Source organism: Pan troglodytes, chromosome 7 (genome assembly GCF_028858775.2).
Source record: "Pan troglodytes isolate AG18354 chromosome 7, NHGRI_mPanTro3-v2.0_pri, whole genome shotgun sequence".
NCBI classification, from domain to species: domain Eukaryota; kingdom Metazoa; phylum Chordata; class Mammalia; order Primates; family Hominidae; genus Pan; species Pan troglodytes.
In genome coordinates, this window is record NC_072405.2 from 90,159,232 (window position 1) to 90,303,410 (window position 144,179).

The window sequence follows — 144,179 nt, forward strand, 5'->3', positions numbered from 1 at the left end:
TCTTTTCTCCTCTAGTTTCTAATCTGTTCTTAATCCTATCCAGCAAATGTTCATTTCAGTTATAGTATTTTTTTATTTCTAGGACTTTTATCTTTCATTTATCTTTTCATTATGCTCAAATTCATCAAATCCCTGAGTATTTGAGCATATTTATATGTTTTAATTTGTGTCTGCTAATTCCATTGTCTCTGTCATTTCTGGGTCTGTTTCTATTAAGAGATTTTATTTCTGATTATAGATTTCATTTTCCTGCTTCTTGTCCTGTATAATAATTTTTGACTGGATGCCTGGACATTGTGACTGTAATATTATTGAATGCCTGAATTTTGTTGTCTTCCTTTAAATAGCATTGGTCTTTGTGCTGACAGGAATCTAAGTTACTTGCAGATAAGCTCCTCTTTCCAATGCTTGTTTTTAAGCTTTGTTAAGGTGGGTCTAGTGTAGCCTTTACTCAAGGGTAGTTCAGCCCTAGTACCAAGACAATACCTTTCTGAGGTCTCTTCTGAATGCCCCAGTTGAGTACTGACCATCTCCACTCTGGCCACAGATTCAACAACTCTCTGCCCTGTATAAGCCCCAGGAATTGTTCAGTTGACAGCCCTCTGGTCATTCTTTCCATGGCTTCATTGAAGTTTTACTCTATGCATGCACAGCTAGGGATTTCGCCAAGAATAAAGAAGACTCTCCATACTTATTTCTAGAGGTCTTTATCCCACAGATTTTATCTTCCTCTCCAGAATCTCTTCCTTTCAATATCTCTCCTCACCTCAGTGAGGCCACTGCGCTCTTCCTGTAACCCTGCTCCCTGCATGGCCACTGGGGATAAGCCCCAAGGCAGAAAGCTGGGAGGATGGTGGAGGTTCACCTCCAATGTTACACTTTCCTAAGGCATCATGATCCTCCTACATATCCTGTTCTCCAATATCTGAAAATAGCTTCTTCATATATTTTGTTTAGTATTCTAGCCACTTAGGGGATGAGGGTAAATTGAATCCTTGTGACTGTATCACGGTTAGAATCCAGTCCCAACATTCTTCTTTAGCTCATCTATGCATGCAGTGTAGCATTAATACAAGCTTATTTCAGTAATGCATATCTTCCATTTTTACAACATTGTTCTTTAAGAAAATGTCTTTGAGGTTCTAATGTGAGGAGGTGGTGAAGAACAGAGCTTTTTCCCCCTGTCAGTCCTGGAGTAGTGGAAAAGGAAGCAGGTGCTGGAATAGAGAATTGAAAAGGGGTATGCCTATAACCCTCAATGCCACAATATGCCAACTCTCTACATTTCTATATTTGTGTAGGATTTGGGAATCTTAGGTCAGTAACTGTCTAGGAGAAAAAAACAACAACAAAAACAAAACAAAGAGCAGTATCACAAGGGAAGAAAGTAGCTAGAATCTAGACTCAAAATGATGCAGACTTGAACTGTTTTAAGTTACCCAAATGTTTCCAAGTAGTGGCCTTCTAGGACTTTATTATTTTGAAACACTCTTTAGATGCCCTCAAGAGAATAGACAAAGGTTGCCAAGTATTAGATCTAGTACCCAGCATGTAAGAACTTCTGTGTTCCACGTTTGATAAACTTGTTCTTGGTGTTCAAAGGTCACCAAACTACCACTACCAAAAATCAAGCAAAAAAGGATTCGTAATACTTCATTGTAGGCATTGGAATAATATTTACAGAATTCTTGAGGCCAGCTTATCTTTTATCCCTTCCCCAGCCTTCAATATCTACCAGAGGTAAATGATTAGGAAGTTACCAAAATAGAGTAGATCATCCAATCATGGAGGAGATTGCTACCAGTTCTTAGCTTTGGAATGCATTTTTATATCCTATATTTTATATGGAAAGAGTTTTATATGGAAGAAAATACATATTCTTCATATATTTTGTATGGAAGAGTTGCTTTCTAGTTAAAAAGTCATTCAAATGAAATTTTTAAAGCAAATAGAAATAATCCTGGCTTTAGCCATAATCCTAGAAGTAATGCCAAAAGCCTCACTTTTTTTTTTTCCAAAGCCCTTTGTCCAGCTACAGTGTTCCTTAGTGATAGGGAGCACTTACAGTGAGATGAAGCCTTTACAGTGAAATGGACTGCAATCCTGGAAGTACTATAAGCATCATTATTTAACTTCTCTGAGACATAAATTTCTTAATTATGAAATAAGCATGGTTTTTATCTACCAAATTGTGTTTTACTAAAAATTTTTAAGATAGCGTAAGTGACTTAGTACATTGTTTGACACATCATAAGCATTTTATACCAGTCAGAAAAGTAAAAATCACACATTAGAGATTTTAAAACAAGGAAGTGTTGAAGCTGGTATTGGAGAACTAAAAAAATAACACAGAGGTAACACGGAGTAATAGCAGGACTCAACTACTACCCATATGGCTGCAGGAGCAAAAGAAAGGGACGGAGTTTTAGAATGCAAAAGCTTGGAGGAGGGGTCCTATAAAGCTGGGACTCAGACTTCAGAGGAGAGAGTAGGTGGCTGAGCTGGTGCTGGTACTCCTAAAGGTGTACTAAGGGGCTGAGGCAATGAGCTGATTTCATTCGTTTTTCTTCTCTCTGGAATCACTGTTCTTTTTGGGTGATATCCTTTGTCTTGAAAACAATTTTCATATAATTTGTCCATTTTTTGTTGTTTCAGGTGGAAGGATAAATCTGGCCCCTTTTACTCCATCTTGGCTAGAAAGGGAAGTCTCTAATGTTTTCTAGCATTAGCTAACAGGTTAGCAACTTAGCCACTTTTTAAAGATGAGTTCAATAGGTTCTGTCTCATGTTGTTTAGTTTTTCAGTGTACTTATAAAATCAGGCAATCGTTTTGGCATAGTTTAGATATAATGCCCTTTAATGACATGCAGCTTTCTAGGATCTAAGACCAAAAACTTTTAAATCACTCTTAACTCTCTCCTGCTTTCAAATGCAATCCATCAATACATTCTGTAGCTCTAACTTAGAAAGTCTTACTACTTCTCATTCTCTCCACTCTCATCCCCACTGCAAGGCACCATCAGCACATGCCTAGAATACTGTTAAGACTTCCTAATTGACTTACTTCTGAGTTTTTGAACCCAACAGCCATGATTCCCTTAAACTGTACATCAGATTATGTCGCTCGTCCCCTAAATACTTTCCAGTGGCTCCCATTTCTCTCAGAGTAAAAGCCAAAGTTCTTGCAATGGCCTATGAGGCACACCATAATCTGTCTCTACTATTATCTCTCTGCATTCATCTCATGCTACTCTCTCCCTTGCTCTGTCTACTCCTGCCACACTTAATATCTTTCTTGTCTTCAATCACAGCATGCTCCTACCTTAGGGCCTTTATACAGTCTCTTCCCTCTGCCTAGAATGCCCTCCTCTGAGTTATTGCCAGGCTCATTTTCTCTCTGCCTTCATAGCTTTACTCAAGTGTCATATTTTCTGCTCCCATCAGCATGACCTCAACAATCTTTCTTTAGGCTGCCAGCAGCAGTAGGTTACAGTTGCTGCAATTAATTTCAGTTCACAATTTTTTATTGTCTCTGAGCCAACCTCATGGCACTGCCTCAGAGAAACCAGCACAAACCATCTGGAACCTTCTCCCTCTTCTCATACAGCTCAGACCCAACCCGATGGGGCCCCATAGGAGCAGTGCCTCCTCTGAGGCCTAAATTTCAGCTCTTACTGGTCGAAGTGGCTTGTGTCTGTAATCCCAGCACTCTGGGAGGCTGAGGTGGGAAGATCATTTGAAAGCCAGGTGATCAAGAACAGCCTGGGCAATATAGAGAGACCCCGTCTCCACACACACACACACACACACACACACACATTCTTAAGTGTCACCTGCTTTCTGAAGTTGCTACTTGTGTGAAATCTTAATGTTCTTTTAATGCCATTTAAGCTTTTTATACCTGTTAACAAATCTTCATATTAAATTCTCCCTATTATTACATAATATAACCAGTATGGTTTCTAAGTCCTGACTGAACCCAGAGCGATAAAGAAATTAGTACTAGGAGTAAGTTTTTAAAGATAATGTCTGAGTGCATTCTCTGTTGCTTATAACAAAACACCTGAAACTGGGTAATTTATAAGGAAAAGGAATTTTTGTTTTCAGTTTTTTTTTAATTGATACATAACTGTACATATTTATGGGGTACATGTGATATTTTGATCCATGCATATATATAATGTGCAATGATCAAATCAAGATATTTAGGATATCTGTCACCTCAAATACTTACCATGTCTTTGTGTTGAGAACATTCAAAATCTTCTTTTCTAGCTATTTTGAAATATACAATAATGATTGTTAACTATTGTCACTCTACTGTGCTATCAAACACTAGAAGTTATTTCTTCTGTCTAACTGTATTTTTATACCCATTAACCAACCTCTCTTCATCACCCCCCACCCACTTCTCGGCCTCTAGTAACTATCGTTCTACACTCCACCTCCATGAGATAAACGTTTTTATCTCCCACATTTGAGAACATGTGATATTTGTCTTTCTGTGCCTGGCTTATTTCCAGGCACAGGTCATTACATAATGACCTCCAGTTCCACCCATGTTGCTGCAAATGACCAGATTTTATTTTTTTATGTGGCTGAATAGTATTCCAATGTGCATCTACACCACATTTTCTTTATCCATTCATCCATTGATGGACACTTAGGCTGATTCCATATCTTGACTATTTTGAATAGTGCTGCAATAAACATGGGCATCCAGATATCTTTTTGATATACTGACTTCTTTTTTATTGAATATATACCAGCAGTGAGATTGCTGAAATATATAGTAGATCTATTTTTAGATCTAATTTTTTAGGAAAGTCCATATTATTTTTCACTGTTGCTGTACTAATTTCCATTCCCACCAGCAGTGCATTAGCATTCCCCTTTCTCTACATCTTCACCAGCACCTGTTATTTTTTTGTCTTTTTGATAACATACATTTTAACTGGGGTAAAATGTTATCTCTTTGTGGCTTTGATTTGCATTCCATAATAACTAGTGATGCAGAGCATTTTTGCATGTGCCTGTTTCCCATTTGGATGTCTTCTTTTGAGAGATGTCTATTCAGATTGTTTGCCCGTTTTTAATCAGTTTATTTGCTTTTTTGCTGTTGAGCTGTTTGAATTCCATAGATATGTTGTTTATTAATCCCTTGATGGATGAACAGTTTGCAAATATTTTCTCCTATTCTGTACGTTGTCTCTTCACTCTGTTGATTGCTTCCTTTGTTATGCAGCAGCTTTTTGGCTTGATGTGATTTCATTTGTCCAATTTTGTATTTGTTGCCTGTGCTTTTATGGTCTTACCCAAAAAATTTTGCCCAGGCCAATTCATTTCTCCAATACTTTCTTCTAGTATTTGTATAGTGTCAGGTCTTACATTTAAGGCTTTAATCCATTTTGATTTGATTTTTGTATTTGGTGAAAGAAAAGGGTCTGGTTTTTTTATTTCTACATATGGATATATAGTTTACTCAGCACCATTTATTGAAAATACTATCCTTTCCCCACTGAATATTCTTGATGCCATTATCAAAAGTCAGTTGGCTATAAATACATGGATTTATTTCTGGGTTCTCCATTCTGTTCCATTGGTTTATGTGTCTGTTTTTGAGTTACTATAACCTTGCAGCATATTTTGAAGTCAAATAGTGTGATGACTGTAGCTTTGTCCTTTTCTTTTTGCTCAAGATTGCTTTGGCTATTCAGGGTCTTCTGTGGTTCTTACAGTTATGGAGGCTGGGAAGTCCAGGATTATGGGATCACATATGGCAAGAGCCTTCTTGCTGGTGGGTACTCTCTGCAGAGTTCTGAGGCAGTGCAGGGCATCATATTGTGAGGGGACTGAGCCCGCTAACTCAGGTCTCTCATACTCTTCTTACAAAGCCACCATAATTCACTGACTCATTAATTCATTGATCCATGAATGGACTAATGTATTCTTGAGGGCAGAACCCTCATGACCTAATCTCCTCTTAAATGTCCCACCTCTCAATACTGCCACATTGGGGATTAAGTTTTAACATGAGTGTTAGTGGGTACAAACTTTCAAACCATAGCAGATGAGATTTGTGGTTTAAGTTGGTTGCATCCTTGGTCTTCAAAGTAGGGTTGAGCTCCTTGCTAATAGAAAATGAAGTGGTAATGGCATCACAGTTAGACTAATTATTATGTGTATTGATTGTGATGAAGTGTGTATCCTGATGGCTGTAGCACTTGTCCATGAAGGCAAGAATGGAATGGAATGACTTCTTTTGAATGCTGTGGAGTTCTTATCCAAAGAAAATGACAAACTCATATCATTATACTCTCAGTTTAAGTCATGTTCAGAGAACTAGAAAGCATGTGCAAGGACCTAAAATTAATATTTTTATAATGGCAGAGCTGACTTTGCTGACAATGAGGTGCAAAATTTAGTTGTTTGGGGTAGAGTTACAATGTAAGTTGAATTCACGTCTTCACTAAGTTTCTCACTTGAAAACTAGGGCAGTCATTGGGAAAGAGTGAAATAATGACACTTGGAATGGGGACATCTGGGTGATCACAGAAGAAGCTGAAAATTTGGAGCTCTAGAATCACTCTGAGCCTCTCTTGACAGTAGAAGCAAACTGCCTTTCAGTGTCTGAAAAGACTAACTCTTTTTGCTTGATGGCCTTATCTGGAGCAGTTGCCTTGCTCCCTAGGACTCACTGCAACCATACATGATTGCCACTACAACCAAAATTAGATAAGATCTCCCCATGTTCTAGGACAAGGGTAAGGTCTGACCCTGGAGGAAACGTTATACTCTAAAAGAATTTAAAGATGTTCATTTATATTGACAGAGATCTGGGTAATACACATTGGAGTGGATTCTAAGGATATTAAACCAAGGAGAACAAACTACAACACTTCATTAGTCCAACTTTATTCATATGACTTCATTTACCAGAGACTCTTCATTTAATTGTTAGCTTGTGCAGCTAGCAATTTATTCTAACAATTTATCTCTAACAATTTACTTGGTTAATTGACTTGGTTAGTTGAAACTTGGGCTCAACAGCAGACTGATATTTAATGAGACTGAGATTCTAGAATTTCCTTGGTCTGACAGAGAGAAGGAATCCAAAATCTTAAGGAAATTAGAATTTGGGAATAGTCTATCATTATGCTAGGCCCAGAAGATACTTCCTTCACTAAAGTATGAGAAATAAGTGAGAGGAGCATGAGTGTCCTTAAAGAGCTCTGTGGTAACTGTTGTGTAGATGGGATACCATGGTGAGAGGTGCCACCACAACACAATTAATCAACATTTGGTTGTTTTCTGCTTCTGTTTCTTCTTCTTCTTCTTCTTTTTTTTTTTTTCATATGAGACAGAGTTTTGCTGTTGTCACCCAGGCTGGAGTGCAATGGTGCAATTTCGGCTCACTGTATCCTCCGCCTCCCAGGTTCAAACAATTCTCCTGCCTCAGCCTCCCAAGTACTTGGGATTACAGGCATGTGCCACCATGCCTGGCTAATTTTTGTATTTTCAGCAGACATGGAGTTTCACCATGTTGGTCAGGCTAGTGTCAAACTCCTGACCTCCAATGATCTGCCCACCTTGGCCTCCCAAAGTGCTGGGATTACAGGCATGAGCCACTGCACCCAGCTGTTTTCTGCTTCTTAAATCTACAGCTCCAAAAAGTAATCTTTCTGATCAGTTCAGGGCATAAGAGTTCATGTAGGGTGGATTTCTCAGGCTTTACAAGTTCAGGTTAGTAGTTTTAATAATGCATTTATTTATCATATTCATTATTACATAAAAAGACTCTAAAAGAAACTCTAATAATTATTTTCCTGATTTCTGGAGATGCATTCTGGCATGCTTCTCCAGAAATTAAGACCTATTTTGAAGTCTGGCCTTGGTATTGATTAGCTGAGGAACTTTAAGGAAACCATTTAGCCTATCTGAGTCTCAGTTTAATCTCAAAGAGAAAATGAAGTTATGCATAGAAAGTTTAAACATAGTGCCTGACACTTAGCAAGACTCAACAACAGCTGTTATCATTGTTATTATTTCATTTTCCATCTCAGGTTGTCAATTGACTTATTCAAATAAAACATGATTTTCCCAAACTTATAGTCAGGAAATATTCAACATTAATTCTACTGTTAAAGAAACCTAAACGCCTCCTCTTTCTTTTTTTTAATTATTTATTTATTAATTATTTTGGTACCAAATTTCTTTATTTGAAGGAATGGTGCAAATCAAAGAACTTAAGTGGATGTTTTGGTACAACTTATAGAAAAGGTAAAGGAAACCCCAACATGCATGCACTGCCTTAGTGACCAGGGAAGGCACCCCACGTCTATGGGGAAATTAGCCTGAGACTTAGCTTTCATTATCACTGTCTCCCAGGGTGTGCTTGTCAAAGAGATATTCTGCCAAGCCAGATTCGGGTGCTCCCATCTTGCGCAAGTTGGTCACGTGGTCACCCAATTCTTTGATGGCTTTCACCTGCTCATTCAGGTAATGTGTCTCAATGAAGTCACACAAATGGGGGTCATTTTTGTCAGTGGCCAGTTTGTGCAGTTTCAGTAGTGACTGATTCACATTTTTTTCCAAATATAATGCACACTCCATCACATTCAGCCCGCTCTCCCAGTCATCACAGTCTGGTTTCTTGATATCCTGAAGGAAGATTCGGCCACCTCGTTGGTTCTGCAGCTTCATCAGTTTCTCAGCATGTTCCCTCTCCTCATGAGATTGGTAAAGAAAGTATTTGGCAAAGTTCTTCAAAGCCACATCATCGCGGTCAAAGTATAAGACATGGACAGGTAAAAGTAGGAGGCGCAGAGCTCCAGGTTGATGTGGCGGTTGATGGCGGCCTCTGAGTCCTGGTTGTAGTTCTGGCGCTCCTGCGAGGTGGACGGGGTCGCCATGGCGGCGACTAAAGAGAGGCTGCTGCAGCGGCAGCGCTGGGGCGGCGGCGGGGGGACCTTGGGGCGGTCTGAGGGGGCGGTGAAGAGGTGACAGACGGCTGGCTATGGGCGGCCGGCCGGGCTAGGGGAAGAGCGCTGGGTTCCGTCCAAGCACCGTTGAAGCAGGAAACCCCAACGACTCTCCGCGAAGACCGTCTCCGCCTTCTCTTTCTTTAGTTGGTGTTTTTTAAATTTCTGTTCTAGCAATATTTTGGCTACGTCTGAATCAAATAATATGGTTTTGTTTAAAACCCCAAACTTTTCCCAGCTTAAAAAGAACAGGTTATGCCTCACTAGGAATAACTCCATATTCCTTAAATATCTTGACTGATGATTACTGACTTGAGCTGAATTAATGCAAACTGCACTGAGGCTGTGGCCCAGAAAGAGAGATGTCATGAAAAGGAGTGATAGGAGTCCATTCATGCTGATATGTCTGCCGCCCTATTGCTAGTTGTCTTCCATCCTGGGCAAGGCAATTATTCACCAAGAAAGTGGTTTTAAATCTTTCTTTCCAAGTAGAAACATTTGTTTTATGGCAGGGCGTGTGGCTCACACCTATAATCCCAGCACTTTGGGAGGCCGAGGTGGATGGATCAGTTGAGGTCAGGAGTTCCAGACCAGCCTGGCCAACATGGCGAAATCCCGTCTCTACTAAAAATACAAAAATAGCTGGGCATAGTGGTGTGTACCTGTAATCCCAGCTACTAGGGAGGCTGAAGCAGGAGAATCGCTTGAACCTGGGAGGTAGAGGTTGCAGTGAGACAAGATTGCACCACTGCACTCCAACCTGGACAACAGAGCGAGATTCCATCTAAAAAAAAGAAAGAAAAAAGAAAAGAAACATTTGTTTTATAATCTGTTGCTTATACATTCCTGGAGATTAGTACACCCATGTGATGTCTTTCTAATATATCACTTCTCTATGGAGTTGATCAAGAGCAGCAAGCACGATTTCATTCTCCTTCTATCCCCGGCTCTCATGCAGTGTCTGGTGCACAGCAGATGTGCAGCAAATCCTGAATTACAACATCACTCTGGAGCTGTGGTATGTCTTGTTTGATTTGGTTTATTTAGATCAGTTTCCCAACCATCCCTGAGAGATATGCACTTCGATCAACCACAGTAAATGACTTTCTACTTTAATGATTCTCAACTGCATAAAGGAAATGAGAAGACAGGAGGCATGCTGCTCATCTCTCCTGGAAATGTGCAGTTGCTGTTGTTGTATTTTTGTGGTTGTTTTTTCAGTTGAGTACTCAAACATCCCTAGATTTTATCAGATTGTTGACAAATGAAATCATATTAACACCTACATCCAATGTCATGCTCCTGTTCATGAAAAACTCTAGCCCTTGAAAGTCCATCCTTCTCCCAGCCCCTGGCCCCCAGGTGTTCCTGAGAGTCAACAGGGATGTCTTTCCTGGCTTCTCCTGGTATCTGCTAACTATCCCTTCAGCACAAGGCTTCCTGCATTGGTTCTTATTGCCTACAAGAGTATCTTCATGACCACAGTAGGCAAGACACCCTAATGCCAAAGCCAGGAGCACCGTTTTTCAAAGTTCCCATAGCTACTGACTGTGGAGGTGTCAGAGCAGTGCTGGGCTCCTTTCCAATAGGGGGACTGCTTCTCCTCTGTCTTTGCAGCAAGCTGTTACCTGGGCCTGCAGTAGAGCTGCTCACATCCACAGCCATGCACAGGGCCTCAGGAAAACTGCTCCTTCAGTGTCTGCCTCGAATTCTCTCTCTGTCCAGTCCAAGTAGCTGAGGGTACAGATATCTTTGTGTGTCTTCCATTGTCCTCTTCGTCATTTCAGTACACCAAAAAATAAACAAGCACTTCTTCCACATCTACCAGACGACTGAGATCCCCCATATATCAATTCAGACAAATAAGCAATGACAGGCCTCACGTTCAAACGGTAAAACTCTATATCCTCATCTGGACTCAGCTGTGGCATCCTGCTACACATTTTAAGACAAATGGAAGCTTGTTTATTCACTAGTATAATGTAGTATTACACTTGGTTCATAATTGTACACCATAAACCTCTTTCTACCTAACTGTTCCAATCTAAGTTCACTTTGTTATGGTTGTAAGGTTAATAACTGGGCAACAAGGATTCTGGTTCTAATTCTTCCTGAAACCATCTGAGTGATAGTAAAGTGTACAATTAACTGACTTGGGCCTGTTCCCCCATCCACAAAATAAAGTGTTCAGTCCACACAGTTTCTAAAATCCCTCCTAAGCCTGAGAGTGCATGAGGTTTTGTGCTAATAAAACAGAATATTCTTTCAGTGATGTTGGTAGTGGATATGGAGTTCTCTGTCATAACAGTTTAGTATTACATTAGAATGTCAATTACTGCCTTAGTTCTAGACATGGTTTCTTATCTTTTCATATATAACTGAGGTGTACCTGCAAGGTGCGCTGTATTCTATTTATTAAAAAATATTATTTTCTCAATAAAGTGCAGATTATGTTGAATTTAGAGGGTGGACATAAAATGCATCATAAGAAAAAAATCAACATGAAGTGCCTCTCTGAAAATATTATCCCAGCCTTGCATTGAACAGGATATATCATCCTGGATTCTCATGGCCGCGAATGCCAAAGTACTACATGATACAGGCATGTGCAATTTGGCAAGCAAAATTATTGATGCTTGTGCAAAGAAAGGCTCTCTCATATTAATAGTCGTAATATTTTACTTTGGAGTTTTATTTAAACAACCTCAGTAGTTTGGAGGACAGCTTGAGAAAGCCTTAAGAGTTTGAGACTGAGTTTGATGATACTTTCTCGTATGTTCGTGTACAGATAACACTGTTCACAGTACTTTCCTACAAGACAAAAGAAATATGAGGTATTTCAGTATAGTTAGGGAAATTAACATTTAGAAAAGTGCAAACTAAGTACTATCCACACATACATTCCTTAAAAATATTGAAAGAGAGGCCGGGCGCGGTGGCTCACACCTGTAATCCCAGCACTTTGGGAGGCCAAGGTGGGCACATCACCTGAGGTCAGGAGTTCAAGACCAGCCTGGCCAACACGGTGAAACCCCGTCTCTACTAAAAATACAAAAATTAGCCGGGAATGATGGCATGCGCCTATAGTCCCAGCTACTCAGAAGGCTGAGGCAGGAGAATCACTTGAACCTGGGAGGTGGATGTTGCAGTGAGCCAAGATAACACCACTGCACTCCAGCCTGGATGACAGAGTAAGACTCCGTCTCAAAAAAAAAAAAAAAATATATATATATAGATAGATAGATCGATCGATCTATATAGACTATAGATAGGACCTATCTGTTAGCTGGTTTTGCCATGTTCTGTATAACCTATGTATGGTGAATCACATATATGTGGTATATTTCGGGTATATATAATGTTTATATATGTATAAAGCAAGGCATACAATTTGGAATTTAAGTTTTTATTTAAATACTTTAAATGCCAACATTGATGCATTTTGCTATTTTACATACTCTACACTTTCTAAATGATAATACTAGCTTACACTGATGTAGTATTTTATGGTTTTCAGGGCACTAATATACACATGATGATACTTAATTCTCTCAGAAAACCTTTGGCAAAGACACTGTCTACATCTTGAAGGCAAGGAATCTGAATCTTGAAGAGATTAAATGAATTGTCCAAAGTCACATAAGTACTGAATGGCAGGGGTGGAAATCCACATCCTTTGATTCTGAGTGTAGTGTTCTTCCTAATGAACTATAAAAGCTTTCTGTTTATTGGCTAATGTCATTATAAACAGCAATAAAATCAATCATCCTTAGTCTTCCCCTTCTGAATTTATAAGGAATAAAATGTACTCTTCATTGTAGAAAGAAAAAAATATCACTGTATTAAGAAACAAGGTTAGATTTTTGTAACCTACACACGAATCTTGCATATTCCCTTAGAACTATTTTATATTATGTAGAAAGTTACCTTTTTACTCATTTTGGTATAGGTGGGGGTTTGGGAGAAGGAAAATCATGAACACACATTCTTCTACTCTGGAGAAGTGGGGAAGGTGACCTGGGAAACCATATGAAAGGGAGCAGGATGGATTCTATAAAATATAGAGTGTTCAGTGAAAACAACCTGATGCTCCTCCCAGTACCATCACATTTTTCTAGCTGCATATCCCTAGGTAAGTCAATGTCTGAATTTCAGTTTCCTCACTGTTAAATGGGATAATAAGCTTTACCTTACAGGATTATTGTGGAAATTGGGAAATAATATTAATATATGAAAACATAGGGACATGATAGTGACATGTATTAACTCATTCATACACCAAAAAAACACCACTTCAGCTTCTTATCCCTGGTCTAGAATTCCTTTTCATGTTTTTGTTTGGTGTTGAGATGGAAAAACAGTGAGAAGTTAATCCTGGAGTGGAGTAGAGGATTGGCAACAACCCTCAACCCCTGCTAAAATCTTCATTGCACAAATACATGCTTGCTTTGTTTTACCTGTGAGTCACAGGATTAGGCTGCATAATATTTTCATTCTCTTTAGTTTTTTAGTTCCTCAATCCACACACATTTTATATAATGCTTATGATTATACATTTATCTCATAATTTTTTTCTCATTCTTTTAAACTATGAGAACAAGGAAAATGGCATCCATTTTCATTGTTTGAGAACAAGTTGTGAGTTTATATTAGTCGTTGCTGAAGGTGGGAAGAAAGCCAGGATGGGCTAACTCACCACCACCATTTTCCCATCCACCAGCTTTCTCGTTATGGTGGTTTCTTTGCCATCCCAGTCCTGAACTTGAATCAGGGACTCCTTATCTAAGGTTACTTTACTCTGAAAAACAGAAAAAACTAAATTCAGATCAGCTTGTCATATTTCAACATTAAAATTTTATCAGGCGGCAAATTCTTTTTAGCTGTTGTAATACTCTCAGGTAGTTTTAGAATGGTGTTGACAACCCTATTTATTTTAAGACTTTGTCAGCAGTAAAATTGTTGGCTAATTCTGCTGAAGAAAAAAGGTTTTACAAGAGTAAAACTGTAATATTATCTTGAAGAATAAGTAAAATGTTCTTTCTTTTTCTTTTTTTTTGAGACAGAGTTTCACTGTTGTCACCCAGGCTGGAGTGCAATGGTGCGTTCTCGGCTCACTGCAACCTCCGACTCCCTGGTTCAAGCAATTCTCCTGCCTCAGCCTCCCAAATAGCTGGGATTACAGGCACATACCACCACGCCCAGCTAATTTTTGTATTTTTAGTAAAGATGGGGTTTCACCATGTTGGCCAGGATGGTCTTGAATCTCCTGACCTTGTGATCTGTCCACATTGGCCTCCCAAAGCGCTGGGATTACAGGCATGAGCCACCACACCCGGCCATGAAATGTTCTTTTTATCTTTGACTGTGTAAGCAGAGTATTATCTTTTTGCATAAAGAATTACAAATACATTTTAACTTTCAAAATAAGTGTGAAACTCCAGCCTGGACAGCACAGTGAGACCCCCATCTCCATAAAAAATAAAAAATTAGCCAGGTGTTGTGGCACATGCCTATAGTCCCACCTACTTGGGAAGTTGAGGTGGGAGAATCACCTGAGCCTGGGTGGTTGAGGCTACAATGAGCCAAGATTGTACCACCGCACTCCAGCCTGGGCAACAGAGACCCTGTCTCAATAAATAATAATAATAATAATAATAATAATACATGTGAAACTAATTCAAACTCCCATTATATGAGCTTACTTAAAAGAAAGAAGGCCTCTTTCCTCTTCTTATCCCAATAATATTTTCCAGTTTTTGTTGTTGTTGTTGTTGTTTTTGGAGATAGGGTATCACTGTGTCATCCAGGCTGGAATGCAGTGGTGCAATCATGGCTCACTGTAGCTTCAACCTCCTGTGCTCCAGCAATCCTCCCACCTTAGCCTCCTGAGTAGCTGGAACTATAGGCACGCACCACCACAGTGGCTAATCTTTGTGATTTTTGTAGAGGCGGGATCCTGCTATGTTGTTCAGGCTGGTCGTAGACTCCTGGCATCAAACAATCCTCCTGTTTTGGCCTCCCAAAGTGCTGGGATTACAGGCATGAGCTACCGCACCCAACCTAGCTTTTTTATTCTAGTAGATTTTTAAGAATTTAGCATAGAAATCCATATTAAGCATTTAAGTCAAAAATTTTCTTCCATTTTATATGGTACAAGAATTTAAACTCTCATATTCATTTAGTAACTGTCTATTACAGTGGCGTGATAGTTCCTTTTATCAGGATATTACCCTCCATATAGTTTAACAATCCTCTATTGAGTTCATTCATTCAAATAATAAATATTTATTGAACAATTGTCATGACCAAGCACGGGGTTCTGTGAAACAGACAGGAAATCCTGTTTTGGATGAGCTCTTACATTCTGGTGTAGGGAAAAAGACTGTAAACAATACATGTAGAAGTAAATTACATATTATAAATAAATAATATATTCCTGAGATATGTGCCCTTGAGATATGAATGAAAACTCTGTGTGGCACTTTCAGGGTGAGACAATAAAAAGCCCATGTCTCTTTATCCTGGTGTTGGAGAAGACCAGGTTGTCCACAGGTGGTAGTTGAACCTCTTTTGGCATGGATCCCTGAGAGATTAGGGGGAGCAGATTTCCTGTTTACTCCACTACACACACACAAACTTCCCCAATGCCACCCGACACTACGTATGTACTATAAGTTAGAAATAAATCCCCATTGTGTTAACTCACTCCAGGCTTGTGGTTCATTGTCATGGTGGCATAACCTTACCTCTGCCAACTAAGATGAGGATTATTCGCTGTAATTCTATGTGTGGAAAACTGCTACAAAATGGATAGGGAAAACTTTTGTTTCTGAGAGGACTAAACAGTAATCTAGGGAAATGATTCTCAAAATGTGGTCTGCTAAGCGTCTGCATCAGATTCATTAAAAATGCAATTTTCAGGGCCTCTGGCAGTGGGCAGGAGGCATTTTTCACAAGCATCCCAGAAGATTTGTATCTTCACATGTGACATCCTTAGACCTATGTTTTAGACAAAAGTTTCTCTTAAGGACTTTAGATATGTTTGCTAGAATTGCTTACTTACCGAGGATGATATCTGACTAACGTTCTTTTGAAATGTGTCTGAAAGACTGTCGTAGGCCTCACCTTTGTTTTGTGGCCACCTGGCGTGATTTCCTCAAACTCTTCTCCCAGCTTAAAGGAGATCTCATTATTTTTAAAGATGCTTTTGGTTTTTATTGTGATGACATCTCCATCTGTACTGATGGTCACAGTGGGTTTTGCCAAACGGCCCAGTTTCCTGCTGGCTCTTCCTATACCTGGAAACCAGATAAAAGGAGTATTATCTTTTTGCATAAAGAATTACAAATACATTACATTACAATACAATACTTAAATCTGTTGTTGACTCCAAAAACTCAACATTATCTGTATAATTCTTTTGCTAACTAGGAGGTTTGCGAATTGAACAGATTTAATGGTGCATGACTTCACATATCCCAAGCCAGCAGCTCCACCATTACATGTTAAAATAGACTATCTTTGCAGAAAAAAAATCTGTCTCTAGTTGTTGTTTAGTGAGTATTCTTTTTCACTAGTCCAGTAGCTATTAATCTTACTGATTTTTGAACCCCTTTGAAAATCTGATTAAAGCTATCAACCATCTCCCTATTTTAAAATTATATCCACTCACATACAAACAAAATACTTTGGTATGGATTTTGCCAGATATTTAGCTCTTCACTTGTATTCTTACATGTATATATATATATGGGTTTGTTTCCTCAATGATGTATGTTTTTATTGTGGTAAAATATTTATAACATATATTTACCATTTGAAGTTACAATTCAGTGGTATTGAGAACATCACAATGTTGTGCAAGCATCACCATTATTTATAGGATTTTTAAAAATATGTTATATCTACTGTTTTTCAACTTGCTTTTTCCCTTATCTTGTCTTGAAAGTTTTCCCCTTATCTATGTCTTGAAAATTTTTCATGTCACTCTATATAGATATATACTTTTTCATAGTACATAATATTCCACAGTGTGTATAGACCAAAATTTATTTTGTCTGTCTCCCTGTTGATGAACAATTCATTTGTTTCCATTTTGGTTCTTACAAATAATTATGCAGTGAACATCCTTGTATACACAGCTCTGTGCAGCACATGTAGGAGTATTTTCAGTAGAAATAGCATTACATATACTGCAATACCTAAGTTAAAATTCTAAGGGAAGATATATTGGGAAAATACTATAATGTAGTTCGTGGAATTCATATCATAAAACACAATCACAGGATGTGACAGATTGGATAATGGTTCCTAAAGATATTCACGTCTTAATCCCTGGAACGTGTGAATGTTACCATTACATGTTAGGAGACTGTACAGATGTGGTTAATTTAAGGATCTTGAGATGGGGAGTTTATCCTGAATTATCAGAGCAGACCTCAAACATAATCATATATTTCCTTTTAAGAGGGAGGAAGAGGGATGCTATACTAGAGAAGAAGGGAGAGCAGTGTGAAAATGGGAGCAAAATTTGGAGCATTGCTGGCACACACTAAGGAAATCCAGTAGCCAGCAGAGGCTGAAAAACAAAATCTACTCTGAACTTTATTCTGAAGATCCCCTAAAGCTTATAGCAAACATTTACAAAATAATCATTTTTAAAAATAGTTGTATTTTTTTGTTTTAAAACATTTATTAAAATCACTTGCTGTTTAGTTAGTTTATGTAAATTAATGGTAACTTATATGAGAGATTATTGTCAACTCCAACATAGTTTTGCACAGAACTATATCCTGGTACTGAATCAATATTTATTTTTTCCTATGTGAAAAATTAGGGAGTCCAAGATTAATATTATTTTATACAGAGCAAGTTCTGTGCTATCAAAATGCCCATTTTTACTGGATATGATATGCAAGTAAACATAGCTCACCCAGCTCCTTCATGTATTCTTCGAAATTTTCACAAGAAATGGACTTCCATGTTCCTTGGAGCTGGTCAATCATTCTGTCTGAGATAAGTTGATCTCAGAGAACAGTAGTTTCATGTGTATGCTGGTTTTCCCTGAAGTAGTATGGGAATTTATTTTTAATACAATTCTGGGTAGAGAATGAGATGAGAAAAGTTAGGAAATAAAATAAGGAACTCTAATCCTTGCAATGTTCCTTGAGTATCATCTAAAGCAGAAAAGCTTTCTTAAATTTAAATACATCAGGATGAAAATGGAAATACAGTAGAGTGTTTAGCAGAACTAGATACACCTTTTCCAACACCAATTTAGCATCAAAACTAAATGTTACTTTCCTTCCCTAGGACCTGCCAGGCACAAAGCAGTGTGTAAGAGCTGGGCCTGGACAGCTGTGTTTATGCCATGGAACTTTTGTGCCCAGGTCTCTCTCTCTGTCTGTCCAAAGATGATTCAGAAAAAGCCAATTTATTGGCTGTTTGAAGATCATTCTCATTCTTGATAGTTTCAACTAAACACCAGACAGACTTCATAGATGGTACTTGACATTTGAAGTAAAAAGTTAAGTTTAGTAAGGGCTAGAACAACCATTTTAAGTCATGTGCACAATGAAAAAGAGAATGGGACAGAGAAAAAAGAAAGGAAAGAGATCATGTTACACACACATGCACACACACACACACACAGCCCTGTTACTGACACTTTTCCAGGTGCCGGCTCAACTTCCCAGCGGTTTAGAGAGCCATCATTGCCATGAGAACACCAAATATCTTTTAAGTCCTCTTTAATTTAGGCTAGTTTCTGTTCCTTTCAACCCTGACTGTAAAATCTCAGTGTCCACTAATAACTGTAAGTCAGAACAGGGGTCAAGGAATATAACAGCAAATCCATCAGCTAGAGAAGAGGGGACTCCAAATGCTAAGTAAAGGACAAACATGCCCTTATACATTCCATCAGCCCTTGAGGACATCATTGTTAATTCTAGGCAGAGCTTGATGTCCATAGGTTGACACAAAGCTATTAAGAAATACTGAAGTTATAAAATTATTTTAAGACAAGAATGGGGACATGGCATTTTATAATTCCCATTAAAATGTTAAATTTCCAAATTCTAATATCCAGGCCAATAGTCTTACTGATAATTATTCAACTAACATTTATAAAGCAATTAGCATTATATGCCTAATATGAGGCAAAAATTTTGCATACACTATTGATTAAATGTTCCAGATATGGTTGGTAAAGATACTATAGTTTGGCCAGGTGCAGTGGTTCTTGCCTGTAATCCCAGCACTTTGGGAGGCCCAGGCAGGCAGATCACGAGGTCAGGAGTTCAAGATCAGCCGGGCCAATATGGTGAAACCCTGTCTCTACTAAAAATACAAAAATTAGCCAGCCATGGTGCAACGCACCTGTAGTCCCAGCTACTCGGGAGGCTGAGGCAGAAGAATCACTTGAACCCAGGAAGCAGAGGTTGCAGTGAGCCAAGATCGTGCCACTGCACTCCACTGCACTCCAGCCTGGGCAACAGAGCAAGACTCTGTATCAAAAAAGCAAAACAAAACAAAACAAAAAGCCTTAGTTCATTGGTTGGTTTTCCTGAGTAATTTGTACGACTGTGCTCATTCAACTTAATAGGCATGAGGCTGAAGCCAGGAAATGACCCAACATTGAGGGTAATCTGGGCACTGAAGGCACTACAATACCCAGGATTTTTCAAGAAAATGTCGAATGTGCTGCCACATATGTCAGATGCACATGGATCCCCTCCCACAAGGAAAATCACGATTGAAGATCACCTCCTTGAAGATGTCGTATTGGGAGCAGTGTTTTTCCCTGTTGCTGACAGGTTAGACTTGCACAGGCGTCAGTACTGAGGTGTGAGACGGAGCCCATGTATGGCTTCTATCTCTGCACTGTGGCTGCTCCGTTCATGTGTCAGTCACATCAGCTCAGAGACTGCCTAATGTCAACTGGCCTAGTCATTTTGTCTACTCTGTTGTTCAGTGCCTCTTCTGTGATTGATGCTTTCTAGTGTTCATGAATACGAGAGCCAAAAATCTTCACATATTTTGCCCACTCCTATAGGTTCACACACATTCCTCTCCACCAAACATTCTTGTCTGCAATTTTTCAGTCCTCCTTCCAGGTCCCTGACCAGCTTTTCAGACGATTCGCTTCCACCCATGAGTATATATATGTTCCCATTCCAAGCCACTGTGTCCTCCACATGAAATAGGGAACAGGTGCATGACTCTGAGCTTTGTCCATTGATATGATTTTCCTTACCAGTTCCTCAAGTCCCCCCCACACCCTAAGTGTCATGAAACCACTGCCCATTTTTTACTTGCCTCCACACCCTGTGCTGACTGGTACATTAAACATGCTCAGGTTTTTTCTCCTCCTTTAGCTGGTCACGTGGGACCCACATACTGTCTGGGGCATGATCTGAAGGAGGGGTGCTGGTGCTGCAGTGGTGGGTGACATGGGGATCTGCACCACCTACTCATGCAGTTACCTTAGGACTTCTGGTCTTGTTTAGGCTTGACCCCAGATGCACAATCTGATCTCATGATGGACTTCTGCTGGACATACCTGACTTGATGACTCTGTGGGTCTGACGGAACCTGGCTCATAATGGACACTTCCAGATACATTGTTACTTGATATCCTATAGTCAAGAATTCTGTCTCTATGGGGCCCCAGTAACACATTAGGCACTCTGTTTTAATAGGTGTATAAGTCTCTGTTACAGATGGCATGATCTTTCTTCACAACCCCAGACATTGGTGCTATGATGCCCACCCACACACATACATACACTCTCTCTCTCACACACACACATACACACACACCATACACATTATATTGCATATTTTCCTCTCACTAACACCTCCAGCACCGTGGAGTTTACCAATCACATGACCCAAGCATCAGCGCAGCTCATATCACAGCCCTTCCTTCCTGCAGACCCTTTCCTGCTCTGGGCTCCACTCAAAGCAGGGAGCCTTTCATGCCATCCAGTATATGGGCTGCAGCACATGCCTAAATGTGCAATATGTTGCCACCATAAGCCAAAGAGTCCCACAAGAATTTTGATAGAACAGGCAAAATGTAGCAATTTGTCTTTTGGAAAAGATTTCCTTATATGTCCCTGGTCAAGCTGGACCCCTAAAAACTTTACTAGAAGGTGCCTCAATCATTACCAACTTTAACTCTCATATTCTGTGTTGAATGTGTCTTACCAAGGCCTCCAGTGTGCTAGCCACTTCTTGTTCATCCTGCCTGATAACATGATATTGTGCCAAGTGTCCAGACAGCCTAGATCTCATCTGATTATATTATGATAAAGAGTAGGAGTTAACATAGCCACAGGACTATGTTACAGGTGGCTCATGCCTGTAATCCCAGTACTTTGAGAGCCCGAGGTGGGAGGATCACCTGGGGTCAGGAGTTTGAGACCATCCTAGCCAACACAGCAAAACCCCGTCTCTACTAAAAATTACAAAAATCAGCTGGGTGTGCTGGTGGGCACCTGTAATCCAAGCTTCTCGGGAGGCTGAGGCAGGAGAATCACTTGAACCTGGGAGGTTGCAGTGAGCCGAGATCACACCACTGCACTCCAGCCTGGGCAACAGAGTGAGACTCCAACTCAAAAAATAAAAATAAAAAAATGTAAACATATGTCATTGTCTGTTCCATGCAAATGCAAATGGTTTCTGATCTTTCCTGATTGAGGTAGGAAAGAATGTGAAATATGGTCTGACTGAACACCATGTACCTGACACTGTATTGATCTGCACTAACAAAGATAACACATCAAGCACAGTAGCCCATCATTGGGGTTATTAGTTGACTTTTCACTAGGCTAGAAATATTCTAAGATTCATTTGTATTTTGCAGTGATCAGACTCATGAATTAAATGGTGCTATGATATGAACCACCACCTTCTGCAGTCTTAAAGTCCTTTTGAGTAGCCCCAATTTCTGTCATTCCTCACTCCTCCCCTGCCACCAAATACAATGTTTTTTATTCACCATCTTATCAAGGGATGGAGAGAGGATAGCAGTGAAGAAGGTGGGAGTGTGGGGGTGCAGTTTCAGAAGCTTCCATTTTGCCCTCACCACTATGATAATTCTTGTTTGAATTAGAAAATGAGAAAGGTGGAGATTATTCCAACAGCCAAGGAGTCAATCCCAATTACGCATTCAAGGCCTAGGGAAATGGCTTCTGGAGGAATCCACAGACCTACCGGACCTACTGAGACCTAGACTTTGGCCAGGATTCTATTTATTACCCAGCTGCTGTATGTCTTCACTCTACCATGATGATTTGGCACTCTGTGAATCGACAATAATTCAGACCCGAGGCTGTCAGAATATCTGGATATTCTTCTTTCCTCATTGCATATTTTCTCAAGTAAACAATAACAGATCTCCTTTGAGGAAAATGGGGGACATTAACAGTTTATGGTATCTCAGGGTTCTTCCTTCTGTGGGCTTGTCACTTATTGAGACAAAGGATTCTGGGTCTGAAAATTGGCTCAGATCTGGAATCTGAGCAAAAGATCATGACTTTCTACTGGGGTGCTCATCCTTAGTCTGCTGCCCATCCATTCTTGCCTTCTTTTGATTGTATGTATGAAGCAGCACCCTTGTTGGCTAATCATCTATTTTGCCTCTATGGATTCAGTGTTATTTTAATCATCTCCATAACCCCTTTTGGGTCAAACACCCTTAGCTGTGCCTTCAGCCTTGCCCTATTTTATGGTGAAGTGCAATCAATCCCCTGGTTTCTGGCAGTAATGTGCTGCCATCTGGCCCAGATTGAATCAAATTCTCTTCATTCCCATTGCTACCAATGAGCTGAACTCTAACAAACCAGCAAGAGCAACCACTGAAACTCTTAATGATGCTGTGGCCCCTCTCACCAGTGCATTCCTGATGGCCCAGTAAATATGGAACATAATTATCTGTTGCTCTTCTGATGTATATACACATATACATGCACACACACAATTTTTCTTTCTATAGAAAAGTATTGTGACTATATTTATTCATAACAGAAGTACAGATCTCATAACTTTCCTACAAAGCAGGAGAGGAAAGCCCCAGCATGCAAGATTTTCCAGTCTTTTGGTATATTAAACTTGAGTTATTTCAACGAAGCAATTTGAAGTGTATTGGAGCTGGACAAGACATAGTGGGCACTCTGTAGATATTGGCATGCAAGGAGAACTCAGGCCTTACTCATTTGCAACTAATTCAATAAACACTTGAGTGCCTACTAAAGGAAAGATCCCTAGGATAGGTCTTTCCCACCACTGAGTTTATAATGGGGATTGAAATAGACATCCAAAATGTTTCCAACTCTGTGAAAAAGAATCTGAAACTACACTGAATTCCTTCATGTTTCCCTGTGGGTATCTAGCAATATAGTACACAGCTGGAGAACAAGTTGATATTTTAGATCAGGGGTTGGCAAACTATGACCCATATACTAAATCCAGCTGCCACGTGTAGATAAAGTTTTATTAGAACACAACCACACTTATTCCTTTACATATTATCTATGGTTGCTTTTGTGCTGCAATAGTGAGGTTGAGTAGTTATAACAAACATATAACTGGCAAAGCCTGAAATATTTACTACTGGCTCTTCACAGAAAAAATATTTGTCAACGCCTGTTTTAGAGTCTCAAATATAAATTTTTAAAACTGGGGATCATAACTTAACAACTACTATAGGCTTTCTTTTCTTGGGATAGAAGAATGGTGGATACCATTTTTCATTTAACAGATTTTTCATCAAAAGACATTTTTATATTTATGCCATGGATAATGCCAACAGAAAAATTAATATAAGGAGCCAAACTCCGGCATTTATAAAAGTAACATGAGATGGTTATCAGTCAAATATATGGAATATTTTTAAAATCACTCTAAGTGCTGTAAGACAGAAAGATACAAGAATCAAAAATTAATTGTGTAAGGAAATTGAGGAAAGAAACCTAGTTTAAAAAGCTGTCCTGCTATCTGCTTCTTCCTGAGTCTAAACTGGAGTGGTTAATGAGCCTGTTAAATTATAAAGTTTCTTCAGAAATAGCCCTCAGTAGCTATAAAATTCTTCTACTTTTTTTTTAATCACCTTAGCAATATTAAGCCTTCAAGTTTTCCATGCGGTTCTAATGCACTTGGATTAAAACCATTCTGTAAGGAAAAAAATTTACAGTGGCTTTTTAAAGTAAAATTTATTGAAAATGGAGGAAGTTCACTAGAAAAATTTAAGTGCTGTGGCAAACAAAAATTAGCGACCTAAATATCTGCATGAGTCTCTTCTTATATTGGGTGGGCTTTGTAGGAAGGGCATTAACGGAACTGGGTCATCTCTTAGTATTTTCTGGCTAAGAACATCAGGAAACTTGGCCATTCATGAGGCTCAGGGTGTTTCTGCCTTGGTGCTGCTACTGAAATGCACACCCGGAGGTGGGCATTGGACAGGAAGCTGAGCTGAATGGCTGGGATGAGGCATGTGGTCTTCCAAGCAAGCAGTAACATGGCACTGCTCCATGCCAACATTCTTCACACACTTCAACTTTTTTTTAATAGGGTTGGGAATTGTGTTAGACCATTTTTGTGTTGCTATAAAGGAATACCTGAGACTGGTAACTTATAAAGAAAAGTGATTTAATTGGTTCATGGTTCTGCAGACTGTACTGGAAGTATGGTGCCAGCATCTGCTTCTGATGAGGGCCTCAGGAAGCTTACAATCATGGCAGAAGGCAAATGGGGAGCTGGTGTACCACATGGCAAGAGCTAGAGCAAGGGACAGAGACCGGGAGGTGCCATGCTCTTTTAAACAACCAGATCTTGTGTGAGCTCAGAGCAAGAACTCACTCATTATTACAAGGGCAGCACCAAGCCGTTCATGGAGGATCTGCCCCCACGACCTAAACACCTCCCACCAGGCCCCACCTCCAACACTGGGGATTATTACATCTCAATATGAGATTTGGAGGGTGTAAGCACCCAAACTATATCTGAAATTGTAGTGGGTTGAACTGTGTCCACCACAAAAGATATGTTCAAGCCTTAATCCCCAGTACACTTGTAAATGTGACCTTCTTTAGAAATGGGATCTTTGCAGATACTAATTAAGGATCTCAGGTTGAGACTGTATTGGATTTAGGCAAACTCTAAATTCAATAACATATGTTCTTATAAGAGAAAGGAGAGGGAGATTTAAGACATATGGAGACAAAAGAAAAGGTCACATGAAGATAGCAATTGACGAGCTGCCATAAGCCTAGGGACACCATGGATTGTCAGCAGCCACCAGAAGCCAGAAGAGAGGCATGAAAAAGATTCTCCCCCAGAGCCTTCTAGAAGCTACCAACACCTTAGTTTCTGTCTCTGGCCTCCAAATCTGTAGGAGAACACATTTCTGTTGTTTTAAGCCTCTAAGTTTGTGGCAATTTGCTGTGGCAGCCCCAGGAAAGTAATACAGAGAAAAATCTCATTTTAAAGAATCTTAGGGACCTTTATGTTTTATTTTAATTTTTATTACTTTTTAATTTTTTTATTGTTTTTGAGATGGAGTCTCGCTCTGTCACCCAGGCTGGAGTGCAGTGTGCAATATCAGCTCACTGCAACCTCCACCTCCTGGGTTCAAGAGATTCTGATATCTCAACCTCCCAAGTAGCTGGGATTACAGGCGTGCACCACCACACCCAGCTAATTTTTGTATTTTTGATAGAGATGGGATTTTGCCATGTTGGCCAGGCTGGTCTCAAAGTTCTGACCTCAAGTTATCTGCCCACCTCGGCCTCCCAATGTGCTGAGATTACAGATGTGAGCCACCAAGCCTGGCTACCTTTATGTTTTAAATAAAAAGTTTATTTTATTATGTAAAATGCCATTTAAACTTATTTGCAATTGTCTTTATTACACAGAATTGTTTTTTGTCAGTTAAAAATGATAATACTTTTCATCATATTCACCAAGGATAAAGGTAATTTTTATAAGTAATAGTAAGTTATTATGATAATGGAATAAAAGGCTGAATAATAATTATAATAATTATGATAAAATTATATAAATTAAATTTTTTCTGAAGTTCATGTAAGAAAAATATTTTCCTTACTTCTTTAGTTTTGTTTTGTTTTTTTTTTTCTAATCTCTCCCTCCTTCATCACCCGCTCCCGTCAATTTTCTTTTGGAATCTTTGTAATCATACAACATCTTTTGCGTGAATACTGAAGAACTTAAGATTTAGGCAATAAAATAAATTAGTTGATGCTGGTAAACAGCATGCTATGCGATGCCTTACTCTGTTTTAGAATTTCAGCAGACTGCTCACTGAAGGCTGGTCTTAGGGTTGAGTGCTGGCTTGCTGGTGCTGTCTGCTTCTGAGCAATCATGTGATTCAGACAAATCAAAATAATACACGGAATTCCTGGAGGGATGAATAAAGACAGCAAGGTCAGACCCAGGCAGCCTGAAGGCCTATGATTCAGACCCTGCTGGGTTCCCAGGCTCTCCCACCCTTTGCTTCTTACAGCTGGAGCTGTTGGGACCCCACCTGCTGCCTGAGCACTTGCCCCCAGGCTCTCGGCCAATTACGCTTTAATCAGATTATTGCAGAGTAGCAGTAACCTCATGGTTCTCAAGCCTCACTTGCATTTGTAAAAATGCCAACTCCTATGAGCCGGCATAGGTCAGAATTGCCAAGGACAAAGCCTGGGAATATATATTTCTAAAATTATTCCCAGGCAATTCTGACTGAAGTCTAAGGCTCAGCAACTAAGGACAAATGTTCTAGACCAGTAGTTCTCAAAGTGTGGGCTTTGGACTAGGCGGCATCACCATCACCAAAGAACTTTTTAGAAATGCACATTCTTGGCCCCAGCCCCAGGCCTGCTGAATCAGAAACTGAAAAAAGAGCATAGTTTTTATAAGTCCTCCAAGTGATTCTGATGCATGCTCAAATATGAGAACCATTGACCACACTTAGACTCACTTCCAAAGAACAGAGTGTGAAAAGGGAAAAATAATAACTTTAGCAAACTGGTAAATATCACATTAACCACAGGATCAAGTTTAATATCCCCAGTGTAAAGTCATGCTGTCATGTACCCTCTGCTAGAATGCAATGAGAAGGCATTTCACTTCTGTGGTCTTCCTAAACACTCATAACCCAAATTTAATCTTCATGTAATCTCAGATATATGAAGACAAAATTGAGGGATATTCTACAAAATACTCTTCAAACTGTCAAGGTCATGAGTCACAAGGAAAACCTGGGAAATTGTCACAGATCTGTGGAAACTAAGGAAACATGATGACCAAATGCAATGTGGGATCCCAAATTGGATCCTGGAACAGAAAGAAACATTAGTAGAACAAATGGAGAAATCCAAATAAAGTCTATAGTTTAGTTGCTAGTATTGTAGCAATGTTCATTTATTGGTTTTGACAAATGTACACATTAGATGTTAACATTAGGGGAAGCAGGATGAAGCGTGTGTGGGAGCTCTGTACTGTATTTGCAACTTCTCTGTAAACCAAAAATTATTTCAACATTTAAAAACAAATCAAGGCCAGGCGCGGTGGCTCACGCCTGTAATCCCAGCACTTTGGGAGGCCGAGGCGGGTGGATCACGAGGTCAGGAGTTCAAGACCAGTCTGGCCAAGATAGTGAAACCTCATCTCTACTAAAAATACAAAAAATTAGCCAGGTTTGGTGGTGGGTGCCTGTAATCCCAGCTACTTGGGAGGCTGAGGTAGAGAACTGCTTGAACCTGGGAGGTGGAGGTTGCAGTGAGCTGAGATCATGCTACTGCACTGCAGCCTGGTTGACAGAGTGAGACTCTGTCTCAAAAAAAAAAAAAAAAAAAATCAACAAATATAAAAAGACACACACACAAAGCGTGTATCACAGATATGCAGTATCTGCATCACCTGGAAGCTTGTTAGCATTGCAGATGATCAGAACCAACTCCAGATTTACTGAATCAAAAACGTGCATTTTTCAAAAGATTTCTTTGGTGAATTGTTTAAACATACAATAAAATTTGAGAAGCCCTGTTGTTTACCATCAGCCTGGGAATTAACATTAGCTCAATCTTGTCTGGACCTGAAATACATATCAGTTTCGATTATTGAGCATCTGTGTACTTTTGAGACCCTCACGCTCAATTTGCAAACTAATTCTGACTGCTAAGTTTCTGAGCAATTCCCCTGGCCTCAGTCCTTGCATGGTAACACCCCTGATGAGGCTCAGACCATATCTTGTGTTTGCAAGGTTTTTTCTTTTTTAACTGAATGGAGTTTTGCCTTTGATCCCTTACTCTGTGCCTGTGGACCTGCTACCTGCCAAAGGCTTCCCTCTTGCTGACAGTCAACCTGCCTGGTATTTTAAGTACTGCCTTCTAGAAGTCTCCATGTGTCTCCCATGCTGACTATACTTGGATTTCTATCTATTGTTACTATAACCTCAGATGTTGTGCTTTACTTGTCAGATCCGACCATGACTTGGAAGTATCCAGAACTAGGACAGCGTGTAGAAAATACTTCCCAATCAACAGCTCAACAAATAGGACTGGACTTCCAGGAGTCCCAGTGTTTAAAAAAAAAAAAAAAAGACAAAGAAAACCTTTCAACAGGATCTGAGCCTAGAGGTAATGTCTAGGAGCCACTAGAGGTCTGGGAATAAAACTAGAAAGGTAAACAACTTCCTCTAGGGCCAGACTTTCTTTACTTTTGTGTCAGTGAAGTCTCAAAAACAAGAACCTACTGACTCTGTAAAGACAATTTGCTGATGGAGTGTTGTTATAAAATCCCAGCCAGAATGGAGAAAATGGAAACTTCCCGGGAGCTACTGGCCTTGACCTTCTTCTCTTGAGGAAAGGGAACGAAGTGAAATGCTGAAAGTTAAACATCAGGAGAACTTACTCTTAAAAATCAGGAGAACTTACTCCTTAAAAATGTTCCTGACCCAGTCTGTCATAAGGGAGCCTGGGGGGGGTCTTGCTTTATATAGGGTAACACTGGGCACTCACCTTGGGGCATCTTGGCAACTATCATCTTTGGGAAATATGGTCTGAATGGGACCATGGCACAGGGATTTTTAAGGGAACAGGAAGACCAGCAGTCAAATGACTTGGAGGTAATTGAGGCAACCCTACAAGGACCCGAAAGCTAGAACCAACCTGGTGAGAGGACATAGGGAAAAGCTTATGGGATTCCACATCTCTCTGAGTCATAAATGAGCTCTGGATGGGGCTGGATATTCCCACAAGTCTACAGGTGGGGGATAGGTCATGGATAACCAATATGCAACTCTCTGGGAGTGCAGAGTGTACTCAAGTTGCAGTGATCTGCAGACAAGCCATTGGGTCACTAATCCATATTTACGCATGCACCCATTTCTAACTTTTATGTGTCTGATTTCTAATCTCCTCTTTTGAAAAGGTCTATTCTTGTTGCTGATGAACTGAGAAAAGATTTTCCCACATTTTGAGCAGAATAGAGATGAGATTAATATCTTTCACAACATCAGTGATTAAAACAGTTGCAAAATTTGGTGAGTCAGGATAGCTGGCAGGGGTGGGAGGTGTGGAGGACAAAGACTACCTGACAGCATTGGCCCCTTGCTGCTGTGGAAAAGGCAACCTGTGCTCTAAGGGTTGACTTCAGTGAAAACTGTGGGAAGAAAACCCACTGTTCTATCAAAAGCTTTATAAAATATTCTGATATAATCTCCAATTTAGGACTTTTAAGCTTAACATTTTCACACTTCGGAGTCTAAAAATTACAAAGAAATATCCAGTAGTAAAAGACATTGTCATTGAAGGCAGAGCACTTCCATCTCTGGCTTTGTGATCATACATGTACTTACGAAACTAATTAGCTTCAGGCTAGGCGGTATGTGAGTAATTTATCCCTCCCATATTAACATCAACTGTGAAATCTAAACTAAATGATGACATTCCAGAAACAATTGCATATGATAATTCTTCAGCAGGTTTGGGCAATGTAGAGTAGCTTTCATGAGAGACTACATCATCTTATGCTATTTTAATGATTATGGCTCTACTGGAAAGGAACACAAGGTGGAAAACTAGTTTAGCGCCTGGGTTCTGGTTCAAGTCAAAGTGAAGATGATGAGCAAGCACTATTTTAAAATTAATTTAGGAGATTATTGGTAATTGATGAGAAGTTATGTTTCAGAGATGCCTAAAACAAACACTGACAATTCTGAAAACAAGTGAGATGTTCTCATTAACCTTTAAGTATATAAAAGTATGTATACCCTGATCACAAATATGAAAAAGCAAAATGACTGGAATGAAGTGCACTCAATGGTTAATGGTGATTGTCTTAGATGGTGAGGTTAGGAGTAAGTTGTTTTTCTTTCTATTTTTCAATAATTTCAATTTATCTAAAATTGTTCTATAGTTAGAAGAATAAATTCTGTCTTAAAAAATATGTTCAACAAGGACTTGTGATGCTGATAGGATTAAGAGTTCATATCAGAAATTATTGTAAAGTGCCCTCCCAGTGGTACCAGGCAGAAAATAGGCCATCCAAAAGGAGTTTTATAGGAAAGAGAGAGAGACAGAGAGATGAGTGTATTTTGAATAACCTACGGGTTAGGACACTTACAGTGTCTAACAGGAAGCTGGCTAAACAGATATAGAGCACAGGAAATAAAGATCTGGATCAGAAAAATACGTGGTGGTCTGGAGTAGGTAAGTTCACTCTAGGTTACAGTGTAAAGTAAGAGGAGCAGGTACAGAACTATGGGGAAAACTATCATATAAGGAGGCATCAGAATAACAAATAATGGAGGCAACTGAAAAGGGAGGAGTTTATTAGATTCCTAGGGCTGTTGTAATGAATTACCGTTAACTGGGTGGCTTATGACAACAGAAATGTGTTCTCTAGAAGCTCTGGAGGGTACTCTAGACGTTCTGGAGGGTAGAAGTCTGAAAATGAGATGTTGGCAGGGACATGCTCCCTCTGAAGTTTCTAGGGGAAAATTCGGCCTTGCCTTTTCCAGCTTCTGGTGGTTCCAGGTTCCCCTGCTTGTGGTTGGATCACACCAATCTCTGCCTCCATCTTAACATTACTTTCTCCTCTTTTATTTCTTACAAGGAAACTTGTCATTAGATTTAGGGCTTAAATCACACCCCTAGGTTTCTCCCATTAGAGTGTGGACATATTTTTTTGAGGGTGACCATTCAATCTATTACTGAGGGAGAGTGATCAGACAATTGTGAGAACTATGGGGAACAAGGTCTCTTAATATCTTTGTATGAATCAGGCAATGAGAAGTTCTGCAGTTAAAAAGAAAAAAAAAAAGACCTGCTGAATTTTGGGTAACATACCTTTCTCCAAATGCACTTGGCACTCTTTTCTCCCAGAGTAAATACAAAGATGAATAAGACCCAATCCCAGACCTCATGAGATCCGGTGGGAGAGAGAAGTATGTAATCAAAATAACTGCAGTGACCTGTTCAAGTGCTAAAATAGAAAAATATCTTAAGTATAATGGAAGCCCAGTGAGAGGTAAAAGTAATTTTCTTCAGGATCAAAGAAGAGTTTACTGAGTGGAAACTCTGATTTTAAAATGATATTGTGTAATTCCAGGAAGAGATTTTATGGCCAATGGCGTAGAGGCCAGGAAGTACTTACAGAGTGTTTAGGAGACTGAGAGGTTGGGTAACTCTTTTTCTTTTTGGGACAGAGTTTCATTCTTGTTGCCCAGGCTGGAGTGCAATGGTGCAGTCTTAGCTCACTGCAACCTCCACCTCCCGGGTTCAAGCGATTCTCCTGCCTCAGCCTCCCAAATAGCTGGGATTACAGGCACCTGCCACCATGCCCGACTAGAGGTTGGGTAACTCTTGGGCATAAGTGAACAAGAAGTTGTGGCAGAGACTAGGACTGTCAGCAGAACATAAAGGGCCTCGTGCTCCATTCTAATCTAGATCTGGAAAACTAAAGGGAGTCACTGGGAAACAAGGGGATTTTTTCAAATAGAGAGGGACATGATTGGACTTCTCTTTCAGGAAGATTACATTATGTGGATGATTGATTAAAATGACAACTAGAGTTTGAGAGACTAATCAGTTTAAATTAATGAATGTTTTTAAATGAATTCATTAAAAATTAGTCCAGTGAAAGAGCTGGAATTAGTCTAGCATTTTGAAAAGATTTGTGGTCAAATACATTGAAAATGGATGAAGGCTATAAATAATCCTGCAGTTTTGTTTTTTATTTCAATAAGGGCTTGCTTAATTTTATGTACTTTTCTCCAAATGCATTCAACAGTCACCTCTCACAATGTAAAAGGATGACCCCAATTATTTCTCTTTTCTGAGTTGTTAGAAAGTTGTTTCTAATTACTTCGAAAACTGGTTTTCTATTTTACAAGATTCCAAATAGTGTTTTAAAAGTTTTTTGGACTTAAAGGACTATATTATAGGGATGTTTTCAATCCAGAGACTCATTCAGGGTCACTCATTATCCCCACATATTCCTTATCTCTAGCTTCAAGTTCATGGGCTGAATCAATCCACTTGGGAATCTTCTCTAGAAAGTCATAGGTCCACTCTCTACCTGAATGCAGCCCACTCTCATCCCTGGAGTTGTTCCTTTGGTCTGGATACACAATTAGTAAGATACCAAGATCTCACAATTTAGTGGAAGGTTGAAATGTCATGAGTATCCTAGGGCTTTTGCTTTGCACCTTCATCAATTAATGACTTCATCATACACTGTCCCCTGCAAAGTTACCGTACATAGTGGGGGTATATATAGATAATTTATTGGAATGACAATGGTTCTTAGACGTAGCCTAATGCTTTTGCTTATGTCTCTGTTATCAAGCCAGTCACAACGTGATCTGTTTCTTGCCAATCAATTTCAGAAAAGAGATGAAAACCTGAAAGTGTTGTTTATGACAAGTGATTTTCTTTACAAAACTAATGCAGTAAATGCAGCACCAGAGTTTAGTTTCTGCCTTTTCATTATAGGAATCTTAACTATTGTGTCATAAATTTCAAAATGGCTGGGCGCGGCGGCTCACGCCTGTAATCCCAGCACTTTGGGAGGTGGAGGTGGGTGGATCACGAGGTCAGGAGATGTAGACCATCCTGGCTAACATGGTGAAACCCCGTCTCTACTAAAAATACAAAAAAAAAAAAAAAAAAGTAGCTGGGTGTGGTGGCGGGCGCCTATAGTTCCAGCTACTCGGAAGGCTGAGGCAGGAGAATGGCGTCAACCTGGGAGGTGGAGTGAGCTGGGATTGTGCCACTGCACTCCAGCCTGGGTGACAGAGCGAGACTCCGTCTCAAAATAAAATAAAATAAAATAAAATAAAATAAAATAAAATGAAATAAAATAAAAATTTCAAAATATAATTTAAGGTTTAATGTATATAGTAGCCCCACATACAGATTTTCCTGTGTCATTTTTTTCATCCAAGAAAACTTCTGTGATAAAATGTCAACTGGTAACCCTTGCATATTTTGTTTCGACGTCTTCACTGTTACTGAATCAAATTAGCCCAACATGGAGAGCCTCCTGTCTTCACACGCCCACCTCAAGTCACAGAACACCCAGGTTTTGTTTGAAGCTAGACCCTTGGCATATAGCATTTTTCCTCAGGCTGTTATTACTTGCTCAAGCAGGTTCCTAAGAGTTCTTTGCAAAAACTCACTTGTTCCTTTTATGTTTATTTTCTGAGTAACATGAGGAAGAAAGAAAGGGAAAAAAGTCAGAAGTTCCCACACTTACAGCTAGAGAGAAGATGAAAAGCGGAAGTTGAATAGCTAGTGACAATTTAGAAATAAAAGTAGCCCTTCACCAGCTCACAGAGTCCTGACACAGGGACCAAGTTTAATTCAACATTTTGTATTGCAAAGTTTGCATTTCACCAAACTGTGTGTTTGTGTGAACACAGGCACACCACCGGCAAATGTGGAGTTCACACATACACACCACAGACAAATGAATGGACAATTCAAAAGTGTGCTCCTCTCTTCATTTCCCTATGTAGCCCTAGCATTACACAATGACCTTTAAGGTCTCTGAGAGTCAATGAAAATTAAGCATGTTATTGCAAGTAAGGTTTGGGACCAAATGAGTTCATTTGATCACGTTCCAGTTTCTTAATTACTATGCCTTCATTTTAATAAGAGAAATTTCACACAAACTATAACTGCTCTTCTTTTTAGCAGGTACTGACAGAAATATAGCATAAATAATTGCAGCATATCCTGTGATTAATATTTACCGTCTTATCTCTTCCCTGGAGTGGGACAGTGGAATCCACAAAGCCAACAATTAAAATGAGACATTATCACGTTTTAGTCCCAGATAATGTATCTATCATTTAATTTTTCATAACTCATTCATTCAATACACATTTCATGTGTATTAAGTTTTTGTGCCCACAGAATTCCTGCCAGTGTCAGAAATAGGATGAGAACACCAACTTTTGAAGGAAAGGGAGTTCACTTTTGATCAGCATCTGCTATGTGACAAATAACTTGTCATCTCATTTATTCTTCAAAACCATCATTATTGATATAGGTATTGTTATTCCCATCCTATAAACATGGTGAACTAAGGCTTAGAGAAGTGAAAGAACTTTTACAGAATTCATACAGAAAGGAAAATGGTCAAATATTTGACCCATTCAATCAAATATTTGACCTGCTACACATCTGGCACTGCCCTGGGTACCGGAGATATACCATGATACCAAAAGGAGAAAGATTCTTTCCTCTCATCTCTTTTCACAGTAACTGTGATTCTCAGTCCTGGTTGAGAATACACTGGAATCACCTGGAGAACTTCTAAAACATACTGGTGCCCAATGTCCACCCCTGGTAATTAAATCAGAAGCTCTGGAAATGAAACCTGAGCATAGGGATTTTCAAAAATCCACCAAGTGATTCTAAAGTGAATCCAGGGCTGAGAATCTTTTCTTGTATTAGATTATGCTGTATGCTGTATGCTGCATATGTTTTGAGGTCACTACCCTCAAAACACATTGTACAGAAATGCATATAAATAGAACACACTTAGGAAACTATTTTAAGGGGATATAAAAGGAAATTTGAAATTGTGTGAGATACATTCAAAGTGTTGGAGTTTACAAAAGGAAAAATGACTTTTGGATTGGGATGAGATCATGCAAGTATAACTTTTTAAATAAAGGGAATGTCGAGGGGCCACTTGAATGTAGGATATACTTTTGACTAAAGAAATGTTTCTCAAACTTTGGTATGTATCAGAATCACTTATGAAACTTGGTAAAATGCAGATACCCAGGCCCTGTGTTACTCCCACAAGGTCGGGCCTCTCTATACTTTGCTAGTTCTGATGATTACAACACACAGTACAGTCTGGTAATCATCAGGAGAGAATTTTGAAGACATTCTTGGCAGATAAGAAAGTGGTTTTTACTGGGAGACAAAGAAAGGCTAGAATGAGTATAGCATGTATGGTGTGGGGGTGGGGCTAATACTGTTAAGGAAATCTACATAATTTAGATAGAAGATGTGATGATTAATTTTGTGTGTCAATGTAGCTGGGCCACAGTGCCTTGATATTTGGTCAAATATTATTCTGAATGTTTCTGTGAAAATACTTTTTGCATGAGATTAACACTTAAACAGACAGACGTTGACTAAAGCAGATTACCCTCCATAATGAGGATGAGCCTCATCCAATCAGTTGAGGATCTTGATACAACAAACACTGACCTCTCCCAAACAACAAGGAGTTGTCAGCAAACTGCCTGTAGGACTCAGACTACAATTCTTTCCTGGGTCTCCAGTGCCAGCTTCACCTGAAGATTTTGGACTTGACCCTCCATGATAGTGTGAGCCAGTTCATCTCTTTCAATCTCTCTCTCTCTTTCGCCTCTACACAGACACACACACACACACACACACACACACACACACGCACGTACACACCCTGGTTGGTTCTGTTTCTCTGGAAATCCCTAACAGAGAAGGAGAAATTAGAAAAATGACAGAATACATTGACAGAAGGCCTTGATGGACACGGTAAAGAGCTTGGTCTTTATCTGATTGGAATTCTGGAAGTTTTCAAATAAACCAAGGGAGCCTTCAGAGTACAGATGTTGCCTTTGCCACTCACAGACAGAGCAAACACCAGTGTATAGCATTGGTCAATCCCAGTTGTTATTTTCTTGTTAAAACTGGCACCACAGAAAGAGAAGCAGCTACGTAGAAACATGTAATTTATAGAGCAAGATTTAAAAGTTTGCTGAACTGTGAGTTTTCTTAATTGGTATACTAAGGAACCACTAAGATATTCACAGGGATAAAGTGCAATAGAAGTGAAATAGGGTACTGAAGAATGAGGCTGGAGATTTCAAATCCTTGATGCAGGTACTAACCTCATGTTCTGCTGTCATTTTGTGAGATGTTAAATCTGTGCTTTTTGATGCAGTAACCATGAAAAATTCCCTAGTGTTTAAAAAAATAAATCAGGTTAGACTTCAAATGATTTAAACAAAGAACACTAGAAATTTTGTAACCTACATTCCTAACTTTATTTTCAAAACTTTTTGCTCACATACATCTTGTGTCCCCAGTGCCACTAGACAGATAGGAAAAGCTGCTGAATATGAATTTGCTTTAAAAATGTTGCTGAAATTATCTATGCTTATTATACTCTGTTATAGCTATGTAGTTAAGCAAATTTTCTCTGTTCTAGACCTATAAAGATTTTCTTCTGAATTTGTCTAAAATCTGTCCATTTTCTTTCCAGTGTATACTAGGCTGTGTTGAAATGCTACTTCATTCATTCATATACCCACTTATCCTATTCAGCATTTATTAAAGAAATATGTATTGGTTACCTACCTTAAATCTCACACAGTGCCAGCTACTGGGGATACAATACTGATCAAGACAAAAGATACAACCTTGTTCTCATTAGAGTCTTATAATATTTTTAAATGATGTCTCAGAATGAAAAGGTAAATAAGGTAAAATGTTCCAAATGATGCTGACCCAGTGACCTGATGAAACTGCATTGGTTTGCAAACATGTTGAGGTTTTCTTTGTTGGTGCTTGATTTCTAGAAACTGCATGGAGCAGAACTTTCATGAGTGGAGATTCTAATAGACATACTTTTCCAGGAGACATGTGATGTGAAGTAGTTTAAAGCTTTCCTCCTTCCTCACTTCCCCAACCTCTCCTCTCTTTCATTTCATGAGTATGTTCGAATCTCTACTAAGAACAAGGTTGGGTAAGGATATGGTGAGTGAAAACACAGTCTTTCCACTCCTAGAGCTTACAGTAAAGTAGGGGAATAAGGAAGGAATTTTTTAAAAATCACACAAATCAATGTAAGCTCTATTAAAAGTACAATTATTGAAAGGCACATATAGAAATGACAGAGGGAGCTCACTTAGTCTGGAGAGTCAGAAAAATTACCAAACCTAGGTACCTTTATTTCTATTTACAGAAAATTATAAAGTTCTATTCATGCAGTAGCTCAGTTAACTAGTATCAATCAATGTCAGGAATAACATGATTCTTTTCTCTGAAATGCTTTATAAAATGTCTGCTGTTAAATATCCCAGAAGAGGTTACTTTTCTTATTTGTATGGCCAGACAACTCTATTACATAATTGTGAGGAAGGTTAATTTCCCTTCAGAGTGGGTAAATAGTATCTGAGTTGAAAATGGATTCCCCCATAGGGCAAAAATAGAGACAACCAGAGCACTCTCTGCTATAATAACATTAAATATCCCTTCTGGATGTGCAAGTCCAAGTGGCTGCTATTTAATCATTATATATTTTTGTCTTATGGGCTACAGAAATGGTCTTTAGGATCACCTGGAGAGCTGAAATACTGACTCCTGAGGTCCATCCCTAGACATGTTGATGGGTTTGATTTAACTGTGTTTTTAGAAGCTCTCTAAGTGATTCTAATGTGAAGCTATGATTTAAAACCATCAGGCAACAGTGATCTCAAACCTCAGGTCGCTGTCATTCTAAATGTGACCTACGTTCTCTGGTGTATGGAACAGTCTTGCCTATTATTCTCAAAGTTTTGCACTTTACCAGTGTTTTGACTCTGGGAAGAGAGGTCCCAGTATTCTCAGAAGTTAAGAAGCATTCTGTGCTAATCACATGTTATTGATCATTATTGGTTAATACATTTCAGAGGTGAAATACTCGTTTTATAAAAAGACTTAAGGCAGGGAATGTTTGGGGTACAATATGAAAAACTATGTGTGGGTTTGAAATGCATGTAAAAACTGAACCTTGTGACACAAAGTCTAGTGGGGATGTATATTGAAGTATATTTATCTCAAGAGACACTTAAACCAAAACAAAAATTTGCAGTTACAGTAACCATAAATTACAGTAGCTAGAATGCTGAGAAAAATTTCTATCCAAATTCAACTAGACTTAAACTATAGTAATGATTCTTAAGGCTAGACAGTGATGTGTGTGTCATGCTGGACCCCTAGTGACTTCAATAGGGATAACACTATGTTAGAGAGGCCTAATAGTTCTGGGTGTCTGCTGCTCCAAGTGTTCATCTCATTCATTCATTCATTCATGTGTTAATCATTCAATCATGTAATAAATATTTAAGGGTCTAGTCGGGGCCCCATACTGTGCTAGCTTCTAGGATGTAGCAGAGAACAAGGCAAACGAGGTCCTTGTAATACAATGCTTATCATCTAATTTGGACCACAGACTAGCAAACAAGCAACAGCAGGAATCTGTGACTAATGCAAGCAGAGATCTGACATGGGGTACGAGGGAAACTCAACACAGGAGCAGCTCACCAATCTATGGGGTACAGAAAGGGCTTCCCTGAGAAAGTGACATTTAAGCAATAGCTTGAAGAATGAATAGGAACAGTGAGAAAAAGAAGAAAGTGGGGAAGAACATTCCAAGCGGAGATAACAACAATTACAAAAGCACAGGGTGTGAGAAACAGAGCAAGGTTCTTTAGGGCAGTTGGAGGAAGTTCAGTATAGTAGGAGCAGGTAGTGCCAAAGCAGGAAGTGTTACAACAGGAAACACTTAAGGAAGAAGGGTCAGGTCACAAATGCTTAAAAGAGATTAAATGGTACCCTAGGGTGTTGGCAGCTGTTGAAGAGATTTACACTGGGGAGTGATTTGATCAGATTTGGATTTTAACATGTTCACTCAGGCTACTGGATGGCAAGAGAGTTGGAGGCAGGATGAAAGACTTGTTAGACTCTCAGAGGAAATAAGAGCGGAGAATGCTTGGAAGTAGGGTAATGACAATGAGGTAAAGAACACTGGATGAATTTGTGAGAAATTTAAGAAGAATCAGGGGCACCAATGCTTCATTTAAATTCCACAGAGGAAAGTAGCTTTTTTGGGTCTATTTTGTTCACTGATAAATCTCAAATGCTTTGACCAGGGCCTGGCACACAGTAGAAGATGATGAATATTTGAAGAATTGATTGGATATAGTAGGTAACTTAGAAGAATGGATTGAGAATATTATCCAAGTTTTGGGCTTGGGAAACTGAGAAGCTAGTGGTTCCATTTACTGAGAGAGGAAGGAAAAAAAGGGGATGTCCAGGGGGAACAATGGGACCAGTCATGTTTTAGATATGCTTTGTTTGACAAAACTTTGAAACATGGAAATGTGAAGTAGGGAGTGAGAACTCAGGAGAAAGTTCGGGGCTAGGGATTTGTGAATCTTTAATGTAATTTTTATTTTATCAATGGAACATTTAATGTGACCCTGGTGGAGATGGCTATGTAAGGCATGCAGAGGAAAAACAGAGGAATATCTAAGATGCACCCCAAGGAACACTAACATTTAAGAGACCTAGAGAAGAAGGGATTTCTCTCTTTCTCCAGATACCTATTTTGCACCTTCTTCATAATATGCCACTAGACCTATCTCTTCCAGGAGCTCTTATTTTATTAACCTTGACTCAAGAAGAGAGAACATTGATATCTATAATTTCTCAAAATCCCTTGGTGTCTAAAATGTATGGCCGGTTGATCACTTCTTCATTTGCTACCTTAAATCTTGTTTCCAACCTAACAAAGATTTTGGACACAGTGCTATTGTATCAATTTATACTATATTTTCGCAGTGCTATTGTACCAATTTATACTATATTTTCACTTGATATGGTAAAGTCATAGTCACAGACATCCAGTTTAATGGTAATTATTATCATTTTTTTTCTGCAGAGCAGAATTATCAAATTCAGAAATGGGAGAACCTAGAGAAAGCATCTGTCATGCTTTTATTTTACACAGGGAATTTGTACTTACTCAAGATTTTTCGGCGGCAGAATGGAGATTCGAATGCAGAGTTTCTAGCTCGCAGTTCAGGCTTATCCCACTATTCTACCCTGTGTCTCATACTTTCATAAGTTTTAGTTTCTGTGCTTATTTAGGTTAAAACCCCTTGAAGGCAAAGACCATGTTACTTTTGTAGTGTTTCTTCATCCTCGATGTACGTAGTGCAGTGCTCAAATGTAGAGAAGGGGAAAAGGAGCCCTGGGGCTGATGTTCTGGATGCTACAGGGTCACTGTTCAAAATGATCGGACAATTCCCTTGCAACATAACAAGGGTTTCTTTCACTCATGTAACCTTGGTGTCAAAGATGCAGCACGCAGAGAATCTAAGTACTTCATTAAGGTGTCCCATTCCTTTAGCTCCAGAAGACTTCTTAACTGACCTATCCTGTAGCTTAAATCCACCCCCTTCCACTTGCAACCACACAGTGTATCAAAATTAAGTATTATTTTAAAAATCAGTAATATATGCATATAATGCCAGTTTATGATACAGCTATCTTGAGGGTGTCATTCTCTTTGCTCAGTTGTGCAAGGCACCTAAATTTATCAAGGACACCAAAGATAATGGCAAGGGAGTGTTGGCTTATACAAACAATACCGTCTGTATTTTCCGACTGGATATTAAAATAACAATAGAAGCCACATTGGAAGGCCTACTATATGCAAAGCTCTGTACTAGATGCCTTGCATAAATAAACCTATTTCAATCCCCTCAAAAACTGTAAGGTGCAGAAACCAAGAATCAGAGATTGTGGGGGATTTTCCTAAGGATACACAGTCCCTAAATGGCAGAGTCAGGATTTGAACTCAGATCTGATTCCAAAACCCATTCCCTTCTCATTATGATACATTGAAATAACTGAAATTCAACCTTCTGTTTATCTCTCAATAGTAAAGAATATTATTTTTATTCTACAGGAACCACATTCTACTGTGTAGGAGCTGCGACAGTAACCAACTCATCCTGCCCTACTCACAGTATAGCATCTTTAGGCATTGACTACAATCAGCCAAGTCACCGGCTGAGGGGAAGAACAAGAACCAACCTTGAACTATGATCTAAGACAGGGTGTCCAATCTTTTGGCTTCCCTGGGCCCCATTGAAAGAGAAGAATTGTCTCGGGCTACACATAAAATACACCAACACTAACGATAACTGATGAGCTTAAAAAAAAAATCACAAACACATAAATCTCATAAGGTTCTAAGAAAGTTTACGAATTTGTGTTGGGCGGCATTCAAAGCCATGCTAGGTCGTGTGTGGCCCAGGTGGGCCACAGGTTGAACAAGCTTGATCTAAGATAAAGTGGTTCTGACCTTCAGCCTAAATTCCTCTCACTAGCGTTTGAGATGGAATGAGGTCAGGGCACACACTTTCATGTTTTCTTGCTACAGATTACTTGGATGAGAAATTTCCCTCTGAAAATACTAAAAAAATGAAGAGGAAAACAGCTACTTCACCCTTAATTCTGACCAAGAAGGGAAAATTGTGAACTAAAAGGCAGTCACATGTTCCTTGGGAAAGAAACAATCACATGATCTTCTTTTAATTAGCCAGATAATAAAACCATGGATTTGTTAGTCAAAATATATTTGACTATTCTATGCCAGACATTGTTCTAGGCACAGGAGAGAACAAGACAAAGACCCATAGCCTCGGATTGCTGACATTTCTATGTACAGAGAAAAATAGACAAATAAACATTAAGATTTCAACATTTATCCTAGAGTTTAGAAAATCTAACTTTAATTGTTTTTAGAAATTTTTAAAATCCAAAGTCCTAATACCAGACAAATGGTTCCAATTTTTCTTTTTGATTTTTAAAAAATTTACAATAAGATACTTTGAAAATGGAAACCTGGTTTTAAAGTGAAAATGTATTCAGTGACTAATGAAATTTCCATGGGAACAGTGGAAAGAATACTGTCACAAAGGATAGTTGCCATCTTTTGATGGTTATTTAAAGTCTTGGATATGTTAGAAAATGTATCGCAATTTTAAAATCAGTATTCTTTGTTACTTTGTATCAATTCAATTAAGGCAACATCCTATTCCATAGTGAAAATATAGCTATTCTGTTAAACTCCAGCTTGGAATACATTTTAAAGTGCATTCTTAATAAAAAATTTTAAATAGGAGAACATGGAACAAAATTAAAAGTATTCAGGAAAATAATTTTATACCTAGAGACACTAGAGAAGAAGGTTAACTCAAGAGTGACCAAAGACTTTAGATGTTCTAGTATTTTTTTTTCTTTTTAGAAATTAGACAAATTTAGTTTGTGGAAAATTGCTAGAATGAATTCATGAATATAGTTTGCGAGCATGTAGGAAATGAAATGGTGATTTTTAGGGGATCATGGGTATCTTGGTAACAAATCATGCTTTTTTAATGAGCAGAACAAAATGTGCCACAAACACAGTGCCTTGGTATTTATAAATCATTTTCCAAAATTTTTCACAATACCTATATAAATAAGATTTTTAAAATTGTATGTATAACACTATAGTTGGCAAGTTTCATTCCTGGTTCCACAATAACACTGATTAGTGGTTGGATGGAAAGCCAGCAGGAATGCGTTGTGTCTGTTCCTGTTTAACATTTCTGCAAGTGATTTGGTGAGGATACAGAAGGCATGTTATTGAATGTGTAGATGCACAAAGTTTAGGGTAAAAGTTAATGTGTTTGAAAAAAGAGGTTATATTAAAAATACCTTCATTGACTGGAACAATTGGAAAGGACATACTTGTCTGCCTACAGGGACAGAAAACTCATTACCATGGTGGCCTTTTCATTGGGTTTGCTAGGGCCAGAATCCAGATCTCATTGAGTACTTCTTCTTATAGCATATATAGCAATTCATTAACATTGGGGAATAATAATAATACAATAGTCATTGTCCAGAAAGGACTAACTTTAATGGTAAAAGATAGGCTTTTTTTGTCATCATTTTCTTCAAAAGAATAAAAATATAAAATATTAAAGTAGGAAAATATCCCATAGAAATAATGCATTCTAACTTTTCTCTTTTAATACAAAGATCTTCTATAACATCACACATATGTGGCTATCAAACCTTATTTATATATATAAAAATATATAATTATTATTTTATTTTAAATATATATTTATATAAATTATTATTTTATACATATATTATATATATATAGTGCTTAAAACAGTGCCTAGAACTTACTCACTCAAAAAATATTTGTTGATTAAATGATTTTATGAAAGGGAAGTGTACATCTTTTTTTTTTTTTTTTTTTTTGTCTGAGACGGAGTCTTGCTCTGTCACCCAGGATGGAGCACAGTGGTGTGATCTTGGCTCACTACAACCTCTGCCTCCCAGATTCAAGCGATTCTCCTGCCTCAGCCTCTTGGGTAGCTGGGATTACAGGCATGCACCACCATTTCCAGCTTATTTTTGTATTTTTAGTAGAGACGGAGTTTCACTATGTTGGCCAGGCTGGTCTCGAATTCCTCACCTCAGGTGATCCGCCCACCTCGGCCTCCCAAAGTGCTGGGATTACAGGCATGAGCCACCGCACCTGGCCAAGCTCACACCTTTCTTAAGTACCACATTTCATTTCTAGAAGGTACTAATTTTTGAAATAGTCTTCCTCATACTGAGTCAAACCCATTTTTCTGTAACTCTTTACTTATAAAACACAATTATGCTTTCCTGATATGGACAAAGTAAATCTAGCTGTCTTCCAAATATTTTAAGACAGTTGGCATTTTCCCTTTAAGTATTTGTTATTTTTTCCAGGTAGAAGTTAACTAACTCCTGAACCTTCTTCATATAACATGGTTTCCTATCCCTTCATCATTCTTATCATTTTCCTCTGAATGTGGGTCAAATTTTCAAGGATTTTCTTATTTCTTAAAATGTGTTGCCCTGAACTAAGGAACTCTTCAGATGAAAGTTGATCTGAACACCACAGCACATTATTGTAAGATATTAGCTATCATAGACTTATCATATATAAGCAGTGATTATTTCAGTCTGAAATCAATTAAAATCTTTAAGTGTTTTCTGAAACTACAGGGAACTCCTAGCTGACATCTGAGTTAAACATGTTAACGTTTTTTAAAAGTAAAATTATACTTTAGTTTTGTTTCCTATAGCGAGTCTTTTAGTTTCTCATTTTCTTAGCAGAAGGATAAAAATGAAGCATTTATTATAAGAAAAAGCTTTTTTTCCTGTAAAATCATTTAAATTTGGTTTTAAAATTTCATACAGGCCTAATCAGATAACATTCATTTTTCTCTGTGTTTAGTCCTGAGCTTTGAAAGTAACACCCTGGTGCTCATGGCCTTGGCCCTCCCTGGGCAGGAAGCCTGCCGAGGCCCTAGGTCAGCATGGGCACTCGGTGAGGGAGGTGCAGGAGGCCAGCTGGGGAAGAGGCCACTGGAGCACAGCAGAGCCAGATTGCCCAAGTTTCCCTCTAGGCCAAACAGACACGAAGATTGCATGAGCATTATTATTGGCAAATCGGGAACCTTGCTTCTCTACTGCGTGCTCTGAAAGGAGGAAGAATGCTAGGGTTTTTTCCCTGGAAGGGAGAAGAGTAAACAGACAAAAAAGCACATCAGGACACATTTCTCCCAGTCCTCCTCACATACTGAGGCTGGAATGAATATGAGTCAGAGGGGAGTCTCTTCCATATGGACCTAAGAGGGTGCATTGCAATTAGAGTAAGAATTCTGTTCATTCATCCTTAGGTAATGGATTTTGAGCAATTTGCAGGTCTAGGAAAGGTAACAGTAGATGTGAGGAAGATCCAGTCTGTACTCGCAGGAGCCCCCTCCTCCACCTTTCCTGCACCACAGTGAGCCAGCCCTGCCTACCCACTCTCTCTTCCAGGCTGCCGCAGGCCCTGAGCCTGCTCCACGTGAAGGCAGCCATGGCCAGGCAAAACCCGTGTGCCCTCAGGGGTCACATAGCCGAGATACTCTTGGCATTTAAGTGCATAGAAGTTGGGTGAGGGCAGGGCGCGGTGGCTCGTGCCTGTAATTCCAGCACTTTGGGAGGCCGAGGCAGGCAGATTGCGAGGTCAGGAGTTCGAGACCAGCCTGACCAACATAGTGAAACCCCGTCTCTACTGAAAATACAAAAATTATCCGGGCATGGTGGCACATGCCTGTAATCCCAGCTACTTAGGAGGCTGAGGCAGGAGAATCGCTTGAACCCGGGAGGCAGCAGTTGCAGTGAGCTGAGATCATGCCACTGCACTCCAGCCTGGGGGACAAAGTAAGACTCCATCAAAAAAAAAAAAAGAAGTTGGATGAGTACTTCCAGGGGAAGGACAGAGAAGGAGGACCTACCAGTGACAGGGGACTCTTTCTAAGGTCCTGACAATTCCACTCCACCTCCAAACTTACACACTACACTCAGCCAAACACAAACTTGATCTGAGAAGACTCTTTCTCCTTAGAAGAGAGGTTAGCTACCATATCTTGTTCTCTGAGCATTCCCCTTTGGAGTCTTATCCCAAATTTCACCCATTTCAAGCCACTTATCAATGTATTCCTTCAAACACCTAACAGTTCTCTCCCTGAGAGGAGTTCCAGTGATAAAATTTTCTCCATTCCAAAGAGGGACACAACTTTGCAAGTCTAGACCATACATGCAGTTGGCTGCAGAGTAGCAGTCCCAGTGACGTTTTATGCCTCCCAGAGTTGTTAGGCTGTTAAACAGCTTTTCTGAGGCAAATAAAACAAGGCTATTTAAGAGTGGTACCTTGGAAAATGCCCTGATGGCCAACTGATCAAATATGGGATTGTCCAAGGCTAGATCTTATGTTCTTTTCATTTATGGGTCTAGGCCCCACTTCCTTTTCTAGGCCAGGGTGATCGGGGGCTGGTCCAAATGGAGCCAACAGTGATGTGATGGAAATGAGCTCTTTCTGCCTTGCCACGTAGCTTCTTTCCCTTGCCATGAGTCTAGTTTTCTGCAACTATAATAAATCTGGAATGGCAGATCCTTGATCTACACTTTTCTGAGACCTCAAAGAATGAGTCTTCCCCAGTAACACTGGCTAACTCTTTGCAGAAATTTCAGTGTCTGATGCTCTGTTCCTAAGAGTTCAAGAAAAACCTGGGTGAGCCTTGCAACACTACTGCCCCCTAGACTGGGGAGAGGTTCAAGCCACTGGATACAATAAGAGGTTAAAATTTGTCTACAGGATGAAGTGATCAACCTCTAGAGTCTAGTTCAGGAGGAAGCAATTTCATTTCTGAACTACTGAACCATAATTCACAAGTGGAAAGGATTCCCACATAGTTCAAACCATTCTTTGTAGGAATGCAATGTTCAGATATCATTATATGGGAAAATAATATGTTCTATTTATTTATTTGTTCTTTCTGTCCTTCCATCCTCATCCCCAGCCAAGACACAATCTTTTATTATGAATTCATTTTGAGAAAAAAATAATTAAAAATATTTCCCAACAGAATAGTTTCTCACCATTCCCTCAGCTATATTTACATATGGCTGCTGCAATGGTCTCCAGGTACAATGAAACGAAGACTTACAATAAAGAATGTCAGCTGAAGGAAATGAAGAAGTAAATAACCAGACATAATTGCCCCCTACTGCCCTCCCCTTGGCAGGTAATCACTTCTATTCTCTATTTTCCTCATACCTTTTTATGCTGAGGTGACAGGATTTGGAGAGACTTACCTTACCTCTAAACTCAAGAGAAGATGCTGGAACAAACCTCTAATTTACAAATTAAAGGAAAAATTTAAATGCAACACCATCTTTAAATTATAGTCAAGGCATTTCTCATCTTATTTTCCTTTCTTTTTTTTCTGGTTTTTGTGAACAAATAGCCTTGCTTTATTGGCCTCAAAAAATGTTGTTTTACATTCTAAATACCGAACAGGCCATCCCCCCATCAGCCAGACAAAACACATTAGTGGATTGTATTCAGCCAGAGGAACACAACTTCGAAAGTCTAGACCATACATGCAATTTACTGTAGATTTTTAAAAATCTCATCTTTTATTTCTTCCAAGTTCCTCAAGAACTCTGTAGGAGTCATCATTACCTCATTTAGTCTCCTCAGCAACAAGTAAGAGAAATATTATCTCCATTTTACAGAAGCACAGACTGCAGAGAGATTGAGTTCCCCCAGGAGCACACAAGCTGGTAGGTGGCAGAGCTAAGCAAGGATGCTGTGACATTAAAGTCCATGCTCTTAATCCTTAGGCTGTGCTGCTTCTAGGTAGTAAGTGAGGAAAGCAAAAGTAACCTCCGTGTTGAACTCACATTTGGCTGTTGTATCTTCAGGGTGTTACTGTGGCCTGAGGAGCCACAGTGCTGCGAGGCAAAGGAGGGAAGGTGACCCGGCCACCCTTCTCTGCACACAACTTCTCATCCCACTCTATGTTTGTATCACATGTCTTTTCTAAGAACCTTTCGTTCTCTTTTCCCAGCCCCTAGAAGCAACAGGATTTGGTGGAAAATTGGCAGAATTTTTTCTTCCTAGTCTAGTCTATTTTTGGTCATTGTGAGAGCTCGGGCAAGTCCTAATTGTTCTCAGTTCCAAATCTCTAAAACAGAGTAATTATCTCCCACTCCTTCTGAAAGAATAAAATGATAACAGTGCATATGAAAGTACTTCATAAATGGGAAAATAATCTATACAATAGATTGGTCCAAGCTTAAGTTTGAAAAGTTGAGAACGCACTGGCAAAAAATAAAGTGGCATAAACTGATTTTTTTCTCTTCTAGTACTGTACCTAAGGTCGTAAAACATATTGGTGATATGGAAGGTAGACAAAATGGCCAAATAGAAGCCTTCACCCATTGTTCTCCCTGCAGAAACACTAAATTGAACAACTATCCACACGTAAATCACCTTCATATGAAGCAAAAATCAGGTGAGTGATCACAGTATCTGGTTTTAACTTCATATCACTGAGAGAGGCACTGAAGAGGGTAGGAAAGACAGTCTTGAATCACCAATGGCACAGAGATAGAATCTGTGTGCATGGGGGAGGGAGGGCACGGTGATTGTGGGATTTTGCATTGGAACTCAGTACTGCCCTGTCAAAGCCAAAAGCAACACTAGAAGAACTCAGCCGGTGCCCACAGAGGGAGAACTGAGGCCAGCCCTAGGCAGAGGTGAATTATCCATCCCAGTGTTTGGAACCTGAGTTCTAGCTAGCCCCATCACTGAGGGGCAAAGTGCTCTGGGGTCCTAAATAAACTTAGAGGCCAGTCTAGGCCATAAGGACTGCAATTCCCAGGAAAGTCCTGGTGCAGTGCTAGGATTAGAGCCAGTGAACTTGGGATGCACATGACATAGTAAGCTACTATCCAGGGCATCCAGAGAAGTGCTTGTGTCATGCCTCTTCCAACACCAGGCAGTACAGCTCCCAGCCCCGAAAGGGATTATTTCCACTTGAGGAGAGGGGAGAATAAAGAAAACTTTATCTTGCAACTTGTATACCAGCTCAGCCACAGTAGGATAGGGCATCAGGCAAAGTCCTGAGGCCCCTATTCCAGATGCCAGCTCCCAGATACAACCTGGGCTAGAAGGGAACCTGCTGCCTTGAAGGGAAGGACCCAGTTCTGGCAGGATTCATCACCTGCTGACTAAAGAGCCCTGAATAATCAGCAGTGGTACCCAGGCAGTATCACCATAGCCCTTGGGTGAGACTCAGAGATGTGCTGGCTTCAGGGGTGACCCAGTCTTTTCCCACCTTGGGTGGCTGTGGGGAGGGACACCTTCTGCTTAAGAAAAAGAGAGAGAAAAGTAAAGGGACTTTGTCTTGTAGCTTACCTACCAGCTTGGCCACAGTAGGGTAGAACACCAAGTATCATCTTGGGATTCCCAATTCTAGGCCTTGGCTCTTGGATGTCATTTCTGGACCTGCTCTGGACCAGTCAGGAGCTCACTGCCCTGAAGGGAGAGCTCCACATCTGGCATTTACCACAGCTTAACTGAAGAGCCCTTAGGCCTTGAATGAACATTGGTGGTAGCCAGGCAGTACTCACTGTGGGCCTGGGGCAGTGGTGGCCACAAGAGAGAAGAGACTCCCCTGCTTGTGGAAAGGGAAAGAGTGAGAAGAACTTCATCTTGTGGCTTGGGTGCCAGCTTAGCTGCAGTAGAATAGAGCACCACGTAGATTCCTAAAGTTTCTGACTCTAGGCCCTGGATTCTAGATGGCATCTCTGGACCTGCACAGGATCCGGGGGAACTTACTTACCTAAGGAGAGGATACAAGCCTGGTTGGCTTCACAGCCTCTGATCATAGAGTACTGGGGCCTTGAGCCTTGAGCAAATGTAAGTGGTAGTCAGGCAATGATTACAGCAGGACTTGTGTGAGACCCAGTGCTTTGCAAGCTTTAGGTCAGACCCAGCACAGACCCAGTGGGGGTGGCCACAGGGGTGCTTGTGCCACCCCTCCCCCAGCTCCAGGCAGCTCAGCACACAGAGAGATGCTTTGTTTGAGGGAAATGAAGGAGTGAAGACCAGTCTCTGCCTGTTAATCCAGATAATTCTTCTGTATCTTATCCAAGTCCACCAAGGTGGTACCTCTATGAGTCTGCAATAGCTACAGCATTACTGGGCTTGTGATACCCCTAAACAGATACAGCCACAGTGATCAAACACTTAGATCACAGCATGCAAGTCCCTTCAAATACCTAGAAAGCCTTCCCAAGAAGGATGAGTACAAACAAGCCCAGATTGCAAAGACTATAATAAATACCCAATTCTCCAATGCCCAGACACTGACAAACCTCCACAAACATCAAGACCAGCCAGGAAAATATGACCTCACCAAATGAACTAAATAAGGCACCAGTGACCAATCCTGGAGAGACAGAAATATATAACATTTCAGACAGGTAATAAGTAATTTTGAGGAAACAATGAAATTCAAGATAACACAGAGAAGAAATTCAGAGTCTGATCAGATAAATTTAATAGGGAGATTGAAATCATTGAAAAGAATCAAGCAGAAATTCTGAAGTTGAAAAATGCAACTGACATACTGAAGAATGCATAAAAGTCTCTTAGCGGCAGAACTGATAAAGCAAAAGGATTAGTGATCTTGAAGGCAGGCTATTTGAAAATACACAGTCAACAGAGAAAAAGAAAGAAGAATAATAAAGAAAGAAACACACCCACAAGATCTAGTAAATACCCTCAAAATGGCAAATCTAAGAGTTATTGGCCTTAAAGAGTAGAGGCTTTAAAGAGTAGAGGCTTTAAAGAGTAGAGGGTAGAAAGTTTATTCAAAAGGATAATGACAGAGAACTTCCCAAACTTAGAGAAAGATATCAATATTTAAGTACAAGAAGGTTATGGGACACCAAGCAGATTTAACCCAAATATGACTACCTCAAAACATTTAATAATCAAACTCCAAAAGGTCAAGGATAAATAAAGAATCTTAAAAGCAGAAAGAGAAAAGAAACAAATAACATATGATGTTGCTCCAATATGTCTGGCAGAAGACTTCTCAGTGGAAACCTTACGAGGCCAAGAGAGAGTGGCATGGAATATGTAAAGTGCTGAAAGAAAAAAAAAACAACTTTTATCCCAGAATAGTACATCCAGCAAAAATATCCTTCAAACATGAAGAGAAATAAAGACTTTGCCAGACAAACAAAGGCTAAGGGAATTCATTGACCACACCTGTTCTACAAGAAATGCTGAAGGGAGTTCTTTAATCTGAAAGAAAAGGAAATTAGTGAGCAATAAGAAATCATCTGAAGGTATAAAACTCACTGGTAATAGAAAGTACACAGAAAAACACAGAATATTATAAAATATTATAATTGTGGAGTGTAAACTCCTGAAAACTTGAATAGAAAAACTGAAAGATAAACCAACAAAAATAACTACAACAGCGTTTCAAGATATAGACAATACAATAAGATAGAAATAAAAACAACAAAAAGTTCAAAAGTACAAAGACAAATGTAAAGTGTAGTTTGTATCAGTTTTCTCTCTGTCAGTTTGTTTATGCAATAGGCCCTAAGTTGTCATCAGTTTAAAATAATGGGTTATAAGGTGTTATTTGCAAGCTTAATGGTAACCTCAAATCAAAAAATGTAACAACAGATGCACAAAAAATAAAAAGCAATTAAAAGATACAACCATACAAAATCACCTTCACTAAAAGGAAGACAGAAAGAAAAGGAAAGACAAAACTGCAAAATAACCAGAAAACAAATAACAAACTGGTAGGAGTAAGTCTTTACTTATGAATAATAACATTGAATGTAAATGGACTAAGCTCTCCAATCAAAAGAAATAGACTGTCTGAGTGGATTAAAAAACAGGACCCAATGATCTATTGCCTACAAGAGACACATTTCACCCATAATGACACATATAGGGTGAAAATAAAGGGATTAAAAAAAATCATACCAATGGAAATCAAAACAGAGCAGGAAAAGCTATAATCATATCAGACAAAATAGATTTCAAGAAAAAAAACTATAACAAGAGACAAAGGGGGGGAGCCAAGATGGCCGAATAGGAACAGCTCCAGTCTACAGCTCCCAGCGTGAGCCACGCAGAAGACGGGTGATTTCTGCATTTCCATCTGAGGTACCGGGTTCATCTCACTAGGGAGTGCCAGACAGTGGGCGCAGGCCAGTGGGTGCGCGCACCGTGCGCGAGCCGAAGCAGGGCGAGGCATTGCCTCACCTGGGAAGCGCAACGGGTCAGGGAGTTCCCTTTCCAAGTCAAAGAAAGGGGTGACGGACGCACCTGGAAAACTCGGGTCACTCCCACCCGAGTATTGCGCGTTTCAGACCGGCTTAAAAAACGGCGCACCACGAGACTATATCCCACACCTGGCTCGGAGGGTCCTACGCCCTCGGAATCTCGCTGATTGCTAGCACAGCAGTCTGAGATCAAACTGCAAGGCGGCAGCGAGGCTGGGGGAGGGGCGCCCGCCATTGCCCAGGCTTGCTTAGGTAAACAAAGCAGCCAGGAAGCTCGAACTGGGTGGAGCCCACCACAGCTCAAGGAGGCCTGCATGCCTCTGTAGGCTCCACCTCTGGGGGCAGGGCACAGACAAACAAAAAGACAGCAGTAACCTCTGCAGACTTAAATGTCCCTGTCTGACAGCTTTGAAGAGAGCAGTGGTTCTCCCAGCACGCAGCTGGAGATCTGAGAACGGGCAGACTGCCTCCTCAAGTGGGTCCCTAACCCCTGATCCCCGAGCAGCCTAACTGGGAGGCACCCCCCAGCAGGGGCACACTGACACCTCACACGGCAGGGTATTCCAACAGACCTGCAGCTGAGGGTCCTGTCTGTTAGAAGGAAAACTAACAAACAGAAAGGACATCCACACCGAAAACCCATCTGTACATCACCATCATCAAAGACCAAAAGTAGATAAAACCACAAAGAGGGGGAGAAAACAGAACAGAAAAACAGGAAACTCTAAAATGCAGAGCGCCTCTCCTCCTCCAAAGGAACGCAGTTCCTCACCAGCAACGGAACAAAGCTGGATGGAGAATGATTTTGACGAGCTGAGAGAAGAAGGCTTCAGACGATCAAATTACTCTGAGCTACGGGAGGACATTCAAACCAAAGGCAAAGAAGTTGAAAACTTTGAAAAAAATGTAGAAGAATGTATAACTAGAATAACCAATACAGAGAAGTGCTTAAAGGAGCTGATGGAGCTGAAAACCAAGGCTCGAGAACTACGTGAAGAATGCAGAAGCCTCAGGAGCCGATGCGATCAACTGGAAGAAAGGGTATCAGCAATGGAAGATGAAATGAATGAAACGAAGCGAGAAGGGAAGTCTAGAGAAAAAAGAATAAAAAGAAATGAGCAAAGCCTCCAAGAAATATGGGACTATGTGAAAAGACCAAATCTACGTCTGATTGGTGTACCTGAAAGTGATGCAGAGAATGAAACCAAGTTGGAAAACACTCTGCAGGATATTATCCAGGAGAACTTCCCCAATCTAGCAAGGCAGGCCAACATTCAGATTCAGGAAATACAGAGAACGCCACAAAGATACTCCTCGAGAAGAGCAACTCCAAGACACATAATTGTCAGATTCACCAAAGTTGAAATGAAGGAAAAAATGTTAAGGGCAGCCAGAGAGAAAGGTCGGGTTACCCTCAAAGGGAAGCCCATCAGACTAACAGCGGATCTCTCGGCAGAAACCCTACAAGCCAGAAGAGAGTGGGGGCCAATATTCAACATTCTTAAAGAAAAGAATTTTCAACCCAGAATTTCATATCCTGCCAAACTAAGCTTCATAAGTGAAGGAGAAATAAAATACTTTACAGACAAGCAAATGCTGACCGATTTTGTCACCACCAGGCCTGCCCTAAAAGAGCTCCTGAAGGAAGCGCTAAATATGGAAAGGAACAACCGGTACCAGCCGCTGCAAAATCATGCCAAAATGTAAAGACCATCGAGACTAGGAAGAAACTACATCAACTAACGAGCAAAATCACCAGCTAACATCATCATGACAGGATCAAATTCACACATAACAATATTAACTTTAAATGTAAATGGACTAAATGCTCCAATTAAAAGACACAGACTGGCAAGTTGGATAAAGAGTCAAGACCCATCAGTGTGCTGTATTCAGGAAACCCATCTCACGTGCAGAGACACACACAGGCTCAAAATAAAAGGATAGAGGAAGATCTACCAAGCAAATGGAAAACAAAAAAAGGCAGGGGTTGCAATCCTAGTCTCTGATAAAACAGACTTTAAACCAACAAAGATCAAAAGAGACAAAGAAGGCCATTACATAATGGTAAAGGGATCAATTCAACAAGAGGAGCTAACTATCCTAAATATTTATGCACCCAATACAGGAGCACCCAGATTCATAAAGCAAGTCCTGAGTGACCTACAAAGAGACTTAGACTCCCACACATTAATAATGGGAGACTTTAACACCCCACTGTCAACATTAGACAGATCAACGAGACAGAAAGTCAACAAGGATACCCAGGAATTGAACTCAGCTCTGCACCAAGCGGACCTAATAGACATCTACAGAACTCTCCACCCCAAATCAACAGAATATACATTTTTTTCAGCACCACACCACACCTATTCCAAAATTGACCACATAGTTGGAAGTAAAGCTCTCCTCAGCAAATGTAAAAGAACAGAAATTATAACAAACTATCTCTCAGACCACAGTGCAATCAAACTAGAACTCAGGATTAAGAATCTCACTCAAAGCCGCTCAACTACATGGAAACTGAACAACCTGCTCCTGAATGACTACTGGGTACATAACGAAATGAAGGCAGAAATAAAGATGTTCTTTGAAACCAACGAGAACAAAGACACAACATACCAGAATCTCTGGGACGCATTCAAAGCAGTGTGCAGAGGGAAATTTATAGCACTAAATGCCCACAAGAGAAAGCAGGAAAGATCCAAAATTGACACCCTAACATCACAATTAAAAGAACTAGAAAAGCAAGAGCAAACACATTCAAAAGTTAGCAGAAGGCAAGAAATAACTAAAATCAGAGCAGAACTGAAGGAAATAGAGACACAAAAAACCCTTCAAAAAATTAATGAATCCAGGAGCTGGTTTTTTGAAAGGATCAACAAAATTGATAGACCGCTAGCAAGACTAATAAAGAAAAAAAGAGAGAAGAATCAAATAGACGCAATAAAAAATAATAAAGGGGATATCACCACCGATCCCACAGAAATACAAACTACCATCAGAGAATACTACAAACACCTCTATGCAAATAAACTAGAAAATCTAGAAGAAATGGATACATTCCTCGACACATACACTCTCCCAAGACTAAACCAGGAAGAAGTTGAATCTCTGAATAGACCAATAACAGGAGCTGAAATTGTGGCTATAATCAATAGTTTACCAACCAAAAAGAGTCCAGGACCAGATGGATTCACAGCCGAATTCTACCAGAGGTACAAGGAGGAACTGGTACCATTCCTTCTGAAACTATTCCAATCAATAGAAAAAGAGGGAATCCTCCCTAACTCATTTTATGAGGCCAGCATCATTCTGATACCAAAGCCTGGCAGAGACACAACCAAAAAAGAGAATTTTAGACCAATATCCTTGATGAACATTGATGCAAAAATCCTCAATAAAATACTGGCAAACCGAATCCAGCAGCACATCAAAAAGCTTATCCACCATGATCAAGTGGGCTTCATCCCTGGGATGCAAGGCTGGTTCAACATACGCAAATCAATAAATGTAATCCAGCATATAAACAGAGCCAAAGACAAAAACCACATGATTATCTCAATAGATGCAGAAAAAGCCTTTGACAAAATTCAACAACCCTTCATGCTAAAAACTCTCAATAAATTAGGTATTGATGGGACATATTTTAAAATAATAAGAGCTATCTATGACAAACCCACAGCCAATATCATACTGAATGGGCAAAAACTGGAAGCATTCCCTTTGAAAACTGGCACAAGACAGGGATGCCCTCTCTCACCGCTCCTATTCAACATAGTGTTGGAAGTTCTGGCCAGGGCAATCAGGCAGGAGAAGGAAATAAAGGGTATTCAATTAGGAAAAGAGGAAGTCAAATTGTCCCTGTTTGCAGACGACATGATTGTTTATCTAGAAAACCCCATCGTCTCAGCCCAAAATCTCCTTAAGCTGATAAGCAACTTCAGCAAAGTCTCAGGATACAAAATCAATGTACAAAAATCACAAGCATTCCTATACACCAACAACAGACAAACAGAGAGCCAAATCATGAGTGAACTCCCATTCACAATTGCTTCAAAGAGAATAAAATACCTAGGAATCCAACTTACAAGGGATGTGAAGCACCTCTTCAAGGAGAACTACAAACCACTGCTCAAGGAAATAAAAGAGGATACAAACAAATGGAAGAACATTCCTTGCTCATGGGTAGGAAGAATCAATATCGTGAAAATGGCCATACTGCCCAAGGTAATTTACAGATTCAATGCCATCCCCATCAAGCTACCAATGACTTTCTTCACAGAATTGGAAAAAACTACTTCAAAGTTCATATGGAACCAAAAGAGAGCCCGCATCGCCAAGTCAATCCTAAGCCAAAAGAACAAAGCTGGAGGCATCACACTACCTGACTTCAAACTATACTACAAGGCTACAGTAACCAAAACAGCATGATACTGGTACCAAAACAGAAATATAGATCAATGGAACAGAACAGAGCCCTCAGAAATAACGCCGCTTACCTACAACTATCTGATCTTTGACAAACCTGAGAAAAACAAGCAATGGGGAAAGGATTCCCTATTTAATAAATGGTGCTGGGAAAACTGGCTAGCCATATGTAGAAAGCTGAAACTGGATCCCTTCCTTACACCTTATACAAAAATCAATTCAAGATGGATTAAAGATTTAAACGTTAGACCTAAAACCATAAAAACCCTAGAAGAAAACCTAGGCATTACCATTCAGGACATAGGCGTGGGCAAGGACTTCATGTCCAAAACACCAAAAGTAATGGCAACAAAAGCCAAAATTGACAAATGGGATCTAATTAAACTAAAGAGCTTCTGCACAGCAAAAGAAACTACCATCAGAGTGAATAGGCAACCTACAACATGGGAGAAAATTTTCGCAACCTACTCATCTGACAAAGGGCTAATATCCAGAATCTACAGTGAACTCAAACAAATTTACAAGAAAAAAACAAACAACCCCATCAAAAAGTGGGCGAAGGACATGAACAGGCACTTCTCAAAAGAAGACATTTATGCAGCCAAAAAACACATGAAAAAATGCTCATCATCACTGGCCATCAGAGAAATGCAAATCAAAACCACTATGAGATATCATCTCACACCAGTTAGAATGGCAATCATTCAAAAGTCAGGAAACAACAGGTGCTGGAGAGGATGTGGAGAAATAGGAACACTTTTACACTGTTGGTGGGACTGTAAACTAGTTCAACCATTGTGGAAGTCAGTGTGGCGATTCCTCAGGGATCTAGAACTAGAAATACCATTTGACCCAGCCATCCCATTACTGGGTATATACCCAAATGACTATAAATCATGCTGCTATAAAGACACATGCACACGTATGTTTATTGCGGCATTATTCACAATAGCAAAGACTTGGAACCAACCCAAATGTCCAACAATGATAGACTGGATTAAGAAAATGTGGCACATATACACCATGGAATACTATGCAGCCATAAAAAATGATGAGTTCATATCCTTTGTAGGGACATGGATGAAATTGGAAACCATTATTCTCAGTAAACTATCGCAAGAACAAAAAACCAAACACCGCATATTCTCACTCATAGGTGGGAATTGAACAATGAGATCACATGGACACAGGAAGGGGAATATCATACTCTGGGGACTGTGGTGGGGAGGGGGGAGGGGGAGGGATAGCATTGGGAGATATACCTAATGCTAGATGACGAGTTAGTGGGTGCAGCGCACCAGCATGGCACATGTATACATATGTAACTAACCTGCACAATGTGCACATGTACCCTAAAACTTAAAGTATAATAAAAAAAAAAAAAAAAAAAACAAGAGACAAAGAAGATCACTGTATAATGATAAAGGGGCCAATTCAGCAAGAAGATATAACATTTTAAATATAAATGCACCCAACACTTAGACACCCAGATATATAGAGCAAATATCTTTAGAGCTAAAGAGGGAAATACAGTCCAATACAATAATAGCTGGAGAATTCAGTGCCCCATATTCAGCATTAGACAGACTATCCAGACAGAAAAATCAGCAAAGAAACATTGGACTTAATCTGCATCATAGACCAAATGCACCTAATAGATATTTGCAGGACTTTTCATCCAATGGCTGCAGAATATACATTCTTCCTCAGCACATGGATCATTCTCAAGAATAGACCATAAGTTAGGTCATAAAACAAGGCTCTAAAAATTCAAAAAAATTGAAATTATATCATGTATCTTCTCTGACCAAATGGAATAACAAGAGGAATTTGGGGAACTATACAATCATGTAGAAATTAAACAATGTGTTGTTGAATGAGCAGTGGGTCAATGAAGAAATTAAGAAAAAACTTAAAAAATGTATTCAAACAAATGATAATGGAAGCACAAGATACCCAAACCTTTGGGATACAGCAAAAGCATTACTAAGAGGAAAGTTTATCAGTATAAGCACCTACATCAAAACAGAAGAAAAACTTCAAATATACAACCTAATGTTGCATCTTAAATAACTAGAAAATCAAGAGCAAACCGAATCTAAAATTAGGAGAAGAAAAGAATTAATAAAGACAGAGCAGAAATAAATGACATTGAAATGAAGAAAACAATACAAAAGGTCAATAAAAGGAAAAGCTGGTTTCTTGAAAATATTAATAAAATCAACAAACCTTTACTCAGACTAAGAAAAAATGGGAGAAGACCCAATAAATAAAATCAAAGATAAAAAGGAAACATTACAACTGATACCACAAAAACTCAAAGGATCATTATTGGCTACTATAAGCAATTATATGCCAATAAATTGGAAAATCTAGAGGACATGAATACATTCCTAGACACATACAACCTACCAAGATTGAACCATAAGGAAATCCAAAACCTGAATAGACCAATAACAGGTAACAAGATAGAAGCCATAATAAAGTCTTCCAGCAAAGAATGCCATCAGTGACCTGATGGTGTCCCCGTGAATTCTACCAAACATTTAAAGAAGAACTAATACCAATTCTACTCAAACTATTCCAAAAAATCGAGGAAAAGGGAATACTTTCAAACTCATTCTACAAGGCCAGTATTACCCCGATACCAAAATCACACAAAGACATATCAAAAAAAGAAAACTACAAGCCAATATCTGTGATGAACATTCATGCAAAAGTTCTCAACAAAATACTATCAAACCAAATTTAACAATACATTAAAAAGATCATTCATCATAACCAAGGGAGATTTATCCTAGGGATCCAAAAATGGCTCAACATATGCAAATCAATCAGTGTGGCATATCCTATCAATAGAATGAAGGACAAAAACCATATGATCATTTCAATTGATGCTAAAAAATCATTTAATAAAATTCAAAATCCCTTCATGACCAAAAAAGCCCTCAAAAAAACCATATATAGAAGGAAAATATCTCAACACACTAAAAGCCATATAAGACAGACCCACACTAGTATCATACTGAATGGGAAAAAACTGAAAGCTTTTATTCTAAGATTTGGAAAGTGACAAGGATACCCACTGTCCCCAATATTATTCAGTATAGTACTGGAAGTCCTAGCTAGAGCAATCAGACGGGAGAAAGAAATAAAGGGCATCCAAATTGGAAAGGAAGAAGTCAAATTATCCTTGTTTGCAGATGATATAATCTTATATTTAGAAAAACCTAAAGACTCTATCAAAAAACGATTAGAGTCAACAAACAAATTTAGAAAAGTTGCAGTATACAAAATCAACATAAAAAAACCAGTAGCATTTCTACATGCCAACAGCAAACAATCTGAAAAAGAAATAAAGTAATCCCATTTACAATAGCTACAAATAAAATTAAATACCAAGAAATTAATTTAACCAAAGAAGTAAAAGATCTTCAATGAAAACTATAAACTATTGATGAAAGACATTGAAGAGGACACAAAAAAATGGAAAGATATTCCATGTTCGTGGATTGGAAGAATCAAGATTGTTAAAATGCCCGTACTACTAAAAGTAATCAAAGCATTGGTAGGGATTCAATACAGTCCCTATCAAAATACCAGCGATCTGCACAGAAATAGAAAAAATAATCCTAAAATTTATATGGAACCATAAAAGACTCAGAATAGCCAAAGCAATCCTGAGCAAAAAGAACAAAACTGAAGGAATCACATTACCTGACTTCAAATTACACTGCAGAGCTATGGTAACCAAAACAGATGGCACTGACATAAAAACAGACACATAGACCAATGGAACACAAGAGAACCCAGAAATAAATCCATAAATCTGGAGTAAACTCCTATGTGACAAAGGTGCCAAGAACATACATTGGAGAAAAGACAGTCTCTTCAATAAATGGTGCTGGAGAAACTGGATATCCATATGAAGAAGAATGAAACTAGACCCCTTTCTCTTGCCATATACAAAATTCAAATCAAAATGGATTAAAGATTTAAATCTAAGTCCACAAACTATGAAACTATTAAAATAAAAATATTGGGGAAACTCTTCAGGACACTGGACTGAGCAAAGATCTCTTGAGTAATACTCCACAAGGACAGGCAATAAAAGCAAAAGTGGATAAATGGGATCACATCGAGTTAAAAAGTTTCCACACAGCAAAGAAAACAATCAACAAAGTGAAGAGGCAACCCACAGAATGGGAGAATGTATTTGCAAACTATCCATCTGACAAGAGATTAATAACCAGAATATAGAAGAAGCTCAAACAACTCAATAGGAAAAAAAACTAATAATCTGATTTAAAAATCGGCAAAAGATCTGAATAGATATTTCTCAAAAGAAGACATACAAATGGAAAACAGACATATAAAAAAGGTGCTCAACATCATCGATCATCAGAGAAGTAGAAATCAAACTACAATGAGATATCATCTAACCTCAGTTAAAAATGGATTTTATCCAAAAGACAGGCAATAACAAATGCTGGTTAGGATGTGAAGAAAAGAGAACCCTTGAACACTGCTGATGGGAATGTAAATTAGTACAGTCACTATGGAGAACAATATGGAGATTCCTCAAAAAAACTAAAAATAGAACTACCATATGATGCAGCAACACCACGGCTAGGTAAATGCCCAAAATAGAGGAAATCAGTATATCAGACATATCTACACTCCCATGTTTGTTGCAGCACTATCCACAATTGCCAAAATTTGGAAGCAACCTAAGTGTCCATCAATGCACAAATGGATAAAGAAAATGTAGTACATATACACAATGGAATGCTAAGATCCTGTCATTTGTAGCAACATGGATGGAAGTGGAGTACATTATGTTAAGTGAAATAAGTCAGGCACAGAAAGACAAATTTTGCATTTTCTCACTTATTCTTGGGAGCTAAAAATTAAAGCAACTTAACTCATGGAGATTGAGAGTAGTATGATAGTTCCCAAAGGCTAAGAAGGGTGGTGGTGGATGGGTGGGGGAGTAGAGATGGTTATGGGTACAAAAATATAGTTAGATAGAATGAATAAGATCTATCACAACAGGGTGACTACAGTGAACAATCATTTACTGTAAATTTTAAAATAATAAAAACAATATAATTGGATTGTTTGTAACACACACAAAAAATAAATGTTTCGGGTGATGGATACCCCATTAACCCTGATGTAATAATTATACATTGTACACCTGAATCAAAATTGCATGTACCTCATAAATATATACATCTGATATATACCCACATAAAAATTTTTCAAAAAGTATTTGTGTTTAAAATGTTGACTTAATCAGATAGATGTTTCTTAGAAACCAAGATCGCCATCAAACCGGTTTTTCACATTGCGGTTATTGTATGGTTGTGTATTGTAGCCACATTAAACAATGATGAGGTCAAATGGAAACATACAGCCTTTCAACACTGGCTCCAAGAGATAGCATCTAGAAGAAACAGACTGATTCTGCAGAGTTCTGAAGGGAGCAGGTGACTTAGCAATTCTGTCTTCAGTTTCTCTGTGGTGAGTTGAGCACAAAAAGAGAGCAAAGCCTGAGGTTATGCTTCCTTTAGTCTGTATCTCTCAACAAAACAAAAAGAACAAACTGAAGAGACTGCAAACACAGTACATGCTCACTCCAAGATTGAGTAAGCAGTTTTAAACTATGGCAGCCCACTCAGAGGGCCCAATTTATTCCAAAAAGCTTTGGGAATGAAATGGGTTATTTACCCTTGTTGTTAAACAAACCAGCAGCCTCTTAGTCATAAAAGCATTCCCTCCAGGTAATAACTATCTTTTTCTTTAATATTGTTACGGGATCTTTGGGGTGTTGCTTTTCTGGCCAGAAACATGTGGCCGGTGGTGCCTTTGCCCAAGTTTTGCTCAGGCCTACTGGGCTCGTTCTGCCCGCTCGGCCTGGCAGGCTGCACTCAGTTCATGCTACTGGCCTGAATCCCAAGCCTCCAAGGTAGACTGGAGTCAGGCATGGAGCTGCAAGGAGCATGGGGTCTGGCTACTGTGCAGTCAGGCATGCCAGTTGCTGCCACAGGGCGGGCAGCTCCAGGTGCCAGCATTGGTGCCAGCTTTCTGCAAGGCTGCAGCTGGACCCGGTGCATTGCAAACAGCTTCCCCAGCTGGCACCAGGGAATGTGGTGGTGCCCAGAAGCTTGGAGATGCCAAGCCCCACAGGGACCCAAAGAGGGAGTCACAGCCCTAGCTGAGGGAGCTCCCAGGTCTGGGATCCCCAAAGGGCTACAGCTCTTCTCTCCTTCTCTTTGCTCACAACATGGCAAGCAAGGGGCATGTTTCAGCCCCGTTTGTGTTATAGCAGCTCTTTAAGCCTCACCATTTGGCAGGTCCGAAGTTCTTGTTCTGCTACCAGGAAGAATGAGGCATGCAGACACCTGAAGGTTGAGCAAGACAAAGAGGAGCTTTATTGAGTAATAAAACAGTTCAGAGAAGACCGCAGTGGGCAGCTCCTCTTCGTTACCAGGGTGCCCTGACGAGTGTTCAGCTCCTAGCAGAGAGGGCAGCTCCTCTTCGTTACCAGGGTGCCCTGACGAGTGTTCAGCTCCTAGCAGAGAGGGCAGCTCCTCTTCGTTACCAGGGTGCCCTGACGAGTGTTCAGCTCCTAGCAGAGAGGGCAGCTCCTCTCAGCAGGCAGGTCGTCCTGACAGGTTTTCAGTTCTCAGCAGAGAGGGTACCTCTCTGCAGCTGGTTGTCCCATTGTCTCCAGCTCTCCGCAGAGAGGAGGCCCTAGAGTGGGTGGCTCCTTTCTGCAGGTAGCTTGTCCCATCGTCTGCAGCTCTCAGCAGAGAGGGTAGTTTCTCTCTGCAGCTAGTCGTCCTGTCATCTCTCAGTCCTCTGCTGTGCTCTGGCTAAACCCGGGACTTTTATTGCCTTAAAGGGGAGGAAGTGCGCACCAATTGGTTTATGGGTGGCCATGAGTGGGCCTAGAAAAGGTACCACAGGTCCCCACTCTGGTCCGCAGGACTGGAAGCCCAGCCCCCAGCCTTCAGGCCCTCCCTGGCCTGAAGGTGGGACCTCACAGGGACCCACCGCCTTCTGCCCAGGAGCCTGTATGCCTCCTGCCACCGTCCATGGCACCCAGGCTGCTCGCTCCAAGGGGCACCTGCAGGCCAGCGCCGAGCCACCCTCAGGCCCCCACTCAGTCCCCCCACCCCACTTACACTTGTGGGTGGCCAAGGTCTGGAGGAGGCCAAAGTGGCAGAGCCCCAGCATGAACACGCTAGGCCAGGCTATGATAGTACTTGGGCTCGGCCTCAACCCAGCTCTGAGATCAAAGCTGGTGCTGGGAGCCGGGGAGAGGCCAGGCAGCCAGAGCAGGCACCTCCAAGCCTGCAAGGGCAAGTGGGGGACCTTCCCAGGCCCCCAGGAGTGCAGAGAGGCCCAGGTCCATAGCCCCAACTTGGGCCTTGAGTAGCTGCAGCCGCACTTGGTCATCCCGATGTGGAGTGGACCCTGGGGATGCAGCCTCAGGCAGCCCCAAACAGAGTCTCTTCCTGAGGCGCAGGAACCCGGAGCCCTTGGCGGGGTGGGCACGGCAACTGCACCCATGGCCAGTCCCAAAGCGGGTGCCGCTCCCACTTCCCACCCTGGGCCCTCGAAATGCGGCTCTAACTCCACCTCTTCCCCATGCCCTCCCTGCAGCAGCAGCGGGCGAGAGCGGGGATGCAGGGCCACGGTTGGGAGCCATTCTGGGCTTGGGGGTGGGTCCGCCTGGCCGTAGGAGGGTGGGGGCGGCGCAGTCGTCTGCCTTGAAGACGTGGGGCACAGGGGACGCACTGCTGCTACTGCTGCTCCCTCAGCCTCTCCTGCTGCCGCCGCCCACACCTCCCCCACTGTGGATGGCCTGCTGCTGCTATTATTAACAAATACTTTCAAATACCGTAACTTATTTTATGTGAGGAAGGATTATTCCCTTTTTATAGACGAAGAAACTAAATTTCATGGAGACTAAGTCACATGGCTAGTAACTGACAGAGCTATACCTGAACCCAAACCAACTTTTTCAAAACATCATCAATGTTTTCCTGTGCTCCAGTTTTCAAACTTCATCAGCGAAATGTTGGGGTCATTTAAAGCTGCTGCTTTGCATTCACTGAAACGACTAACAACCACAAGGAAACATGGTAAATTTACATAAATCATTTATTCTAGATTTTGTGAAATAACCCAAATTGAAACTTGACTTCCTCCAATTCTTGAGTCTATCATAACATCCTTCCAGAAATGTGCTTACTATTAAGATTTTTAAGATATTCTATGACTATAACATTATGTTTTTCTTTTTATTATTTTTCCATTAGTTATTGGGGTACAAGTGATGTTTGGTTACATGAGTAAATTCCTTAGTGGTGATTTGTGAGATTTTGGTGCACCCATCCCCCGAGCAGTATACACTGCACCATATTTGTAGTCTTTTATCCCTTGCCCCCTCCCACTCTTCCCCCCAAGTCCCCAAAGTCCATTGTATCATTCTTATGCCTTTGCATCCTCATAGCTTAGCTCCCACATATCAATGAGAATATACAATGTTTGGTTTTCCATTCCTGAGTTACTTCACTTAGAATAATAGTTTCCTGTCTCATCCTGGTCACTGCAAATGCTGTTAATTCATTCCTTTTTATGGCTGAGTAGTATTCCATCATATAAATATGCCACAGTTTCTTTATCCACTCATCGATTGATGGGCATTTGGGTTTGTTCCACGATTTTGCTATTGTAAATTGTGCTGCTATAAACATGCATGTGCAAGTATCTTTTGCGAATAATGACTTTTTTCCCTATGGGTAGATATCCAGTAATGGGATTGCTGGATCAAATGGTAGTTTTACTTTTAGTTCTTTCAGAAATCTCCACACTGTTTTCCATAGCGGCTGTACTAGTTTACATTCCCACCAGCAATGTAGCAGTGTTCCCTGATCACCGCATCCATACCAACATCTACTGTTTTTTGATTTTTTGATTATGGCCATTATTGCAGGTTGAGGTGGTATTGTGTTGTGATATTGATTTGCATTTCCCTCATTAGTGATGTTGAGCGTTTTTTCATATGTTTATTGGCCATTTGTATATCTTCTTTTGAGGATTATCTATTCATGTCCTTAGTCCACTTTTTGATGTGATTGTTTGTTTTTTTCTTACTGATTTTTTGAGTTCATTGTAGATTCTGGATATTAGTCCTTTGTCAGATATATAGATTCTAAAGATTTTCTCCCACTCTGTGGGTTGTATGTTTGCTGCTAACTGTTCCTTTTGCCCTGCAAAACTCCTTAGTTTAATTAGGTCCCAACTATTTATCTTTTTTATTTATTGCATTTGCTTTTGGGTTCTTGGTCATGAAATCCTTGCCTAAGCTAATGTCTAGAGGGTTTCTCCCAATGTTATCTTCTAGAATTTTTATAGTTTCAGGTCTTAGATTTAAGTCCTTAATCCATCTTGAATTTATTTTTGTATAAGGTGAGAGATGAGGATCCAGTTTCATTCTCCTACATGTAGCTAGCCAATTATCCCAGCACCATTTGTTGAAAAGGATGTCTTTTTCCCACTTTATGCTTTTGTTTGCTTTGTCAAAGATCAGTTGGCTCTATGTATTTGGGTTTATTTCTGGGTTCTCTATTCTGTTCCATTGGTCTATGTGCCTATTTTTATACTAGTACCACGCTGTTTTGGTGACCATGGCCTTATAGTATAGTTTGAAATCAGGCAGTGTGATGCCTCCAGATTTGTTATTTTTGCTTAGTCTTGCTTTTGGCTATGCAGGCTCTTTTTTGACTCCATATGAAGTTTAGAATTGTTTCTTCTAATTCTGTGAAGAATGATGGTGGTATTTTGATGGGGATTGCATTGAATTTGTAGATTGCTTTTGGCAGTATGGTCATTTTCACAATATTGATTCTACCCATCCATGAGCATGGGATGTGTTTCCATTTGTTTGTGTCAGCTATGATTTCTTTCAGCAGTGTTTTGTTTTCCTTGTAGAGGTCTTTCGATTCCTTGGTTAGGTATATTCCCAAGTTTTGTTTTGTTTTGTTTTTTGCAGTTATTGTAAAAGGGGTTGACTTCTTGATTTGATTCTCTGCTTGTTCCCTCTTGGTGTAATAGAAGAGCTACTGACTTGTGTTCATTAATCTTGTATCTGGAAACTTTGCTGAATTCTTTTATCAGTTCTAGGAGCTTTCTGGAGGAGTCTTTGCGGTTTACAAGGTAAACAATCATATCGTCAGCAAACAGAGACAGTTTGACTTCCTCTTTACTGAATCGGATGGCTTCTTTCTTTCTCTTATCTGATTGCTCTGGCTAGGACTTCCAGTACTATGTTGAAGAGGAGTGGTGAAAGTGAGCATCCTTGTCTTGTTCCAGTTCCCAGAGGAAATGTTTTCAACTTTTCCCCATTTAGTATTATGTTGGCTGTGGGTTTGTCATAGATGGCTTTTATTACATTGAGGTATGTCCCTTCTATGCCGATTTTGCTGACAGTTTTAATCATAAAGGGATGCTGGATTTTGTAGAATGCTTTTTCTGCATCTACTGAGATGATCATGTGATTTTGATTTTAATTCTGTTTATGTGGTGTATCACATTTATTGACTTGCATATGCTAAACCATCCCTGCATCCCTGGTATGAAACCCACTCGATCATGGTGGATTATCTTTTTGATATGTTGTTGGAGTCGATTAGCTAGCATTTTGATAAGAGTTTTAGTATCTATGTTTATCAAGGATATCAGTCTGTAGTTTTCTTTTTTTGTTTGTGTCCTTTCCTGTTTGGTATTAGGGTGATGCTGGCTTCATAGAATAAATTAGGGAGGGTTTCTTCTTTCTCTGTCTTGTAGAATAGTGTCAATAGGATCGGTACCAATTCTTCTTTGAATGTCTGGTAGAATTCTGCTGTGAATCATCTGGTCCTGGACTTTTTTTGTTGGTAATTTTTTAATTACCATTTCAATCTCACTGCTTGTTATTGTTCTGTTCAGGGTATCTAAGTCTTCCTGATTTAAGCTAGGAGCATTGTATTTTTCCAGGAATTTATCCATCTCTTCTAGGTTTTCTAGTTTATGTGTGTGAAGGTGTTCATAGTAGCCTTGAATGATGTTTTGTATTAGAGTCGTGTCAGTTGCAATACCTACTGTTTTGTTTCTTAGTGAGGTTACTTTGATTTTCTCTCTTCTGTTCTTGGTTAATATTGCTAATGGTCTATCAATTTTATTTATCTTTTAAAGAACCAGCTTTTTGTTTCATTTATCTTTTGTATTTCTTTTGTTTCAATTTCATTTAGTTCTGCTCTGATCTTGGTTATTGCCTTTTTTCTGCTGGGTTTGGGTTTGGTTTGTTGTTCCTGTTTCTCTATTTCCTTGAGGTGTGACCTTAGAATGTCAGTTTGTGCACTTTCAGTCTTTTTGATGTAGGTGTGTAGGGCTATGAACTTTCATCTTAGCACTGCCTTTGCTATATCCCAGAGGTTTTGATAGGTTGTGTCATTATTGTCATTCAGTTCAAAGAATTTTTTAATTTCGATCTTGGTTTCGTTTTCAACCCCATGCTCATTCAAGAGCAGGTAATTGAATTTCCATGTATTTGAATGGTTTTGAAGGTTCCTTTTGGAGTTGATTTCCAGTTTTATTCCACTGTGGTCTGAGAGAGTGCTTGACATAATTTCAATTTTCATGAATTGATTGAGGCTTGTTTTATGGCCTATCATATGGTCTTTCTTGGAGAAAGTTCCATGTGTTGTCAAACAGAATGTGTATTCTGCGGTTGTTGCATGAAATGTTCTGTATATACCTGTTAGGTCCATTTGTTCCAAGGTATAGTTAAAATCCATTGTTTCTTCGTTGACTTTCTGTCTTGATGACCTGTCTAGTGCTGTCAGTGGAGTATTGAAGTCCCCCACTATTATTTTGTTGCTGTCTATCTTATTTCTTGAGTCTATTAGTTATTGTTTTATAAACTTGGGAGCTCCAGTGTTAGCTGTATATATGTTTAGGATTGTGGTATTTTCCCTTTGGACAAGGCCTTTTACCATTATGTAATATCCCTCTTTGTCTCTTTTAACTGCTGTTGCTTTAAAGTTTGTTTTGTCTGATATAAAAATAGCTAGCCTCCTGTCAGATCAGTGGCAGCATTAGATTCTTAAGATTCTCATGGAAGCCTGAATCCTACTGTGAACTGCTCATGTGAGGGATCTAGGCTGCATGCTCCTTATGAGAATCTAACTAATGCCTGATGAAACCACCACTCCCCAAACCCCTGTCTATGGAAAAATTGTCTTCCACGAAATTGGTTTCTGGTGCTAGAAAGGCTGGGGACCGCTGTTCTATATAGCTAATCAGAAGCCTTTATTTAAAAACAAAACATCTTAACTGATAAGAAAGCAAATGTATTTGCAAATTAAAATGATAATTTTCAATCAACTAATATTTGGAGACTTTCTTGGCCAAAAATACACCGCTATAAGACTAATGACTTTTCTCTTAATTTCTAGCCTTTACTTATGATTTGAATGATATAACGATAGTGATAAAATCTCAAATAAGAAGCACAAAAAAATCCCATTTTCAATGCCACATTTATGAGATTAGCATTTAGAGGGGGGCCTTGAAATTTTTTTCCAGTGAATGATTCATATAAAATATTCATATATATTTCTCCAAATTTAATTTTTAATGTATAATATTTTCACACAACTAAAAATGCAAGTATGTATATAGTAAAAGGTCTTCTCCCACTCTAGTTCTCTATCAAGTATTTTTTATTATAGGCAATCGAAATTCCGAGGGCCTTGAGTATGTTTCCAGAGATGTTCTATGTTATATATAACACAAACACACACACACAAACACACAAACACACACACACACATTATACTATATATACTGTTCTGCACCTTGATTTTTCCACTTAACAATATATCTTAGACAATATATATTGGACATCACTCCATAAATACATAAATTGTTTCCTTTTTTAACAGAATAGCCATTTCACATTCAGTTAAATGGATATGCTGTTAGTATAGCCTAGGGTATGTTCCAGTAACAAACTATCCCCAAATCTGAGTGGCTTAAAACCACGAAGTTTTATTTCTAGCTCATGCTATATGTTTATCATGAGTTGGTCAGGAGTTCTATTCCATGTCTACATCAGTAGGCCATCCAGGCAAATGCAGCAAGCTTTATCTAGTCATTTTGGCAGTACAAAAGAGAATTTTAGACTCACACTAAAATTAAATGATTCCATCTAAAAGTGGCAGAAGTTATTTCTGTTTATGGCATTGGACAAAAGGGTCACATGGCCATATACCACCTCAATAGAACCAGGAAGTGCTGAAAACATTTGAGCATCCCTAATAACCAGAGGGTCTATCATACTTTTAAAATCAGTTTTCTACTGATGATCCTTTAGCTGTTTTCAATTATTTGCTACAATAAATAAATACTATAGTAAATGTGCACATGTCATTTTGCATGTGTGAATATATCTATAGGGTATATTCCTGGAAGTAGAATTTTGCATGTATCTTTACAAGTCTACCTGTGGCACACAGCACACCAAGAATTTAGTTTCTCCACATTTGACATACACTGAACACAGATTATTAAGATTATGTATTTATTTTTGAGGTGGGATATGAAAGCAAAAAGATATTTCAGTGGAGGTATTTCCTTCAAAGATCCCAAGAATATGTTGTATTAATTTTGATTTTACTAAATGTATTAGATAAAGAATATTATGTTTCTTGGCCTTCAGCTGCTTTAATACATTTAGTTATTATATGTATCTTCTTTTAGAAGTCTTCCAATGGCTGGGTGCAGTGGTCCACGTCTGTAATCCCAGCACTTTGGGAGGCTGAGGTGGGCAGATCACTTGAGGACAGGAGGTCAAGATCAGCCTGGTCAACAGGGCAAAACCTTGTCTCTATTAAAAACACACAAAAAAATAGCTGGGAATGGTGGCACAGGCCCGTAATTTCAGCTACTCAGGAGGCTGAAGTAGGAGAATCGCTTGAACCCGGGAGGTGGAGGTTGCAGTGAGCCGAGATTCCGCCATGCACTCTAGCCTGGGCGACAAAGTGAGACTCCGTCTCAAAAAAATAAGTAAATAAATAAATGAGGTCTTTCAGGGACACAATTTATTACAGTTATATTCTCTGAGCCAGAATTGGGAACAAGAATAGCTACAATGTTTTGTGTTTAAATCTTATTCCCAATATTCTCACAATTACTTTTACATTTCAGTTAAGTCAGAATCATAGTCCTGGATGTTGCACTAAAGGCTAGGATTAGATGATGGAATCCTCTAATTATTTGTTTTTACTAAATATCCCAATAGACCCATGGAAGGTTGATTGTGGTATATTAAAAAATTATTCTATGACTCTATTAGTTTGGGAAGCATCAGGTTAAACACCAGTGAACTTTTTAACCACAGGACTTTACATAGCCTCGTTTAATATAGGTGCAGAAACTAAATTTCCGACATAAGAATACACCAGATGTTTCCTCAAATTTATTTCACCATGGAGCTAATGTTTTATGAGCTTCTGCCTAGAGAACCTAATTCTTAAAAGAATACATTTAGATAAATATTGGTTAATAGTACTAAAACCATAATTCGACAAGTAGCAATTGAGCATGAATTATATTTTAGTCCTATGTAATCATTCTGTGATTACATAAAAGTAGGCCAAAGTCCTTGTTTCAAGTAGTCTGCAGGCTTATGGGAAATAATAACACGAAAAATACAAGTCACTGCTATGTATACAGAATATAAATGAGAACTTGCCTGAGACAAAAGAATTATTTTCTTCTCTTTTCTTTTCTTTTTTTTTTTTCGAGACAGAGTCTTGCTCTGTCGCCCAGGCTGGAGTGCAATGGCATGATCTCAGCTCACCGCAACCTCCACCTCCCGGGTTCAAGCGATTCTCCTGCCTCAGCCTCCAGAGTAGCTGGGACTACAGGCACACGCCACCATGCCCGGCTAATTTTTGTAGTTTTAGTAGAGATGGGGTTTCACCATGTTGGTCAGGATGGTCTTGATCTCTTGACCTTGTGATCCGCCCACCTCGGCCTCCTAAAGTGCTGGGATTACAGGTGTGAGCCACTGCGCCCGGCCTATTTAATTTCCAATACAGAATCTGACACATTTGTTCAAGTTTCTTTTTTCTTTTTTTTTTTTTTTTTTTGAGAAAGAGTCTCGCTCTGTCACCCAGGCTGGAGTGCAGTGGCACAATCTTGGCTCACTGCAAGCTCTGCCTCCCTCCCGGGTTCACGCCATTCTCCTGCCTCAGCCTGCGGAGTAGCTGGGACTACAGGCGCCCGCCACCACACCCAGCTAATTTTTTGTATTTTTAGTAGAGACGGGGTTTCACTGTGTTAGCCAGGATAGTCTCGATCTCCTGACCTCGTGATCCGCCCGCCTCTGCCTCCCAAAGTGCTGGGATTACCGGCGTGAGCCACCGCGCCCAGCCTCAAGTGTCTATTTTGATGTTCATTCACTTTTTCATTGTAAGGAAGTAAATTACTTAGCACAAGAGAAAAACTTTTTTTTTTTTTGCAATCTAAAGTGTTCCCCAGTGAAATTCTGAGGAAACAAATGTTATCTCAGCTGACTCATGGCTTTAATTTTACTGTTTTCAGATTTCTCCGACAGCAATGAATAAAATAATTGCCTGACTAAAGAGGAGATATCCTCTTTAGATAAAACGACTGAAGACCCATTACCAAAATAGGGAAAAAGAAACAATCTCTATGAAAGAGTTTCAAATAAAAATATGTAGGTGCTTTGGACTTTTTTCTTTATTTTCTCAGCCATGTCATAAATGTTTAGATTGACAAATATCTGAGAAAAATCATCACATAAAAATCCCCCTAAAGCAAATGTCATTTTGATGCAATTAATTCTTGATTACTCTTTGACACTTGCTAAGCTTCTTTCAGATGAAAAAAGTATACTCTTGTTGGCATGTCACTAGTGTAATGCCCTCAAATATGTTAACATTATTCATGACTTCGTTCTTAAGTACATTTTGACTGAATTATCTTGAGTCAGGATATAAACAAAGTGATTTTACAAATAAATGTTTTGAAGGGAAATTTCTTGAGATGCTTCTTTGATGATGTAAAGTCAAAGGTTTAACCATATTTCTTTCAGCAATTATCTGAAAACTGGTTTTTATTCTTAAAAATGTACAGATATGTCTATTTTATTTGCATTTATTCTCTTTCTTTTTTACCGAATGAAAAAAAAGTAACAGTGGGTTCTTATGAGCTATTTTACAAAGAAAAATTGAGTTCTCTTCTGAGACAAAACTGAGATGTAAACATACTGGTTTAAAATTTGTAAAACACAATGTACACACCTACTTTTCACCTGGTACTTGCCAGTAAGAGAAAAGCGTGACAATTGTCCCTATATTGTTGCATTTTGACCTTATTGGTCAACAGCTGTCAGCTCCTGTAGAGCTCCATCAAGCACCTAAACAAATATACCCCTGCCAGGCCACCTTTTAAACATATCTTTCCAAGTCCCTAGTGATACTAAAGTTAGAATGAGAGATTTAACATGTTTGTAAGTTTTTAGGTTCTAATTACAAATATATGTAATTTGTTAAAATTTTTTAATCTTATTTTGGTGTCACTTTATTTGCCCAATTTACTGCTATTTGAAATAGAAACTAATACACTTACATGCCTTTAGATGAACTCTATTTTACTTTTATAAGTTTTAATCTAAGCCATAACATCTTTGCTTTGAATATATTGTCAACAAAATGAGTTCATTAAATAAAACTCTTCTATTAATTAAAAAGGCCAGTGGTCTGCCCAAGTAACTACCTTATCATTCTCTACACAGGGTAAACAGACATTCAATATGTTGGTAAAAATATAGACTTATCACAAAAAAAAATAAAGAACTAGCATCTAGTCTTCTTTAGTTGTTTTAAGACACATTCTATGGACAAAGCATGTACTTTCTGCATCAGAATCCAGATGTTGGCCACAATCTAGTCTCTTGGAGTTTTCCATTGTCCCCCCAAAGGCAAAGTTCTGTCAATGCCTCTCAGCTGGACCCTAGGCACAAGTCTAGCTTATGCCCACCCACCCTGCCCAACTGTCTCCTTAAAACAGGCCTTTCTACCCATATTTTTGTTCATCCAGAAAGGGAAGCTATGGTAAGAGTCTTGAGTAAAATATACAACAGAATACTTTATAAATATAATAAATTCAATTTTATTCTTCCTATTGTGTAAGACTCGGGATAGACTGAGAACTTTTCCTGCTTCTCTAACATTTTTGATCCAAGCTGCTTTATCCTAGAGGTTCTCTTACTCTCAGGGGAGAAATAGCAGGACTTTGCTTTTGACTGCATGGCCTAAAAGCATGGCCTGGAGCAAGTCTCTAAGACAAGGGCAAGAGAAAATCAACAGGACGGGGAAAAGATTGAGAAGAGTCTGTTGCTGGGTAGAAATGCTAAACTCTAATCAGAGTGCCAACAAGGATACAATGAAAGCTGGAATGAAGGCAGAGCCCACTCTTAAAGGCTCTTATGCCTTTGTTCAACTCATAGGGGCCAATGCTACCCAATCACAAGGCTTGAAAAGGGAGGACTTTGATTGTGATCATAAGTGTCTCTTTCCTAATATTTTTACCTGTGGAAACACTCTTCTGCTCCAAAAGTCTGGTTTGACCCTCGGGAAGGGGAAGGAATTCCCTACCCATGACTAAGATTGAATTTCTTAGCATCCTGGGGGGATAAAGCTCAGAACCAGATTTAACTTCATTTTGAACAAATAAGGGAATGTAACATTTCTACATCCCTAAACAGATACAGTGCCAAAAAGGTCTTCTCCATGGCATATTATAGTCAATTTTTTGAATGTCAAAGACAGAGAGAACTCTAAAAGCAGCAAGAGAAAAGCATCTAGTCACTTATAAAAGAACCCCCATCAGATTAACAGTGGATTTCTGAATAGAAACTTTACAAGATTGGAGAGAATGAGATAATATATTCAAAATGCTGAAAGAAAAAGAGTTAGCCACAGATTCCATACCCAGCAAAGTTATTTTTCATAAATGAAGGAGAAATAAAGTCTTTTCTAAACAAGCAAAAACTGAGAGAATTAATCACAATTAGACTGACTCTACAAGAAATGCTCATGGGGTCCTACACCTGGAAGTGAAACAGCAATATCTACCATCATGAAAACACACAAAAACATAAAAACAACTGGTAGAGCAAACACACAAACAAGGAAGAGGAAAATCTCAAATATTACCAATACAGAAAACCACCAAATGACACTGAAACAAGAAGAGAGAACGAAAAAAACAAAAAATAAACAAAACAACCATAAATCAATTAATAAAATGAAATAAGCATCAATGTATCAGTAATAACTTTGAATGTTAACAGATTAAATTTCCACTTAAAAGAAATACATTGGCTAACTGGAATTTTTTTTTTTTTTTTTTTTTTTTTTTTGAGATGGAGTCTCGCTCTGTCACCCAGGCTGGAGTACAGTGGCATAATCTCGGCTCACTGCAACCTCTGCCTCCCGGGTTCAAGTGATTATTTTGCCTCAGCCTCCCCAGTAGCTGAGACTACAGGCGTGCTCCATCACGCCTGGCTCATTTTTGTATTTTTAGTAGAGACAAGGTTTCACTATGTTGGCCAGGCTGGTCTCAAACTCCTGACCTTGTGATCCTCCCACCTTGGCCTTCCAAAGTTCTGGGATTATAGGCGTGAGCCACTGCACCCAGCCCTGGATTTTTTAATGACCCAACTATAAGCTACCTACAGGAAACTCACCTCACATGTAAAGACACATGTAGACTAAAAGTAAACAGATTGAAAAAGATATTCTATTGAAACAAACCACAAGCAAGCAGAAGTAGCTATAATTATATCAAATAAAATAGACTTTAAGTCAAAAATAGTAAAAAGAGACAAAGAAGGTCATGATATAATGATAAAGATATCATTTCAGCAAGAGGTTATGACAATTCTAAACATAAATGCACCATGCACTGAGGATCCAGATATATATATAACAAATATTACTAGATTTAAAGGGAGAGAGAGACTGTAATACAGTAATAGTTGGGGACTTTGATACCCCATTCTCAGCATTAAACAGATTATCTAGAAAGAAACTTAACAAAGAAATATTGGATTTAAACTGAACATTAGATCAAATTAACCTAACAGACATTGACAGAACATTTCATTCAGCAATTACAGAATACATACTCTTCTCAGTACATGGGAGATTCTCCAGGATAGACCACATGTTAGGACACAAAACAAGTCTCAGCAAATTTTAAAAAATCAAAATTATATTAAGTACCTTCTCAGACCACAATGGAATAAAACTAGAAATGCATAAAAAGAGAAACATTGAAACTATACACATATATGAAAATTAAACAACAGACTCTTGAAAGACCACTGGGTCAAGGAAGAAGTTAATGAAGAATCAAAAGCCTCTTGAATCAAATGAAAATCAGCACACAACATGTCAAAACCTATGAGATACAACAAAAGCAGTGACAAGAGGGAAGTTTATAATAGCAATAAGCACCTACATCAAAAAAGTAGAAATATTTCAAATAAACAATCTAACAATGCACCTCAAGCAACTAGAAAAGCAAGAAGAAACAAAACTCAAAATTCACAGAAGGAAAGAAATAACAAAGATCAGAGCAAAACTGAACAAAATAAAGACAAAGAATCAACAAAACAAAAAGTTTGTTCATTTAAAAAGATAAACAAAATTGATAAAACATTTGTTAGACCAATCAAGAAAAAAAGAAAGAATGCCCAAATAAACATAATCAAAAATGAAAAAGGAGACATTATAACCGATATCACAGAAATACAAAAGAGCATCATAGATTATTATGAATGACTACACACTAAAAAACTGGAAAGACTGGGGGAAATGAATAAATTCCTGGACACATGCAACCTACCACGATTGAGTCAGGAAGAAATAGAAAACTTGAACAGACCAATAACAAGTAATAAGATCAAGGTAATAATAAAAAGTCTCCCAACAAAGAAACAGCCAGGAATCGATAGCTGCACAGCTGAATTCTAACAAATATTTAAAGAAAAACTAACACCAGTTTTCTTCAAACTCTTCCAAAATTGAAGAGGAGGGAATGCTCCCTGACTCATTATATAAGGCCAGCATTACCCTGACACCAAAAGCAGACAGGACACAACAAAAATAAAAAACCTACAGGCTAATATCACTGATGAATGTAGATGCAAAAATCCTCCACAAAATATTATCAAACTGTGTCCAAAACCCCATCAAAAAAGTAATACACCATAATCAAGTGGATTTATTCCAGGGATGCAAAGATTGTTCAACTACACAAATCAGTCAATGTGATACATCCTATCAATAGGCTGAAGGACAAAAAACATATAATCATCTCAATGGACAAAGAAAAAGCATTTGATAAAATTCAACATCCTGGAGAGTGACATCAGCAAGTTGGGTGAGTAAAGAAGCCTAGAATTCTTCCCCCAACAAGAAAGGACCAAGTCAATGAATAAACAGCTAAGATTTGACTAGAGTGTCAAAGGCGTGGTGTTAGACTGCAGGAGGTGAGTGGAGATGCACCTGTGGTGATTGCAAGTCCAGGAGAGAAGCACGGAGGCACCGGCCTCTGCAGCTCCATCTTCCCCACCCAGATCAGATTGGCCTGGACTCAGAAGAGACTTCCCATTATAGGTAAAAGGTAAGTAAGCAAAAGATTCTTACCAGCCCCCATTGCCACAGCAGATACCTACAGTTTTTACAACAGGCAAATCCCACAGTCCTCACAATTTCTGAGACCAGTTTGAAGAGCTACTAGGAATTCACACAGCTGCATTGCCCTAGATTAGGAACACAAGGTGTGTGGCTTCCCACCCTGACCAATCCCCTGTGAGCCAAGCTGCTGCAGATATCTCTTTGATATATTGATTTCCTTTCTTTTGGATATGTACTCAGAAGTGGAATTGCTGGATCATATGGTGATTTTATTTTTAGTGTTTCTGAGGAACCTCCGTACTGTTCTTCATAGTGGATATTCTAATTTACATTCCCACACACAGTGTACAAGGGTTCCTCCTTCTCCATTTTCTCACCAGCATTTATTAGATAATAATCTTTTTGATGAAGGCCATTTTAACTGGTGTGAGATGATATCTATTACAGTTTTGATTTGCATTTCTCTGATGGTTAGTGGTGTTGAGCACCTTTTCATATACCTGTTGGCCATTTGTTTGTCTTCTTTTGAGAAATATCTAGTCAGATCTTTTGGTTATAAATCCCTTGTCAGATGGATAGTTAGCAAATATTTTCTTCCATTCCGTGGATTGTCTCTTCACTTTGTTGATTGTTTCTTTTGTTGTGCAGAAGCTTTTCAGTTTGATGTTATACCATTTGTCAGTTTTCGGTTTTGTTTCCTGTGTTTTTAAGGTCATACCCCAAAAATCTGCCAAGACCAATGTCTTGGAGCATCCCTTCAATGTTTCTTCTAGTCGTTTCATAGATTCAGGTCTTAGACACAAGTCTGTAATTCATTGTGATTTGTCGCTTTTTGTGTATAGTGAGAGATAAGGGTTCTATTTTTATTCTTCTGCATATAGTTATCCAGTTTTACCAGCATCATTTATTAAAGACTGTCCTTTCCCTATTGTAAGTTCTTAGCGCCTTCATTGAAAATGAGTTGGCTGTAAATATCTGGATTTATATCTGAATTCTCTATTCTGTTCTATTGGTATGTGTCTGTTTTTATGCCAGTCTCCTGCTTATTTGGTTACTATAGATTTATGTTAAAATTTGAAGTCAGGTAGTGTGATGCTTCCAGCTTTGTTCTTTTGGCTTAAAATTGCTCCACCTATGAAGGGTCTTTTGTGGTTCCATATAAATTTTAGGATGTTTTATCTATTTCTGTGAAGACTATCATTGGCATTTTGGTAGGAATTTTGATGAATCTGTAAATTGCTTTGGGTATTATCATTTTCACAATATTCTTCTAATCCATGAGCATGGAATAACTTCCCATTTTTTGTGTGTGTCCTCTTCAATTTCTTTCATCACTGTTTTATTGGTTTTTTTAAAAAGATCATTAACTTCTTTGATTAAATTGATTCCTATGTATTTTATGTTCTTTCTTTTTCTTCTTTCCAACTTTTATTTTAGAGTCAAAGGGTGCACATGCAGGTTTGTTACATGGGTAAATTACATGTTGTGGGTGTTTGGTGTACAAATAATTTTGTCACCCAGATAATCAGCATAATATTCAATAGGTAGTTTTTCATTTCTCATCCTCCTCCCACCCTCCACCCTCAAGTAGGCCCCGGTGTCTATTGTTCCCTTCTTTGTGTCTATGTGTACTCAATGTTTAGCTCACATTTATAAGTGAGAACATGCAACATTTGGTTTTCTATTCCTGTGTTAATTCTCTTAGGATATTGGCCTCCAGCTCTATTCATTTTGCTGCAAAGGACATGATCCCATTCTTTTTATAGCTGTGTAGTACTCCATGATGTATATGTACCACATTTTCTTTATTCATCCCACTGTTGATGGGCATCTAGGTTAATTCCAGGTCTTTGTTATTATCAATAGTGCTGTGATGAACATACGCATGCATGTATCTTTATGATAGAACAATTTATATTCCTTTAGGTATATACCCAGTTATGGGATTGCTGAGTCAAATGGTAGCTCTATTTTAAGTTCTTTGAGAAATCTTCAGACTGCTTTCCACAATGGCTGAACTAATTTACGTTCTAACCAGCAGTGTATACATGTTCCCTTTCCTCCACAACCTCACAAGAATCTATTATTTTCCACTTTTTAATAATAGCCATTCTGACTGGTGTGAGATAGTATCTCACTGTGGTTGTGATTTGCATTTCCCTAATGATTAGTGATACTGAGCATTTATTCCTGTCCTTGTTGCCCACCTGTATGTCTTCTTTTGAGAAGTGTCTGTTCATGTTCTTTGCCCACTTTTTTAATGGGGCTGTTTGGTTTTTGGTTGTTGATTTGTTTGCAAATATTTTTCTCATTCTGTAGGTTGTGTGTTTACTCTGTTGATAGTTTCTTTTGATGTACCGATGCTTTTTAGTTTAATTAAGTCCCACATCAATTTTTGTTTTTGTTGTAATTGCTTTTGGAGTCCTTGTCATGAAGTCTTTGGCAGGGCTGATGTCCAGAATAGTATTTCCTACGTTTCCTTCTTGGATTTTTATCGTTTTGGGTTTGACATTTAAGTCTTTAATCTCTCTTGAGTTAATTTTTGTATATGGTGAAAAGTTGGGGTCCAGTTTCAATCCTCTGCATATGGCTGGCCAGTTATCCCAGCATCATTTATTGAACAGGGAGCCCTTTCCCCACTGCTTGTTATTGTTGGCTTTATTGAAGATCAGATGGTTGTAGGTGTGCAGCTTTATTTCTTGGTTCTCTGACTTGTTACATTGGTCTATGCGTCTGTTTTTGGACCAGTACCATGCTTTTTTAGTAACTGTAGCCTTGTAATATAGTTTGAAATTGGGTAATGTGATGCTCCCAGGTTCGTTCTTTTTCTTTAGGATTGCTTTGGCTATTCAGACTCTTTTTTAGTTCCAAACGAATTTAAGAATATTTTTTCAATTTTGTGAAAAATGTCATTGATAGTTTGATAGAAACAGCATTGAATCTGTAAATGTCTTTGGGCAGTATGGCCATTTTAACAATATTGATTCTTCCTATCCATGAGCATGGAACGTTTTTCCATTTGTTTGTGTCATCTCTGATTTCTCTGAACAGTGTTTTGTAATTCTCATTGTACAGATATTTCACCTCCCTGGTTAGCTGTATTTATAGATATTTTATTATTTTGGCTATTTTGAAGCCACAAAAGCATTAGTAGCATTTCTATACATGAGTAATGCCCAAACTGAGAGCCAATAACTTGATTTGGCTCTCAGCTTGGACATTATTGATGTATAGAAATGCTACTAATTTTTGTACATTAATTTTGTATCCTGAAACTTTGCTGAAGTTGTTTATCAGATCTAGGAGCCTGTATTAGTCAGGGTTCTCTAGAGGGACAGAACTAATAGGGTAGATGTATATATAAATAAACGGGAGTTTATTAAGGTGTGTTGACTCACGCAATCACAAGTGAAGTCCCACAATAGGCCATCTATAAGCTGAGGAGCAAGGAAGCCAGTCCAAGTCCCAAAACTTCAAAAGTAGGGAAGCCGACAGTGCAGCCTTCAGTCAGTGGTCAAAGGTCCAAGAGTCCAAGAGCTGGAGAACTTGGAGTGTGATGTTCAAGGTCAGGAAGCATCCAACAATGTAGACTGGAAGACTAAGCCAGTCTAGTTTTTCCACGTTCCTCTGCCTGCTTTTATCCTAGCCACACTGGCAGCTAATTAGATGATCCCCACCCAGTTTTGAGGGTGTGTCTGCCTCTCCCAGTCCACTGACGCAAATGTTAATCTCCTTTGGTAACACTCTCACAGACACACCCAGGAACAATACTTTGCATCCTTCAATCCAATCAAATTGACACTCAATATTAACCATCACAGAGCCTTTGGGCAGAGACTGTGGGGTTTTCTAGATATAGAATCATATTTTCTGTGAAAAGGAATAGTTTGACTTCCTCCCTTCCTATTTGGATGCCTGTTATTTCTTTCTCTTGACAGATTGCTCTGGCTAGGACTTCTGGTATTTTATATTTTTTGTAAATTGTAGCTATTACAAATGGATTGCTTACTTGATTTCTTTTTTAGATTGTTCACTGTTGGTATGTATAAATGCTACTGATTTTTGTATGTTAATTTTGTATACTGCAACTTTACTGAATTTATTAGTTACAACAGTTTTTTTGTGAAGTCTTTATGTCTTTCTAAGTATAAGATCATGCTGTCTGTCAATAAGGCTAATTTGACTTTTTCTTTTATAGTTTGGATGCCCCTTTATTACTTTCTCTTGCCTAATTTCTCTGGCCAGGACTTCCAGTATTATGTTGAATAAAACTGGTGAAAGTAAGCATTCTAGTATTATTTTAAATCTTATAGGAAAGGTCTTAAATGTTTCCCCACTCAGTACAATAACAGACCCTTTAAGGAGATGTGATTTGGAGATACAGGTTTGCTGGAAACACCACAGGAGGAGAAACAAAGAGGTGCAGTCATCAGATGAAAGCCATATGAATATCCCAGGTGGGGGCTGGCAGTGGATATGTCCAAACTTAGAAGTGAATCAGGGGAGCTTTAAAGGCTTGAACCCACTTCAATAGGGCATGTTGGAGCCACAGCCCATCCCTAAGCACAGCACTCCAGATCAGCAACTATGGATGAGGTGACTGTGACCTCCCTCAGGTTGCATAAGTAGGGATATATTTATGCCTTTCAAGATGCTGAAGGAACCAGCAACTAGAAGAGAGAAAAGGGAAAGCTCCATAAAGAGCAAATCATGCCCCCTTCCCGAAGGAAAAAGACTGGGACTGGATAGTTGGATCTTGCCAATGCTGGAGTCATGGGAGGAATCTTCAAATTAAATTTGCGAGTTAATTTTTTTAAATGAACAGAAATGAATCCTTTAAAACAAAACAAGCCCTGGCAGGGTCATTCATGCCTATAATCTCAGCACTTCGGGAGGCCAAGGATTAAGGACTGCTTGAGCCTAGGAGTTTGAGACCAACTTGGGCAACATAGTGAGACCTAGTCTCTACAAAAAATAAAACAAATTACCCTTCTTCTGTCTGCAACAATCTCTCCAGCTGACAAAAACACAGGGGATCCATCACCTTCACCTCCCAGAAATCACAAACAGCCCTGACCTCCCCCTGACCCCACTCCTAACCTGGCAGTCCCTGAGACAGCAGGTCACCCAATTCACTTTCCCCCTGTTTAGGGAGAATAAGAAAGATTGACAAGCCCCTGCTTAAGCAGACATTTAAAAAATAAGTATCAATCTTCCTTTTCTTTAGACAGCACCAAAACTTATGAAGATTCTTTTGGCACCTCCAGCTCTTTGGGTTGCTGGGAGCAAAGCGTCTCTCTCTCCCTGCAAACCACCTTCTAAAACAGGCTGCCTTTTCCCCTCTGTGCAGGCAGGCATCAAGTACCCAAAGAAAACAGCTGGCTCTGAGCGGTCTCTCTCTAGTTAGCCTTTTGGGAAATAGTTGGCCTTAAATATAGATGCTTTCTTGAATTTAAAATTTGAACCATATAATGACTTTTGTTCATAATTTTGAGCCACTGAAATTCCAACATGAAAAATTCCAGACAACATTGTATTATTTACACATATATAATCAGTTCAAAAGGCATTTCTAAAATTGTTCTAATTGTGATAACATAATCTCCATTTAAGCAATAGATTGTCCTACCTGAGAATTCCAAGAAGAGAATTGAGGTGAACCTGAAGAAGGACCATGGGACTTCCACCTGCACGTTATGCAGAGGCAGCACTTAACAACGAGTCCTCTGAGGTTACAGGATTTCCAGGCTCTGTTAGAGGATTATTGTTCTATTTATGCTTCTCACCATTTCAACATATGCTCAGCATTGATTTTACAGGGACCATTTATACTTTACAAACTACATCCAAGAATAAGAGACAGAAAGAAGTTGTAATGAAATGCAAAATATTATGATTCTCAAATTGTCTGGATTGAGCTTTCAAGAAAACATGCAAAAAAGCAATACCAGCTAATCTTCATTCCTAAAACAATCAAGTGATAACATTTTTAAAGCATCATAATTTGAATGCCCAAAGATTTTTTTTAAAAAATTCAGCTTTACTTATTTTGCTTCTTTCTGCTAATAAAATAAAAATGATTTATTTAATGTTCATTCTTCTTTTACAAAGTTTGAATGACTGTAGGAATCACATTTTGATAATTTCTTTTGATTGCTACTTGATTTGATCTGAGACTATTTATTTATTTATTTTATTTTATTCATTTATTTTGAGATGAGTGTCGCCCAGGCTGGAGTGCAGTGGTGCGATCCCGGCCCACTGCAATCTCCACCTCCTGAGTTCAAACGATTCTCCTACCTCAGCCTCCTAAGTAGCTGGGACTATAGGCGCGTGCCACCATGCCCGGCTAATTTTTGTATTTTTAGTAGAGATGAGGTTTCACCTTGTTTGCCAGGCTGGTCTCAAACGCATGACCTCAGGTGATCCGCCCACCTCGGCCTCCCAAAGTGCTGGGATTACAAGCGTGAGCCACCCCTCCCAGCCTGAGACTATTTATTTTAACCATCTACTTAAATAAAAATGTGCAGGACAGGCCATTAGATCTCATCATTGTTCCACTAACTCATCATTTTAAAACAGCTTCATCTGAGCTTGGGGAACACTGACTTATGTTAAGTAATAGCCTCCCTCTAGTGGATAAAGATGGGAGGAGCAGACTGAGTTTTTTTTGGTTTTTGTTTTGGATTCCCCAAAAGCTAGACTTTGTTAGATTCAATTTATCAAGGCTCCAGCAAGCAATGTTGAACTTCTTTGTGGTTTAATTTCATCTGCATTGTTGTATTTTATTTCCATTATGGTTCTCTTCATCCTTGAAGTCATTCAGCTAATAAATATTTATTGGATACCTGCGATGTGTCAGGCACGGTTCCATGCCCTGGAGATACAGCAGTGAGTGAACAAAACAATTTGAAATCCTGTCTTTGGGAAACTTAAAACAATATTAGATTATTATCATCATGTGCTTTCTACATGCCAGACTATGTACTTAGTTGTTTGCAATTATTATTAAATTGAGTCTTTCCAACAATCATGTTTGAAAACTGAGAAGCTAAGAAATTGCCCAAGATCACACAGAAACTGACGGACCAGAACACCTCAGGAACTTCTCTGACCATGTGGTCAATTACAGACAACCCAGTAATTCTGAGTGGCCCTGTCTTGATTTTCATTGTGTTATGCTTTTTTTTAATTGTCTGCTTCTCCAACTAACATCATTATAACCCTAGCACCTGAAACCTTCCACTGGGTTCTCCAGAAACACCTAGTTAAATGACTTAAGGATAATGAAATAAATGAACAAAGAGTCAAACTCTGGACTATTTGACAGCAAAGCCCTTCTCACCGATGTCTCCACTGCCTGCATGAGTGTCCAGAAAACAGAAAGCAACCCCTTCCTGGATGGCTCAGTTGAATTATTTCAGAGCTATATGTCGACTCCATTTTCTTAAAGAGTAGGTGAAGAAAATGAGTCTAACATAAGTGAGATCTGATTCTGTGGAAGATTTTTAAATCTTTAGCCCTTTTCCTGTTTAGAAAAAAAAAAGTGCCGCTCGCTGCCAGTGCTCATTTTATTTTACATAAACTTGCTCTTTGAGGCTGAAGCAAATCTCACTGATTTTCAACATGAAAATAAAATGTAAAAATTTTTCTTTGAATTATTTCTAAACAGAACTAATATGAAAACTGTCTGAATCATTAGAACTGTCTGTTTTGGAAAAATCTTATTCATCAAATGAATCTTTGGCCAACAACTGTTCAAGAACAACGGTAGGAATACCATGTTTTTTTAGGATTTGACATTTTCAGTGAATGAGAATTACTGTATTTTGTAAATGGAAATACCACCTCTAAAAACAGAATGCTATAAATAGAATGATGGATTTTGCTTCCAAAGTCACTATACTAGAGAGATGTGAAAATAATAATAAAAGTGAGATACTTCATGGAAGTTATCTCAGAGTAAATGCTGCAGCTGTCAGTGCCACTGGCAATTACTCTCAGGGAGAATGGGAAAGGGGTTAAACAGGTTCTCATTTGCCAACTCTCCTGGGTTTTACCACTAGAAGAATCAGGGAGAAGCTAAAGGTGCCTTCAACTTTTGGAGGAATGTATTCCCCTGAAAGGGCCTATTCTGCTGTGGGTAGCAGGAACTTACCAGAGAGGAATAGATTCAAAACCCGCTAGAGATATCATCTATTGGAATTTGGCAATGATTAAAGAGATGGTGATGCAGGACCAGATGTGGGAATGAGTTCTTTTGGGGACATGATGAACTTTAAGCAAGTATAGGAAGTCCAGGTAGAGATGCCCAGAGGGCAGCTGGAAGAGCCACCTGAGTTTGGGAAGGGAGAATTAGGAAGATTAAGAGTTATCTGCTGAGAGGTGATAGTTGACATTGTAGAAGAGGTGACTGCAGAAAGGCAGGAGGATAAGATGATTTAGAAACAATTTTTCCTTAGAGGATCTTCTTAGTGTGGATCCAACCTATTGCGGAAAAATTTATCAAGGAAGTTGTTATATGAGCTGGACAGAAATGAGCTGCCCTTGCATGTGCAGCAAAACCTGCTGTGAGTAGAATCTAATGCCAGTATAAAGGAGCCCGTTTGCATGGTACTATTTTGTTTTTCTATAGTAGTTATTTCATCAATCATTATATGCTCTATACCATTACTTGCCACTAACCAAGTAACTTGAGAGTGTCATAGCTATCATTCAAATCTATTAATCTTTCTTGGTGTGTTTAAAAGTCATTAGCGTTCTGGCCAATTGCAGAATAGTAAATATTGAAAGAGTTATCTTACCATTTGAAGTGTTTTCTGGCTACAATAAATATTTGTTCAGGTTGTAGCACTGCCTGGGTAATCACTAGGTAAAAAGGCAGGATCAACTTCCAGTGCTAGAACAAGCAGAAAAAATTACTAGGTGCAGGAACAGGTTTTATGGTGGATCTCTCTTAACCTACTCTTTATGTTTGAATTTTAAAGAGGAATTATCATTGTCTGCTCACATTACACAACACACAGTAAAACAAACCAAAAAGAGCAAATGAAAAAGGGCTTATTTTAGGACAACAGTTTTAAAAAACAAAACAAAACAAAAACCAAAACAGGATGATCCTGAATATTGCAAATCAAGAGGCCCAGCCTGTCATCCAAACCTCATTAAATTCACAGAAGTGGTTCTTCCCTCCTTGTCAAGCTTTTTCTGTACACGGAGTTTTGAAAGATAAGCTTGCCAATTGATTCTCTGCAGTTCTTTCTTCATCTCACCCTGATTGTTTTCTCCAGTCAGATTAGGGTGATAACTGACAACAAACATCTTAATTAGAGAGGTCAAGATATCAGTTTCTGGTGGGTTAAAATGCTCTTAGAGTCACTATTTTTATTTTGCATGTAACAACTTCTTTGATAAACCTTTCTTCAAGAGGCTAGATTCACACTAAGTAGATGCTCTGAGGATCCTTCGTCTCTGATTTCATCTTTCTGCTTTAGTGCAAACACCTGTCCTACAGTGTTAACTATCACCTCTCAGCAGACAACTCTGTCTTCCTAATTCTCCTTCCCACACTCAGTTGGCGATTCCAGCTGCCCTCTGGATATCTCTACCTTAATTTCCTACTCTTACTTGAAGCTCAGCATGTGCCAAAAAGAACTCATCTCCAGATCTGCTCCTGCACCACAATGTCCCTAATGATTGCCAAAATCCCATGGATGATATCTCTACCAAGGATTTTTTATCTGTCCCTGTCCTGTGAGTTCCTGCTGCCCACAGTCAAGTTGCCCTCATTCATCATTTCTTGGACTATTATAAAAGCCGTTTAACTGGCTTCTATTATTTCCGAATACACTTCTGTCTGCATGCTGCCATTCATCAATCTCTGAATCCGGTGTGCAAGTTGCCATTAATTTCTCTGCTGTTCAACAGCCTTGAGCAGCCCAGCCTGGCATCCAGGACCCTGCGCAATAGGGTGTCTCCCAATATGTTCTTAAACCTAAGTGCATGCTCCCTAAACCAGAGTTCTCGCCCTTCCCTAAACTAATCAGTCTTTCCCTGTCTCCCAGGGTTTCTTATACTATTTCTTCTTCATGGTATGCCAGTCACATCTCTATCTTTCTGGATTTCATCCATTCTTTAAGGCCTTCAAGTTCAAAAGCCAACTTTTCCACAAAGTATCTCCAATTCCTCCTGGGAGTTTTCCCTCCAAATCTTTATCACACATTGTTGTCTAATTTCATCAAACTTTCCTTATTTTTTTTCTTGGTATTAGGGTTATTAATATAATTTTTATTTATTTATAATATGTTTTATTTATTAATAAGACACATTAATTTATGTGTCTTATTCCCCCTATACCCACACACCCCCATGCTGGATGTGGTACAGCAATGAGGCGTGAAGAGAAAATAAGTCTCAGGACCACTAAATCACTAAGCCAAAGGGAAAAGTCAAGCTGGGAACTGCGTAACAGGCAAAGCTCCCTCCCATTTAATTCCTAAATAAGATGGCTACAAAGATTTTTAAAAGCTACATACCTCTCTCACAATTTTCTCACTAGGAGATTCCTTGTGGTCCCCAAGATCCTTACCCTAAAACAGTTCTGTCAAATTTCACACTGACAATGTAAATTGATAGATATGGGAGAAAGGATAGAACTCAAAGTCATCCCTCAGCTCATCTGAGACAAATGCATATCTGATTGCTTCCTTTGCCCTGTGTTTATTTTATCTTATGTAAAAATGCAGGTTCACTGAGTCAGATAAATGCAAAAGTGACTATTCTGGCCGGGCGCGGTGGCTCACGCCTGTAATCCCAATACTTCGGGAGGCCAAGGTGGGCAGATCACGAGGTCAGGAGATCAAGACCACCCTGGCTAACACGGTGAAACCCCATCTCTACTAAAAATACAAAACAAAATTAGCCGGGCGTGGTGGTGGGCGCCTGTAGTCCCAGCTACTCGGGAGGCTGAGGCAGGAGAATGGCGTGAACCCAGGAGGCGGAGCTTGCAGTGAGCCGAGATCGCGCCACTGCACTCCAGCCTGGGCGACAGAGCAAGACTCCGTCTCAAAAAAAAACAAAGTGACTATTCTTCTGCCCACCTCTCACATGTGAATGGCTGATCAAAGATTCAAAAGAATGCAACCATTTGCCTCTTATCTACTAACACCTTTTAAATATTTTTCCCCTTTCCCCACTACCCTTCCCCCTTTAAATATTGAAGCTCTCAAAATCATCTTTGAAGAAAGGCACAGACCTGTCACCCAGGTGCATGTCCTTAACCTTGGCAAAATAAACTTCTAAATTGATTGAGACATATCTCAGATACCTTTTTGTTTACACAGGAAAAAGCAGGTGTTTTGAATCCTAATTCTAACATCTATCTGCATAGTCAGGAGTAGTTTCCTTATCCATTCTAGACTTATTTTTTTCTTATTTGTGAGAAGGGAGTAATGGTCAACTTTTTCAAATTAAATTAAATCATGTATATTAACTACCAGGTACTCACTAAATGCTCCTCTTATTAACTATAATTATCCAGAGGAGGAGCACTCAGCCTTCTCATCTCCAGACCCCTGCAATGCCCTGCCCATACCTCCAGAAAACAGGTGCTCAGAAGCTTGGTTGAACTGAAGGAACTTGTCTTTAGGTGGGTCCCTTTGCTTAATACTTACCTCAGAATTTAGAAGCAGTGTGGCAAGCCCTGTGCTGATTGATGGAGCACTAAAGGATATTTCCCCATTAAATTAGTCAGACTTGGGTTTCAGCTGGATGAAAATGGCCCAATTCTTGACCAATTGTTATAAAGCTGCTGTTGGTATGATGAAGCCCAGCTGTCATTATGTTTCAGAAAAGATGAAGGCATGTGACAAGTAAGTATTCAAAAAAGTGAAAACCCAGTAAATGCAATGACACCCAGAAACCTCAATCCTGGTTTCCAAGGCAGAAAGTGGCACTACGCTGCGTCCTCTAATGGCTTCTGGGAGTCATTTAGCTGAGAGGTCTCAAATTTTGGTCTCACTGGAGGTTCCTCATGGAAATGACTGGGGAGAGTAAAACAAAATAATAAAATCTGTATTTTCCAGCTGTAACACATGGCCAATCATCAGACAGATAAATCAGACCGTCCCCAGTCCCAGTGTGGTACAATTTCCTGACTTAACTCCATTTGTAGTGATTCTCACAGGCAGGGAGGTTGCGGTACAGATAGAAATGCTAGAACGAATTTTCCCTTATGGAAACATTTCAAAACAATCTAGGGGTAGCCTTCACTGCCAGTAATTCTGAGAATCATTCTTTAAAGCTCCTATAAATTAGTGGCTTTATGGTGATTAGCTAGCAAGTAATGAATACAAGACAGTGATTAAGGAGGAAAGGTTTATGCCCAAGCAAGAAAAGGCACAAATGGGGAAAAGTTGTCTCACCAAACATCCAAGCCACTGTTTCAGAAGTTTTCTAGCTGGTACCATGAGTTTAATAAAGAGAAAATAGGACATATAGTTGCTTTATGACAGTAAAATAAAAAAGTCATTCACTGATCAACAAGCACTGTAGTTCTCTAGTACATATGCACAACCTCCTCCTCCATACTTCCAGCACAAGTGAGCATACACACACACACACACACACACACACACAGCTTTCTCCAGGTCTGCCAAGGGTGCTTACTCTGCACCAATTGCCAAGAATACCTTGTTCTCTACAGAAGCTGAGTGTAATCATTATTTTTCTATTTGTCTGGCTATCTACCTGCCTGTTTCTTGCCCTGTTTCAAAAATCATTTAAGATGGCTATATGGATATATAACATAACAAGAACTTAAATTAGAAGTGAGATAAAAATAGAAATAAAAACAAATCAAAGATGAAAACACAGCAGACAGAGAAATAACTAAAAAGCATAATGCTCCACACAACTGCTACCAGGGAATCACAAATTTGTCTCTAAGTTTTCCAGTGGCCACATTTGAAGAGAAACCTAGTCAATTACATAATTCTGGTCTATAAGAGAGATTCCCAAAGTTTTGTGTGCATCTGAGTCACCTGAAGAGCTTATAAAATGATAACCATAATTTCAAATTCTGTAGCTCTGTGGTAGGCTCCTAGAATGTATAATTTAAGCAAGTTCCCATTGACCTTGGAGATGAACACATAAGGACTCGGGAAAAGAACAGTTTTTTTTATATTAAAATCTTAAAATCATAGTGAACTTTCTTCTAGGGAGTAACAAAGAGAACCTTGTGGGATACAATGAACATTCTTACAGTGATGCAAAATGAGTTTCAGAGGTCACTGGCTGCTGCTTACAATAACATTCAAATAGGCTTTCACAGAGCTTTGTAAAAGTAATTATATTGAGATTTGGTGAAAGTGGAAATGAGGGCAAACTATATAATAGTGTTTCCCAGGAACTTGATTTTTGCCAAATTGGCTTGACCCAGGATAGGAACTAAAAAGGACTTTATAACTACTCAGTGTCAACTTTATACCAAGCAAAAAGGTAAGAACCCCTTAGTAACTATCCCAGCAAAGCATACAAGCTTCAGGTCAGCACCGAGGCTGATCTACAAACTATAATGTGGTTTTGAAAGAGTGTAATCTAATTAATCTTGTCTTTAAAGTTTATTCTCCTTCAGGGCTTTAGTTGTGATGGAAGGAGGAGGCAGAGAGAGCAGGAATGGAAGGGACTGAGTAAATCCCCACTATGGGGATTGCTCTTCCTGAAGACTGTTTCAGTGGGCTAAAACAGTCTTTAGCCCACTTTAGTGAAGTTTGTTTTTAGTGGGCTAAAATCATCCAAATTTCTCAGTATGATAAAGTTGTCAATATAGATGCATTTTACATAATCATTTAAATTTCCTTCATTTCAGTTTTATAGCAGAAAATATTTAAGTTTTATTATATTTTTCACATCTCATATCTGTCAGTTTGATCTGAAATGACTGCAAGATTTTGGGGTGCTTCATGGGGTTTTGTTTTGCTTTGTTTTGTTTTTTAACAAATCAAGTATTATATGAGCTGGTCCTTTATGTGAAAAGGAGAAAATCTGGACTACTTTTAGACTATCTATTATTTGCAGGTGCGCATAAAATTATGGTCCTCAAACCTGAGTATAAAATAGCATAAGAGAGACGCTATTAGATATTAAGATTTCATTCATTTATTCAACAAGTATTTATAAGAACTTGGTGTTTGCCAAGCACTGTGCCAGATAATTAGAGTACAAGAATGAGCAAAACACTGCCTCCACAGTGTTTATAGTCATGTCCTTACAGGCAAAATGCAATTATAACATAGTGTGGTAAGTGGTCTGAATGAAGAAATGCAGAAGACTCAGGAGAGGAAATAAACCCACCCTTGGGTTGTCAGGAAAGGCTTCTTGAAGGAAGTCACAGGGAAGGTAAGACCAAATATGTAGGTAATATACAAGTGGAAGTTAGACATGTGTGGGTGGGTTCAGTGTGAGTTGGGATGGGGTTCAAAATAGAAGGTGGAAGAGGGTATGGTCTGACCTCTGTATCTTCAGGCTGTGCATCTGCAGATTAAACCAAATGCAGATGGAAAATATTTGAGAAAAACAACCAACAACAACAAAAATACAACAAAAAAGAATGATACAAGCTTTTAAAATACAGTATGACAGCTATTTACATAGCATTTATATTGTAATGTAACCATCCAAGGGGTTCACCTTGCCTGCTGCCTATATACAGCTGATTTATCAAGACTGGGGAATTGCGATAGAGAAAGAGTAATTCATGTAGAGCCAGCTGCAGGGGAGACTGGAGTTTTATTATTACTCAAATCAGTCCCTGGAGCATTTGGGGATCAGAGTTGTTAAAGACAATTTGGTGGGAGGGGAGGGGCATTGAGCCGGGGGGTGTTGATGGGTTGGGTCAGACATAAAATCATGGGGCATCACTGTCTTCTTGCACTGAGTCAGTTCCTGGGTGGGGGTCACAAGATCAGATGGGGCAGTTTCTCAATCTGGGTGGTGCTGGCTGTTCATCAAGTGAAGGTCTGGAAAACATCTCAAGCATTGATCTTAAGAGCAGTTTAGGGAGGGTCAGAAGCTTGTAGCCTCCAGCCACATGACTCCTAAACCATAATTTCTAATCTCATGGCTAATGTTAGTAGTCTAGTCCCCAGGCAAGAAGGAGGTTTGTTTGGGGAAAGGGCTGTTATCGTCTTTGTTTTAAACTGTAAACAAATTTCCTCCCAAAGTAAGTTTGGCCTATACCCAGGAATGAACAAGGACAGCTTGGAGGTTAGAGGCAAGATGGAGTCATTTAAGTTGGATGGATCTTTATCACTATCTCAGTCATAATTTTGCAAACGCAGTTTCAGTATTAGGTATTGATATGGTTTAGCTCTGTGTACCCACCCAAATCTCACCTTGAATTGTAATCTCCATAATCCTCACGTGTCAAGGGTAGGACCAGGTGGAGGTAATTGGATCACGGGGGCAGTTTCCCCTATGCTGTTCTCGTGATAGTGAGTTCTCATGAGATCTGATGGTTTTATATGCATCTGGCATTTCCCCTGCTTGCACTCGCTCCGTCCTGCCACCCTGTGAAGAAGGTGCCGGCTTCTCCTTTGCCTTCCGCCATGATTATAAGTTTCCTGAGGCCTCCCTAGCAATGCACAACTGTGAGTCAATTAAAGCTCTTTCCTTTATAAATTACCCAGTCTTGGGTATTTCTTCATAGCAGTGTGAGAATGGACTAATACAGGTATTATAAATAATCTAGAGATGATTTAAAGTATAAAGGAGGATACCTATAGACTATATGCAAATACGGTAATGCCTAACCTTGTTTTCACTCTAACTCGTTACTTTTAAGTTTCCCTGCTTGTCTCCTTAGTTACCCAGCCTTGTTTTTCCCATATGAGTAAGACTTTCTCTTGGCTGGGAAAGCCGGACAAACTCCATTTGGCTTCTTGATTTACAAGACATTAAGGGCTCCTTACCCAACCCCCTTCCTCAAGGAGTTAACCTGTGTAAGCAGATCAGCATTTCAAAGGAGCTCGATTGACTGATAAGGTACTGAAACAAACAATGTAAGAAGTTCCCAGGATTTTACTCAAAGAGGTAACAACATAAAGCCTTGAGACTGTGTCCGGCATAGCATCTGTATCTAACTCTAATAAAGGACTTAGAGCCCCACACCTGGTTCCACTGTTTTTTTTTGTAACCATTTGTCTTTTAAATTGTTTATCTCTCTGTAACCATTTGTTTCTTTGATTCTTGCATGTTTTTACTTCTGCAGAATTATTGCATTTGAGTTCCCCTCCCCTTCCTAAACCAAGGTATAAAAGTTAATCAAGCCCCTTCCTCAAGGCCGAGAGAATTTTGAGCGTTAGCCATCTCTTTGGCCGCTGGCTTAAATAAAGGACTCTTAATTCGTCTCAAAGTGTGGCGTTCTCTCTAACTCGTCTGGGTATAACAATAGTACACCATTTTATATTGGGCATTTGAGCATCTGCAAATTTGGCTATCAACCAGAGGTCCTGGAACTAACCCCCAAAGACACCAAGGGAGGACTGTATTACCTCTTACCCCTCAAAAACGAAAAAAAAAATCTCCGCTTGTTGTGAAGGTTCACAGCAGAGGAAGGAATGCTGCTGCAGCTGAAAGAAATCCAGTCTGAACTTTATGTCAGTGCGTGAAGCTGGAGGTGAAAACCCTGAGATGAGGAGCGGGGGATCAAGCCTGATGACCTTGTAATCCATATTAAGGAATTTAGACTTCATCCCAAAACTGAGGAGCCATTAAGCTGGTGATCACTGATTTGCATTTAGAAAGAGTATTCGAACATCTACAGCCCTCACACCTCACCTTTCATCATGTGTAAAGTCAGACGAATGATGTTAAGGGGTTAACACTTGAAACTCTAAGGTTATTTTACTCTAAGGTAGTAAAATAAATTCAGAATGGAGAATGCTGTGGTAGGAAAAACTCAAGCACCATGCACAGGTGCACACCGTCCTCACTGCCCTGAGTCTGCCAACTCTGAAGTGGCCAGACAAGTTGCTACCACTTTGAGGTCAGGGATATGAAGGTACGTTGCCAGTTATGAGAAACTAAATCAATGATAATGTTATTACATTTTTCCTCAACATAACATAAATAGTAATTGTATACTTCTCTTATATTGTTCCTCACAAACCCCACCTCCATTACTCCATCATGCAAGCAAACACAATTTCTAAGAAAAAAGAAAAGGAAAGTGGACATATAGTAGTGTCTAAGCGCCCCCTGCCTTGTACGCCTGGAGATACAAGCTCCCAAATGTTTTTATTAGTGAGTCAATTATTTAACAGGGATATTGAAATATATTTGTGGAAAAGTGTTCTCAGATGTGATAACAAAAGACAAGTATTTTATTTTCTGTATGTTTGTGATTAATGAACATCTTTTAACAGCTGAACCTGGAAGGCAACTGAAATCCAGGCCATAGTGTGTACAGGGCACCTATGGCTCTGCTGAAGGGAATGTGAGTTAACTCACGACCCAGAGTAATTCAATTTATGAAGGATTCCCTTGGTTTTAATACTATTTTACTAAACTCAAATATTGGCTAATGAAGTTATTTGAAGAAAAAAATAGTGTTTCAGAAATGGAAATACCTAATATAAGATGATTCCTTATGTGTAGTTTGTCATCTAGTGTTAATTTGTGGGAATTAAAAAAGGCAGGTACAATAATATCCAAGGAGGCTCATCAGGTAGCAAAGCAACATTTTAATTTTAAGGTATCAAGTTGTGTCCTAAGACCCTCTAAGGTTCCTGGAGGTGGATGAGTAGGTGGGTATGTGAATTGGCTACTTTTAAGAAATCAAGCCAGACACAGTGGTCCTTGCCTGTAATCCCAGCACTTTGGGAGGCTAAGGCACGAGGATTGCTTGGGCTCAGAAGTTTGAGACCAGCCTGGGCAACACAGAGACTACATCTCTATAAAAAGTAAATAAAAACAAAAAAGCCAGGTGTGGTGGCTCACGCCTGTAGTCCCAGCTACTCAGGAAGCTGAGATGGGAGGATTGCTTGAGCCTGGGAGGTCAAGGCTGCAGTGAGCCATGATTGGGCCGCTGCACTCCAGCCTGGGAGACAGAGCGAGATCCTGTCTGAAAGACAAAAAAAAGTTACATCCAGGAAACAAAGTGGTTCTCAATTCTGGCTGCTTGGTATCACCTGGGAAACTTAAAAAATACAGATGGCCAGGTGACCCTCCAGACCTGGTCAGACTCACTCAGGTGGGATGCCAGCAGTGGCTTATCTATAAGCTCCCCAGGTGGTTCTAACGTACAGCCAGCAGGAGGACCACTAGGCAGGGGGTTAAGACTGTGCACCTCAGCGGTGTCTCTGCAGAAGTGTCATTGCTTAGCTATGTCACCCTGAGCAGGGAAATTGGGCTAATTAACATCTATTTGCCTCAGTACAAGGAGGATAATGATGTTTCCTGGGGTTATTGTGAGGTTTAAGTATGATCATGAGTATCAAGTGTTTAGCATAATGCATGGTACATTGTGCTCAGCAAATGCTAAATATCATTAATAACATTTTATCAAGGAAAATATTTCATGAATTACTTAAACTACCTAAGGGATATGAAGGTATTATATAGGACATACTGGAAGTAAGAACATATTACCTATGGCATATTTCCATTCTTCTTAAACAGGCAGCCTGCTGGGGTTGAATGCTGATACCCAGCTCCATCTGAGAAGCTTGTTACTTCTTTTCCAGTGCTTACCTAAAGTGCTTTATAACACATTGAATTATTCCCAATTTTTCCAAATCTCTGTCTTTGGGTTCAAAATATCAAATGCCCTAGCAAATTTAATTTGTCCTTTTGGGTCAGATATCCTTTCCTGAATTAAACAAGGAACAGAGCCACACCATCTACAGATGTGGTGACAGTCAGCACAGTCCTGTTTGTTGGGGTCAACTCCCAGAGAAAGGAGAATCACTGTAACTTATAGTAAACTTCACAATCATAAAAAAGTAATCTATTATTAGTGTAGACTATTCTGGGCAGAATAATGGTCATCTGAAAAGGCTCAGAGGAGGCCAGTGAAGAGCTAGTGTTCCAGTTTGGTTGGACAATTCGAACATGACTTACGACAAATTGGATATGAAGACTAGGGAAAGAGAAAACTCAAATATATTAGGTGCTAGTTTGAAAGGGCTGAGGTGAATGCTGCAGTAGAGTAGTAGAAAAGCATGAGCAAAAAATAGTTAGAAATATATTGAGCAGATCAAGTATGGGCAGGAGATGCAGGGGGAGAATTCAGATGGGAAATATGGGCTGTAGGTCAAGACTGGGGAGTCAGTAGAAAGGATGTGATGGTTGAAATCATGGGGCTTGCATGGGTCTCCTCAGAGTGACTTGATAGTCAGAAGGTAAACCACCAAGGAGAGCACTCTACAGAACTGTATTATCACCAGAGAAGAAAAGTCAGCAAAGGAAACAAAGAAAGGAACAAAGAACATTTCAACATGGGATTTTTTTTTTAAAAAAACAAAACAAGCAAGGGGGAAGGACTGAAGAGAGGTTAAGTTCAAAGCAGAAACAATTTGGCTTCTGTAAATTATTAGGATATGGTTGGTGATATCAAAATGTGCAGAACCATTGGAAGTTAGAGCTTCAGCCAGATTGCAATCATCCACATTATTGCGTGTAACTGGAGTCTATTTTTTTCATTGCTACAGAACATTCTTCATGGGATTAGACCACATTTTTTTAAAAAAATCCATTCTGTTGGCCAAGGATGATTAAGATATTTATTGGTGGCTGGGCATGGTGGCTCATGCATGTAATCCCAGCACCTTGGGAGGCCGAGGCAGGTGGATCACGAGGTCAGGAGTTTGAGATCAGCCTGGCCAACATAGTGAAACCCCACCTCTACTAAAAATATAAAAATTAGCTGGGCATGGTGGCGCACACCTGTAGTCCCAGTTACTCAGGAGGCTGAGGCAGGAGAATCACTTGAACCCAGGAGGCAGAGTTTGTGGTGAGCCGAGATTGCACCACTACACTCCAGCCTGGGCAATAGAGTGAGACTCTGTCTCAAAAAAAAAAAAAAGAAAAAAGATATTTATTGGTATTTACTGGCCAGGTTGGTGTGAGACAGAGGAAATTGCAAGTCATACTTGTCTGAAAAATGTCATCTATTCTCTTACTTAAAGGCTGAATGGAATCCAGTTACAATGAAATTATATAAGGATTTGGGAGGAAACCAAATAGTTGAATATTAATAATAATGCATAATTTGCCAACACAAATCAGCATCAACATCTTTGAAATGTGACTATTGAAATGAGTAAAATGTTACACTGTATCTAAATATATCAGATATCTGATGAGAGTGCTTTTTGGGAACAGTTTCTTCTCTCTTAGGGAGTTTAAAGCAAATTAAAATATATACCTAAACTAAGTGCTTTGGAAAATATATTTATTGCAGAAATGCCTACAATAAGCAACTCTATCTGGCAGTATGTTAATGTGAAATATACAAAAGATACTAGACTGTTTTTACTTCAAAATTCACATCATCATGAAAAATACAGCAAAAGTACAGAATGGTGAGCTCATTATGTATCTACTCTATATAATAACTAGGAATTGATGACTTCAAAATATTCATTCTTACAATGTTTAATTTTGATTGCTAACTGACAAGCACGGTGCTAGGTGTTATATGAGCACTGAATAAAACAAAAAAGTTTCTCTGCAAAGAAAAAAACCTTGGTCTAGGAAGTACTCAATATATCCTTATAAATTTAAATATGGCTTTTGAAACCAAACAATGTTTTTTTCCAAATAGGTAACTTTCTAAGCGAGTGTCTAGGCATACATATATATAGCAAGTCAAAATTTCAGACCATTGATACTCAGAAATGCAAAATTGCTATTTCAGTTGATGTTATACTTATTTCATCAACTATACTTTTTGTGTATTTTTCCTAAAGCTCTTACATGCAATTTTTTTAAACAATGAAGTAAACATTATGTCTATTCTTGCAAACCTAGCCATAGTAAAATATGAAACAAGTTCAAAATTCTTAATCTGGACAAAGACAATTTAAACTAAGCATATAATACATCTGAAACACATATCCACAGTGAGTCAGCAAATCTGGGGAAAAGCAACTGTGATTGACTATGAGGCTGCTGTAATTAATCTTCATCATCTCATTGAAAAGGTGCTACCTGAATTTCTTTGGCTATCTTTTCTGCTAATGCTGTACAATTTGCAGCAATTATTCTTTGTGACATTAAATCGAATGGTCCACCTAAAACAAATCAAGTATGGTAAATAGTTATATCTAGTACAAAAATAATTTATATCAAACAAGTACAGCAATGTGCACTATGGTCAATCACGACATTTTAATACTTTCAGTTTTCTTTTAAAAATCTACTGTCACATAACTACAATGTTTAAGCTTTGGCAATCCATAGCTGAGTTTCTAAGTATATGTTTTTTAAAATACCAGTTTTTTGGTATTTACCGGCAAGGTTGGTGGGGGAGAGAGGGAGTCTCAAGTCATGCTAGTCTGAAAAATGTCATCTATTCTCTATTTCTTTGTTTGTGTGTGTGTGTGTGTATACACTGTTATTACCTCTTTACTGTTTAAGAACCTATGGACAGAAAATGTGACTCCAATTAATTTTCATACCACTGTCCTTCCCATTTCCTTATTTCTTTGTTGCCTTTCTCTCAGATCACTGGTGAATTCTTTGAACCCAGGTTCACTCTTCACTTCAAAAATTCCACCATCAGCTCAAAGCAAATATTTAACTTCTCTAGTCCCAACACAGAAGGTGATGGTGGAGGACTGAAGTCAATCATCAACTATCACAATGGTTAGCATTCAAAGAACTCTGAATACAAGCCTCAGAGTCAGTGACTCTCTAGGCTTTCTCTACAGCCTTTCAGGAGTTCCTATTACTCACATTTGAAAAGGCTTAGCCATTTATCACTATCAGTCCCATATTGCCATTAGTTCTCATCCTTGCCTCTATCTCCTAATGTTTATTTTGATTTTGCACAAAATTATATAGCCTGTTTGTCTTAAAATCCAAGCTATCATATGTATCAAACTTTTTTTAAACTCCATATACAGAGGAAAGTCCAAGAGATGTAAAGGGAAAAATGATTCACTATCTCATAATTTTACCAGTAACATCCATTAGCACGCCACCAGCTTCAGTAACAATAATGGCAGCTACTGCAATATCCCAGCAGTGAATTCCCATTTCATAAAATGCCTCTGCTCCTCCACTTGCCGCAATGCACATATTAGTAGCTGCTGTTCCGACACTCTGGATCGTCAAAAATAGTATTCAAAAATGGCAGATTGAAAAAATAACCTTTCAAGTAAGGTATTCCTCCTAACTTCAGTTTGAATGTTGATTGAGATAAGTTGAACCAATCTAGAGAATAAATGTAAAAAAATATGGTATTTAATCTTAAAATAAAAATATATAAAATCCAGTTATCGTGATATACTATATAAATCCCAAAACTAATCCTCACAAAGCAATAATTTAATAAGATAAACATGAAAGCAATAATTTTGCAGAAAAAAGAGCCCTAAAAATAATGCTATAATTCTACTATAACAGCATGCAAATATATTCATATTTTTTTAAACCCAAGGCAACTACAGCTTATTTTACACAGATACACACACACACATGCACACATACACAATGCACAATAATCTCTAGGGAGCATAAAGTATCATGATATTGATCATTCCCAACTGGATGTGCGTCATATCTAGACCTAAAGGGATTGCAACCCACCTGGGTTCTGCATAAACTTAGGCCTCTCTTGAAAGATTACTACAGGTTTTTCCTCTCATAGCACCTCTTCCTTGAAAATACAGCAAGGTAAGATGAATATGTAAGATATAAGTAAGAATAAGTAAGATACTACTTGATAGCAATTATAGTAATAACTTATTCAGTAAAGAATCATCAGCCGGGCGTGGTGGCTCACACCTGTAATCCCAGCACTTTGGGAGGCCAAGGTGGGCAGATCACAAGGTCAGGAGACCAAGACCATCCTGGCTAACACGGTGAAACCCCATCTCTACTAAAAATATATATTAAAAAAAATTAGCCAGGCGTTGTTGCGGGCGCCTGTAGTCCCAGTTACTCAGGAGGCTGAGGCAGAAGAATGGCGTGAAACTGGGAGGCAGAGCTTGCAGTGAGCCAAGATCGAGCCACTACACTCCAGCCTGGGCAACAGAGCAAGACTCCATCTCAAAAAAAAATCATCAATAAATATTAAAATTAATGGGTAAAAGTTTGATATTTTCAGTATCAAAGTATCTCTCCACAAGATATATAATAAGTACAGTGAGGAAAAAATAGCATTTTTACAATGATCTATCTACCATTACCAAGTAATCAAAGTTAATATCACCCATAATAGGACAAAAAGATACCATGTGCCTCCTGATATGATGCACTGAGAAGTACAGAACATTACTTCTGTGACATTCCTGCCAAAAATTCATAATCCAAATGTAATCATAAATAAACTAGACAAATTCAAATCAAGAGATAGACTACAAAATAATTGGCCTATACTTTTGAAAAATGTCAAGGTCATAAAAGATAAAGAAAGACCAAGCAAGTTCTAAATTAAAGGAAACTGATGAGAAATGAGAACTAAATGCAATGTATGAGTCTGGATTGGACATTGGGTTAAAATTTTTTTCAAAATTTGAATAAAGTCTTTATATTAGATTATGTATCAATGTTAATTTCCTGACTTTTATAATTGTGCTGTGGCTGTGTTAGACAATGTTCCTTTTTATTAAAGAAATACACACTGAAATGTGTTTTTAGAAGAAAAAGATCATTATGTCTGCAAGTTAATTGCAAATGGTTTCTATTCAAACTCCTTTTGTGACTGTTTAAAGCTCTGGAAATAAAGCAGTGGGTTCTATTTACCAAGATCTTTCCCAGTTTATTTTTTTAAAAAGTAATGATAAATTGATTACAAATGTGGTATTTATTTTGTATCTATAAAAAATATTGCACCTAAGTACATCCTTCATCTCAAAGCGATTTTTTTAAAAAAGGATTAGAATGATATAATGTCTTTGATTTGGAATTTTTTCCTGCCTATGTTTTTGCTGCACATCTAATTTAAGAAAGAACTAGCAGGTGCAATAAATTTCCAAGATGTTTGTTTCCCAAATGAATGAAATCAAATTAGCTTTTGTGGCATTTTTTCAGTTATAAAGAAAGATGTGTTTCTCCCCTTTTCATATGAGATATGTGATAGCTGATATCTCATATTATAGAAAGCAAAGACCAAGATCTTCTATAAGTAATCCCTTAGTATTCTATTCAGAGAATCCTAGGCTAGCAGAACAACAGTGATAGCAACTAGTGGTGCTTCCATCACTTCTAATGCACATCATGGGATCTCAGGCAAGGAGTCTTGTAGTCAGCTAGAGCATATATTTTGTGAGCAAATATTACCAAAGAGATTACTTATATTACCAGGTAATTAAGGCTATGGTATAGATTCTACACTGTGCCTTCTGAATCCTATCTTAATCTGATCCTCCTATACAGCTAATAGGGTATATCATAAAAAAGACTATGTTTGGGGTCACAAAGAGTTGAGTTTGTTCTATGCTCAGCTGCTTAAAAACCCTAATTTGGGCCAGGCATGGTGGCTCATGCCTGTAATCCCAGCACTTTGGGAGGCCAAGGACAGTGGATCACCTGAGGTCAGGTGTTTGAGATCAGCCTGGCCAACATGGTGAAACCCTGTCTCTACTAAAAATACAAAATTAGCCTAGTGTGGTGGCACATGCTTGTAATCCCAGCTACTTGGGAGGCTGAGGCAGGAGAATGGCTTGAACCCAGGAGATGGAGGTTGCAGTGAGCCGAGATCACACCACTGCACTCCAGCCTGAGCAACAAGAGTGAAACTCCATCACAAAAAACAAAAAAACGAATCTGGACCAAGTTTCTTCTTTGAGTTTTAGCTTTCTTGTCATCAAATAGGGATACCAATTTGCCTTAGATCACTGTTACAATAACTACAAATAATATTTGTAAAGCACCAAAAGAGTGCCTGGCATATAAAGGATACATAATAAAAAGTAGCTATGTTTATGATAAAATTATTCTCAAAAGATGATGCCAGAAAATATATACCAGGTACCTTTCATCTAATTAAATTTTGAAAAATTAAAGGAAATTGAGCCACAATAATTGTTGTCTTAAAAATATTTGTTCCTAGTCAGGAAACTATTAGACTGTTTCTGCTTGTTTAAAGCATTCATTCAGATTATGACTCCCTTTAGTTTCATTGTTTTGTGTAAGTAACTCTGAAATCACATTGCTAAACTAAAGAAGCAGCTGAATGCAAAAGATCTTAAATCAATGTCAGAACTTCTCCTTGGTAATATTTCCCTGGTTATGCTTCTGAAAAAATCCTGAAGTAAAAATTAGTTTTTACTTTATTCAATAGCAAAATTAAAGGTTAAAATTGTAAACCTCTTGCAGCTCTTTTATGACTAACATAACCATTTTATAGCCCATGGTTACAGTCCTTGCTTCAAGACAGCACACTGTAGCAATACGTTTATTGCCCTTCCCTCAAGGACATCATTCTGGGAGGTTCTGTAGCTATTTGACAGAGGCTCTCTCTCTTTTGCTTTACTCATTACTATATAGAACAAAGATGTATAGTATAAAATTAGTTTGTACATGGCCAAACTATATTTTTAAGGTCCCGACTCCTAAGAGAAGTCCAATATTGGAGAAAGATAAATGATCTGGGAGCCAGGATTCTAGTCATATTTCCACCCAGCTGTTCGATCTAAGGCAACCACATCACCTCTCTGAGCCTCAGTCGACTCATCTACAGAAAAAGGCTGGATTATTAGATGATCTTTGATCAGGTTTAAGACTCTTATAACTCAGTGATGATATTTTCAAAAGGAAAAAAGGTAGAAACAGTAGGCAGTAAAATATCTGTTATTCAAAACTTAACAGATTTTGTTGAATAACAAAATTTATGATTTTTAATGCAAACAACTACAATAAAGGTCAGAAATTCTATTTAATATAGCATAACTATATTAAAGACCTGAAAACTCTAGCTTTTCTTGAAAATGTAAACATAAAAGTAAGGATAGATATTTGCTTTTAATTTCTTCATTTATGAAACTGATTACAGAAGGACTCTGAGGTTTAGAAAGGAATAGTGGCATGCTGATTTTGAAACTCCCCATTACCCACCTGAAAAATAAAATTAAATAAAATCAAAAAGGAGGACAAATAAAACACACAAGACCTATTCCTTCAGCATTTCTAGGAATCGGAAAATACAAATCTCAAACTACCTGTAAGCAGAAGAAAGAGCAAACTAATTCTAACACAGCATTCCTAGCCTGTGGATACACGGAGTGGAGGAGAAGAGGCAGAAAAGACTTTGTGAGGGAGAGCAGGGAGGAGCCAAGGACCCACAGGGAACACAGAAAAAATCACCCTCAGAAAAGAGTATAAGTGAGACAATAAATGCAAAGACACTGAGCACAGATCAGCCCTTGGTAATTCACAGTCCAGCTACCTCGGGGAAACTGTGATTTTGGAGGAGAATCAGATAAGACAGAAGAGGTGGTACCTCTTGGAGACCAAGTATTCAAGGAAAAGTTGGGACTAAGATTGAAAAATTAAGGATCCTGCAGAAATCAATGATAAGCAAGACAAGCCAACCCTGCCTACCACAACCACTCAAAAGATATCATAAAGGAAACTGCACAGAAGGGCAGAACTGACAAAATACAGAGCTCTGAACCAAGGAGCCCTGATAACAAAATGAATCAAAATAGAAAAAAGTAGAGCACATCCCCACAAGCCTGCAAAACATCAGACATTGCTAATAAAAATGGGTTTCTTTTTGTTTGAAGTCTCTCCAGAAAACCAACATTGTGAACAGTGAGAACACATGGACAAGGGAGGGGAATATCACACACTGGGGCCTGTCAGGGAGTGGGGGATAAGGGGAGGGAGAGCATTAGGACAAATACCTAATGCATGCGGGGCTTAAAACCTAGATGACAGGTGCAGCAAATCACCATGGCACATGTATACCTATGTTAACAAACCTGAACATTCAGCAAATGTATCCCGTAACTTTAATTTTTTTTAAATTGCTGCTGTAACACAACAAAAGAAAATAACAACATTCTGTCTTTTAAAATAAAAAACAATAATGAAGCAGAAGAAAACTGAAACATCAATACAATCTGAGTTAAATGGCCTCAAATACTTGTGGTTGTGAATATGAAAAAAAAATTGTTAAATCTGAAATAGAGACTAAAAGCAGAAATGAAACAAAATTTTTTTTAAAAAAAACAGGATAAGTGAACTCAGGAAAGAAATGGGGACAAAATGAAGAATAAATTACAAGGTGCCCAAAAGGGCACAGATGCAAAAGAAAACTTAAAGAAAATCAGGAAAAGCAATAAAAGAAAAAGAGACTGAGAGAAAGCAGCTGAAATGGAAGACACAAGGAGATGGAATATTCTTATTGGTGTCTCTGAAGAAGAAAATGATAACCGAAGTGCAATAATATTTAAAATTATATCTCAAGGAAATTTTCCATAAGTAAAGAAGATATGTATCTACATATTAAATAGAAAATTTATGCAGAATAAGCAATTCTAAGATATTCTTGTAAAACTATTAGTTAAGACTTTAGGATAATGGTAATGAAATGTATGAATTTGTATGTGAGAAAGACATGAGTTCTGGGGGTCAGGGGTGAATGCTGTGGTTTGAGTGTTTGTCTCCGTCAAAGTTCATGTTGAAACTTAATCTCCAGTAGCAGTATTGAGAGGTGGGGCCTTTAAGAGAAGATTGGGTTGTATGGGCTCTGCCTTTGTGAATGGATTAATCCATTCATGGATTAGTAGTTTATTGAGTTCTCATGGGAATAAGATGTATTGAGTTATCATGGGAATATGGCTTTATAAGAACAGGAAGAGAGACCTGAGTGAGCACGCTCTGCTCCCTCACCATGTGATGCCCTGTGCTACTTCAGGACTCTACAAAGAATCCCCACCAGCAAGAAGGCACTCACCTAATGCAGCCCCTCGACCCTGGACTTCTCAGCCTCCATAACTGAAAGAAATAAATTCCTTTTCTTTATACGTTACTCAGTTTCAGGTATTCTGTTACAAGCAACAGAAAACAGGCTAAGACTATCTGTCCTTGTGAAAATTTAAGAATTAAACTCTTGGGTGAAAAAGGAACTACAAACAAATTACAGAACTTATGAAATATACTTATTATAATGAAAACAATAAATAATCAGAATGTATGGAAGATACTGAAAGCAGTGATCAGATAAAAATTCATAGCCTAAAAACTTTTATCAATAAATATCAAAGAATTAAAATTTTCTACTCAAAAGGGAAAAAAGAAAACAAAGTGGACAAAAAGAAAGCACAAGGATGAAAATAATAGGGTGGAAAAGAGAAAAACAGTAAATAAATCAAAATTCTGGGTCTTTGATAAACCACTAGGTAACAAGACTAAAAACATGAACAAAGAAAAAAAGCACAAATACACAAAATAAGTGAGAAGGGGGAAATAATTATTGATATGGAGAAGCCAGAAATTGTTTATAAAATTCTACCTTGCAGACCTCTATGCAAATAATTTGAAAACTTAAAGGAAATGAGTAATTTCTTAGGCTATGGAAATGTTCCAGATCAAAGGAGGCTAAAAAGACATGACATCTAAATGTAATGCTCACCCTAAACTGAATCCTGTACCAGTGGAAGGCAAATTTTATAAAGGATATTATTAGATCTACTGAAAAAACTGACAAGACTGAATATGGATGGTAGATTAGACAAAAAGTATATTTTTGAAGTCAATTGTACTGTGGTTACAGAAAAAACCACAGTATTATATACTCTAAAATAATGAGGGAGAAAAAAATGTGTGTGTACACACAAACACACACACACACACATACAGAGAGAGAGAGAGAAGATGAGAAAGAATAATTAAATGATAAAGCAAATGGAGTAAAATATTCGCAACAGGCAAATCTCTTAAAAAGGCAATTGTTCTTTGCACTATTTTATTTCTACAACTTTTTGTTATGTTTGAAATTATTTTCAAAGAAAACATTTCAAAGCTACATTACAAAATTAGAATTATGGTACCAATCCCATTTCTATTAATATTTCATTTCTAAAGGAAAATATATTATTTTAAGATGTTAAATGATCTAGAACTTTAGGTGTAAAATGAAAAGAGCTCACCCGTGAATAGGAATGCAAGAAAACTTTTCCATATTGGAAAGAATAGTTCTTACAATTTCTGATGTTCTGCAATAGCCCAGCTCAGTCACCAAGAGTGATTTGGTAATATCTAAAAAGGAAATGTTTTAAATAATCACTAGATTTTAATAACTAGAATTCTAAAAAAAGACACTTTTATTCAGAAGAAAATATAACATGTTTATCCCTCTTCCTAGTTTTATCAAATTCATTTCTAAGCTTTAAAATATTAAAACTGATAAACTTATTATTTCCAAGTCAGCTTTTTATAAGCATCAAAAAGAGTCCAGCTCCTTAGACCATTCCCCAAATGTACAGAATATAACCAATTTGCCTGCAGGCATGATACGTGTAGTGAAAAACGAGCAAATATCTTAAACACAAAAAGGTAGATGTTAGAAACTAAATTCAATAGCAAACTTATATATAGATTTGAAAGAAAACAAAAGTGAAAATTACATGGTAGCTCTTCTCTCACTTCCATTTACAAAGCTGGCAAATTATCCAAGGCTTTCCATTTTCCTCTGAAACATCCTGACTGCAGCTCAGGACACACTCAACACCCCACACTTCACCTCTTCCCATCAGACAAGATATATGTTCACTAGGTGTGTTTGTCCTGAGCATTTTTGTAACTGTTGTACTGCTTTTTAAAATTAATTTTAAGTTCCAGAGTACATGTGCAGGATGTGCAGGTTTGTTACATAGGTAAATGTGTGCCATGGTGGTTTGCTGCACCTATCAACCTATCACCTAGGTATGAAGCCCAGCATGCATTAGCTACTTTTCCTGATGCTCTCCTGTCCCCCAACTCACCCCTGACCGACAGGTCCCTGTGTGTATTGTTCCCCTCCCTGTGTCCGTGTGTTCTCATTGTTCAGCTCCCATGTACAAGTGAGAACATGAAATGTTTGGTTTTCTGTTCCTGCGTTAGTTTGCTGAGGGTAATGGCTTCCAACTGCATCCATGTCCCTGCAAAGGACATGATCTCATTCCTTTTTATGGCTGCATAGTATTCCATAGTATATATGTACCATATTTTCTTTATCCATTCTATCATTGATAGGCATTTGGGTTGATTCCATGTCTTTACTATTGTGAATAGTGTTGCAATGAACATATGTGTGCATGTATCTTTGTAACTGAATAATTTATATTCCTTTGGGTCTATACCCAGTAATGGGATTGCTAGGTCAAATAGTATTTCTGGTTCTAGATCTTTGAGGAATCGCCACACTGTCTTCTACAATGGTTGAACTAATTTACATTCCCACCAACAATGTAAAAGTGTTCCTATTTCTCCACAACCTTGCCAGCATCTGTTATTTGACTTTTCAATAATTGCCATTCTGACTGGTGTGAGATGGTATCTCATTGTGGTTTTGATTTACATTTGTTTAATGATTAGTGATGTTGAGCTTGCTTTCACGTTTTTTGGCCTCATGAATGTCTTCTCTTGAGAAGTGTCTGTTCATGTCCTTTGCCCACTTTTTCACGGGGTTGTGTTTTTCTTGTAAATTTGTTTAAGCTCCTTGTAGATGCTGAATATTAGAACTTTGTCAGATGGATAGATTGCAAAAAGTTTCTCCCACTCTGTAGGTTGCCTGTTCTCTTTGATGATAGTTTCTTTTGCTGTGCAGCAGCTCTTTAGCTTAATTAGATTCCATTTGTCAATTTTTGCTTTTGTTGCAACTGCTTTTGGTGATTTCGTCATGAAATCTTTGCCCGTGCCTATGTCCTGAATAGTATTGCCTAGATTTTCTTCTAGGTTTTTTTATAGTTTTTGGTTTAACCCATCTGGAGTTAATTTTTGTATAAGGTGTAAGGGTCCAGTTTCAATTTTCTGCATATGGCTAGCCAGTTCTCCCAGCAGCTTTTATTAAATAGGGAATCCTTTCCCCATTGCTTGTTTTTGACAGATTTGTTGAAGATTGATGATTGTAGATGTGCAGTGTTATTTCTGAGTTCTCTATTCTGTTCCATTGGTCTATGTGTCTCTTTTTGTACCAGTACCATACTGTTTCAGTTATTGTGCCTTGTAGTTTGAAGTCTGGTAGCATGATGCCTCTAGCTTTGTTCTTTTTGCTTAGGATTTTCTTGGCTATATGAGTTCTTTTTTGGTTCCATGTGAATTTTAAAATAGTTTCTCCTAAATCTGTGAAGAATGTTAATGGTAGTTTAATGGGAATAGCATTGAATCTATAAATTACTTTGATCAGTATGGCCATTTTAATGATATTGATTCTTCCTATCCATGAGTATGGAATGTTTTTCCATTTGTTTGTGTCCTCTCTGATTTCCTTGAGCAGTGGTTTGTAGTTCTCCTTGAGGAGGTCCTTCACTTCCCTTGACAGCTGTATTCCTAGGCATTTTATTCTTTTTGCTGTACTACTTTTAATAGTTAAATAATTTAATACTTTGTAAAGTGAAGAATAATTATGCAAAGGAAAAGAGTTGTTTCTATGAAAGCTACCACATTTCTTTGGTTCATACATATTTCTATTATCCTATGATTTACTTTACCTATTTTATATAGATTATCCTCTGATTTACCTTACCTGTTTTATATAATTATAATTTTTATATAAATATAATATGTATTATATTTTAACTTTTATATAAAATATATGTGTTATATTTTGTTATAATAGGTAAGGTAAATCACAGGATAATTTTGGGATAATTTTGTTCTTTATTAAAATCAAAAAGCCTATATGATTAGGGATTAATGAAGTGGGGATGACAAATAAATGTACATTTCAGACTTTCATCACCAATGAAAAAATAAAGCATTTTTATAGACTTAAAACTGTCATTTTAAGCAGTGTTAGATTTTGAAGAAGGATTCAAAATGTAAAAAAATCTCTACAGTAATACAATGTTAATAGAAATTAGTCATGCACTGAGTTCATTTTAGTGAGCTACCATCGTTTAAATTTCAGAAAAGTATGGCCGGGCATGGTGGCTCACGCCTGTGAACCCAACATTTAGGGAGGCCAAGGAGGGTGGATCACAAGGTCAGGGGATTGAGACCATCCTGGCTAACATGGTGAAACCCCATCTCTACTAAAAATACAAAAAATTAGCTGGCGCGCCTGTAGTCCCAGCTACTCAGGAGGCTGAGCAGGAGAATCGCTTGAACTTGGGAGGCGGAGGTTGCCATGAGCCCAGATCATTCCACTGCACTCCAGCCTGGGTGACAGAGTGAGACTCCGTCTCCAAAAAAAAAAAAAAAAAAAAAAATCAGAAAAGTGATTTCTTAGTTCAAATTAGTGAAACCTTTAAAAGGATTGTCTTTAAAGATCATTATTTGAGAACAGTGCTTTTTCAGACATATTCTGATATTCAAATTCACTTTATAACAGAATTACAGATTAACCTTTTAATTATATCTTTCTTTAAAAGCTGTCAGAATTCCATTTCTTCAGGAGATATTTTCACCAGTGTGTTTTTTTATTCCACAGATTAAGCTTTTGCTTTCTTCATTATTATTAAGAACTTCTTACATATTAGAGAGATTGCCATTCATTGCTTTTTTGTCTTTTCGAAGAGTCACAGGCAGACTTGCTAGACTAAAGCTGACACCTTTAAAAGCATGCAACAAGAATATCCCCACGATTATTGTAAAGCCAGTCAAAAGTACCAGTGACATCATCAATGGGCATATCTTGCCACTCCTTAAAAATAATAGCTGAACAAGTTTAAAAACTGATGTAAAGAATATGTAATATATTGGAGTCATGATGGAAGTGTTAAATATATCCAGGGCCCAATTTAAGTAATTAATCTATGTGTTCACACAGACAATGAGGCTTAGCAGCAGAACACAGGCCAGGGGATGTGGCAGCACAGGCTTTCCAGCAAACAGCTCTCTGATAGCACTGCCTAGGCTCTTAACCCAGGAGACTGAAAATGTGCCAATTTGTTACATACACAAATGGGCAGATTACTACATACACAAGATCGTTGTCCACGGTGGGGACCCACCAGGAAGATTAATATCATGGCCATAATGACCACAAGTGTTGCAAAGTCCACAAAACCTGGATCACCTAGCTTGTGAGATATTTTGTTTAGTCTCAATATCCTCTTCTTTTGGAGGATGACTGATCGTAACTGTAGATCCTCAAATACTTAGCAAACATCCAAATTTCCCGTAAGGATTAAATCTTTCATTTAGAAAGTATGAGGAAAGAACGGCACTTACTAGGACGCTGAGAGCTCCTAGTGGAGTCACCAGTGTGGCCGGTGCAAACCCATATGCAGCTGAGTTGGCCACCTCGTCAGCTCCCATTGACAGCAGTCTAGCCTACCACAACCATTCTTTAGGATATGCGTGGCCACCTTGACCTGCTCTCAGAGGACCTTTTCTGGCAAGTCGCAGAAAGCCTTTTTTTTTCCCGCCCCAAATGAAACTACCTCCAGTGAAAATGCTGGAGCTCATAGCTAATCCCAGACCAATATAAAAGTCATATTTTCCACACCCTTGGCTCATTTAACAAAATGTTCCTGTGAATCGCATTGATCACAGAACAGAGAAACTGCCAGTACTGGAGGCAGAATGATGCAATTTTCAAATAGTTTGAAAATAGGACATCAGTGTGAATGTCCTTCAAGGAATGAGTTGCTTCGCTATCTCAGACCTGGTCTCGCTCTGCTCTCACTCTCTGTAACTGAAGGGCAATCACAGCTAGGAGAGTGCGTAAGTTTAATTTGGTCTCTTATGAAAAAAAAAAAAAAAGGCTGGAGGAGGTTAGATATGATTTACTCTCTCTCATTTTCTCGTAAATACTACCCTTTATTCTCATTTCAAATTTTTAAACCCTAGCAGAGTAGCTCCAGCCTGAAAGGAAGGAGTGGCGACCTCACCCCAGTCTGCAGGCCAGCCTCCCAGCTTCACTTCTGCGATCTGGCCCTGGGTACCGTGGCTCACACCAGCACACCCGCACAGAGACCGCCCCATCTTACGCAGGCCATCCCGGTAGGAGGTGCGAGCATTCCTGGCGGCATCGTTGTGCAGCTTTCTCCCTTCAGAAGCGCCAAGAAGCCCCGCTTCCTTCAGTTCTAAGATGCACGTTTTTTCACGTTAACATCTCGAAAACTAGGACGCCTCAACCAATCTTTGGGGCCTTAGAATTCAATGAAAAGAAAATGACCTAAAAATCTGCTCTCAAATTAAGTGATTGAGGAGAAAAATTAAATAAAAGTCTGAACTCAAATTGCTTTGCAAGCATCTTTAAATTCTTGCTGCATTTAAAAGAATCTCAAAGTGCAAACTGGAAAATGTTGGATGTAGTTTGTGGAAGAAAGGTAGCTCAAAACTTCAATCGGCTGTGAGAAAGAAGGAAAAAAAACGACTTTTTTTTCTGTGGAATGTCAGCCCCTTTAAATTATCAGGCCCAGAGAGGCATTTAAATTATACTAGCAGTCAGTCTCACTCCCCCCTGAGCTAAATAATTGCTTCTTGAAGCCACTTGCTATGCAGGCTCTAGACTAACTGATGCCAAGTAGCCATAAAATGCCATATGCTCTATAGTTCAACAATGTATAGCCAATCACTAATTAATGTGATACCGGTAAACCAAAGAAAATTCCTGAAAAGCATTAGAAATGACCTCTTCTTCTGATTTATCCTTTTTTCTTTAAAAACTTGAGCCTCTCCTTAGTTCTCTGGAGCACTCTCTAAGACAACCTGGAAGTGCGTCCTGGGCTGCAGACCTCAACCTTGGCCCAAATAAACTCTCTATATTAATTTTGCCTGAGCTTTCTCCTTTTAGGTCAACAGCTGTCACAGAGGAAGAAGACTTCAAATGCCAATCATCCAGTTCATGTAAAATGTATGTGTATCATTTTAAGTGATTCCATCTTTAATTGACATTTTTCCCCAAATTACTTTCCAGTAATTTGTCACAATGGCATCAGATCAGAGGAATTCTATAAGGAATTTTAGCTACAATGGCTAATACATAAACCATGAACTCAAACGAGGGTAGGAAGCCAGTCTTAATCATCTTCCTCTCTCCATCGTCAAATCCAATGCTGAGCCTGAAGTGTTTGCTCAATTACATTTGCTTTCCCTATTTCCACTCCACATTCAAAACCGAAGTTGAAATAACAGAACAAAGAGAAAATAAACAGTTTATGAATCACTTAACAACTGGGGAATTCCATAGGTAAACATTAAAAGAACAATAAAATATGAGTACACAATATCAATTGCACTAAAAAATGGAGAATAAACCTACCTTCTTGTGAAACCTGTAGTTTTTGACCATTATAAAAGGCACCTTTTCGTTTCCTGGCAGTGTACCTCTTATCTTCCACACAACTGTACACAACTCCAAATTCTATCTGCAGAAGAAAAACAAGTTTCCTTTACCAAACCTGAGTATTTTTCAACATTAAATCAATGAATTGTTCTAAGACCATAACAAGAAAATATCATATACTACTAATGATAGATTGAAATGGCTATACTGTAGGATGCTTTCCAGCCTAATCAGAGAAAGAGTTCAACAGATCTGGAATCCTTCACTCTCACCTCATCTATGTCCAGAGTTAATAGTACTCACCTTACCTCTCTCCCTCCTGCTCCAGAAGAAGACAGAGTTTTTCCATTTTCTAAGGTGAACACACCTCCTGTGTTAGGATTTCTACCTCTCTTATATTCTCTGAAAAACTGCTCCATCAACTGCTACCTCTTCTCTTGGATTTTTCTTCTCATACCTTCTCACCAAGTTTCTCCCTCCCTTACAAAACCTTCAAAATGTTATTCCCTCCTTTTCCCTTTACTGCCAATGAGTAGTCTACAATTGCATCTCCTGTGCTCCTCTTAATACATTACAATTTGGCTTCTGCCCTGATCACTTATTCTTCTGAAAGTCCCTCAGAGAATATCAGTGAACTTTCCTGACCAAATGTATTGTCTGAAAAAATTGGAGACTGCTGGCCATCATCAACCCTTATTTAATACTTAATTCTGTACCTCCATGTTTCCAGAATTACTCTTTCAGTTCTACCTCACTCACCAATCCATCTCAGAGTCACTATTTTAGAAACTCCTTCTCTGCCTCAGCCTTAAAAGTTAGGTACTTTAGGCTTTTCTTCCTTCTTCCATTACTTCCATTTCCCTTGTAGCTCTCCATATTCATACGGGTTGGCCTTTCCAGTCCACAAATTCAACTTATGAATAATTTGGCTCCCATCAACCCCATAATCATAGATAAAAACATATACTTTGGAACCTAGTCTTGCAGAATCTCTATCAAGGAGGTCAAAATCACTCATTGCCTGATTACCTCCCATTGCTTCCCCATAAATCTCATCATTCAAATTTAATCTTAAAAACACTTCCCAATTCTGGCATTTCCTTGGCTATTCTCACTGCCTTTACTTAGTTCAGAATTACCCAAACCCCAGTATAATCTCTACATTGTTAGAATTATCTGTCACTTTCCACTCCAAAACCTCTTCTGTTTCCCAACTACCTAGAAACAAAAACTAAATTTTCTCACATAGATTGGCCACTGTGCCTTACAGTAAGGCCAAACTAACCTCTGCCCCGGCCACTTCCAGTGCTTCCCTCTCCATGACCATCTCACTGTTCCACGCACACATCATGGTCTTCGACTTCTCCAAGCTCTTCTTTGGATTAAAACGCTTTTCTTTTTTCTTTTCCTTTTTCCCCCCCATCTGGCAAAGCCCTAGTTTTCTAAGGATCAACTCACATGACCAACTTCTAAGACCCCCTTCTGTTATAAAGACTTTCCCAACCCACTTTTGGCAGATTGATGACATCCTGTGTTCCCACAGTATTTTTTTTGTAATAGTTCCACCACATATCATCTTTACCTGTTCACACATCCAACTCTGTGCTGAGCTGTGAGTTCAATGGCAGGACCAGCACACAGCCCAGGGCTGATTATAGACTGAATGCTCACTTAGCTCCTTTTGGACGTTCTCATGATTAATACAACCCTAGGGCTAAGCCTCCATTTGTATTAATTTGTGTTTTATTTTCAGAAATTTCTTTAGTGTTTTTGTGTACAGGTTGATCAAACATATCAAAAATTCCCCGAAGACAGGGATGTAAGATAGTAGCAAACATCTTCACTGTTTAACCAAACAGCCAAACAGCAAGGAAATGCAATAGCTATGGATTTTACTCTACTGGGCTTTCTACACAAGTATTCAATAATGTGTCGATCCCACAATACACTTGCTATTTTCAAAGCATGCATTGGCCCTTGCTAATTCTTGGTCTTTAAAGGGCTGTTTTCACTGATACCTATTGAAGCATTCCCAGCTTAAATCCCACGTTTTCCATGAAGCATTTTAGATCACACATAAACTCCTATCCCATTTCACTCTCTGACACATATAATGGTGGCTAAATACTGAACTTTCAGTTACTTGTGTGCATTTTCTCCTTACAACCCCTGCTTCTCAGAAGCATTACATTTTCTTCACTGGAAATGTGTCATGAACATTTTAACAGTCCTGTAGCTTATATTCAAAATAATGCAGTTATATGAATTGAAAATAAAGACATCTAAATTTATTATGAAGATACATTTACTCTTTCCCAGAAAACGAAAGCAAGGCATTTAATCAACTATACATTTAAAACAACATACCTTCTTATTTACAACAAAGCCAATCGAAACAGCTACAAAAGGAAATCTTAAAAAAAGACAAAACACAAATTTACCAAGATAGAACTTATTGTTAATATAGTTACTAAAATTCATCTTTTTGTAATATAAGTTCTCATAAAATTTTTCCTATAAACAGTCTTATCCCTCCTCCCCACAATATCTAAGATGCAGAACAGTGTGTATGGTATACAACTCCTTGTGTAAATAGGGAAGGGGACATATTATACACACATACAGGCATTCACACAAGATGCTCCCACAGGCATGAAACATCTCGGAAAAGATTCATAAGAAATGGATAACAATGGTCACCTGAGAGATGGGTCCTGAGAAACTGGGGACAGAAGTGGCAAGGGTACCTTCTACTGTATGCCATTTCCTATCTTTTGAATATCAAATGCCATAATCTAATGACTGTGAAAATATCTTTTCAAAAAATAAAAGTAAATTTTAAGAAAATTAAAGTGAATTCTTAAAAAGAAAAGAGTCTATTTTCATCATTTTTCCTGCAGCCTGGAGGCTTGGTAGACACAGGTACTGCATTGTTCAGGATTGCTGTTACTTGACTCTATTCCAACACCAAACCTGTAACTTCACATCTGAATAGTAGACAGTTCACCATTATTTTTATGGTTGCATGACAGTTTAAACACATAGGTTGAAATTTCTGACCCACAAGAGAGTCAAGATCAAGGCAAAATAGGGTCAACATAACCACTACAAATAAAAACCTCTAAATATGAGTTTTTATTTTAACAAAAATAGGATCAAACTATACACACTGTATCATATAATCTTCTCCTCTTACATTACATCATAAGCATCTTTCCACATTTAAAAGATACAACACTATCATGTATATAAAGTCTATAAAACTTTATAGATTTTAACTATTCTGTACATAGTACAGATGTGTACAACTACATGGCAACTTCAAAAGTAACATTGATGGGCCGGGTGTGGTGGCCCAAGCCTGTAATCCCAGCACTTTGGGAGGCCAAGGTGGGAGGATCGCTTGAGGCCAGGCATTTGAGACCAGCCTGGGCAACATAGTGAGACCCTATCTCTACAAAAATAAATAAACTAGCTTGCTGTGGTGGCTTGCACCCATAGTCCCAGCTGCTTGGGAGGCTGAGGTGGGAGCATACTTTGAGCCCAGGAGTTCGAGGCTGCAGTGAGCCATGATCTTGCCACTGTACTCCAGCCTGGGTGACAGAGTGTGACCCTGTCTTAAAAACAAAATAAGTAACATCTATGTGGAATCCCACCATAGTTAGCTACTCATTTTAACTCACATGCGCAATTCCATCAGGCTTTCTTCTAGTGATATCATATACTTAAACTCTGTGCCAGGCACTATAGTAAGTTCTTACATAAATGTACCACTCATAGAGTCCCATCAATAAACAATTCTATTAGACAGGTGACATTAATATGGTCTTTTTTAAAACTGAGGCTTAAAAAGATTAACTTGCCCAAAGTCACAAAGTCAATTTAAAAACACCAGAATTCAAGCCTAAGCCTGTTGAACCTAACACTCCTCCAATTTTTAACCCTGTTTTCTCTTATGGACTGAACTCATTCTGTATTGACAGCATTCCAATAGTGACCTCATTAGTTTCTTTCTCGATCTCAAAGAAGCAAGGTTGTTTGCTTCCATTTTTATATGGCTCCAAGAGTAAGAAAAGAATGGTGAACAGGGCATGCTACTCCACATCAAAAGATCACACCATTAATATTTCTTTACCTCCATATCCGATGAGAAGTCTGCATAATACAATTTGCTCTGTTCACTTTAGATACCCTTTCTTAGAATAAAGATGCATAAACAAAGTGCACAATTCTCTAAAATGTGTATGTTCCCGCACAGAGCACTCTAAAGGGCTATCCGGGTAATATACGAAGAGCAATTGTATTAAAATGTTTAAAACATACCTATGGACACACTTAGTTGTTCCATCAATAGGGTCAATGATCCACGTAGGGTTGTCAGTTGAGACGCCTTTTTCCCCGGCTGCCAGATTCCTCACCAGTGAAACTAAAAGCAAGAAGGACACACTCCTATTAACAATTTCCAAACCATGACGTTTCCTTAGCTACACAGTCTTGTATAAAATATAAAAGTCTGCATCCTACTTTTCTATTGTTGCTTCTTTGTCCCTAGAAAGACTGATAACAGTGAGAGGGAAGATTTATTTTATTTCACTGAAAGTAAAGTCATGTGAAAAATTACAGAATTCAAAAATTTAAAATGTGGCTGGGCATGGTGGCTCATGCCTGTAATCCCAGCACTTCAGGAGGCCAAGGCGGGTGGATCCCCTGAGGTCGGGAGTTCAAGACCAGCCTGACCAATATGGTGAAACCCCTCTCTACTAAAAATACAAAAATTAGCTGGACGTGGTAGCGTGCACCTGTAGTCCCAGCTACTCAGGAGGCTGAGACAAGAGAATTGCTTGAACCCGTGAGGTGGAGGTTGCAGTGAGCTGAGATCGCACCACTGCACTCTAGCCTGAGTGACAGAGCAAGACTCTGTCTCAAAAAAAAAAAATTATAAAATGTAACACCAGAATAAGTAATGGCATATGCATGGCATGTGCACACGCGCACACACACACACACACACACACACACACACCAGACAAGAGCAGTTTTTGGAGATGAGAAATCATTAAGGAAATGCCATGATTTTAAAAATGGGTCCAGACACTCTCTAATACTCCCATCAAGAGGCAGAGCCTAATACCCCTTGCCTTGAGTGTAAGCTACACTTGGTAACTTGTTTCTAACTAAATCTTATGGAAATCCCATAAATGGTGCTAGACTTCACTGGTTTTCTTCTTTCCTGTTTTCTTTTCTATTTATTTCCTTTCATTTAAAACTGAACTGTCTTAATAACCACTATCATCATCTTTATTTATCTCTTTTTCTCTTAGCTATAAATATTTTTATTCGGAAGAAATACACTTAGCCACGGCTTTAAACATTTTTTATTCTCAATGGCTAAAAACACCAGGAATGGCCAATGACATGACTAGGAAGAAGTCCAGAATCACAGTGCTAACAGTTTAGAATGATAATGTTTCTGTTAAATTTCTGTGCCTGTAAAAGAGCTCTAATTTCAGGATTTTCTCTCAGACTTTCTAGAGCTACTGCCACTCTACCATATAAAGAAGTTTACGATACACAGAATGAAATTGAACTTTTAAATCATGCCAACGGCAGACGTTTGTCACGTTAGCTTCCCAGCACCCAACCATTCCTTTTACTATGAAGGAATCCAAATATTCCTCTTTCCTACTCCCTGTCAGCTTGAGCATATGCAAAGCACCTAAACTCAGAAACTGCATATCCCTGCCCAGAATTTGTAATCTTAAACTAACGAGGTAAAGATAAAAGGTTAGTTAGAAAGTATTCAAACCATCAGAGTCAGGAGTGAGGCTACCAGTGGCCTCCTCAGCCATAGCTCCTGTGTTCCCTCAGATACTCCTCCTCCCTCCCATGGTTCTGGCCCAAGGAGTCCACACCCACAACATAAATCCCTTTTCAGCTTAAGCTAACTAAAGTCAATTTCTGTGTCTAAAATCAAAATGCTTGCCTGGTATAAGTAACTCCAACTTAGATTTCATTTTATCATTTGAAATGGAAATAAAAAAATACCTACGAGATGGATACTTTTCCTTTATGGAAGAGATAAGCAGTTTTTCAACTTTTTGGTCAGTAGCAGTTGCCAAATCAACTGGAGAACTTTTCAGGATAACATTCACTTCATTTTTAAGAGCATCATGAACCACCTAAAAAGGGTTTTTGGTAGGCAAATAGAAAAACATAAGTAATTTTCAATCAAACAAAAAGATAAAACATAAAAATGGTTTAAAACATTCCATCTGACTTTAAATAACATTCCTTAAAGATATTCTTGGCTGGGCACGGTGGCTCACACCTGTAATCCCAGCACTTTGGGAGGCCGAGGCAGGCGGATCACCTGAGGTCGGGAGTTTAAGGCCAGCATGACCAACATGGAGAAACCCCATCTCTACTAAAAATACAAAACTAGCCAGGCATGGTGGCGCATGCCTGTAATCCCAGCTACTCAGGAGGCTGAGGCAGGAGAATCGCTTGAACCCGGCAGGCAGAGGTTGTGGTGAGCCGAGGTCATGCCATTGCACTCCAGCCTGGGCAACAAGAGCGAAACTCCGTCTAAAAAAAAAAAAAAAGATATTCTTAAGAATTTCTTATAAAAATGTTTATAACATAAGCCTTCAATAATTATGACCTTTTAGGTACAGAATTATATATTCTAACATCCTATTTTAGCTGCACGACTGTCATCACAAGACGTTTAATGATATAAAATTGAAGTACTCACTATAAAGTGTTTAGTAAAAGGAAAACAAATGCAGACTGAACAAAATACATATTTTATTTAATAAGGCAACCACACACTTCACACCCATCACATTATGGCTGACAAAATTTTAATTCATACCTCTCCAGCTTGTCTTGCTAGGGTTACTGCATAATCCATGCATTCCTGCCAAGGATCAGCCATCTTCTGAAAATATTTAACACATGTCAGCACAAAGTTTTTAGAATTCTCTAAAAGTCTTAATTATAGAATAATTTTTTCCACAAAAAAATCTTAATTAGCAACAGACTTTCATTTCGAATTTACCCCCTGCCCTATTCCAGAGTTCAATTTTTTTTCCAAGATTTACTCCTAGACCAATTAAAGAACATTTTCTACCTGGATTACTTCACTACTAATACAGAAATATACAAAAAAAATTCTATTAAATTATCTCCAAATGTGTCCATACCAAAACACATTAAAAAACAAAACACACTCTCTGGTGCACGCCTCCAAGATGACAAAGAAAAGAGGGAACAACGGTTGTACCAAAAAAGGGCTGCAGCCACGTGCAGCCTATTCCCAGCACAAACTGTAACCAATGCATGCCCAAGGACAAGGCCATTAAGAAATTTGACATTCGGAACATAGTGGAGGCCACAGCAGTCAGGGACATTTCTGAAGCAAGCATCTTCAAAGCCTATTTGCTTCCCGAACTGTATGTGAAGCTACATTACTGTGTGAGTTGTGCAATTCACAGCAAAGTAGTCAGGAACCGATCCTGTGAAGCCCACAAGGATTGAACACCCCTACCCTGATTTAGACCTGCAGGTGCTGCCCCACGACCCCCACCAAAGCCCATGTAAGGAGCTGAGTCAAAGACTGAAGACGGACTATTCTATGGAGAAAAATAAAATAAAAATTGTGCTTAATATTGCATGTTGAGTGTATCTGTGCCAGATAGGGTGGGGATTTTGTGGGTGTTAGAGCAAGTGAGAAGTTACACACAGTATTTTCATCAGAAAGAAAGCTTATTCATGTAAATTAAACCTTAATTGTTTGTGGTCATATCCCTGGCCTCGCAATTTGCATAGCTGGGTGAAATAAAGGGAGTTTAGGAAAAAAAAAATCAATAACTGGTTTAGGAAATAGAGAAAAAGGACACAAGAAAACATTTTAATAGATAGGTAAACGTTTGGGTGAGGGATAAAGTGAAGATAAAAGAAAGAACACTGGGAATACTGAAATAAAAGAAGTTTTGAAAGGAAGGAGCAAAAGGCACATGTACTAACTAAATGCCAGGCAGGCAGGTGCTCTACACAGGAGATGGATTTTTTAATAAGATTACAAAGATCAAGAACTTAAGGCTTAGAGATGAGAACTTCTGTACCCAAGATGATAGAAAGAAATAACACAGTAAGAATTTGAACTGATTTTAAATTCCATTGTTCTTTCTATTATGGCAATCTGAGAAAAGAAAATTCCAGGACCAAAATAATAATTAAAAAGAAAAAAAATGAGATGTATTACTCTGAGATCAGAGAGGAGAAAAACAACAACATATATTTGTGTTCTGAAGTGTCCAGCTTTCCACTGACTTCTGAAGACTAGAATAACTCATCAGTGGCTTGATCACACTCTAAAGACTGTACCTAGCACAATGAAGCTTTTTAAGCTGTCAGATTCCAAAAATGTGGCCTCAGTATAAAGCAACCCTAGTTTTGTCTTCTTTACAATGGAGAATTGCTAACATAGAGTTGCATCTTGAAGATACTCAGAAATCCCTATGTTGGGGCTTACATTATAGGAAAAGAGACAGAAGAGGAAAGGAGGGCAAAGGACTAATACAGTGAGTTTCTGCCTGTTGCTTTTTCTTCCTGATAAAGGCATTAAAAAAAATTTTTTTAAGGAGGCCACTCTCTGAGTCATATAAGTAACTCCTTAGAGATCTTCAAGAATTGTTACCAAGCTTTTTTTTTCATTCTGACACTCATTCTGCTCCACTAGTCTTAACAGAACTAGACATTTTCAAGCTGCACCTGATTTCCTGCCAGAAATGGCTCAAGCCACTCACAGCACTAATGTCACTTCGACCAATTCTTCAGGGCCTATTTCAAAAGCTACCCTCTCTTCTAGGGATTCTTCACCCAGAAGTCACTATGTGTTTCACCTTTCAATAGATGTTTGCTGAATACTTATTATACCCTATACACTGCACCATGGGGAGGAAAACCAGGTCCCATTCACACTTACTCTCTAGGAGGGGACTCAGATATTAATCAAAAATGCACAGACCACATGCAAAATCATAACTGTAATAAAAAAGGCTAAGTAGGAGAAGTGCAATGAGAAGCATCTAACAGGGGAGCTTTCACCTGGACTTAGGCATCAGATCAGGTTTCCCTGAAGACAAGATTAAGCCAAGATGAGAAGAACAAGTGAACAGGCATGAACTCACTCAACTGCAGGATGCCTGGTACATGAAGACTAACTGAAGGGCCTAAGTGTGACAGCTCAGACGTCGAGGGAATTAGGAGGGATAAAGCTGGGGAGGAAGTGGGGTCCCTTACAGGGTAGGTCCCTTACAGGTCCTTGTAGGACCTTACAGGACCTTACAGGTAATGAGGTCCCTTACAGGACTTCAGGGATAAGACTTTGATGGGAGACACTTGAGGAATCACTGCATTGTGGCTACTGAACAGACTGGCAGAAAGTGGGTGTGGGTAGACGGTTAGATGATTTACATTCAGGATGCAGTAGAGCGGAGGAGATCTGATGATTGGCTGAAACCTGGGGAGGGAAGTTTTCTGGTGGAGAAGCTAAGGGAGTCAAGAGATAATCTGTTTTGGGAAATAAAATTGGGGAGACTCAGTAACAGATTGGCTATGGAGTATGAGGGAGAGGAAGAGTTCAAGGATGACCAGATTTTCCAGTCTGGCAACCGAATCCATAACGGTCACATCTACTGAATGGGGAGTAACAAAAAAATAGTCAAGTTTGGGATGTGGGTAAGAGGTTGGAAAATTAAGAGTTCAATTAGCAGAGATATGAGGCCTCCCTGAAATCAAAAGCTGTCAATTATTCAGCTGAATAGATAGATCCTGAGCTCAGAAGAGAGGTTTGGCCTGCAGATATAAACATGTAAGTTACTTGAGTAGACAGCAACTGAGGGCCTGAGTCTGGACTTCATCGGATAGGCATGATTGATAGATAATTGTGTAGGAATATCATCCCACAAAATCTGTATGATCTAATAGTAATAGACCGGGGAAACCCAGTGAGGTCTGTCTGTTCAGATTCTTCTTGGTTCCCCTTTGCAGCATTCCTTCCTCCTGGGTATGGAGTGGGGCCTCTTCCGAAATGGGAGTCTTATGAACTACAATCAGACAAAGATAGGCCAGAGAATTTATTTATAACCAGCTACAAGACACAAAGGTAGGGGAAGATCCTTACCTTGGGGAGAAAAAGCAGCAGATGAAAGGAGGACAGAAGGTCAAAGAGAGAAATTCCATTTTTCTGGGGGCTGCAGTGCCCCGACATTATAACAAAAGACTGTAACAAGGGCTTATGGGAGTTATGAGCCAGTAATGGTGGATGAAAACATACATATGTAATACATTTATTCTGATATACACGTATATATCATATCACAAGTACATTTCTTGATGGAAAGGGGCCGTATTTACTCACTTTCATTTTCCCAAATCCATAAACACCTGAACTGTTTCCTGCTGTTTCTGTCCTGGTCACACTCTTCCCAGCGTGGGAGCCAGGCCATCTTCCTCTCGGCCACCCGTCCCCAGCAGTGCGACTGGCGCTGCGCCATCTCTTACGGTGACTACCTGTAAGTGATCACTCTGCCATCTGTCGGCCACCTGTCCCTAGCAGCGCGACTGGCGCTGCCAGTCATCCGGGCGCTGCCCCATCACTTACGGTGACTAACTGAGCCTGGGATGCGCCAAGTTTCTCTGAGCTTTTCGGAGTAGGGAAAATGAAAAGCGGCAATGATTCCACAGAAGCTGCCACAGGGGTTAAGTGCAGTGGCGTCCGCGAACCGCTACTCCAACATCGGGAGTGTTCCTGGTCACCCCAGGGCAGCTCCAGATAACGTGGCAGGCAAGAGTCACCCAGATGCGGCCTTCGCCCCAGGGGCTGACTGCGCACCGCAGACCGCGCTCGCCCCCACCCCAGCAGAGAGAAGCGCCGAACCCGGAGAGGGTGGCGAGGGGGGCGGGGAAAACAGGGGCCTCACCTCGAGTCGGCGAGGGGGGCGGGGAAAACAGGGGCCTCACCTCGAGTTGTCCTGCTAGGTGGGTGCCTGGTGCTATCCAGCCTCAGTGCTTTGGGAGGCAGAGGGGCTGCCCGGGACCAAAAGGTCGCCGCTTCTTAAGCCCATCAATGAGGGGGCGTGGTTGCTTTGCTGGGCCCCGCCCCGAGCTGCGCCCTGAGAGGCTCTGCCAGGCCCGGCCCGGGTCTTCACCTGCGCAGGAGCCTCAGATCTGGCCTCTTCTTTCCTAGTTCTGGTTCTTCTAACTTCTTTTCTCCTGCTTGCCCTTTCTTCTCTAAATCTTTTTAAAATTCAATTCCTCTTTATTTTTCTCTTTTCTTCTTTATTCTTCCATTCACTCGCCTTTTCCCATTTCTCTTTCTTTACCCTTTCTCTCATTTTTCCGTAGTACCATTTTGACAAAACACAAATTGGAGATATGACTTCGGTTGAGCAGCTTTTATTTGCCAAAGCATTACCTGGTAAACTTATATTAATTTTTTTTAATAGTCAGTAGCCAGAACTAACTGCCCTTTTTCTCAGTGATGTATTTAGATACCACCTATCGAGGACTTACTATGCTTTCAGCAATTGTGTTTTTATATGCATTATTTTTGTTAAACGTTGCCTGAGGTACGTATAATTAGCTTCATCACACAGATGAAGAAATTGAGGCTCAGAGAAGGTAAATGATTTGTCCTCACACAGGTCACAGGTCACACAGCAAGAGCAGAGCAGTGAAACACACTGACTCCAGAGTGTTGGGGCTCAGAAAACGACACCCCAAAATGAAGTCCTCAGAAACAGCCTCACAGAAAAAAAGTTATTTGAAGCCTCTTGCCTTCCTGTCTCTGGCCCCACATTCTCCCTCAAGGCTTGCCTTAGAAACTGGAATTCTTCTTCCCCAAGGCAGGTCCTAGAAACCCAAAAATATTATTCTAATCTCCCCAATTTTTCGCGTAAAAACAGACCATAAAGAAATTATCCAACCCACTTTTTCTGACTGTAGGTCTCAAGACCCCCATTCCACAGAGGGTCTTGCCCAATGCACAGAAGGAAGGGATGCACCACAGAGAGGCCAAATAAAATCTAAACAGACAGGCTTTGCTGGGTTTCCCCACTCAGTCTATTTGCATTACACTATACACTTTTGGTCCAATCCTATTTCTACACAGCTGGTTATACTTTGTTTGAACCTAAACATAAAAATGGACTGTTCCCCTTTAACTTGGGTCTTCATTCTGAAGGCTCCCATGTCACTTAAAACTATGATCAAATAAATTTGTATCCTTCTCTCCTATTAATCTGTCTTTTGTCAGTTGATTTTCAGCAAGCATTCAGAGAACAAAGGGAAATTTTCCCTTTGGTCCTACAAAAGTCTTCACGCAGAGAATGTACGGCACAAGGAGGTTGCATTATACGAGGTACAAGGACTAGTTTACGGTCCTTAAAATGTTTCCTCTTCTTGAAGGGGCAGCATCGTGGTACATACATCATCATCATGCAAAAACTGTTGCACAGATATAAGATGTCCCAGCCACAGCAGGAACAGAAAAGTGAGCTATTTGGCTCCTTGCTTAGGAAGTGATTGTTTCTCTTCATTTAACCTAAGGACAAGATGTTGTCACAATCATGTTGCCAATGAAACACTTCCCAGAGATTAATGATATGAACTGTGGACCCAATTCCCACACCCCACAAAGAGCAGGAAACTTGTCTTTAATTGTCTAAAGAATGATGCCTAGGTATCTGGTTTGGATATCTCTATTTGCCTATTAAATGATTTTTTGTTTTGTTTTAAAGACAAGCTTTCCGAAACTAGCTATTTCGTTCTTCATTGTCAATCATCTTAAAAATCTTGCCAACTGCATGATGACAAGTGTTAATTCATAACTAAATAAAAATTTCCAGGCTTTTGCAGAAATGTCATCCATCATCTTTTAACCTTTTTAAATGAATGTGGTCCCAGTGATTTGGCAAAGCTGCTAAAATCAGTATAATCAATTTGAAGCAAGAGAGATTAAATATCACCTATCTTATTCCTTCAAATGATAACGTTTCAAGTTACCTGTGTCAGGTGAGCAAGAAGCCTAGTATTTTTCTAGAGACCTTAGCATCTGCCTCACAATTGTTGTCAGGTAACCTAGATTTTTTCAGTCCAAAGAGGCCGTTCTGCTTCCAAATGCCTACTGAAAGTGAAATGCAAAATCTGTCGGTACACAGGGAAGTCTTAGCGTTCAGATTTGATTGTGGTAAAGCTGCAAACTGGTCTCACAAATCCAAAGGATCTTTGGTCCAATATTGTGAAAGTAGTTCAGAAAGTTGCAGAGACCTCAGTACAGGATGCACTACCTCTGAGTTCCCAAAGGGGCAGTATCTAAAACTCTGGTCCCATCTGCAGCCACTGTTCCTAATCCTAAGAACGTCTGCCGTGCCCAGGTGTTGTCAGGGGCAGGGGACAGCAGCACAAACTCTGCTTCCTGGCATGATGTCCAGCTCCTCACTCTTTCAACCTTCCCTAAGGGAAGCTCCCTCTTGGAGGCCTTTGGTATCCTTTCCTGTCAGCTGACTCCCATCTGTGAGAGAGGTTGTAATTACGCTGAACCTCAGAATGAAAGAGAGGTGAGATCCAATGTCCCTGACACCTCCCCAGACAGCTGAGCGTACACAAGAGAGTTCTAGGGAAGGGTGGCCCTGTGAAGCCACAAGAAGGTCTGTTATCCTTTCCCAAAGGCAAGGATGACAGTGCTTACTTGCCCTGTATTTGCATAATAAAGAGAGGCCGCCACAGGAATGAGTGGGCAATTTCCCTCCCCAGAAATCATGAGCATCTTGTCAACTGCACTTAGTCTTTGGAGTTGACTTCTTTTAAATGACCTCTCTCTTCATTAAAAAAAAAAGTTTTAGTTTCTACATGCCATGATATTCTCAGTTAATGATTTAAGTGGACTCTGACCTAATATAATTATATATACACCATGGCAGCTGGTCAGGGGTGGAGTGTCCAGGATAGCTAATAAGATCTTACGTTTTGCTACCATAATAAAGTATCATATTCACCTTGTACTCCATAAAACATTCTCAAACCAACACAACTGAAAAGTTACCGCCTTCCTCTGAACTCCTGTGTAGCATTCTACTGTTGGAAGCACTCTTTGGATGCTTAACATTTATGGTGTTGGGTATACATACACATGTATTCTTCCTCACCCCATGTCAACTTTTTTATCAGCTCATAAGTGGCTTATGAATGGACATCATTTTAGTTACTCTTTGACTCTCCCACAGTGCCTGAGTAGGAATTTGGCAATGCTTTAATTGTTAAGCTAGGCAATTTCTTTTTCTCTTATCTTCTAAGATAAGGGTACAGCTTTTATTAGCCTTGTAAGACCAAAAGGAACAGTAACATTTAACATCCAGAACACATGGCTCCTGTAAAAGGAGCCACAGAGGCTAAGTTTGCCTTGGACTTGGAAAAGACAGCTGAATAATGGCCAGGACTAAGAAACTATTTAACAACCAACTTTCAATAGCAACAGTTTTATAAACAAGAAGACACAGCATACAAACTTTAGCAAAAAAGTGCCCAAATGAGAAATGTGAAGCAGGAACTAAGAGACCCAACAAAAGCACCTCTAGGTTATCTGTTTTTAGAAATATTAATCCCACTCTGAAAGTCAAATAAATCCCTATGAACATTAAAATAAAACTCAGAGGTCTAATTATTCTCTCTAAGAAGTTTGCTCTTTCAGGTATTCTACGCTTGATGACTATTTCAACAGATACTGATAAAGTATGAAAAGGAGTGTTGACACAATTTTAGAAATAGGAATATGAAATGTACCTGACAACCCTAATATCTTACTGTATGTGTAAAATTGACAGGCATCGTGATCGGGGCAATAATGTTAATGTGCAAGTCATCAAAATGGCCAATGTGAAATTTCCGTCTAGAAGCAGAGAAAAGAGACAGCCCCCACCCTTCCTGGGCACGTGCAGGTCATTACAAATCCAAAAGCTTGTGCCTCAGGCAATGCCACAATCTGAGACAAAAGAAATCCACAAAACGGCATCAAAAAAAAAAAAACTGTGTAACTGCCCCAAGAATTACTGGCAAAGGTCTCTTCAATGCTGTTTGAAACACCTGTAATTCAATATTGCAACTAAATGTGCATTTATTCAACAGTATTAGTAGTAAAATAAGCATTAGGATATTTCTATCAATATGCATTGGTGCCTGGAGAAGACTGTCTTTTTGTCTGGGTACTTTGACTTTCACATTCTTGATTTCTTTAATGAGTCTTTCTTGCCTACCTTCAGAATCCCAGAATTGAATAGTCACATTTGTTTCTCCTTCTTCATCAGTCACCAGATTTATGGTACAGTTTATAACATATGATGATATCTTCTTGGTCAAATAAAGGGTTCAGTTCATCTATAAAAGAGAGACACTACAAAACTGGATTTAAAAAACAAAGTCCAGCTATATGCTGCTTATAACAGACATCCTAAAACAAACAACACAGAAAAGTTGAATATAAAGGGACAAAAACAAGACATAATAGTTAAATATTCACCAAAAAAAGCTAGTGAAATGATATTATTATAATTCAAAATAGGATTTAAGGCAACATTCATAAAGAGCATATAACAATGCAGAAATTCTATGCACCTGATAATATACTACTCAGCAAAACCATTAGAATTATAAGAATAAAATGAATAAAACCACAATAGTGGGAGATTTTAACACATCTGTCTCAAAAACTGATAGATCAAGTTGACCAAAAACTAGTTAAGTACACACACACACAAGCACACACACATCAATATGTGCATACATATGGACAGAGGGGGACTGCAAATGACAAAGCAAACAGGGCAAAGGTAAATAATTGGTGCATTTGGGTAAAGTCTATGGAAAAGTTATATGTACTATGTTTGGAATTTGCCTGTGTTTTAAACGGTATCAAAATAAAGATCATAAAAAATCACATCCAAATAAGTAAATTAAAAACAGTAAGTTTCCCATCCTATGTGAGGAATTGGAAAAAGAACATCAGATAAAATCTTTTTAAAAAGCAGAGAGAAGGAGATAATACAAGGGCAGAAATTGACCAGGCACAGTAGCTCACGCCTGTAATCTCAACACTTTGGGAGGCCAAGGCTGGTGGATCACCTGAGGTCAGGAGTTCGAGACCAGCCCAGCCAACATGGTGAAACCCTGTCTCGAGAAAAATACAAAAATTAGCCGGGCATGATGGCAAGTGCCTGTAATCCCAGCTACTGGGGAGGCTGAGGTGGGAGAATCGCTTGAACTCGGGAGGTGGAGGTTGCAGTGAGCCGAGATTGCGCCACTGCAGTCTAGCCTGGATGACAGAGCGAGACTCCATCTCAAAAAAAAAAAAAAAAAAAAAAAAGTAGAAATTAGTGAAACAGAAAGCAATGAAACAATAGGGGAATAAAACTGATATATGTTTCTTTGAAAAGACTGACAAAAAATAAAGATAAACCTCTAACTGTACTGTTTAAAGGGGAAAGAAAGAAAACTACAAATGACAATTATTAAAAATGGAATGGAATGGCTAAAGACACAACAGAGATTTGGGAATGTAAGAGAATAACTTGAACAACTTTATAACATCTTTATAACGGATAAACACATGTATTTATATTTAAGTAGCAATTTTGAATCAATTAATACTTGCAGATTTTCTTTCCAAAAAGATAGCTAATGCCTTTCTTTCCTTTTAATTCCTAGTCTTTACTTATGATTTGACCTGAGTAATATAACAATAGTGATAAAATCCCAAATCAGAGGCACCAAAAAATCCCACTTCAATGTCACCTTTGCCAAACTGGCATTTAGAGGGGGCCTTAAAACTTGTTTTTTCTGATGCAAGATTCATATAAAATCTTTGTATATATTTCTCTAAATATAATTTTTAATACATAATATTTTCACACAATTAAAAATGCAGGTAAGTATACAGTAAAAATCTTCTCCAATGTTTGCCTCCTGCTGAGGCAGAAGAATTGCTTGAACCTGGGAGGCAGAGGTTGCAGTTATCTAAGATTGCACCACTGCACTCCAACCTGGGCAACAAGAGAGAAACTCCATCTCAAAAAAAAAAAAAAAGATGTTATTTGCAAGCCTCATGGTAATTAAATTAAAAAATAAAAAAACTACAAAGTTACACAAAAAATAAAAAGCAAGAAATTAAAACATGCCACCAAAGAAAATCACTTTCATAAAAAGGAAGACAGGAAAGAAGGAAATAATGAAGAGAAGACCACAAAACAACCAGAAAATAAATAAGAAAATGACAGTATTAAATCCTTACCTATTAATAATGACATGGGATATAAATGGACTAAATTCTCCAACCAAAACACAGAGACTGGCTAAATGGATGTTTCAGTATACACTATCATTCCATGTGATAAATCATATCAACACAATGAAGGACAAAATCATATGATCATTTTAATTGATGCTTAAAGGCATTTGATAAAACTCAACTATAGGCACCTACATCAAAAAAAGTGAAAAAACTTCCAATAAACAACCTAACAATGCATGTTAAAGAAGTAGAAAAGCTAGTTCATGATAAAAAAAAAACCCTCAAAAACTGGGTACACAAGGAACATACCTCAACACAAGAAAAGTCATATATAACAGACCCACAGCTAGTATCAGTCTGAATGAGGAGATCTGAAACAAGAATGCCCACTTTCACCACTATTATTCAATATAGTACTGGAAGTCCTAGCTAGGAGCAATCAGACAAGAGAAATAAATAAAGTGTATCCAAATTGGAAAGAAAGATGTCAAATTATCCTTATTTGCAGATGATATGAACTTATATTTGGAAAAACCTAAAGACTCCACCAAAAAGCTATTCAAACTGATAAGCAAATTCAGTAAAGTTTGAGGATAGAAAATCAATATACAATAATCAGTAGCATTCCTATAAGACAACAGCAAACAATATGAAAAAGAAATCAAGAAAGTGATTCCATTTATAATAGCTACAAATAAAATAAAATACATAGGAATAAATATAACCAAAGATAAGGACAATCTCTCTGTGAAAACTATAAAACATCGATGAAAGAAATTGAAGAGGACATAAAAAATGGAAAAATATTCCATGTTCATGAATTGGAAGAAACAATATTATTAAAATGTTGATGCTACACAGAACAATCTACAAATTCAGTGCAGTCCCTATCAAAATATCAATAACATTCTTCACAGAAACAGAAAAAAAACTCTAAAATTAATATGGAACCACAAAAGATCCAGAATAGCCAAAGCAATCCTGAGCAAAAATAACAAAACTAGGGAATCACTTTACCTGAAAATTAACTACAGAGCTATAGTGACCAAAATAGCACGGTTCTGGCATAAAAACACACACATAGACCAATGGAACAGAAAGGAGCCCAGAAATAAATCCATATATCTACATAGAACTCATTTTCGACAAAAGTGCCAAATATATATATTAGGGAAAGAACAGTCTCTTTAATAAATGGTGCCCGAAAACTACATTCATATTCAGAAGAATGAAACTAGATCCTTATCTCTTTCCACATACAAAAATCAAATCAGGCTTTGCACGGTGTCTTATGCCTGTAATTCCAACACTTCAGGATGCCGAAGCTGACAGATCACATGAAGCCAGGAGTTTGAAACTAGCCTGGCCAACATGGCGAAACCCCATCTCAACTAAAAATACAAAAAATTAGCCGCATGTGGTAGTGTGCCACTGCAACCCCAGGGAATGGGGTGGTTTAGGCAGGAGAATCACTTGAACCCAGGAGGCAGAGGCTGCAGTGAGCCAAGATCGCACCACTGCCCTCCAGCTTGGGCAACAGAGCAAGACCCTGCCTAAAAAAAGAAAAACAAAATCAAATCAAAATGGATTAAAGATGTAAATCTGAGACCTCAAGCTATAAAATGGTTGACAGAAAACATTGGGAAGACTCTCTAGGAAATTGGTTTGGGCAATGATTTCTTGAGTAATACCCTATAACCACAGGCAACTAAAGCAAAAATGGACAAATGGGATCATGCCAAGTTAGAAAGCTTCTGCCCAGCAAAAGAAGCAATCAACAAAGTGAAGGGACAGCCCACAGAATGGGAGAAAATATTTGCAAACTATTCATCTGACAAGGGATTAATAACCAGAATATATAAGAAGTTCAAACAACTCAAGAGGAAAAAGAATCTAGTAATCCTATTTTTTAAATGGGCAAAAGATCTGAAAAGACATTTTCAAAAGAAGACATACAAATGGCAACCAGGTATATAAAAGTGCTCAATATCATTGATTATCAGACAAATGCAAATGAAAACTACAATGGGATACCATCTCACCCCAGTTATATACTTTTATCCAAAAGACAGGCAATAATAAATGCTGGCAAGGATGTGGAGAAAAGGCAACCCTTGTACAGTGCTGGTGGGAATGTAAATTATTAATACAGCCACTATAGAGAACGGTATGGAGCTTCCCCAAAACACTAAAATAGGGCTACCAAATGATCCAGCAATCTGACTGTTAGGCATATATCCAAAAGAGAGGAAATCAGCATATTGAAGCAGTATCTTCACTCTTAGATTTATTGTGGTATAATAGCCAAGATTTAGAAGCAAATTACGTGTCCATCACCAGACAAATGGATAAAGAAAATGCAGTACATATACACAATGGAGTATGATTCAGCCATAAAAAAGAATAAGATCCTGTCATTTGCAAGAACTAGAGGACATGGATGGAACTAGAGGACATTATGTTAAGTGAAATAGGCCAGGCACAGAAAGACAAACTTCACATGTTCTTACTCATTTGTGGGCACTAATAATTAAAATAATTGAACTCATGGAGATAGAGAGCAGAATGACGGCTGGGAAGGGTAGAGGGGAGGCAAGGTGAGTGGGGATGGTTAATGGTACAAAAATATAGTTCAATGGAATAAATAAGATCTAATATTTGATATCACAATAGGGTTACTTCAGTCAACAATAACTTATAGTACATTTTCAAATAACTAAAAGTGTATCACTGGAATGTTCTTAACACAAAGAAATGATAAGTGAGGTAATAAATGTCCCACTCACCCTGATGTGATTATTATGCATTGTATGCCTACATCAAAACATTTCATGTACCCTATACACGTATATATGTACTATATATCTATAAAAATTAAAAATAGAAAAAAATTAAACATTTTAAAATGAGAAATATGATAAATCCAGAAAAAATACATTTTATTGTAATAATATATGAGTTATTTTCACACTATTACACTAGCAGCAGATGTCACTTTTTCAGATGGCCTTTGTTTCTCTGCCATACTCTCTTGTTTGTGCAAAGACCAACCTAACACCCAACAGTGTCAAAGCTAAATAAATGTTTGTTGAATGAAAAAAAAAATACACCAGGTAGTTCCTCAAATTTATTTGACCATGGAGGTAATGTTTTACGAGCTTCTGTCTAGAGAGCCTAATTCTCAACAGAACATATTTAGGGAAATATTGGCTTATAGTATTAAAAACATAATTCAACAAGTAATTATTGAGCATGAATTATATTCTAGCCCTATGGCAATCATTCCATGCTTATAGAAAAGTAGACTAAAGTCCTCATTTCAAGTAGTTTGCAGGCTCTTGGTAAATAAACAACAGGAAATATATAGCAAGTCACAGCGGTTTACACAGAATATAAATGAGCATTTGCCTGAGACAAAATAATTATTTAATATTCAATATAGAGTCTGACATATTTATTCAATGCAAGTGTCTATTCTGGTGACCAGTCACAATTTCATTTTTAAGGATGTAAAATATTTAATAGAGGAGAAGAATCCTTTCTTTCAGTCTAAAGTGTTCCCCAGTGAAATTTGAATTTTACTTTTCCTCCTCCCACAGAATTGAATAAAACAACTGCCTGACTAAAGAGGAGGTATCTTAGGGTTTAACTGATTAAAGCTCCACTACCAAAATAGGGGGAAAAAAACAATCTCTAGAAAGAAGTTTCAAACTAAAAATAGGTGTTTTGGACTTTTTTATTCCTCAGTTTTTTTCAGCCATATCATAAATGTTTAGATTGACAAATATGATCCAAGTAAAATCATCACATAATGATCCCCTTAAAATAAATGTCATTTTGTACAGTTAATTTTTTATTATTCTTTGGCACCTGCTAAGCTTCTTTCAAATGAAAAACTATACTCTTGCTGGCACGTTACTGGTGTAATGTCCTGAAATATGTTAATATTATTCATGATTTTGTTCTTAAGTACATTTTAACTGAATTATCTTGAGTTAGGATATAAACAAAACGACTTTGACAAATAAATGTTTGAAAAAAGAAATTGATGTAATTTCTTTAATGTTTATTCTTCTATTACAAAGTTTGAGGAACTATAAGAATCACATTTTGATCATTTCTTTTCGATACTATTTATTTTTTATCTGAGACCATTTCGTTTAACCATCTGCCTAAATCAAAATGTACAGGATAGGTCATTAGGTCTACTCGTTGTTCCATTAATCATCATTTTAAAACAGCTTCGGCCGTGCTTGGGAAAGGCTGACTTGTGTTAAGTAATATACGCCCTCTAGTGGATGAAGACGGAGAAGAAAGTATTTGAGTTTTTCACTTAGGGCTAGTTATGAGTTCAATTTCTGAGCACTAATTATGTTTTCTGGCTTGGATTTCCCCAAAAATGTAACACTTTGAGTCAAGTCATGGTGGCTCATGCCTATAATCTCAGTACTTTGGAAGGCTGAGGCAGGAGAGTCGCTTGAGGTTAGGAGTTCCAGACCAGCCTGGGCAACATAGTGAGACCCGATCTATACCACAAATTAAAAAATTAGCCAGGTGTGGTGGCACATGCCAGTAGTCCCAGCTACTTGGGAGGCTGAGACGAGAGGATTGCTTGAGCCCAGAAGGTTGAGGCTGCAGTGAGCCATGATCCCATCACCCACTACACTCCAGCCTGGGCTACAGAGTGAGACCACAATCTCGAAGAAGAAGAAGAAGAAGAAGAAGAAGAAGAAGAAGAAGAAGAAGAAGAAGAAGAAGAAGAAGAAGAAGAAGAAGAAGAAGAAGAAGAAGAAGAAGAAGAAGAAGAAGAAGAAGAAGAAGAAGAAGAAGAAGAAGAAGAAGAAGAAGAAGAAGAAGAAGAAGAAGAAGAAGAAGGAGGAGAAGAAGAAGAAACATTTTGTTATGTTAAATTTACAAAGGCTCCATCAAGTAGTGTATGAATTTTCCTTGTGGTTTAATTTCATCTCCGTTATTGTCTTTTTGTGCCATCATGGTTCTCTTCATCTTTAAAGTCAGTCAGCCAACAAATATTTATTGGATGCCTGCCATGTGCCAGGCATAGCTCTATGCACTTGGGATGTAGCAGTGAGTGAACAAAACAATTTGAAATCCTGTAATTGTAAAATTTAAAATAATATCAGATAATGATCATTGTGTGGTTCCTACATACCAGACCACATAGTTATTTGCAATTATTATTGAATCGAATGCCCAAGAACCCTGTTTAAAAACTGAGGAGCTTAGGCTGGACACGACAGCTCACGCCTGTAATCCCCGCATTTGGAGAGGCTGAGACAGGCAGATCATCTGAGGTCAGGAGTTCGAGACCAGCCTGGCTAACATGGCGAAACCCTGTCTCTACTAAAATACAAAAATTTGCCGGGCGTGGTGGCGGGTGCCTGTAATCCTGGCTACTAGGGAGGCTGAGGTGGGAGAATCACTTGAACTCGAGAGACAGAGGTTGCAGTGAGCCAAGATTGTGTCATTGCACTCCAGCCTGGGCCACAGGAGCAAAACTCTGTCTCAGGAAAAAAAAAAAGAAGAAGAAGAAGAAGAGGAAAAGAGAAGAGAGAAGAAGAGGGAGAGGAAGGAGAAGGAGAAGAAGAAGAAGAAGACAACAACTCAGGTGCTAAGACACTTGCCAAAGATCACACAGAAAATCCGAACCTTGTGGCCTTGTTTTGAATTTTATTACGGTATTTAAAAAATTTTCCCCTGCAGCTAAAATGTATGCTCCATGAGGGCAGGGACGGTATCTACTTGTTCATCACCATAACCCTGGGACCTGAAACCTGCCACTGGGTTCTCCAGAAATATCTGGTTAAATGACTTAAGGATAATGAAATAAATGAGCAGACAGCTGAACTCTGGACTAATTGACACCAAAGCCCTTCTCACCAATGTCTCTACTGCCTGCATGAGTGTCCAGAAAACAGGAAGCAACCCCTTACTGGATGGCTCAATTGAATTATTTCAGAGCTATATGTCGGTTCCACTTTTTTAAAGAGTAGGAAAAGAAAATGAGTCTAAAATGAGCAAGATCTGATTATTTAGAAGATTTAAAAATCTTTGGCCAGGCACAGTGGCTCATGCCTATAATCCCAGTACTTTGGGAGGCCGAGGTGGGCGGATCACCTGAGGTCAGGAGTTGGAGACCAGCCTGACCAACATGGAGAAACTCCATCTCTATTAAAAATACAAAATTAGCTGGGCATGGGGGTGCATGCCTGTAATCCCAGGTACTCGGGAGGCTGAGGCAGGAGAATCGCTTGAACCCAGGAGGCAGAGATTGCGGTGAGCCGAGATCACGCCATTGCACTCCAGCCTGAGCAACAAGCACAAAACTCCATCCATCTCAAAAAAAAACAAAAAAAAATCTTTAAGCAGAATCTCCTTTGCCAATTCTCCTGAGTTTTACCACTAGAGAAAACAGGGAGAAGCCAAAGTGCCTTCACCCATGAAGGAATGTATTCCCCTTAAAGGGCCATTCATGTTCTTGGGCTGGAGAGTGGAGCTGGACAGAATTGAGCTTCCCTTTCACTTGCTGAGAAACCTGCTGTGAGTAGCCTCTCATGCCAGTATAAATGGGTTCATTTCCATGGTAATATTTTGTTATGTATTTTATAGTAGTTATTTCCTTGATCATTATATGCTCTATACCATTATTTGCCACTAACCTAGTGACTTAAGAGTACGATAGCTGTCATTCAGATTTATTAACCTTTCTTCATATGTTTGAAAGTCATTATGAGTGTACTGGCTTAAGCTAATAGCAGATTAGTAAATATTGAAAGAGTCATCTTGCCATTTGAAGTGTTTTCTGGCTAGAATAAATGTTTGTTCAGGTTGTAGCCCTGCCCAGGTAATCACCAGGTAAAAATACAGGATCAACTTCCAGTGCTGGAACAAGCAGGATAAATTACTAGGTGCAGGAATGGGTTTTATGGTGGATCTCTCTTAACCTATTATTTAGGTTTATATTTTAAAGGGGAATTATCTATGCTTGCTCCTATTACACTGGACAGAGTAAAACAAACCAAAAGAAGGAAACAGAACAAAGGTTACTTCAGGACAATAGTTATAAAAATAAAACCAAACAGGGTGATCCCAAATATCACAAATCGGGAGACCTAGCCTGTCATCCAAACTTTATTACAATCACAGGGGTGGTTCTCCTCTCCTTGTTAAGTCTTTTCTGTATGACGAGTTTTGAAAGATAAATTTGCCAATTGATTCCTTGCAGTTCTTCCTTCGTGTCACCTGATTGTTTTCTCCACAGTCAAACTGTGCTCTTAATTGATAACCAACATCTTAGGTCAAGATATCAGTTCCTGGTGGGTTTAAATGCTTTCAGTCACTTTTATTTTTTATTTTTTATTTTTTTGTGATGGAGTCTCTGTTGCCCAGGCTGGAGTGCAGTGGCTCTATCTCGGCTCACTGCAAGCTCCACCTCCCAGTTCAAGCAATTATCCTGCCTCAGGCTCCTGAGTAGCTGGGATTAAGGGCACCTGCCACCATGGTCAGCTAATTTTTTGTATTTTTAGTAGAGATGTGGTTTCACCATGTTGACCAGGTCTCGAACTCCTGACCTCAAGTGATCTGTCCACCTCGGCCTTCCAAAGTGCTGGGATTATAGGCATGAGCCACCGTGCCCAGCCTCAGTCACTATTTTTATTTTATACATAACAACTTCCCTGACAAGCCTTTCTTCAAGAGGATGGATCCACACTAAGATCCTCTAAGGAGGATCTTTTACCTCTGATCTCATCCTTTTGCACTTCTGCAATCACCTCTTTTCCCATAGTGTCAACTATCACCTCAGCAGAAAAATCTCAGTCTTCCTAATTCTCCCTTCCCAAACTCAGGTGGCGATTCCAGCTGCCCTCTGGGCATCTCTACTTGGACTTCCTACTGTTGCTTGAATCTCCACATGCCCCCAAAAGAACTCATCCCTAAATCTGCTCCTGTGTCACCGTCTCCCTAATCTTTGCCAAAATCCCATGGATGATATCTCCACGAAGAGTTTTGGATCTGTCCCCATCCTGTGAGTTTCTGCTGCCTACAGTCAGGTTTCCATCACTCATTCTTTCTTGGACTACTTTAAATCTTTTAGCTGGCTTCAGTCATTTCCAAATATACCCCTGTCTGCATGCTGCTATTCAACAACCTCTAAATCCTATGTGCTAGCTGCCATCAATCTAGGCTCCACAGCCTTGAACAGTCCCATGGCAAATTAGAGAGAAACTCCTTAGCCCAGCCTGGCATCCAAGACACTGCACAACAGGTCCCTCCCAAGGTTTCCTTAGACTTACCCTGCATACTCCTTAAATCGGAGTTCTCACCCTTCCCTAAACTAACCAGTCCTTCTCTGTCTCCCAGGGTTTTCTCCTGGCATTTCCCCTTCATGGTATGCCAATCCCCGCTCCAGCTTTCCAGATTTCGTCCATTCTTTACGGCCTTAAATTCAAAAACCAACTTTTCCATGAAGTATTTCCAATTCCTCCTGAGAGTTTGCCTTACAAATCTTTTTTGTTTTGTCTGGTTTTGAGACATAGTCTCACTCTGTTGCCCAGGCTGGACTGCAGTGGTGAGATCACAGCTCACTGCAGCTTCCACTTTGCAGGCTCAGGCAATTCTCCTGTTTAGCATCCTGAGTAGCTGGGACCACAGGCACATACCACCACACCTGGCTAATTTTTAAAACTACTTGCAGAAATAGGCATCTCCCTATGTTGCCCAGGCTAGTTTCAAACTCCTGGGCTCCTACCTCTGCCTCTCAAAGTGCTGGGATTACAGGTATGAGCCACCACACTGGCACCTCCAAATCTTTATAGCAGATAATTGGTCTTATTCCATCAAACTTTCCTTATATTCTTCTTCTTAATATTGTAGCTAATTACATTAAATCATGTATATTAACTGCCAGGTGCTCACTAAATACTGCTTTTATTAACTATCATTATCCAAAGGGAGAGCACTCAGCCTTCCCATCTCTAGACCCCTGCAGTGCCCTGCCCATACCTTCAGAAAACAGGTGCTCCTAAGATTGGTTGAAATGAAGGACCTTGTCTTTAGGTGGGTCCCTTTGCTTAATACTTATCTCAGAATTTAGAAGCAGTTTAACAATCACTGTGCTGACTGACGGAGCACTAAAGGATATCCTCCATTAGATTAATCAGGCTCTAGGGTTTCAGCTGGACCAAAACAGCCAAATTCTTACCGAATTATTATAAAGCTGCTCTTGGTATGGTGAAGTCCAGCTGACAGGGTTTCAGAAAGCATGGAACCATGTTACAAGCAAGTATCCAAAAAAGTGAAAACCCAGCAAATACAGTCACACCCAACATTTTCAATCCTAAATTCCTAAGGCAGAAAGTGGCATCGGGCTACATCCCCTAATGTCTCCCTCAGGTTAGCTGAGAGGTCTCAAATGTTGATCTCACTGGATCTTCTTCATGGTAATGACTGGGGAGAGTAATATAAGATAAGAAGATCTGGTTTACCTGGCCTGGCCGTAACACATGACCACTTGTCAGATAAATCAAATAGTCTCTCTATGTGGTATTGAGGCAGGAAAATAGGGGCTGGAGGGAGGGAATGTAAGGCCAATTCACACTTCAGCTATAACAGGAAATATCCTCTCCATAGGGCATATGCCTAAATGACTTTGTAACTTTACTTCATCCTCTCCATTTACATAAGGCGTACCGCAAGTAACCAGGGGGATTCTCTCGGGGGTATTTAAACTCCCAAAAATTCTGTAACAGGGCCTTTGAGCCCCTGTGCTCAGGCCCGCTCCCACACGGTGGAGCGTACTTTCATTTTTTACTAAAACCCTCTATTCTTTCCTTGCTTTGCGCATTTTGTCCAATTCTTTGTTCAAGATGCCAAGAACCTGGACACCCTCTACAGTTAACAGTGTAATTCTTAGGCTCAACCCCATTTATGGTGATTCTCACAGGTAGGGTGGTTGTAGTACAGATAGAAAAATGGAAAGTGAATTTCCTCTTATGGAAACATATCAAAACAATCTAGGGGAGGCCTTCACTCCCAGGAATTCTCAGAATTACTCTCTAAAGCTGTTGTAAATTAATGCCTTCATAGGGATTAGCTAGTAGGTAACAAAGACAACTAAGGTGGAAAGGTTTGTAGCCAAGCAAGAAAGGGCACAAAAGAGGGTAAGGATTTGTCCTATCATCCACATTACTGTTTCACATGAGCTTTCTAGCAAGTACATGTACCATGAATTGAATGAAGAGCAACAAGGAAGTACAGTTGTTTCTTTTCTCTTCTTTTTTTTGAGACGGAGTCTTGCTCTGTTGCCCAGGCTGGAGTGCAGTGGCACAATCTTGGCTCACTGCAAGCTCAGCCTCCCGAGTTCATGCCATTCTCCTGCCTCAGCCTCCTGAGTGGCTGGAACTACAGGCGCCCACCACCACTCCCCGCTAATTTTTTTTTTTTTTTGTATTTTTAGTAGAGACAGGGTTTTTGAGACAGCGTCTCACTCTGTCACTCAGGCTGGAGTGCAGTGGTGCTATATAAATCACTGTAACCTCCAACTGCTGGGCTCAAGCATCTTCATTCCTCAGACTCCTTAGCTAGGAATACAGGTGCATGCTGCCACACTCATCTAATTTTTAAAATTTCATATAGATGGGGTCTTGCTATGTTGCCTAGGCTGGTCTCAAAATCCTGGCCTCAAGTGGCCTTTCTGCCTCAGCCTCCTAAAGGGCTGGCATTCCAGGCAGGAGCCACTGAACCCAGCCAACAGTTCAACAGCTGCTTTTGGATGGAAAAGTAAAAAGTCATTCACTGGTCAACAAACGCAATAGTTTTCTAATTCACATGCATGACTTCCTCTCATCTACTTAAATGACACATACATACACACAATACACACACACACACACACACACACACACACACACACGGCCTTCTCCAGGTTTGCAAAGGGTGCTTACTCTGCACCAGTTGCCAAGAATACCTTGTTCTCTACAGAAGCTGAGTGTAATAACTATTTTTCTATTTGTCTGGCTATCTACTTGCCTGTTTCTTGCCATGTTTCAAAAAAGACTTAAGATGGCTTGTGTGGATATGTCATATGACAAGAACTTAAATTAGAAGTGAAATGAAAATAGAAATAAAAACAAACCAAAGGCAAACCCACAGCAGACAAAGAAATAACTAAAAATCATAATGCTCCACACATCTGCTACCAGAGAACCACAAATTTACCTCTAAGCTTTCCAGTGTCCAAATTTGAAGAGAAGCCTAGTCAATTACATAATTCCTCTCTATAAAAGGGATTCCCAAATTTTGTGTGCATCTGAATCACCTGAAGAGTTTATAAAACTAGAATCACTGAGGCCCCACTTACAGAATTTCAAATTCTGTAGATCTAGGATGCGATGCTGGAACTTATAATTTCATCAAGTTCTCACTAATCGCTCAGGTAATAACAAATGAATCACTCAAGACAACAACAGTTATTTGTGATATTAAAATCATATAGGATTTTCTTCTAGGAAGTGGCAAAGAGAACCTTGTAAGATACAATGAATGAACACAGAGATGCGTTTCAGAGGTCATGGGCTGTTGCTTACAATAAACAATAACCTTCAAGATAGACTTTTACAGAGCTATTTAAAAGTGATTATGTTGGGATTTGGTGAAAGTGGGACCAAGACAAAAGTTATGTTTCCCATGAAGTTTTTTTTTTTTTTACCAGTTTGTCTTGACCCAAGGTAGGAACTAAAAAGGACTTTATTCAGTCTCATTATCTTTCTACCAAGCATAAACTTAAGAACCCCTTAGTAAATATGATAGCAAGGCATACAAACTGCAGGGCCTTGGCAGCACTGAGGTTTATCTACAAACTATAATGCGGTGTTGGAAGAATGTAATCTAGTTAATCATATCTTTAAAGTTTATTCTCCCTCAGGGCTTGAATTGTGATGGAGGGAGGAAGCAGAGAGAGCGGGAATGGAAGGGACTGAGTTCATCACCACTATGGCAATTGCTCTTTGTGAAGACCTAAGTCTGTTTTTAGTGGGCCCAAATCATCTAAAGCAAGCTTGTCTATCCTGCCACCCACAGGCTGCATGTGGTCCAGGATAGCTTTGAATGTGGACCAACAGAAATTTGTAAACTTTCTTAAAACATTAAGACTTTTTTGCTTTTTTTGTTTAAGTTCATCAGCTATCATTAGTATTAGTGTTAGTGTATGTTATATGTAGCCCAAGACAATTCTTCTTCCAATGTGGCTCAGGGAAGCCAAAAGATTGGACACCCCTGATAAGTTCTCAATATGGTGAAGTTCTCAGTATACCTGAATTTTGCATGGTCATGTAAAGTTACATTCATTTTGATTTTGTAGCAGAACGGACAGAAATTTTATTATATTTTTCATAACTCACATCTGTCCCTTTGAATCTGAAGTGAATCTGCAAGACTTTGGGGTTCTTCATAGCTTGGCTTTAAAACAAAAACAAATCAAGTACTAGATGGGCTGGTTTTTAGCTTTTCTGGGAAAGGGACAATTGGGGTGGTTCTAGGCAATCTATTATTTGCAGGCATGCATATATTATGGCTCTCAAACCTGAGTACAAGATGGCATAAGAGAGGTGTCGTTAGGTATTGACACGTCAAGTATTCAACAAATATTTATAGAGGGCTTGTTATTAACCAAGCACTGTACTGGATGTTGAGAATACAAGAATGAGTAAAGGACCGCCTCCATCCTCCATGGTGTTCACAGGGCCATCTTTCCCTACAAGAGGCAGTTATAACAAAGCAGGTAAGCTGTCTGAAGAAATGCAGAGCACTCAGGAGAAGAAATATATCCACACTTCGGTGGTCAAAGGATTCTTGGAGGAAGCTAAAGGAAAGCTAAAACCAAATATGTGGGTAATATGTAAATAGATATTAAACATGTAAAGGTAGGTTAAGCCTGAGTTAAGATGAGGTTCAAAGGGGAAGGTAAGAGAGAGTATTACTAAAAACCAAATAAAGTGAAACGAGCCAGCTTGTTGTGAAGGTTCATAAGCTAGAAGAAGGCATGCTGCAGAAGCTGAAAAAACTCCAATCTGATCTCTATGTATGTGAGGCTAGAGGTGAAAAGGCTGAGCGGCAAGGAGAGGGGACCAGATCGTGAATGGTCTTCTAATCCAAATTAAGGAATTTAGACTTTACCCCAAGAAAACTGAGAAACCATTAGGCTGGTGATCATGTATTTGCATTTAGAAAGATTACTTGAACCTCTACATCCCTCACACCTGGCCAGGCACAGTGGCTCATGCCTGTAACCCCAGGACTTTTCAGGCTGAGGCAGGAGAATTGTTTGAGACTAGGAGTTTGAGATCAGCCTGGGGAACACAGCAAGACCCAGTCTCTACAAAAAATTTAAAAATTAGCCAGGTGTCGTGGCACATGCCTGTAGTCCCAGCTATTTGGGAGACTGAGCGGGGAAGGTCAATAGGTCAACTGAGTCTATGAATTCGAGGTTACAGTGAGCTATGATGGCACCACTGCATTCTAGTCTAAACAACAGAGCAAGACACTGTCATTCATTCATTCATTCATACACACATACATAAAGTATTAAAAAAAATAAAACAAATCCCCCACACCTCACCTTTATGTGTAAGGTCTGATGAGTGACGTTGTCAACTCTGAGGTAGCTGGATGAGTACTGCCACTTCGAGGTCAGGGATATGAAGGTATTTTACCAGTTATGAGAGACTAAATAAATGACAATATTATTACACTGCTCCTCAACGTAAGTAATGTATACTTCTCTCATACTGTTTCTCACATACCCCACCTCCATTACTTCATCATCCAAGCAAACAGTTTCTGAGGAAAAAGAACAGGAAAGTGGGCATATAGTAGTATCAAAGCACCCCCTGCCTTGTATCCCTAGAGATATGAAAAGCTCCCTGAAAGGTAGGCAGGTATTTGTAAACGTTTTTATTA

General features: G+C 39.0%; 1 protein-coding gene and 4 pseudogenes across 2 annotated transcripts; all 5 read right to left on the reverse strand.

Moving 5' to 3' along the window:
* Positions 1 to 8,165: 8,165 nt before the first annotated feature.
* Positions 8,166 to 8,927, reverse strand: LOC464256 (ferritin heavy chain-like; annotated as a pseudogene).
* A 2,725-nt stretch (positions 8,928 to 11,652) lies between these two features.
* FABP12 (fatty acid binding protein 12) lies at positions 11,653 to 62,844 on the reverse strand. Of its 2 annotated transcripts, XM_054656844.1 has the most exons (8): positions 62,802 to 62,844; positions 61,870 to 61,973; positions 36,388 to 36,457; positions 26,275 to 26,400; positions 17,914 to 18,079; positions 16,107 to 16,279; positions 13,678 to 13,779; positions 11,653 to 11,792 (listed from the first exon to the last, which is right to left on the reverse strand). In XM_054656844.1, the coding sequence occupies exons 5-8, from the start codon at positions 17,984 to 17,986 to the stop codon at positions 11,718 to 11,720; spliced, it is 423 nt and encodes a 140-aa protein (XP_054512819.1). In that variant the 5' UTR covers positions 17,987 to 18,079; positions 26,275 to 26,400; positions 36,388 to 36,457; positions 61,870 to 61,973; positions 62,802 to 62,844; the 3' UTR covers positions 11,653 to 11,717. The 2 variants fall into 2 exon arrangements, with proteins under 2 accessions (XP_054512819.1, XP_016815089.1); XM_016959600.2 differs by lacking the exons at positions 26,275 to 26,400; positions 36,388 to 36,457; positions 61,870 to 61,973; positions 62,802 to 62,844 and adding an exon at positions 20,465 to 20,562.
* A 35,485-nt stretch (positions 62,845 to 98,329) lies between these two features.
* LOC472936 (inositol monophosphatase 1-like) lies at positions 98,330 to 123,362 on the reverse strand (annotated as a pseudogene).
* On the reverse strand, positions 109,972 to 111,030 carry LOC107976194 (magnesium transporter NIPA2-like; annotated as a pseudogene).
* On the reverse strand, positions 127,183 to 128,269 carry LOC107976205 (solute carrier family 10 member 5 pseudogene; annotated as a pseudogene).

What these genes read in the sequence shown, in the direction of transcription:
- FABP12 (XM_054656844.1), bottom strand. Translation starts at nt 17,986, where the DNA reads ATGATTGACCAGCTCCAAGGAACATGGAAGTCCATTTCTTGTGAAAAT. An exon ending in AGAATACATGAAGGAGCTGG is followed by an intron (nt 16,280 to 17,913) that starts GTGAGCTATGTT and finishes TCTGGTTTCCAG; the next exon opens with GTATAGGAAGAGCCAGCAGG. An exon ending in CAGGTGGCCACAAAACAAAG is followed by an intron (nt 13,780 to 16,106) that starts GTGAGGCCTACG and finishes TCTGTTTTTCAG; the next exon opens with AGTAAAGTAACCTTAGATAA.